General features: G+C 40.8%; 3 protein-coding genes across 3 annotated transcripts; 2 read left to right on the forward strand and 1 right to left on the reverse strand.

Moving 5' to 3' along the window:
- Positions 1 to 1715: 1715 nt before the first annotated feature.
- Positions 1716 to 67449, reverse strand: mast3a (microtubule associated serine/threonine kinase 3a; the record flags this gene model as incomplete). The annotated part of the gene is made up of 28 exons (XM_080725775.1): positions 1716 to 2605; positions 4246 to 4430; positions 6021 to 6157; positions 6873 to 6995; positions 7827 to 8050; positions 10587 to 10778; positions 11395 to 11516; positions 13167 to 13351; positions 14577 to 14695; positions 15780 to 15902; positions 17567 to 17668; positions 18216 to 18381; positions 18483 to 18615; positions 20125 to 20263; positions 20634 to 20842; positions 21560 to 21636; positions 22805 to 22875; positions 25422 to 25554; positions 27107 to 27208; positions 30844 to 31053; positions 32015 to 32090; positions 38508 to 38665; positions 44892 to 44970; positions 45194 to 45214; positions 50433 to 50505; positions 56119 to 56207; positions 65197 to 65228; positions 67411 to 67449. 28 exons carry the CDS (start codon positions 67447 to 67449, stop codon positions 1716 to 1718), a joined length of 4209 nt encoding a protein of 1402 aa, XP_080581901.1.
- Positions 67450 to 87310: 19861 nt separating this feature from the next.
- Positions 87311 to 89215, forward strand: gdf15 (Growth differentiation factor-15; the record flags this gene model as incomplete). Its single annotated transcript, XM_080725776.1, has 2 exons — positions 87311 to 87623; positions 88437 to 89215. 2 exons carry the CDS (start codon positions 87311 to 87313, stop codon positions 89213 to 89215), a joined length of 1092 nt encoding a protein of 363 aa, XP_080581902.1.
- Positions 89216 to 120243: 31028 nt separating this feature from the next.
- On the forward strand, positions 120244 to 139062 carry crtc1a (CREB regulated transcription coactivator 1a). The gene is made up of 14 exons (XM_080727166.1): positions 120244 to 120370; positions 122623 to 122739; positions 123026 to 123163; positions 123778 to 123839; positions 124894 to 124988; positions 126592 to 126677; positions 126774 to 126814; positions 128086 to 128264; positions 129731 to 129855; positions 130047 to 130139; positions 130912 to 131016; positions 135425 to 135508; positions 135952 to 136120; positions 136970 to 139062. Exons 1-14 carry the CDS (start codon positions 120245 to 120247, stop codon positions 137173 to 137175), a joined length of 1626 nt encoding a protein of 541 aa, XP_080583292.1. The 5' UTR covers position 120244; the 3' UTR covers positions 137176 to 139062.
- The last annotated feature ends 3143 nt before the right edge of the window (positions 139063 to 142205 follow it).

Below are 142205 nucleotides of genomic sequence, written 5' to 3' on the forward strand. Positions count from 1 at the left end.
GTTGGGATATGCAGTGCAAGAGTTTCTTTGAGACTGAGGAAGGTCACCCCACATACTGCACTGTACTTATCACTTCATTGAGTCCATTTCTAAGCTCATCTACACAACAAGGTCACTTCTTTTTTTAACACCACCAACACACCTGTTATAAGGTCCATCATTGTGTGTACAATATACATCAACAGCATAGGTTATTTAGTACTGCAACAAGACTGCTTCCATATCAAAATATACAAAAAAAGGGATGGTTTCTTCTCATTCCTTCATCCATTCATCATCAGGGTCTGTGGTGTTATGCCATTCACAAACAATAATTTATCATCCTCAGAAACCATGACAAAAAAATTATCCACACATGAACACGTTTGTTTTAACATGTAAACATTCATTCACTACACTTTTCTTTTTATAAAAAGACGATGGAGCCAGTTTTTTTTCCTGTCGTACACTGTACAATTTTTTAAACCCAGAGAAAAATAAATGTGCTCCAAATGTATTATAATAACCCTACAATGACTTGTGCAAAACACTTACTTCAGCTAGATTAGATTTATAAGGAGAGGCCGAGAAGCTCGATTCAACAAGCAGGTAGACAATGATATGACAGAACAGGACAGGACGGAGACAACAGTGTGGTTTCCAAAGGTAGTCACAAACCCTGTATCTACACGTCTGTCAACCACTCTGTCATTTGACCATTACAGGGTTTCAATTAGTTCCAATGGCATCACTGAATCATGTGTGACAGCATGTGGCAGTATAATGCCTATGCATGCATGAAGCCTCTTTTAAATTATATACAACTACAGTACCTTTTCCAAATGGTTCCTACAGTATGGCTAAATCATGCTTTGGCGCCACAGCTAGTTTTCCAAGTATTTTAATTTTGATATTTCACTATCAAACTTTCTGCTTTACAAGTACATGTTCAGAATAACTAAGAATACAAATGATCACCACCACGGTATTTCATACATTTCTTGAGAGAGGGTGGCACAGAATAACATCTGACATTATAATACAGTACATACAAGAGGCAAAACATTGTTATTTTGCTGTTTAAAAGGCCAAATTTGAACACACAACTCAGGAGTCAGGTCATCACGATCTACAGTATATATAGAATCATGATGTCTCTTGATATTTAACTGTATCCCCTCGACTGTGCTAACAGTTAAAAAAAAGAAAACACCAGAGACATTTCTCTGTGGGTTTGCAAATTATTAATACAATGGAGCATCTGCATACGGTTTGTGCAATTCCTGAAATAAAGTAGCTGAACCATCAAGGCATTTTCAGCAACCAAAAGCTAATTTAATGAGCATTAAAAAAGTCATAAATACGTTTTTTCATAAAAAAAAGAAAAAAGAAACAGATATTTACAAAATACATCAGTTATAGGTGCCACAGTGATTTGAGAACCAAAAGAGAGGAGGCCAAAACACCAAAAAGGTAAACATAGTTTTGGCACATGTTCTGTTAACAGTGTGGTTGCAGTGATGCACGTGTTACTCAAAAAGACAACATCTAATTATTTTGTTCTTCTGTCGTCCTGCTAGTATTTGCCTGTGACAATTTGGGGCTTGGACATAGTATTCTGGACACATGCAATGCATTAAAATTAAAAGACAGTAGCAGGTCGGCGTGACCGTAGTCATTAAAAATGATTTTCTCTTTCCTGAATGAGACTGTATTTTGACGTATTAAAACAAAACCTAAGACCCCTCTTTCTCTTTTGGCTTGGATTCCTGTTGCGTTGTACCCTGTGATCCTCTAGCCACCACCTCAAGACTGGACTCGGACTCGGCTGAGTTGATCCAGGATGCCTTGAATGCCTTGGGCTGCCTCGTGGGAAGTGTGGGGCTGGGTGATGCCTCCTTCTCTTCTAGATCATCAAAACTCACCTCCTGCACAGCCTCTTGTTTCTTGAAGGAGTCCCTCCGCTCTGTCAGAGCTAGCTTCCTCATCACCACTACTTCCTTGGTGTGATGGTTGCTGCTGCGGAGTGGTGGTGTGGCCGGTGAGCGGAGGTGGTGGTCGTTGCCTCCTGCATCCCGGTGGCCCCTCTGCCCGCCGTTGCCTCCTGCGCCCGCATCCCGGTGGCCCCTCTGGCCGCCAATGTACAGCCCCTGACGGCCGTGCTCACCCACACAGACGAACCCGGCAGCTGTGTCGCTCTCTAGATCCTCCAGCCCCTCCGACTCGGACAAAGGCACCTCCATAGTGTGCCTGCGGGTGGCGTAGGCCTTCTTGTCGCCGTGGTACCCAACTGACAGCTTCTCCGCTGACTGGACCCTCTTGAGGAGAGGCGAGCGCGGTGGCTCGGCACTACGGGGGCGCACCGAGTGCCGGGCAATGGTGGGGGGCGACAGGGTCTTTCCATGGAAACCGTGCAGGGCCTTTGGGTGATTGGGGAGGGACGAGGGTGAGCACTGGGGAGACAGAGGCTGGGGAGGGGGGATGCAGGCCAGCGGGGAAGGGGGAATACTGCTGGTGGACTTGCATCGGCCAGCCTTGCTGTAGCGACCCATCACGTGGAGGGAACTGGGACGGGCTTGCGGCACTGGAGAGTTGGGGGAGCTGGAGCATGGAGAGGAGCTGGAATCTAGCAGAACGGAAATGAAACATCACAACTTTTAAGCCCTTTGCACACAGGACAGTTGCGTTTTTTTCGTTTGCTGCATGAATAAAACGCATTGGATTTGGTGTGCAATGCTGTGCGGAATCGGCGCTGCGGATCCCAAAAGGAGTCATAAAAGGAGTGATGAGTTTTTTACCGCATGCGACAAGACGCACGAATCGAACTGGGTTCGATCGAGAAAAAAACGCACGGCGGCAGCCACTCGTCGCACGGCTAATTCGGAGCCGGTGTGCATGAGGTCATAGAGAAGCATTGTTTTCTTTTCAAAAAATTATATTGTCCGTTTTATCCGTGCGGTTAAACGCGCCTGTGTGCAAAGGGCTTTAGTCTGTTTAGATTACCAAGTGAATGCCAGTTAAACTTTATAAAGTCATTAGAACATAACGGTTGTGTCTCATTTGCTTGAGGAGGAACATTCCTTATCGGGTACCTGTTTTGTCCAAAGGTTTATATGAATTGAGCCAAACAAAGAGCGGTAGCATCATGTGACTAATGTTATTTTACGCATCCTTGCCTCCGGTTTCCATCAAGCATCAAGCATCTTTAACGGAAATCACCAACTGACGATGGTTGACACGTTTATATATTTTCTTTTATTTTTTGTTGACTACAGTGCTTAGCTGAGGCTAAGGAAGTTTTGAAATAAACTAAATAAACCTTCAAGATAACTGGATGTATGGGTCGCTGGCCAAACCACACAGCCTTATGGGATATCCTACATAGGCAAGGAACCTCCTAAAACATATGATTCCAACTGTAATGAGACTGTCCCATATGCAGTATCCTTTCTAGGAAGCTTCTTATATACTTTTTTTTACCTAGTTCCAAATCTGTTATGTACACAATAAAACGACGGTTCATACCAGGACTTTCGCAAAAAAGATCTTGATCTTAAGAGACTATTCTGGCAAAATAAAGCTAAAATAAAAATAATGAATGATACCATACTAGACAAATCATTTACAAGGTAAGACATCCCTATTTAGATTGCTACTGCCTGCAGTGATATGGTACAGGTAGTGGTACTGTGTATTACAAAAAAGTGTCCCATTTCCTTCTTTATCCACAAGAGAGCAGCATGGCTGCATCTATAGAGAGCATTATGCACACAGATGCTACTTTTCTTCCACTCCATGTTAATGAATGCAGATGTTCACACGGACCATGCACGGGAGCTCCAATCGCGTGAAGGTTTATTTTACGCTCTGTCTGGAAAAAGAAGCATGTCCACACGTATTCTCATAGAAATACATTGTATATAGGGTGAGCAGACATCTTGGTTCGTACAGGTTTGGCGAGAACAGTCGCATGCAAACCTGTACCCAAGAAAAATAGGAAAGCAAGACCCACAATCTCTGGTTTACTTCCCGCATCAAATTGGGGTCTGTGTTCTAATGCATTTCAATCAGGGAATGTTGAGAATCACTGGTCTAAGGGATGTAAAAAAAGAGCGAGAGAGAGAGAGAAAAAAACAAGCCTCCCACAAAAGCATACAGTATTCTGATGTAAGATGTTGTCATACTTTTCACCCTTTTGGGATGTAAATCATAATATGGCTTTTTGTTCCCCATGGACAAAACACCTAGCAAGTCATCTCCACTCACCTCCAGAGTGATCTGGGGCAGGGGAACGGCAAGGTGTGGAAGGCCCAGGAGAGAGGCTCTGTGTCGGGGAGCCGGAGAGACTGTCACTGGAGGACTGGTGGAACCCTGAGGAGAAGCTGCGGCTGCTCTGCATGGGGGGAGGAGGCGTGTGCTTGGTCAGCTTCTTCAACATGCTTCGTCGCCTGCTGCAGAAGAACAAATGCAATTGAGCGAAACACTTTACCTGCATTTAGTCACAATGTTTGTCTTACTTCTAATAGCTACCACTGGGGGATACAGTAAAGTTGAATGAATGGGATGAATCCATGTAACCATGCAATGTCTGAAATGCGTCCAAACATTGCTAGTAGCCTTTGTGTGGGTGTACTGTATGCAGATAGATTGAGCCTGTCAGAAAGTAAATATGATTTATTTCTCATGGCGTTCTTTTGGATCATATTGTAGTGGCAGTTGGCAGCTTCCACATTGGAAGTGCTATGCTTCTCTGAACTAATGGACAGTCGCTATTAATATTTGTGAGCATGATTGTTGGGGATATTTATGTTATTTGCTGCTGGTTGACGTAACTTTATTCTCTATTGCATGCATGCTGCTTGCGCGTCTCTAATGGACAGTGCATCAAGATTCGGTTGCTTATTGTATTAATATGAGAGCATTTTTGTTGGTGGCACTTGTTATGTTCTTAACACATATGGTGCCAACGCCGAGTTTCCCGAGTTTGTGTATAGCTGTGCCAAGCCCGAGTTTCCCGAGTTGGCAGTTTTTTGCTCTCCCTACTCTCCTTACTTCCAACTTCTGGTTTCGGCATGATCGCGATCGTGAAATGCATGTTTGACTCCCAGAACATCCCATGGTAGCTCCCATGGCAGCCATGTTTGTTTACATTTGAAGAAAACACTATAGCCTACCTGTATATCTTTTGAATGCCTGAATGGATTTCCAAGCAGATTTTTTTTGTTTGAAAGCTGTGAATGGCGTACACACGTGCATTATCCGTGCATAACCCGTGCACATTAAAAGGTAAGAATCTAAAGATTCTGGCAATGGAAGACATTGAAGATTTTAATGCTTGGCAGCAAGCAGGTTAATAATATATGAGACGTCTGTGTTTGTGTGTATCACACAACGTGAGAGAGAGACTAACTTCATTTGGTGTCAAGGTACAGTAGGGCTTGGGCTATTAAATTGCAGACCCTTGTCAGGTAGGTGCAGGCTCGAACACTGTGGCCGGGCTTGGGCTGCTGTTTTGGGCCTGTGTAGGCCTCTAGTGTGCCGGTGTTGCCTACCAAAAACAGCTGAACTACAATTTCCAAATGTATGGCATTCCGACACGTTGTAAGCTTGTAGATTGGATATTTTAAAGGTGATACACCATGAAATTTAACTTTTTAAAACCTTTTTTTGGGGTCCCACTAGCACCTTCTATCCTCACAAAGTCCCATTTCTGACCATTGTGTCTTTCTCTGGTTTTGGGAAGGCAGAGGTTAAAAGCATCCCACGGGTTCTCAAAACAGGCTGTCCAGATTTGCTGCCGTCGCTGACATCAGCGACGGCCGTTTTTGAAGAAAAACTTTTCAAAAAAAATCTTTTTTCAAAAGATCTTTTTTTCCTTTAAAAAAAAAAAAAAAAAAAGAGAGAGGCTCTATTCAGGAGTGGTAATTTAGCCTCAAACCTTTTGAAAAACGTTTTTGGGACATAAACAATATGACATAATACTTTTTAAATGCATGGTGTATCACCTTTAAATGTGCATCACAATGTGCAAACAAGTATACCTCTCTGCTCCATCCTTCCTCTTGCTCTTCTTACTGCGTCGGGCCATCTTAGCCTTGTAACTGGTCTTCCTGGCAGGGCCCACCTTGATAGAGGTGTTCTCCAAAGCAGTAGTCTGCAGGGTCACCTTGCTGCCGCTCTGTTGAAAACATATTTACGTGAGATTCAGTTTCCTTCTTGTCATATGCTGTCAGGAGCAGTATATCATGAAATACTTAACCCATTTAGGCCTAGAATTATTGAATGCTTTAACCAGTGAAAAATAGCAGATATACAAGCTCACAGCGCGGCACCGAGTGCCGCGCTGCGAGCTTGTAGATCTGCTATTTTTGAAAAAGTCGTAAAAAATGTGTGCAAATCTTTGAATATATGTATTTTCAAAGCGAACGTTTGTAACTCAAATTTTGCTTCTGGGTGGTCCCTGGAACTAAATATTTTGAGATGGGGGTCCGTGGCCAAATACATATCATTTTGGGGGTCCTTCACATGAAAAGGTTTGAGAACCACTGACATAGTAGTCTCTCAAGAACAGACTAACTGAGCTCCAGTTAAGTGAAAAGGACCTTTTCTTTGACGATGGCTGGCCAGATTGCCGACATAGAAACATAGGGTTTTTCAAAAAGTCTTAGAAGGATTCAAAAGACACTGATAGAATCAGGTCAAAATTCTAATTTTCACGATTTTTCAAAAATAGCAGATCTACAAGCTTGTATATCTGCTATTTTTCAATAGTTAAAAACATAAAATAATGATACACAATACAGTGTACCCGTTCTAAATGGGTTAAAATCCATAAGAGATTTATAAATGTATTTTAGGACGAGGAGGGGATCGCTTGTTGTAGAAGTGTGTACCTTTAGAAGAAGCTCCACCACCTCTGTGTGCACCAGTCCCTGAACAGACTCTCCATTCACGTGGGTGATGAGGTCACCTGCCCTCAGGCCGGCCTCGTGAGCTGGACTGCCGTCCTCAACGCACTATAGAGAAACACACACACACGTGCACGGACACGCACAGACATTGACATTATTAGTTGAATGAACATCTAATAACAGACTATTTTTTTTTTACAAAGCCAATTGACCCATTGTCAGCCTTGTTCTGATTGGTCCCTGACTGACCACCACGCTCTGTCCTGGTTCCACCTCCTTCTGATTGTTTATGCTTAGTTTGCTCAAAATGATTCGAAAAAACACGTTAAGGTAGTCACCATACTACACCCAATATGTTCCTTTTTACAGAGGCCAAGCTTCAATACATTCAATATCAATACGAGGCTTATTAAAAACACATTTTATCAAGTGCTTAAAGCACCGCCTCTGGCGGTCAGGAGGGATGAAATAGAACACATTTTATCAATGGTAGGGGATGGAAAAAAGAGTATTTGTAAGTGTAACCAACCAAAGCAACAGCAACCAATGCGCGCGAACAGGGGCTAGATCACAGGCAGGACTTGATTATCAACCATTTTAGAGTTTATGGAAATATTATGACATTTGACATGTGAACAATATAATAAAGCCGATGACATTATCCACTACACTTCTTCTTTTCTTTTCTTGTCTTGTCGTTATTGTACATTTATCTTGTGATGTTATTGTTTTCTTATTTTATTCATAATATGTAACTTTCTTTGAATAAAATAAAAAATAATTTATAAAAAAAAAAAAGACATTATACACTACACATGCTGTTGCTGATAACATAGCAGTAAATTGTTACCCGACATTCCATTTATTAAAACCAATTGAAATAAATATTAGATTATACATATTATATTATACATATTTAAATTTCAGAACACCTACCCACACCATGTGGTGCACGGTGTACACATCACTGTCTCCCATGTAGACTCGGATGGCCCGCAGGGCAAATCCAAACCTCTTCCCAGAGCTGTGGATGACCACAGGCGGCCGGAGACAGCTGATGCTGAGGGACAGGTCCCGGCTGGGGGACGAGTCTCTGGACGAGGGGTTGGAGGACAGGGACAGCGACGACTTGGGACTCGTGGGCGGACCTGCCGAGTCGTCTGAATTGGAGGGAAGGAGAGAGATTGGGCCTCATTCACAAAATTGCGTGTAAATACTGACGTGAGAGTGTGTTCACAAAAGGGAGTGTACAGCCTTTATTTGTGTGTAGCGCAGGTGTATGGCATGATGAATCTCAGCTGTTCGTATTTGAAAAGCGTGTTTACGATTAGCTCCTTTGCATTGTTCCACACTCCATTTAACCCATTTAGGCCTAGAATTATTGAATGCTTTAACTAGTGAAAAATAGCAGATATACAAGCTCACAGCGCGGCACCGAGTGCCGCGCCGCGAGCTTGTAGATCTGCTATTTTTGGAAAAAGTCGTGAAAATGTGTGCAAATCTTTGAATATGTGTATTTTCAAAGCGAACGTTTGTAACTCAAATTTTGCTTCTGGGTGGTCCCTGGAACTAAATATTTTGAGATGGGGGTCCGTGGCCAAATAAATATCGTTTTGGGGGTCCTTCAAATGAAAAGGTTTGAGAACCACTGACATAGTAGTCTCTCAAGAACAGACTAACTGAGCTCCAGTTAAGTGAAAAGGACCTTTTCTTTGACGATGGCTGGCCAGATTGCCGATATAGTAACAGAGGTTTTTTTAAAAACCTTGGAAGGATTCAAAAGACACTTATAGAATCGGGTAAAAATTCTAATTTTCACGATTTTTCAAAAATAGCAGATCTACAAGCTCGCAGCCATGAAACGCAACCTCTTCTCTCGTCACAAAGAACAGATCTTGTTGGTGTCGCGCTGCCTTGACAGCTTGTACATCTGTTCTGTCTGGAGGCGAGTCCCTCGATTGCTCACTGGATCAGCTGAACGTTAAATAATAGGCTAATAAAACATGGAAAGGATATGGATGTGATAGAAGCCTTTTCTACTGAACACAAAGATGATGCTGGAATCCAGGGCATCCTGGAATACTGCTCTCCAATAGATTATGGACCAGAGCTTTATTGATTACTGGGGGGAAATTGGTCTTTTGGATTAATATATCACTGTCCTACGTCGGGCACGATTTCATCCATACTGTATCCTCATGAGATGGGAAAACTTATTAGGCGATTGTGTGTGGCGTTCATGTGATCAATATATTATAAAGGACATTGGACCCGCGTATGTTGCCTCCTGCAACATCAAGTCACAATAGTCTGACTATTTTCATCATTACGTAAAAACCGTGGCCAAACACACTGACAAACATGCTGATTCAACTCTAAATAAATGAAAATCGGTTTGAATTTGTATCATGTCTATAGCCTATATTATATAGCATACATCCAAGCAATCGATCATTTAAAATACATCTTGATAAAATGTCAAGATGTTATTAATTTGAGGTTTGGCACTATTGTAACCGATTTTGAATGAATAATACCATTTTAATAACATATACGCATTACACAAGCTTTGGTTTCCTATAAGCTTATTGAATGAGGCCCATTGTGTGTGTGTGTGTGTGTGTGTGTGTGTGTGTGTGTATGTTTAGTGTGTGTGTGTGTGTGTGTGTGTGTGTATGTTTATGTGTTGGGGGCAGGGTTAGATAACATGGCATTCAAGGGTATGTTCATGTGCATTCATACAAACAAGGTGCCCACAATGATATTCAGATTTGAACTAATATCATCAGCCTATGCAATGAGGAAGTGGAACCTTATTCTATTATATCTCTGCCATACTTTTGCTATAGCACTACTGTACAGTCAGTGTGCACCTTGATTGTGAATAAGGCTACATCAGGCTGCAGAGGGTGCTGTAAACACACGAATAATAGTTTATTCAAAAGGTATAACAAATACCATTCAGTTCTGATATATTAAAGGGAAGGAACTATAATGGCTTCTGATTATTTCTTACGATTTTCATTATTAGTAGTAGAGGTACTAGTAGTAACAGCAGCAGTAGTATGTTATTAGTAATGATGGTAGTAGCTGCAGTACTGCTGGTCGCGGTAGGCATAGTAATAGCAGGGTTCCCACACATTTTTACCAATTCATTTCCAAAACTTTTCCAAAACCTTTCCAGAATATTTAACCCAATTTCCAGGACTATATAACAATAATTCAGCTCAATAACAGGTCGCTTACTCCTATGCGCAATGCCCAAAGACAGGTAGTGTATGCCAGTGGTTCTCAATCTTTTCAGGCCGTGACCCCCGAAATAATCATGTTTTAACTGGGGACCCGGCACCCTTTTGTATAACACGGTTCTATTGTGAAAATAGCAGATCTAGGCGTTGTGAGCATGTAGATCGGCTATTTTCACAATTTCTGCCTCTAATATTTGAAAATTTGGCCCATGTTTAATTTGTCATTTCAGAGGTATTAACAAAATCAATAACCAAAGACAATGCATAGCTATTTCTTCCAGGACCTTCCAGGACCCTTGATAAATTCCCAAACTTTTCCAGTACTGGAAAAATATTTGTCTAATTTCAAAATATTTCCAGGAATTTCATGACCGTGGGAACCCTGATAGTAATAGAGTATTCATAACTGCAGTAGTACTACTAGAAGCAGTAACAGTATCCTCTGTACCTGGGGTGATGATGAGGGACAGGCCAGACACAGAGGCTGACTTGGGGACCTTGCAGGCAGCTGGGGGTTTGGGGTTTTCTGGCGTCTCCAGCTGGTGGGCGATGCGTCGGGACGCTCCTCTCCTGTAGGACGGCCTGGTGCCTGTGCTGTTGCTCCTCAAACGGATGCGGCGTAAGTTGGTGACCATACCATCTGGAAGGAGCAGCAACAGAGAGTGTTTCTGTGATCGACTTCTAAACAAAATAATAATAAATCCTTGCAAAGATGAAGTGCAGGGAATAAGGGTTTTCTGTTTAACCCATTTAGGCCTAGAATTATTGAATGCTTTAACCAGTGAAAAATAGCAGATATACAAGCTCACAGCGTGGCACCGAGTGCCGCACTGCGAGCTTGTAGATCTGCTATTTTTGAAAAAGTCGTGAAAATGTGTGCAAATCTTTGAATATATGTATTTTCAAAGCGAACGTTTGTAACTAGAATTTTGCTTCTGGGGGGTCCCTGGAACTAAATATTTTGAGATGGGGGTCCGTGGCCAAATAAATAGCCGTTTGGGGGTCCTTCACATGAAAATGTTTGAGAACCACTGACATAGTAGTCTCTCAAGAACAGACTAACTGAGCTCCAGTTAAGTGAAAAGGACCTTTTCTTTGACGATGGCTGGCCAGATTGCTGACATAGAAACATAGGTTTTTCAAAAAACCTAAAAAAGTATCAACTTAAATACCAACTACTGGTACTCTCTATGGCTTTGCAGCACAGCAGGATGCAGTAATTGTAGTGTGACCACATGTATGTCGGTCAGCCTTACCCTCCTCCTCTGCGGAGATGGCGAAGCGAGGCATGATGTCCAGGCTCTGAGTGCTGTTCATCACCAGAGGGCTGGCACTGCGCTCTGACTGGGAAGAGCTGGATGAGGCACGGGGTCGCAAGCTGGAAAACAGACAGAATTTAGAGCAGGGGTGGCAAACTCATTTTGGGGTGAGGGCCGCAACGGTGCAACCAGTCACAGATCAGATGGCATGCACACTCTTTCTTCCTGTTGTCTCAGTCACTGCTATAGCTAGCAGTATAGCAGTATCATTTTACAAATTGCGTTCATTATTAAGTAAAATAGCTACTTTCGTCAAGTCACCTTTCGTCCAATCTCATAACATTTTCTTTTTCTTTTTACCTCAGCCTGTGTTATTATATGAATGAAAGGTCTTAGCATGTACAGTATGTATCTTTCATTCATATAATAACACAGGCTGAGGTCAAAGAAAAGAAAAAAGAAAAATAAACACTGAATTCAAACATTTACCCAAATAATAGTTTAACTGGCACAGGCGTGTGTTTTCCCTGTGTTACCGGCTCTGCTGTGTTGTTTTCCCAACACAGCAAAACAGTCACAGAAGGCTGAGCTTGGAGCTTTGACAGTCTCTTAGAAACCAGATGATCAAACATCATAATTCTCCCCGTCTAATATTTTCCCTTGCCTTCTTGATGTTTATGTTTCACCATTCATAGGCACGACTTTGACTAAAACTCTGAACTGTAAAGACAGACCAGAGGAAGAGGGTGGAGAAAGAAGTAAAGGATGACATGCGACAGACGCCACGAGACAAAGTCATAATTGGGTATAGCCTTAATTTGGTAAAGAAACAGGACTTTCTTTTGGGGTGGGATGTTTCGGAAACCATCAGTCTCACGGGCCCTACCACATGAAGAGAGGCAGGAAACGTGGAAAAGGAGAGTCAGGGAGTGACATGCAGCAGAGGTCCGCCAGACTCAGGAACCGAACCTGGGAGTCGGCGTCAGCCATCAGAATCTGTAGTATGCGGCCTAACCAGTCAGCTATCAGCGCCCCACAAATTATTATTTCCACATTTCAATGACAATCAAGGTCCTACACTGAGGAAAGCCTTTGACGGAAAATAAATACATGACGATTTTATTTTATCCCCTGCTATAAAAGAAAAACAATGGAATAAGAACTAGAAAAGGTGCTCAAATCTCTGCCAGGAGACATGCCTTAATTATAGTGAATGCAGTGACATTTCTACCTATAGCCATGAAAGAGTCGCGTGGCATTTGATTACCAGTACAATATCCCTACGGTCTTCCTCCCTCTCTCTCTCTTGTACACATTGTCTACCACTCTCCATCTTTCTCTCAGATTCCTGAAATTAAAATGTCTCTGTAAGCTCTGTAATGTGATTGATATTATCAATTTTATATAAAACTAAAACATAACGAGGGATAAGATGTTCACAGCTATATCTAATTGCAATGATTGCAATAAATGTGGGGACCCAGATGCATTCGGGTCCCCATCCGGAATCAATGGGGGTAAATTTACTATAGGTTTTGTTGTGTATCTTTATTGCCGTAAAATAAAAACATAATTAAAATTATACAAATAATTGTATTTTTATGTGAAATTATTATTTATTTTAACCACCAGCACCTCGTTTCTAGGGGGCCACAACCAGCGAGTGAAAAAGAGCGTACCAAGTACAGGTGCAACTCAGGTCTATTAGACATTAGATTTAAGAACAGACACATCAGATCAACCTCTGACTCCTCCATCCTCTTCCTCACCTTCCTCTGGGTCCATCAGTCCTCCGCTCGCTGCTGCCCCCTGGTGGTTTGTGTCCCTCGCAGGGCGAGAGGACCCCCCTCCCCTCCCAGCGCTCCTCCTTCTCCTCACTGTGGCTGCGCTCCGATGACGACAGGCTCTGATTGGATGGCGTGGAGGTGGAAAGATGCTCTGAGCTGCTGTACACCTAGATGTGTATGGAAGTAATAAAAATACAAATAGCTCAGATTTACTTTTCTAAGTACCCAAAGTTGCTTTACATAAAGAAAAGGAAGGAACCAACTTTATTAACTCATTTAATGCCAGCCTATCACCACTAGAGGGCGCCCAGTGGCCAGAGAATAATAGAGATATGATGGTAATGCATGCCCAAGCCCTGGAGCCATGACTTGCCAGAACACTTTCCTTTGTGCATGTACAGGAAGAGGATGAAGTTAGCTTGAAGTTAGCTATTGGCTACCAAGCATTTTAGATTTAGATTTTCGTCAACTTAGCCATGATTAAACCTTGCACACCTCATGCATGGGAGAAAAAACAGAGAAAATGAGCTCTAAAGATCCTGGATTGCATTGGAGTGGATGGTAAATATCAGCAAATATCGGCAAATATCGTCCTCTGTAAACAGAGGACAAAAAAAAGAATTTTTTGAAAAAAAAAATGTTTTTTTTAATTTTTTTTTTTTTTTTTTAATTAAAAAGCCGAACTAGTTCGGGATTGGCACTCTGGGATGCGATAATAAAGCCGAACTAGTTCGGGATAGGCACTCAATGAGTTAAAAACATTAGGTGCCTATTATTTTGAAGGAATCCCAAGCCATAGAGTGCCGGGATTTCCTCCCATAGGCGTGCGCTCTTATTTTGAAAAGCCAGAATGAAAATGCACTTATTTTTGTCACTTTCTTTTCCAACTCTAACCCGTTTCAACTCTAATGTTGTTATGTAAGTCACAGTAATGGCGATTGCCAGCAGAAATCCATCATTGGAGTGCTATTTTGCCATGGAAAAAAAAATGTTGGGATCAAAATGTATTTTTTCGAGATAAAGAGGCTTCTTTGTTGCAAAATCAATGGGTTTCTATCGTCTTTGCCCAATGGTAAGTGATCCGCGAGTGCAGTGTCACACACAGACTCCCAAAACTGTAATGTATGGATTCATAATATAACATGTTATACTGTATATTCGCCGATGATATTCGGGATAAGCACTAAAAATATATAAAAATCTAGGTGTTAAATTAGAATGATAAAAGGTGAAGCATGGGGTGGGGAAGACATCTCAAGTAGACCTCAGCTTGGAAAAGCTATCCTGAAGAGGTGGGTTTTGAAAGAGGATTTGAAGGAGAGGAGGGAAGGGGCATTGTGTGTGCGTGTGTGTATGATAAAGAGAGTTGGTGGAGCTGGATGCGGGTGGTACCTTGCTGAAGCGATGGGCGACAGAGGAAAACTGCCGCAGCTCGAGGGATGACTCGTCATCATTAGTCTCATCGTCGTCGTCGTCGTCCGAGTCCAGGTGGCTGTAGCGCTCAGAGCGAGCTGCAACAACACGTGGCACACAGTCGTCATGTTAACAAAGTAATGGAAAACACTGCCACTTTATTCTCCCTATCCAGAATCATCTCCTGGTCTGGTGGGAAAGAGAAGGAAAACACAGTTCTGTCCAGAAAAGGTTATTTATGGTTTAGTAAAATTGATGTACTGTCTGGAACAGTTCCTCCAGCAAACTGGACATAATAAGAGTGAGGGGGGAAAAACACCCAGAAGGCCAGAGACTGAATAGTTAGCTATAGTAGACAGCGCTTTGCTAATAACAGAGAACAAAAATAAATGTATTTTATGTACCTGTACACAGGACCTAACAATGAAGAAACCTTGAACCTCGCTGGGTGCATTAACAATTAAAATAAATATAACACAGCTTTTTATATCAGATCAAAGGACAGATGAAAGCAGAAAGCAGTGAAAGGCTGTAGCCTTCTGAATAACAAACACTAATATAAAGCTAAGATTGTATTGCAACTTTTCAGCTAATCAAACCATCTACAGTTCAAACTGAAGGCAATTTATGGTCTGCCTCTAGAAGAAGGCTTTTTATACATTGGAACAGTGAATAATACCTATTATTATTATGCTCAAGACCATGGCGGACTGATTTACAATTCAGCACAAAGATTACAGCCAACTATGAACTTGCATGGAATACATTCCATTAATTTAAGTCATACTGTGTAACATTCATTTTAGTAGTCTTTTTGGTGACACAAAAACACGAAACACATGAAAAATATACAGTAACAGGTTTTGTAAAAAAGTACACAAAAGTTACACAATGATTTAAAAAAGGTGTATGCATGCACACACACAGATGTACATTTTGTATCCTATTGGAGCTAAGGCACATGGTCAAAGCAGATTGTGTCATCTGTTGCTTTCAGCGGGGAGCCACCTCAGAGTGAGTGAATGAGTAAGTGTGTGTGTGTGTGTGTGTGTGTGTGTGTGTGTGTGTGTGTGTGTGTGTGTGTGTGTGTGTGTGTGTGTGTGTGCGCGCGCGTGCACATGTGCGCGTGCACGGCACTGGCACAGAACCATTATTTGGTCGTGTAAGCTGTGTGCCACCTACTGTCAAAGTAACTGGTGTCATCTTCCGTCTCCAGCTGCGGTATGAACTCTGCCTTCTGCCGCAGCAGCCCGGTCCAGTCCAGACCATGGAAGAACATGTGCGTCTTCACCTCACTGATTCCCCCTGGAGGAGAAGAGAGACCAGCATGAAGGTGGTTCCCTGCCACATGCTGCATATGGTGGCTAACACCTAATCCTTTTGCCCATTTGTGGACCGTCAGTGACTCTCCAGCCCCTACCGAGGGAGGGCGAGTTCTTTTCGCGACCCTGTCCCGCCCCGCGTCCCCATGGAGGGGGGCCAAGGCCCCGCAAGGGATGCAGGTGAAATGTTAACCTGCCGACGATACGGAGCGCCGGAGGGTAGCACCTAAACCAAACCTTAACCCTAAACTCAGTAAAACTAACGCAGGTGAAAATCTAACCTGCCGCGATGCTCCGTCCCACCGCGGGTGAAAGTCTAACCCTCTGCGATGCTCCGGTACCGCTGCAGGTGAAAATCTAACCTTCTAATGTTTAATAAAGTTAATATCTCAATCATTAAAATATATTTAATAGAATAAACAAATTGTATTTTCAAAACGAATAGTGGTTTACATACCGTTTATTCGAATACCCAAATATTCGCGCACATCTCTATTAGGGATGCCAACAATCTAATGAATTTAATTGAATTCTAAGAACAAATTCCTCTCCTTTCCAATTGGCTCCCTTTGGAGACCACTGGTCTATTTATTGTATGCATCTTTAAGTATCTATCCACGATTTCATCCATTCATCCAGTAATACAACAGTCTATTAGAGCAGGGGTCTTCAACAGGGGGTCCGGGACCCCTAGGGCGTCCCCAGAGTTACTACAGGGGGTCCTCTAAATCTTTGTGTGATAGAAAGTTTTTTTTTCCTTTTTTATATTAACCACTTGAACCCTAGCATCCATATTCTGAGAACTTTAGCCAAAAATAGCAGATCTACAAGCTACAAAAGCTTGTAGATCGGCCATTTTCGGCAGAGCGCTTTGGTGTAAAAGAGCAGAGTACAAAGTACATAGTGAAAGGTAAAGTTTATAAAGTATTGACGGTTCAAGTGGTTAAATATCTGAAAACACACATTAACATGAATCCAAAATACACTGTTGACTGTGCTGTCAAACAATTAAACTATGTGGAATCTATGAAAAAGTTGTGGGGGTCCCTGCTTCATCGCTCTCTCAACTAAGGGGTCCTTGGCCTGAAAACGTTGAAGACCCCTGGACTAGAGTCAGGGTTCCCACACATTTTTACCAATTAATTTCCAAAACTTTTCCAAAACGTTTCCAGAATATTTAACCCAATTTCCAGGACTACCGGTATATAACAATAATTCAGCTCAATAACAGGTCGCTTACTCCTATGCGCAATGCCCAAAGACAGGTAGTGTATGCCAGTGGTTCTCAACCCTTTCACGCCATGACCCCCGAAATAATCATATTTTAACTGGGGACCCGGCACCCTGACCCCTCCACAACGCCTCGCAACGCGAGGCGTTGTGAGCATGTAGATCGGCTATTTTCACTATTTCTGCCTCTAATATTTGACAATTTGGCCCATGTTTAATTAGTAATTTCAGAGGTATTAGCAAAATCAATAACCAAAGAGAATGCATAGCTATTTTCTTCCAGGACCTTCCAGGACCCTTGATAAATTCCAAAACCTTTCCAGTACTGGAAAAACATTTCTCTAATTTAAAAATATTTCCAGGGATTTCATGACCGTGGGAACCCTGTAGAGTGTTAGTGAGGAGGTTGTCACCAACCTGTTCCCAGTCTGTCCAGTGGGCTCTGCCTCAGCAGTCTGGTGATCAGGTCCTGGGCGTCAGCTGGCAGCGCGTCCTCCCCCTCTGGCCAGATGATCTCATCTGCGGAAAATAAAGCGTTTGTGCCGACTTGGTCATCAATCAGGTTGTATTTATGAGCTGGAAGGTATACCGGAGGCTCCATTATGTTATGTCCTCGTGTTTTGTGGTGTTCTGTGAATTTGCGTGCATCTCGTCTGTTTTTCCACACAGTGAAACCAGAGGATGACAGCGTCTCTGTTCTAGGCCATATTGCCTGGACAATACAGAGGTTCGGAATTAAAAAGGAGCACTAAGTGATCTTCCTTGTGTGCTAAAACGTTCTTCTAAGACGTGGTCGCCCCAGTCAGCACGTGGCAGTTAACTTGGCAGCCTACACGTGAAGGCAACTGTGCAGACTAAAATAGCTCATTCTAAGCCTATGAAACTAGTTGGATATTCATCTCACGTGAGCTTACGAACACTATTTTTCCCTTTCATTTTGTATAGATAAAAAAGTTAGTGCTTAGTGCTCCTCAAACGTGTATAAAATAGAAATATCTCAAGACCAAAACATTTGAAACAACGCAGGGCAAGACATACTAATATAACAAACAAATCGATCTCTCACCATTGACCACCTGACCGAACAGTTGCTCTGGTGTGTCTCCGAAGAAAGGAACACAGCCCACCAAGAACTCATAGAGGATGATGCCCATGGCCCACCAGTCCACTGGCTTCCCATAGCCTTGTCTCAGAATGACCTCTGGGGCGATGTACTCTGGGGTTCCACACACCTACAGGGAGGACATGGAAGTCAGATGAAATGAGACTGGGACAGAAAGGTACATCGAGTAAAGACAATAATGAAAAGAAAAGGAGGAGAGGAGAGGCTAACCTGTTTGTCAATGAACTCCCTGGTGTCTTTCTCAATATGTCCTTCATACAGGTTGGTGGTCATGTTCATCAGACCAATCTTTGACAGGCCGAAGTCAGTCAACTTTATGTGCCCCAAGGAAGTGATTAACAAACTAAGAAGAAGAACAAAAAAAAAAACACAAACATTAAGAAAACAAGCAACAAACATGTTTAGAAGGCCTTAAAGCAGTCGTTCTCAACCTGTGGGTCGCAGAAATTGTGAAAATAGCCGATCTACATTTGCGTTGCGAGGCGTTGTGAGCATGTAGATCTGCTATTTTCACAATTTCACGTAGATCTGCTATTTTTCTGCTACAATAGAACCGTGTTAAACAAAATGTTATGCCTCAACTCTTAGTGCTCGTAGGGTGGGGGTCCCCAGTTAAAATATGATTATTTTGAGGGTCACTGCCTTAAAGCAGAGCCCTGCAACGGGTGGGGTACCCGTGTTTGACGGGCGGGTACGGGCGGAATATATTCAACTATAAATTTGCGGGTACGGGGACGGGCGGTGCGCGACTAAACACGGGCGGGTGACATTTTACTGTGAAAATCAGACAACTGTTTCTGCCTAAAACAACGTCACAAGAGCGCACACATGCAGTGAGCAGCAGGACGACAGAACCACGGCATGCATACGTCAAGTCACACACATGGAGCAGCGGCAGCCGGCTGCCTGGAGCGCACACACTCACAGTGAGGAGGACACCGTCACACAACTGAATAAAGTGGCCGCGAGTGATCTGCTTGCCTCGCGTGCGATGTAGTTGAAAGGTGCATGATTGTATAATATCCACGTGATTCCACGACTATTAGGAGTTCCTTTATTATCGTCACATCATGGGTCCGGTTTGGTTTAGATTACCTCGGGCTGTTTATCATGAGAGAACAAGCTCACAAAGCTGCAAGTTCCAACATGTTGTGAGCTTGTAGCTCTGATATTTTCAATGCGCGACACCGTCGGATGACAAATACAACTGCACAAAGCAGCGGAGGCAGAACGCATCAGCAGCAACAAGCTGTCGCGACAGTGTCAGATCATGATACAATTTTAAATTAGTATGATTGGTTTTAAAGGTTGTTCTACTTTATCCAAATAATAATAGACCTATTAATAATAGGCTTAATAACAGCATTTTCCGACGGCGTGCAGTAGGATTCGCTGGGGGATCAACTATGGAGTGAAAATGGAGTGCGATGCCATTGAAAGAACGCACGCACGGCTGTAGGCTATTTACTTTAATGCATGTAATCACGGGTAGCGGGGCGGGCGACGGGTCCATTTTTTGACGGGCGGGGCGGGTCTGGTTTTGATATTTTAATAATGACGGGTAACGGGCGGTCCACGGATCTGATTAATGACGGGACGGGCGGGCGCGGGTTGTCAAAATTGGACCCGTGCAGGGCTCTGCCTTAAAGTATCTGGAGGAAAAGAAAAAAAAAAAGATCTGCTCCACCAATAAATAGGAAGGCCGTGCTTTGGAGCTTAGCAGTAAGTCTCTATAGCCTCTCCCTGAGACTGGAGAGCAAAATGCCAAATATTCTGTGTGAAATGCAATAGAATGTTACCCTTTAAAGTAAACCAATCACTTGACAAATTGACAGTCCGGTCGAGGACTCACTTGTCAGGTTTGAGGTCTCTGTGTACGATGCCATAGTTGTGAAGGTACTCCAAGGCTAGGACCGTTTCTGCAAAGTACATGCGGGCCATGTCCACAGGCAGAGGTCCAATGTTCTTCAACAGGTTGGCACAATCACCACCTAGAGATGGCCAAGAGGACATAATATGTTATCTGTAGGTTTGTTGTGGTGCTGTTTCAGGTCCACTTGCTGGCCTACATCCAGCTCTTACAGGTCAAAGCAAGATTTGCTCATTATTATTTGCATTAAATTGGACAATGTGTTTAAACATGATGAACAGATAAATGCTGTGGTCAGATACAGTTTTTGTCATCCAAGGCTGCTTTCTCAAATGTAATCTTTTGATGATTTTGAGCTAGTTTATTTTCACACATTTGGACGACTATAATGCACATAATGCTGGCTTAAATCAGGCCTCCACTGCACATTACGTCTCTTAACTGGAACCCGCGCAAGCATGGCCATATCACACCGATTCTGGGTACTCTACCTTCCACATACTCCATGACCATGCAGAGATGCCTCCTGGCTTCAAAGGAGCAGAACATGGAGACCACAAAGGGGTTCTCCGCAAAGGTCAGGATGTCCCTCTCCACAAACACCTGCTGGATCTGGTTCCTCAGCATCAGGTTCTGCCGGTTGATTTTCTTCATGGCAAAGCGCTGCCGCGTGTCTTTGTGGCGAACCAGGTACACAGCTCTGGAGGGAAGGACAAGAGTCAAGAGTCAAATTAAAGGACCAGACTGGCAGTCTGGCATGTTTAGCCCAATGACCAGGACTCATGGTGTACTGAATTTTGAAGAAGCCATTGTATTGCATTCATTTCAGAAAATCAACTCGCCAATTCTTGAAACCTGCTTGAGATAGGTAATCTAACACAGCTTCATGGCACCTTTTTTTGTCAAAGTTAAGTTATTGTTTTAACACATTCAAAATTGTAGATTGATAATTTGAGACACAATTTGAATAGTAATAGAATGTAATTCTTGTTTTTATTATTATTATTTATATTAACATCTAAGCTTGGTCTATGTTTATGTAAGGCTGAAGCTGTGAACAGACAATGACGTGTAATGACACCAATATTGTACTTCGAGTCAAACTTGTCAAGTACAATTCATAGGCGTAGGGTATGTGCAACAGAGGAAAGGGAAATAGATACCAAACATACACAGTTCTAACTTAAATGAGTGAACAATGTTGAAGAGACAGCAGGTCAATGGACACAGACCAACAGATGAAAGGGAGACGAACAAAGCCGTGAAAGCACGAGAATGGATAACATGACTACGCTCAAGCATGGCAAGAAAATGTAACTAACCAATAAACGGCAAACCCTTCTTCAAGACTGTCTGTTTTTATTAAGGCTCCGTTTCCACAGAGAGACTTCAGTCAGTCAATCAAAGCCAAACTCACCCATAGGCACCGTTACTAATGAGCTTGATGGTCTCAAAGTCACTCTCCAGTGGTTTCCTGCGTGGAGGGGTCCGCCCCTGAAACACACACACACACACACACACACACACACACACACACACACACACACACACACACACACACACACACACACACACACACACACACACACACACACACACACACACACACACACACACACACACACACACACACACAAAAAGATACACACACAAAAAGATAAACAAAATAAACGTTAGTGCGATGCCTGTGAATTTCAATTCTTCACACTCCTAATGCATTATGCTTTACCTACTACAACCGTGGTGGTAACTATTTACGGGTACAGAGACAAAATTATTTGAAGTGCAGAAAAAAACTAAATAATAGCACACTTAACCCATTCTGAGCCCCAGACATTAACGGATTATAATGTCCAGAGTGCCTCCCTCAGGCCCCATTCACTCCCGTTGTCTTATTTTGAAGGCCAGAAGTCCACGGCGTAAACACTTCCGGTCTGACGTCATCGCGTCCTGCGCCGGAATCGATCATTGTTTACGTGGTGTCATGGCGGCTCGGGTCGATGCTTTTTAACATGTGCTTTATAAGCGAGCATCTGCCTCCATCTTCGCTTCTAAAGTGTAGTTTTGAGATAATGGACATTAAAGATGAGATCCCCCGTCCACCTCAATGTTATGGGATTACTATTTTGTGCCCGTGGAGCCGTGATGATGACAAATCAGCGACGGATTTCGGCTCCGGACCTCCGGCCATTGTATCCGGTAATATAACCGCCGTTACAGTAATATATTACTTTTCGTGAGATATCTCGGGAATGGCACTCCAGATACTCGAGTACATTTCGCGAGATATCTCGGGAATGGCACTAAATCGGTTAATTGAATGTTCCAAACCTGGCGTTAGAGCATTCAATTAAGGTTTAGTTTAGTTAATTTAAAACTGTCTTTGACCCATTTACCTTTATTTGATTTGAATACCGTATTATAGGAAATTCAGCATTCAGCTTCACCCAGCTCAGCTGGTTATGATGAGCACTTGGAGGGCAGTTAGGTTTAAGTTTCTTACTCAGGACCACATAGACACATAGAACCATTAGAGAAGCTCCGATTTTTGCGGCTGATAGCGATCACCGATCAACTGGAATCAGTATCTGCTGATTCCCAAGGACCCCCTCCCCTCCACAACTTTCACGGACCGCCCCTTGGGGTTCAGTGCTTTGCATACCTCTCCGTTGTCATCAGTATCCCTGCTGGACGCGCCATGGCCTGGGCTGGTCTGTTCCAAATGGACCATATCTGCCAAAGGAGAACACATACCAGGTCAGTCTACTTGGTTCCACTTCATTCAATGCATCAAGAGGTCTTCTTAAGCCTGATGTGTGGTTCTAAAGCAAAGTGTCGTGCAAGTACAATGTTTCGCACAACGATGATGTATTTTCAACTGAAATGAAAAGTGTCACATTAAGTCCAATTGTGTAATTTAACGACTTTACTTAAGTTACTTGCTCATCGTAAGACAATAAGATATACTTTAATGTCCCCCAAGGGAAATTTGTTCTGGATTCCGTCCTGCAATTCCAAAGAAGAGTCACATCAACCACAAATAGCTTGGGGCGCCTGATATCCAAGTAGTTAGGCTGCATACCACTATGATCAGCCAGTCCCTGGTTTGATTCCCGGAACGGATGGACCCCCTACTCTCTCTACTTATTTCCTGTCTCTCTCCACTGTCGCTGTCAATAAAGGCTAAAATAATTCCCCAAAATATCTAAAAAATAAAAAGATATACACAATGTAACAGTTTGCACATGTACTACACACCTTTTGACAAATAGTGACATACTGCACAACCACCATGGCCAACAATCCACCCAACGTGTTCGCATTGACAAAGTGTCATGTGTGGCTGATTTCCCCAGGCCCCGATTTTATTTCAGTCAATCATGAAATTGTGTTTGGAAAATGGTAGATTTTCTTTTTTTCTTTTCCAAGGACTTCCCCGATTCGGTTGAACAAGGCAGCAGAGTGCCAGATGTACTCTATATTTGCACAAAAGGAGTACAATATGGTGTCCTGCTGAGGGAGTCTTTAGCCCATTTAGGGCCTAGAATTATTGAATGCTTTAACCAGTGAAAAATAGCAGATATACAAGCTCACAGCGCGGCACCGAGTGCCGCGCTGCGAGCTTGTAGATCTGCTATTTTTTGAAAAAAAGTCTTGAAAATGTGTGCAAATCTTTGAATATATGTATTTTCAAAGCGAACGTTTGTAATTCAAATTTTGCTTCTGGGTGGTCCCTGGAACTAGATATTTTGAGATGGGGGTCCGTGGCCAAATACATATAATTTTGGGGGTCCTTCACATGAAAAAGTTTGAACACCACTGACATAGTAGTCTCTCAAGAACAGACTAACTGAGCTCCAGTTAAATGAAAAGGACCTTTTCTTTGACGATGGCTGGCCAGATTGCCGACCTAGAAAGATGGGTTTTTTCGAAAAACCTTAGAAGGATTCAAAAGACACTTATAGAATCGGTAATTTTCACGATTTTTCAAAAATAGCTGATCTACAAGCTCGCAGCGCGGCACTCGGTGCCGCGCTGTGAGCTTGTATATCTGCTATTTTTCAATAGTTAAAGCATAAAATATTGCGTAATAATGTGTTCAGGCCTAAATGGGTTAGTAACCTTATCAAATGGGCTGTGGCACACTTAGCAGAGGGGTGGAGCACTCCATGTATTGTTGTCAGGCAGGGCATAAAGCAGCACAGCTGGGGAAACCACAGGGGGAATTCAGATCCTGACATAATAACAGGAGTGGCTACAGGAACATGAGAATATGTTTTCTGAAGCAAGGTAGGGAACAGGCACGTGCACACATAGAGACATCAAAGGGGGCTTGAGCCCCTGCCCTTTTATCCGCCTGTAAAAAACTGCCCTCTCCAGACCATGAATGCAGTTTTTACTATGGTGAAAGAAATGCAAATGCCCTCTTTCCATGCCATACCCAAAGGCAGCATTCAAGAGAATTACCTTCACCAAACATCTCCTGAACTTGAACGCAGCATCTTATGTTGAAAGAACTGCATTCTTTGTGTAGAAATCCATGCCATTACGTCACACCTCCAGTATTGACTTGATTATGATTAGTTCATCGGAAATAGCCGACCTCCAAGCTCACAGCGCGTTGTGGGCTTGGTGGTCTGCAATTTTCGTTGTTTTCACCAAAAGTGCCCTTTTAGAAATTTCAGCCCGCCTCTCTAACATTCTCTGCACGTCCAAGGTAGAGAGATGCAATGCAGGACATGACTGTGAGAAAATGATGTGGACTGCCATTAAGCTTCTCAGAACAGACTGTCTTGGTCCTTTGCCTGAATAGATTAGTGCTTGGTGAAGCATATGCTATCGGACGGAGAGGCAAAAGTGGAGCACAGTTATTGAGAAGCACTCTGATAACAGGTGGTTTTTCATCCAGTGGGCCAGGACTTAAAAGTGGGTCATCGTGGGATATACCGAAAGGTCTGCAGACAATAAACAACTTTTGCTGCCAGGAGTTTATGACTTTGATAACTAAACGCGATCGTCCTCCAAAAACAGGTAAAAACTCTAAAATGCCTGGCACTGAACTAGAAAAAACTAAAAAACAGATCTCCCTCTAAGGCAGATAATGTAAAAGGAATATCCTGTATATGTTGGGTTGAAACTGTATGGCCATTCCAAACATTCGGGCTCAAGAGCAAAACCAGCTGACAGCCACTGTCTCTTACAAACAAATCAATAAGAGAATAAATAAGCTTAAGAAAAGAATGGATCCAAAATAAAGAATGCATCAATGCAGTGGGTACCTTCCAGGGGGTCCCTGGTGAGGCCCAGCTGGCTGATGATGTATCTGGGGATGTCCGTCTTGATTCCCTGGCACACCTTGGCCTGGCCCTCTGCAGCCTCCAGACGGTGGTAGAACTCCTCTGGGTCAAACTCCTATAGCACACAGAAGGAGCACAAGGACCCCTTAGTTGAGAGAGAGATGAAGCAGGGACCCCCACAACCTTTTCATAGATTCCATATAGTTTCATCGTTTGACAGCACGATCATCGCTGTATTTTGGATTCATGTCAATTTGTGTTTTCAGATATTTAACCACTTGAACTGTCAATACTTAATAAACTTGACCATCCACTCTGTACTTAGTCTGCTCTTTTCCCCCTCTAGACCAAAGCTCTTTGCTAAAAATAGCCGATCTACAAGCTCACAACACCTCGCGCTTGTAGATCGGCTATTTTTAGCTAAAGTTTTCAGAATATTGACACTAGGGTTCAAGTGGTTAATATAAAAAAGGAGGAAAACCCCCTGTTTCTGATTTATATCACATATAATTTGGCACGGTTGAGATTCCTTTTAGGTTATTTGCAAACGTGCTGACTGAAAAGATTATGAAGATTGCAAAGTCTTTACCCATATCCTGTGAAAACAAACAAGTTACACAAAACACCATAGCAAGAACTGAGACGTGGCAGAGGGAAATAAATTACACCTCCCTAAATTACACAATCTTAACCATCATGGTTACATAAACAACAATGAGAGAAATACTATTTTCAATGTAAAAAGGAAGCTTGTTGGTCAGTGCAATGAAAACCTTACACGAACAAAGAACATCCCATAATATTGACGACTTGAACTCTAGTATCCCTAGTCTGGGCATATGAAAATAGGAGAACTCACAAATAGACCAACATTCTGACATTACATCGACTAGTTTGATTAACTGTTGCACCCCTACACCTGGGACAGTGCAGTATATTGTCACCATGTACAGTATGAGTCACCTGGGACATGTACTGGACGACTGACAGCTAAATTGTTAAAATGACAAGTACTGTGCAGGTGCAGGGGCGTCACAAGGGGGGGAAAGTGGGACAGAGTTACTAGGGCCCAAGGGGGAGGGGTCTGGAATTATGTTATTCTTAAGGTATTGAAAAATAGCAGATATACAAGCTCACAGCGCGGCACGTAGATCTGCCATTTTTGAAAAGTCGTGAAAATGTGTGCAAATCTTTGAATATATGTATTTTTTTGGCTTCTGGTGGGTCCCTGGAACTAAATATTTTGAGATGGGGGTCCGTGGCCAAATACATATCCTTTTGGAGGTCCTTCACATGAAGAAAAAAAAGCACCACTGACATAGAAACATAGGTTTTTCAAAAAACCTTAGAAGGATTTGAAATATTCAAAGACTTTTGAATTTTCAAGATTTTTCAAAAATAGCAGATGGCACCGAGTGCCGCGCTGTGATGTATGTGCTTGTATGTCTGCTATGTTTCAATAGTTAACCCATTTAGGCCTAGAATTATTGAATGCTTTAACCAGTGAAAAATAGCAGATATACAAGCTCACAGCGCGGCACTGAGAGCCGCGCTGCGAGCTTGTAGATCTGCTATTTTTGAAAAAGTAGTGAAAATGTGGCCCAGAATTTGGTGCGACACCCCTGTGCAGGTGAATGACTTGTCATTAGCTGAGTAGCAGGTCTTACCAGACATTCCAGTAGCCTGGCAGGCCTAGAGATGATGATGAGAATATTCTTCACCAGCTTGATGATGATGGTGACCTCTTCGCTCTCGGAACGTTCATACGCCTGAGGAGTGAAGGAACAAAAAGCACATTGTCAAGTAATTAAATGACTGTAAATGAGAGGTGCTTTATGTGGCATGTGCACCAACTGGTTTATTGTTATGCATTTTCAAGTGCATTTTCAGAGCATATTTATTATAATGATGTATAATGTGTTTGGATCAATGGGACTGACTGACTGAATACTTTTTTAACACACACACACACACACACACACACACACACACACACACACACACACACACACACACACACACACACACACACACACACACACACACACACACACACACACACACACACACACACACACACACACACACACACACACACACACACACACAGTCTGCCACACGTCACACTTTTGCCCTACTCATATCTCTGCCACCGTTGCCCCTATCCATGCCAAACTTAGAACACACACACTCCTTGGCTGCCAAACCACAACTTCCACCCTCATTTCTCACATGGCCCTCTTCTAGCACCACCATGAGGCAGATTTTTTAAAAACACATTTTTGGACACTGCTCCTACAGATTTTGCACTAAAATCACGCAAAGCGGTACACAGTATCTCTAAAGTCATGTCATCAACATGGATCTGTCCCATTTCCCATATTCCCTCCTGATTGCCTACCATTGCCTTCAAAAGTTTGTGTATGCGATGATGGTCGCTTATCTCCCGATTTAGGGAGTCTTACTGGTTTAGTTATAGTCATATTCCAACCTCTTCTGCTGGGCAATTACTCATGGACACTTTGCCTGGCTGTTAACACGGTTTCCGTATCTTAAGCTAGCATTACCATGCCATTATCAAATAGCAGCCATATCAGCATGAGTTGTATACTGCTACTGAAAGATTGAGGTCACTGGGACTTCTGTGGGTGTTACTGGTTAATATTCCTAATCCAATCCGTTTCTAGAACGACATATACAGGACCAACCATAAACCAATTCTACATTTTTACAACATTGGTTGCTAAGGTTGCCGAGTCCCGAGGGTATACTGTATAGGTTATTAAAGCCGTCACACTAAGTCTGCTCAAGCCAAATAAGTCTTCCATAAACATCAACCCCCAAATGAAAATACCAATTACCGAGCAGGACAGTGAAACAAAGGAACAAAGGAGAAGAACGTTAAAAAGAAATTCAAATCATATAAGCTTTGCTCATCTTTAGGTCTTTAACTATTACTGGTTCTGATTCTGGGGCTTGGAAAAGGTCATCTTACACACCATCATGTCTGGCAAAACAAGTCTGACTTATAAAAGCAGTTTTATATAACAGTATCCACTGTTCCACCCACAAGGCCTAAGGGGGCCAGGCTGGGCTGGGCTTGTTTAGAGAACAGGACCGGGAGCATTGTTTGATTAAATGAAACTACCATCCAGCTGGAAAATCATATTTGCTGCCATCATGACTTGAACATAATGATAGTAATGTTGTCTATTTAGTATGTATTTGGGGGGCTGGACTGGGAGAAGAGACAGTAGCACATCCAGGGTCTGGAAAATTGCTACCAATGGGGTCGTTAAAAATGAACTCTGTAATCTTATTATAACTTGATTCTCAAACGTGGCCTACTTTCAGAAGACTCGTACTGTAATCCTCAAGAAAGCCATAGTACCACCAACTCAAGGGCCGTTTATAGTTACGTATGCGTGATTTTGTGTACGTTTTTGGGTGAGAGAAAAATATGTAGAACCACAGAATTTCTTGACCCGACAACCGACGTGATGTTTGGTATAAGCTGCTGTCTGTCGGCAACGTTATCGCGGTAAATGCAACTCCGCGAGGGACCGAGGTACAGATTAACCACCTGGACTGAGTAATAATAACAAAACACAGTGCACTGCACCCGTCTTGCTGATGGAGGACAGGCGGTGTGAGTGTGTGTGCACGTGCGTGTTTGTGTGTATGTTTTCTCATGCCAATAAAGCCGTTTGAGCCTGTGAGGAGTTCAGACGTCCTCTTCAGTGATTGCAAGGACGTTCCTTTTTTCCCGTTTATTGCTAATTTATATTTCTTGTTGGGACACAGTTTCAGAACCGCTGTCATAAGTAATTTTCCTCACTACTGCCACGGTTGACAAAAGTTCGCCAAGGGTAGTTCAAGTGTACGTACGTTTTTATCGGTTTTAATCCGTCGGGTTGAGTGTTGTCCGTAAGGTTACGGACAGAGACAATTACGTACAGACCTACGGAGCAACCGGATTAAATCACTCTCCCCCTCTGTTTCTTGTGTATTCCTGCGGTCCTTATGTACTACTATGCATGGTACTTCAGGGGAAGAAAAGTCCTTCAGGGACCATAAAGGCAATCCATTCATTGTCCTGTATAAAGTAGAGCAGTGGTTCTCAAAGCAGAGTCCGGTGACCCCAGGGGTCCTTGAGAGGGTTCCAGGGGGTCCCCACTCCCCAGCTAAATTGAAAATAACAATAGCTTGTACTGTAGATCTGCCATTTTCAAAACATCTTGAAGATTTGTGGAACATTTGGAATATTTTTTAAGCATTTTAACAAATTAAATCTTGTACGGCCACAGCTAAATACACGATAAATTAGAGACAGCAGTAGTTATGGAAGTTACGTAAATCGCTATGCAATCAAGTACTTGACTGGGATTGCTAATAATAGAAAATCACAACACCATTACTGGCTAATGAGCTGGATGGAGTCAAAGCACAGGGAGAAACCAATCAGTGGTCAAAATGCAACAATCAACACACGTCTTAAAGCAGTGGTTCTCAACCTTTTCAGGCCGTGACCCCAAAAATAATCATATTTTAACTGGGGACCCCCCCCCCCCCACCCTGACAAGCACTAAGAGATGAGGCGTTACATTTTGTAGAATAGAACACGGTTCTATTTTGAAAATAGCAAAATATGTAGATCATCTATTTTCACAATTTCTGCCTCTAAGTATTTGACAATTTGACAAACTTTACGTTGGTTTGTTTACTGTTGAGAGAGAAAACAATGTTGCACATTAAGTTAATCATCTGGGGACCCCCCAAAATAATTTGGGGACCCCCCTGGGGGTCCCGACCCAAAGGGCCAAACAAAACAAGCTATTGGTTTTGCAAAAGATCCAGAAGGTGGGGTGGGACAATTTACAAGAGAAAACACAGAATCACCAATGAATCAAGGTCACCTTGTTTTATAATATGCAAAACTGAAATAATTTATATTGCTTTGTAAATATTAGAGTCACATTCTTCAACTGTAAATGTAACACAGGGAAATGAACAACAATAAACACTGAACAAAGAACAGCTAAATCCAAAAAGGCTCATGATACAATTAGAAGTTTGGCCCCAACTTGGCTTTTACATTTTGATGGTACGATTACAGTACCTGTAGTCTTATATAACACTCCGGATGTATAAAGAAATACGTTTGCAATGTTATTACACTTTCTCCACCAAATTTCATTGGCATATTTTAACAGTTGCTGGCTGCTGCCTTTCAAAACCAGAGTCAGCAACACCACCTGCGACACTCGTGTGGGGTGGTTTCAAACCATGGCCTCTACGGCCAAACATGCACACATATGCATTTTTATGTACAGTATAATCAAGTTGTTTAACCAGTTGATGGTTCGTAGCTAGCCAATAGCGATAATGACAACCCAAAACCCACCTCGTGTAACAGCTTTTCCAGTTTCTCCTGCAGCTCCATGAAGTACCGCGAGGTGACCAGGCCTTTGTAGGACTTGTCCAGGCAGTCTCTGGCGAGTTCCACCAGCTGGTGCTGGATGAAGCCCAGCACACCATCGGCCAGTGGCAGGGCACTGCCTGGGGAGTAGTCTGCAATGACGTCCAGCAGACGCCCTTCCATCTGGGCTGTCGCCTGAGATATAGCAAAGATAGGAAACTTTTACCAATTAACACATAGAAATACTGTAGTGACTACTGTATGTAATAAATGATATACCTTCACTTGAGGAAAACATGAGAAAGTATACAGAATAGGGCTGTCACAATTATTACATAATCGTCTAATCGCAATTATTTGAGGTAATCGCAATTATTTTGCATAATCGTTTCCATGTTGAGAAATGTTAATATAGTTTCAAACACTTTAAAAAGGTAGTGGAGATAGCAGATCTACAAGCTCACAACACGTCGCATCGCGACGTGTTGTGAGCTTGTAGATCGGCTATTTCCACTATCAATGTTCTTATTTAAGTATAAAGTTGTCAAATATGTGAGTAATTTCTTTGTATATTTAGGTTATGTGTCATATCTGCCATGTGCAACTTCAAAGCCTAAAAGCCAAACAGAAATGTAATTGTCAACGACAAAAACACAATTAAATCGTTAATCGCAGTTATTTGAGTGACAATTAATCGTCATGTAAAATGTCATAATCGTGACAGCCCTAATACAGAATGTATGTTACCTACGACACCAGCATGTACAGTACACTTTGGAATGTTTACAGTTTTTTTCTACTTTAATAAACCTCTTTAATATAGTTGGTTGGCTACACATGGATCAATGAAAATGGATTATATGAGACAGGACGTGATGCTGCTAATATATCTAGTGAGCAGAGCAGGAGACATTTAGCCTCGTAAACCAGCCTCTGTATACTCCCTGAGGGAGTGGAGGGAAGTTGCTCAGGATAAGGAAATCTGGAGGTCTCAGTTGGAACTGTTACCCCCGCGACCCGATTCCGTATAAGCGATTGAAGATGGATGGATGGATGGATGGAACCAGGCTCCTCCTACCAGAAGGTAGGAGGAGTCTAGTTTACTAGGATAGGACATTAAAACAAAACATTAAAATGATAGGATCCCGTACTATACCTTGGGAAAGCGCTCTTTGTAAACGTGATTCATCATGACGATCTCATTGTCAAATGTCCCACAGGTCCGCCCAGGGCTATGCAGAGATAAGAGTTGCAAAATGTTAATTAGAATGCTTATAAATACATAAAACATAGGATGAAATATGGGTTATGTTCTACTATGTATATTCCCATTTAATTATTCTTCTTTACATGCATATACATCCAAAAACTAATTCATGTCAGTCAATTTCCTATCACCGTAAAATAAATTCAGAGGGCTTCATGGGAGTCAACCAATGGTTTCCTTATGTTTAGTCACTTGAGCCATCAGCGTACCATGTTTGAAGTTGATACTTTTACTATGACACTGATCAATTTCACATACCGCATTCATAGCTTTATCTACGATGGGTACCATACCAAGAGTTCCATTAGAAGGGTGAAATGTGTGCATATCCATTATAAATCAATGTAATGTCAACAGTGATATAAATAGTGATCCTGCCATGTCCACATATAATATTGCATGCTACAAATACAGCATCAACCTGTTACACACAGTCTGGTGCTATTTCAGGGCAATATCAACAGTTGCACATGCGCCCTGCTATTATTTAGTGGCAACATGAGTAGTTGCACATGAGCAATTGGAAAGTACTCAAGAACCGTTGCACACACCCGTTGCTTCTATTTCTAGGACAGCAGTAGTTCACCAAGGCAAATGTGTGCAGTTACTCAAAGCTGGCCCAGAAACCACAGTTACACAAATGTTATAATCTACGTAATTTAACAACAGGACAGAATCTCTGGGTGGTCGTATTTAGATGAAAGGCTTATTTAGACTAGGGTATGTACAGTATGTACGTACATATAGCATACATTCAGAATGCAAGTGGCATTGCTCACATATTTTTTAACCTGCTTGTTGCCAAGAATTAAAATAGTCTAATGCCCCTAAATCGTGCACGGGTCATGCACAGATGATGCACCACACGTGTGCCTGCCATTCACAGCTTTCAAACAAAAAGATCCGTTTGGAAATCCGTTCAGGCATTCAAAAGATAGAGGCTATAGTGTTTTCTTCAAATGTAAACAAACATGCATTTCACATGCCGAAACCGGAAGTAGGAAGTAGGGAGAGCAAAGAGACCAAGATAGTTAACTATTGCACTTTGTGGATACATACTCTTTATATTTACAATATGGACATCGGTATCGGCCAATATCAAAAATCGGCAGGTATGATATCAAACCGGCCGAATCGGTTATCGGCAGGTCACTGACATAAAACCGGTTTCATGCCAATTGTGTCTATGGCACTGCACAGCATGATGCTCTGGTCCTGTGACTAAAGTAAACATTAGCAAGTAGCAACCAGTCTACTTAGTGGCAGCCTACAGAATACAGATGGTGCTGATTACTGCAATGTAAGGATATATTCCATAATCCTGTGTCAATGTCGTCTCCAAAAAGAAAAGAGAAATATTAGACTGGATATTGTCTGTGTTTTTGGATATTGTACTATTGTGATTGATTTGGCATTAGTGTTCTTCTAGCTTATTGGTACTCAAATTGTACCCTTTCTACTTGGCCTGAAGAAAGGGTATTTGAGCAACCCTATTTTCTAGTTCTTAGCTAAAGAAATCGGTATCGGAAAAATCGGTTTTGGCAGGTCAGACCTTCATAAAACCGGAGGATCGGTATCGGCCAAGAATTTTGCAATCGGTCCATCTCTACAATAAACCCTATAAAAAATTACCAAAAGGCACAAGCACAAGTGCTTTTTTGCCTTTTATCAGGTGTCCAATGATGGCTCTGGTAGACAAATGCAGAACGGTCTTATCTGGTCTCTGTATGCCCCATTGCTGGCCCACAGAGGCACCAACACCCGAGTACCACAAGTCCAAAACATTAAAAAAAAGAGATCCGCTGCCCAGTTTGTTATACTTCCCGTTTAGGCCGATTCTCCATTCACTCCAAGCCATGGAAGAAACAGCCCTTTTCTCTTATTCATTTCCCTGTCACCCTATGATATTGTGCTAATTCGCTAGCTTGTAGCTCCGGCTTAGTAGGACGTATGAAGTTCCTTTTTTTCACGGCTCACGGATTACTGCTGCTTGTGCGACGGACGGACACCGTGTGAGCACATTAAAAGGGTAAGAAATTAATAAAATAGCGTGGCAGGCAACCCTGAAAGTCGATTTTTGATCATAGGAGTCAGTGAGTTAGGAACACTGACACCAGCCAATTCTTCGAGAGCGTGTCGCTGTTTCTACATGTTATCTTTTTGACAACCAAACCTAACCCAAAACCCTAACCTCCGTGGGGTGAGTTGCTAACCTGCCGACGCTCCGTTGTCCAAATGTTGCGTTGTCGAAAGAGTGAGATTTCCCCCAATTCATCAGCCTCATTAGCTGGTGAATTACAGGGACTAGTCAGATCCGGCACTTTTTCAGTACTTTTTAACACTTAACTTCTGAGGCAGCTCTTTCCTTTATAAATATAAGAGCACATGGTTTACTCATTTTCAGTTACTTTTGTGGCGTTTTACAACCATTGTTATACTGGAAGAGACCACTCCTACCTGTTTGCTTTATTCTGGCAGCAAACAAGTTAATCTAGAGCTTTTCCTAGTGGTCACAGTGTTTGCGTGCGTGCATGCACGTATGTGTTGTGCCTACACAAGCAGGAACACGTCATAGTAGACCCAACCACATCAAGTTCCACCATCCTCTGCACACAGCATGAATCTCAGTCACTTATACTAGGGTTTAATGCCGGGAACCGGGATCCCGGGACTCCCGGCCTGAGCGCACCTAATTTCCCTCCCGGTTATTGCTTCGGGAACCGCCATCCCGAAGATTGTCTTTTTCTTATATAAATTAGGCTACTAATTATTACTAGAAAGGCCTACTACAGTGCGTGGGCAATGGGCTGCTTGTCACATATCCTCGCCTCCTTTTTTTAACAGGAAAAATATATATCAGAATGAATCAGAACGTCAATATGCCTACAATAATCCAACCAAAAATTAATCTCTCTCTGATTTGCACTGCCTCTTAGATTGCGCAGCGCGCAATCTCGAGAACGAGGGGGGGGGGGGGGGGGGGGGGCTTCTTTGCTGTAACATGATGAATTGCCCCAGTTTGGGACATAATAAATATACTTGACTATAATGGACATTTAGTTTGGCTGTTGATATGATATCACGGGAGGGCGGCGGTCAGATGCAGTGGAATTCTAAAAAGCCACGTCCCATACAATAGGCCTACCGCAGGCGCCTACTAAATAAACTTAATTGATTAAATCTAACGTGGCGTGGCACCGAAATTATACTGCGTTCCACTTCCAACAGTCCCTTTACCATTACAGAGAGACCACCTGTGTATGCCTTAGCCTATTTATAACGTGATGTTTTCCAGCAGCAGAATGAGCAAAATTATGGAAAACAAGTCTGTTGTTATAATCCAACTGCTGTACTGTAAGTAATAGGTCTACATGTGTGGTCTACCTTGCTTTCCTGGGGTGAACTATGAAGAATGATCTTGCAAGCGTTATTATCCCCCCAAATATATCCGATTGTGTAAGTAATGCAATGCTTTATAATGAGCCATTGAGGAACATTGAAGCGTTGCGTTGTGAAGAGCTGTGCGCGACAGCGCGTCCAACGGCATCTCCCATTAGCTTGATTATATAGTTTGTCCTGCGAGTGTCATGCTGACAATAGCCGATCTGCAAGCTCACATAGCGTCTAATCTACGACGTGTTGTGAGCTTGCAGATCATCTATTTTCAGTGACACGTGGAAATACAGTCGATAGGCTACGCAATGTCGCCCCCTGGTTGGTTAAAGGGGTACTGTCACCTAAAGCCAAGGCCGTTCCATGGTTATTAAACATTATTAATTATTATTATTATTATTGACGGGAAATACCGGGGAGCCCGGGAGAAGCTCCGAAAAATCCCGGTTTTTAAAATGAGCTAAATTCGGGAAAATATTAAACACTAACTTATACTGTGCTGAGATGAGTGCTGCTGTGAGCGTTTTAGTGCAGTGGTTGCCCATCTTTTACAGATCAAGGCCCACTTGAAAATCTCTAAAGCGTTTGCGGCCCACCCATCTGACCCCTTTGGGCTGCATGCATTTTCAAAGCATGCCTAGTTTAATGACGAATGAATTGATTGTGTTCCAACATGGATCAGTGGAACTAAATTATTATATTATTAACTCATTGTCTGCCAAATCCGACTTTCCTCAGTTATCCGAAGTCGAATATTCGGTTATTTTAATTTTTGTATTGTTTTCTCTTTAAAAATATATATAGTTTATAAAGCTTGGCTAGATAGGAAGTCATAAGAATGAGTTGTCAATGCCCCTGGTGGATGAATTTGTTAATGCTCTATACCAGGGGTTCTCAAACCTTTTTAGGCTGTGAACCCCAAAATAAACATATTTGAACTGGGGACCCCCAACCCTGACAAGCACTTGGAATGTACCGGTAGGTATTACATTTAATGTGACTCGGTTCTGCAGATAAATATTGTGAAAATAGCAGATCTACATGCTCACAACGCCTCGCAACGCGAGGCGTTGTGAGCTATTTTGTGTGTGCTATTTTCACAATGTTCGCCTCTTGCTTACTTAATATTTGACAGTTTGGCCAGTCCTGTCGAATATTCGACTATTCGAATACTTTGAGGTCGAATAATTCGAATACTAAAAATCACTATTCGTGAATGCCCTAGTACACAACGCTTTTCTTTGCCACCAGATGGTGCTGGTTGCTGATTGGAATCACAGCGGAAGTAGAACATGTGCATGATGTCATGGAAAAAGCTTCAACGCCATCCGATTCCTGTTTATTATTAGTGTGGTTGCCCCTGCAGTTGTCGTGTCACGGCAACCACACTTGCAGTTTCCAATTGCATCTTTCTAGTTATTTTCACTGGAAGGTCCATATCTCTACTACCGTGTATCGCTAGCCTCTCGCCTCAAACAGTGGGATCCTCAATGGTGGATAACTATGGTTACGAGTGGCAAAATCGCTTGCGTTTTATTTTTTTCATAGAAGCAGAGAAAGCGCAAGCGTAAGAGTAAATGCCACAAGCGTATCCAGGGGGATTAGAAACTAAAGTTCTAGACTAGTTCTAAGCTTGCAGTGAGTGAGAATTTCAGCATGGCTTAAAACTAATTTGTTTACATTTAAATACGCACTTCCATCCATCATGACAGTTCTGTGTTTGTGCATCAACCACAGTGTGATCTTGTACAAGGCTGTAATGGTTGCTGTGGCTTCTGAACAGCGGCACTAGGGTAGGCATCAAATAGTTTTTGTACAACAAGCATACAAGAGAGTGTCTGCAATGCATCATCATTTTATCATCCAGATTTTTGGGTCAACAACATGATGTTCCCTGTTCTATTTGTCCATCTCCCTCTCTGTGCCTAATGTCCTGTGCAGTCTAAATAAAGCTGAACTACCTCAAAATACAATCTTGACCAAATGAACCCTAGCATTCCTATTCTGGGGCGAAGATTCAGCAAAAATAGCAGATTTACAGTACATTGCAATACATTGTGAGCTTGTAGATCTGCAATATTCCTGCAAAGAGATTTTGGTGTGGAAAAAGGAGGCCACCGAGTATAGAGCCCTGGGTGGGACCAACTAAGTATGTGGGGTTTAACTCTGTATCACTTTACATTTTAACCACCATAGCACGGCACCGAGTGCCGCACTATGAGGTTGTAGATCTGCTATTTTTGAAAAATCATGAAAATATGTGCAAATCTTTGAATATATATATTTTAAAGTGAACATTTTTAACTCAAATCTTTGCTTCTGAGGGGGTCCCGGGAACAACATATTTTGGGATGGGGGTCCACGGCCAAACAAATGATTCTGGGGGTCGTTGATTTTAAAAAGTTTGAGAACCACTAATACAGAATTATTATTTTTTTCAGAAAAACGTTAGGATTTAGAAGACATTTATAGAATCGGGTCTTCAGGTCTAAATGGGTTAACTGGTTACCGCCATTAAAAGAAACACAGCGTTTGAATTAAGCAATATTACACGAGAGGGTGTGCATTATCGCGGTTATTTGTCCCGACACTCTTGCTGCAGGAACGAGCCACAGGCGAGTTCCGTAGGCAGGACTGAAGGGACAAATAACCGCGATAATGCAGACCCTCGAGTGTAATATTGCGATTATACAACTGTTGCCCTTAAAAAAAAACACGTCAACTTCATTTCATTGTAATTAACATGTACGATAGGAATTTGTAATTTGTTAATGCCTCATTTAGCTACTATGTCCCTGAACATCACATGAAAACCGCTAGCCTAGCCGCCTAGCATAGTGTGGGGAGAGAGGCGCGCTTGCTCTCTTTCGTGACAAACGCAGCTGATTTCTTTATTTGATGAGACCGTGCAGTAGTGCTCATTACCTGCACGGTTGGAGAGCCTGTTTTCCATTGAGAGCGAGACTACCTGTTGTATAATCCAAAGTACCTGAGACTGCGGGAGCGGAGTCTGATGGGCGGTGGTTGGTGTGTGGCATCTTCGTCAGCCACGCTCTCTGTGCTCCGGAAGTGTTTGAAGAGGAAGTGGAGGTCATCTTGTGTGGGCTGGGACGGCAAGTGGTGCAACAACTCCTGGGAAGAGGAGGACTGGACGAGGAAGGAAGAGATGGAGAGAGAGAGTGAGTAAGTGAACAAGAGACATTAACAGATCATCCACAAGCAAGATGGTAACATTCAGGGATCGATATGCTAAAATAACTAAACATTTACATCGGGGGTCTTCAACGTTTTCAGGCCAAGGACCCCTTAGTTGAGAAGCGGGGACCCCCCACAAGCGGGGACCCCCCACAACCTTTTCATAGATTCCGTATTGTTTTATTGTTTGACAGCACGATACTCAGTGTATGTTGGATTCATGTCCATTTGTGTTTTCAGATATTTAACCACTAGATACTTAATAAAGTTGATCTTTCACTCTGTACTTAGTCTGCTCTTTTCCCCCTCTACACCAAAGCTCTTTGCCAAAAATAGCCGATCTACAAGCTCACAACGCCTTCGCGCGCTGCGAGGCGTTGTGAGCTTGTAGATCGGCTATTTTTGGCTAAAGTTCTCAGAATATGGACACTAAGGTTCAAGTGGTTAATATAAAACTTTCTATCACTCAAAGATTTGGAGGACTCCCTGTAGTAACTCTGAGGACCCCCTAGGGGGGTCCCGGACCCCCTGTTGAAGACCCATGATTTACATAGTCATCTTAATTAAAATGTAACCGAATACATACAGACAATCACACTTGCCATTTACATGTTCTGGGTAAATTATTTCTAGTCTCTTTAATCTGCTTTCCTACTGTGCTTTAGGCTGTGCTTTTGCAGCTTTGAAGAGACATGACATCCTGCATTGAAAGGCTTCCTCCGACAAGAATCACACCAGCGCACTCTCTCTAATTCATCAGCCTGCTAATACTGGGAGGCTTAAAGGCTTTCATGTTCCTCTATGGTTTGAAATTAGATGTCACAGTTAACAAGGGCATCCTCCTCTGCTCAGGCAGTCTGCAATGAAGCATCAACATCATAAATCCCTTCTTCAGTCTTAAAGAATTGATACAGTGAGCTTTCCTGCTCTACTTTGCAGAAACTGGATTTCTTTCTTTTATTGTTTGCCCTCTGCAGAATGCCCAGAGGGCAGGCAAACATGGCTGTTGTGTTGGCTATCTATCGTCACTAGCCGCAAATTGCAACACTAGATTTTATTTTAATCGGATGAATCTAGGGTTGCAATACCTCCCATAGGCAGCCAATGCATCAAAACAGTTTTTTGCTATCTGATTGTAATAAACAACTTAAAATTCACCTATATTGGGGCTCTATGGAAAGCTTGGAGTATCCTCTTTCTATCTGCAAAGAGTTGCTTTCATAAAACTCCACCATAGACATGTTATGAGCTACTTTCTGTCAAGAAATCCGAGCAGACATGGTTTATTTTCTAAGTGTTGAGCTTCGGAAGCGCTCGTCTTCTATAACGCAGCGTGTCGCTGCCTCCTGCATTATGTGACATTTAGAACCAGCCGGTACACAGGACCGCTGAGTGACTTCCCACAAGCGCTTCCAAACTCCAGCACTTAGAAAAAATAATCACCTGAACTGAATTTCTTGATAGAAAGTAACTCCTAACATGTCTACGGTGGATTTTTATGAAACAAACACTTTGCAGATAGAAAGAGGATATTCCAAGCTTTCCATAGAGCCGCAATATTGGTGAGTTTGACGCCGTTTAATACAATCAGATAGCAAAAAACTGTTTTGATACATTGGCTGCCTATGGGAGTTATTGCAACCCTAGATTCATCCGATTAAAATAAAATCTAGTGTTGCAATGTGTGGCTACTATCGTCACTGTCAGGCAGAAACCTTGTATGTCCAAAACGGTTACTTTTCAGGAAATGGATGTAGTTATTATTTAGTCAAAAGCTCTCGTTAATTGCACCTTGTTAGTTAGAGCCTCCAGGTCTGTCCGTCCGTTAGTGTGTCACGCAAGATGGTGGCGCCCGCAGGCTCAATAACAACTTCTCTCTCTTCTCCTGTAACTTTGGAACCATATGCCCACATGATCACAAAGACTGTGTTTGCGTGATCGATCGGCGGGCCAATCGTACGACACGAAAACGATTCGCGACGACTTAAAAAGGTGAGTCAAAAAAGGAAAAATAGCTGGTACTCCCAAAGACTTTAAATGTGCCGTATTTAAAAGCTCTGCTACTCGACCTTAGGGAGTGTTACTTGTAGGTTCAACATTAATAAACATTCATTTTCAACCTGGTGTCCCTGTTTTTTCATAAATAGCTAAAGTGTTATAAGCTTGCAGATCAGCTATTTTCGCTATACTCTTAACTCATACCCTGCCAAAAAATATGTTTCTATGATAAAAACGTCTTTAAAACGTCTTTTTCACTATGGATCTCCCTGCCAGACGTCTTCTGAACGTCTTTTTTTTTTAAATAATTTAAAAAAAAAATGTTTTTTTGAAAAAAACTTTTTTGGACCTCCAACAGTGTACTAGGCATGATCGCGATCGCGAAATTGCATGTTTAACCCCCATACCAACCCCATCTTTCAAACATGGCAGCCATGTTCGTTTACATTTGAAGAAAACATAAGGGCTCCTTTCTCCTGAATGCCTGAACGGATTTCCAAGCGGATTTTTTTGTTTGAAAGCTGTGAAAAGCATGCACATGCATAGTGCATGATCTGTGCACGAATGTGCCCTTTGTTGGCGAACCGGCAATATAAGAGGTCATCCCACTTTAAATATGGCACCGACTGAGTTAAGGGCTTTGCACACAGGACCGTTGCGTTTCTTTCCGTTTGCTGCATGATTAAAACGCATTGGATTTGGTGTGCAAGGCTGTGCAGAATCCACACTGCGGATCCGAAGAGGAGTCATAAAAGGAGTCAATGAGTTTTTACCGCATGCGACAAGACGCACAAATCGAACTGGGTTCGATCTGGGAAAAAACGCACAGCCGCAGCCACCTGCCGCATGGCAAATTCGGAGCCGGTGTGCATGAGGTCATAAAGAATCATTGTTTTCTTTAAAAAAAATGGAATTGTCATTTTTTTCCGTGTGAGAAAAACGCGTCTGTGTGCAAAGGGCTTTATATGACTCTAGTCTATTATGACAAAATAGGGCACATCATCATAAGATGAAATACGGATATACAAGGTTTCTGATCAACGGCGATGCTAAGCATTGGTTTTCCCTGAACCAAAATGCGTGACACAAGGCCTGGAATTCATGAGCAAGTCCCTGTCTGGCTGCTCTGGCAGGGATCTCGGGTTTCGCTCAAGGAAGGGCAAAGGGGGGCAGAACGGCTCCTCTGAGCAGAAAAGGAAAAGAGACGGAATATTAGAGAAAAAGAGATAAAGAGAGAGGAAAATTAGAGAATGAACACGAAAAGAGTATGAGAGTCAGAGGGAGAAAAGAGGTTGACAAAGAAACCAAAAAAGCTAGGACAGCAATTAAAACTGACAGAGAACATAGCGATAAGCCGGAGAAACAGAGACCTGAGGAGGAAACCCGAGAGGCGTCAGTGTCAAGGAAGCACAACATAAAGACCTCACTGACAGCAGGGCCTCAAAAAGGCCATTGTGTGCAAGGGCCTGACCTCAACGTCTCCAAGCCATGTGTTAGGCTATAGAAAATTACAGCCAGCACACAAGAGTCAAGACCCACTCATTGTTTTCATGACCGGGTGCAGTTTTCAGTAGACTTTCAAGACAAGGTTTTAAGATTATCACCACAGAACTCGTCAGCATTCAGCTAATGGGTGTTGCTGTACCTACAATGGCTAGCGAGCAAACCTAGCTGGCAGGATGCCCATCATTTGACTTCCAGAGAGGAAGGGTTGAACAAGGAAATGTGCAATGTCATCCCGTCTCTTGCCTAGCAGTGATGTCATTCAGGAAAAATGCTGCTTTTCCACAAGTCTAATGTTATTGTAACGATTAACCCAGTGATTTCTGTATTTTCCTTTGGCAAGCGAGGGCAGCAAGCATTACCGCTCAGCACGGAACACAGTCAGAATACAGAGAAGGAGCTGAGAGCAGAACAGAGTAGGCCTTGATGCAAAAATAAATGCACCTACAGCGATTAGAATGAGGTACATCCTAAACTTTTATTTATGTCACTGCAGCTTTCACAAAAACACTATCTTGACAAATCATAACTTTCTGTAATAGAAACTCTTTATGCATAAAACTTGATAAAAAAAATAGTATTTTGCATTTTTAAATCCCATTTTAGACACTGGTTACTTCAGTAAGACATTCTTTAAGATGCCCCCCTGCTCCACAAATATTTACAGCCTCCAGGTTAGAAATCTACTCTTTAATGCTGAGACACTGAATAAATCATTACAGCTTAGGGCTGGTCAATACAACTTCAAATCAATGTAGTTAATCAGGGTTCCCCAATAGGCAGCCTGTGGGCCATTTGCGGCCCACGAGGGGCTACTATCTGGCCCACACCAACCCCAGTAATAATGGTGGTATAAGAGCAGCAACAACACTAGTATATCGTCGTTGTCGGGTGGAAATCTCGTATCTCCAAATTTGTACATTCTTTCGCAAATCATACAAGGCCGTCGCACAAAAGTAGTGAAAACAGCAGATCTACAAGCACACAACGCCTCGCGTTGGCTGTTTTCACTAGTTTAACTCATTTTTTAAATGATAAATTCAAAGCGAACGGTTCGTTTTGAATTTATCAAGGTTTCCACCCCGACAACGACGAAAACTGTCGCTGGAGTAGTGAGAACGCCACCGTCGCCCCCTGCAATGTTGTGGCCCTCGGCTTGGTACCCTAGACATAATTCGGCCCTTAGTTCCCCAAACTAATTGGGGAACCATGTAGTTAATTGTAATGATTTGTTTATATACCGTATAAAAATATCAAAAACGTCCTGCTTCTTGATTATTCAATTAACCTACATGAGCAAGATTAAGTCAGATATTGGTTCAAAAGAATGGTTTCAAAATAACTTTGGTAAAAACAACAAAAAACTCTCCACTTCCACCCCGCCATGATCCCTGGGTCACGCTTCCTGGATGTCCATTTCCAATAAAATACTTTATAATATAAGTGAATGCCGCCAAAAGAGTATTCAACCCTGACCTGACCATTTGGGTGCATTTCAAACCATTATCATGTCTTCCATTGGCATCCAAAAATGTATCAATTGTGTCTATTCAGCAGAACAACAATCTGGAAAGATGTGTACATTTAGTCCATGAAGGAAACAACTCAAGTCAAGTCACCCCCCTTTGGAATTGACTGATTAAATCAACGCCAATAGATTGGTATCTTTCTGTAGTCCATCATGTGTTAGCAGACAGGATTTACAGTTCAGCAGCCACCACAAGTTTATGACACACAGAGGACCACTGAACATCTGACTGACTGACACACTGAGTAGTAGCGACACAGGGAGATAAATAGTCCCATGGCAGTGTTCTAGAGAGAAGTTGAATATTTGATGACGTGAAAGGAGAGGGAGAGCAGGGACGTGCTGGCCATTGGGAAAAGCGGGACAACTCCCGAACGTCCGGTTCATTCCTGGCCTGTCCAGGCCGGCCATTAGGAAAAAAATAAAAATAAAATGTTGGCCTTCGTTCCATTTTGGGGGCTGGGAGGCCAACAAAGTAAATCGTCACTGTCGAGCAGAAACCTCGTATCTCCTAGTTTCAAATGTATACATTTTTTCGCAAAGCAAAGCCCTGCTTCATCATACAAGGCCGTTGCACAAAAGTAGTGAAAACAGCAGATCTACAAGCACACAACGCCTCGCATCTGTGCTTGTAGATCGGCTGTTTTCAATAGTTTAAATCATTTTTAAAATGATAAATACAAAACAAACGGTTTTGGACATACAAGTTTTCCACCCAACAACGACGAAATATAAAGGTGGTTGCACACTGCTGCGTTTTTCGTTGCGAAATGCGTTTTTCAGGACAAGGAGAGAGAGGGAGATAGAGAGAGCAAGGGACGGAGTGGTGCGCGAAACGGGCGGCAGTGTGCAAACGTGACTGACATAACGTGAGGTTGATTTTTTTATTTGTGTTCTCCGAAATTCACTCCGATATTCGGCCCGAAAAACGCAGCAGTGTGCAACCAGCTTAACTCATGTACAGTAATAATTGGCCCACTGGCTTGTCACTTGTCATGATCTGAAATGGCAAATCTTTGAGTAGCAGTATAGAGAGAGATCTCTCTTACGCATTGAGGGCCTCTCCAACTCTTTTTCCCGGGCTGAATCAGGGGCCCAGCATGTCCCTGAGGGAGAGGATCAGAGAGAGAGAGAAAGAAGTGGACTCACAGATACTGAGGAGCTGGGTGGGTTGGTGCAGTATCCAGAGGAGGGAACAGAGGCCACAGACCACCTTCGCCCGTCCGCTCTGTAGAGACAATACAATAACACGTCGTGTCAGTGGATTTGTGAGGAACCTGGAAATCCGTCCCCTCTTCAACCTTCAGTGGGCGATTCGTCCTCTCGTCTGTCATTGTAACAACTGATGTTCGGAATACGGGCGGGAGGCAAATGCATAACTTTAAAAAATATGTTGGAAATTGTAGCTGGAAATTGTAAGCGGTGAACATGGGAGATCCCAATGTCTTTACCTTTCAGTACGTGCCAGGTGGCTACGCGGGTTCAAACCGAGGCAGTGGCAGGAAGGTAGAGAGAGGGAGGGAAGAGATAGAGAGAGAGAGGGAGAAAGAGAAAAAACAGTGGTTAATGACAGTGACACTTAAGTCTGGTTGTCTGCAGCAGCAGATCACAGCCAATGCTGGGCTCAGTGGCTTCAGCTGGGCTGTAGAAACACCTGCCTAGCTGCAGTTCTCATACTGTAGTACCATGTCCCAGTGTCCCACACACACTGAGATTCATTTTACATACATGTCCTGTAATCCTATATGCAACACTGACAACAATATGTGTACAAGACTGCATGTAATCCCTTATATTCACCAATATACATACTCTACACCAGGGGTCTTCAACAGGGGGTCCGGGACCCCTAGGGGGTCCTCAGAGTTACTACAGGGGGTTTTCTCCTTTTTTATATTAAGCACTTGACCCCTAGCGTCCATATTCTGAGACCTTTTGCCAAAATAGCAGATCTACAAGCTCACAACGTGAGCTTGTAGATCGGCTAGAGGGAAAAAGATCGGTGTAGAGGGAAAAAGATCGGTGTAGAGGGAAAAAGAGCAGACTAAGTACAGAGTGAAAGGTCAAGTTTATTACGTATTGACGGTTCAAGTGGTTAAATATCTGAAAACACTAATTGACATGAATCCAAAATACACTGATGATTGTGCCGTCAAACGATGACACTATATGGTATCTATGGGTTGTGGGGGTCCCTGCGTCATCTCTCAACTAAAGGGTCCTTGGCCTGAAAACATTGAAGACCCCTGCTCTACATTATAGTTTACCCCCAGCAACACTGCACATGCTCAACCACTTTCAACGTAGAGTCCCTTCTTTGGGCATGTCATTGTAGGTGACAAAGTAGCCGAAATAGCCTCATCTACAAGCTCATGGTGCGACTCTTCCAATGACGTGCATTCACGGCACATTGTGAGCTTGTAGATCGGCTATTTTCGCTATTTGTCGTACAATGACATATACAAGGCGTAAGTGGTTAATCTATACTTGTCACAGTTCACAAATTTCCTCCACCTGATTCCCCATCTTATATCGGCATGGCATCACTCTAAGGACACGCACCCCTTTTTTGTTGACAGCTCTGAGAACAGATTCAATATGTGATGACACCGATGGTCAAATGTTCAGGTTAGCGCCTGGTAAGAGCCAAGCACTCGGGACAACGCATAGCTAAATCGATGGGGACATCAAACATATTGATTTAGGAAGGGTTCTGTGTATGGATGGTGTTGGCCTTAGCACCAGGAGATTAGTCCTGTTAATAGATTAGTTTATTAAAGGTAGGTGTGTGTGTATGTGTGTGTCTGTGGTCTGATCATGTGTCTAACAGACCTATGTGGCATCCAGCATGCATTACTAAATGTAATAATGCATGACTTCAGTCATTAGGTTTAGGTATTAAGGTCCCCGCGAGCTTAACTCACTCGATGCCCACGACAAGCTAGCTCGACAACTCGCGCAGCGTCCTGAGTGCGGTCGCTGAGAATGACGAGTGTGATGTCATTTGCACTCTAAACCGCAGTGTTGGGTCTGCGGCACCCGCGCCTGATTCAAAAACTGAAATTCCCATAATGCATCAGGAAATAACGTGATCAGGAAATCCTGTTTTGCATCCAGGCCAATGTTATGAAATTCACAAAAATGGATGCATCTCATAATCCAACTCCAGATCACTTTCTTGATCAAAACAAGCCCTTCTCTGCCAACCATAACAAAAGCACGGATGGCTGCGCTTGTCATTTTGTGTGATTTATATAAGTGGTTTACGGTATAAATAGTAGTAGGAAACATGTTTGTAAAGGAAATTACTAGTTTTTAGCTTAGTCTTTCTCGTCACGTACAGACACGATACAGTAAATGGTAAATGGTGCATTTATATAGCGCTTTTATCCAAGGCGCTTTACATAGATTGTGCATTACATTCACCCATTCACACACACATTCATACACCAATGGCAGAGGAAACCATGCAAGGCACACTCCTGCTCACCGGGAGCAACTAGAGGTTCAGAGTCTTGCTCAGGGACTCTTCGACATTAACTCAGGGGGAGCCCGGATTCGAACTGGGAACCCTTCGTGCTCTAATGTCGGTTTCTCTACCCCTGAGCTATGCCACCCCCAGTACTGCAGCCACAGTGCTGTGTTGCTTTTATACCGTGTTCCGTGTATGAGGACACCCACCGGTAAACCTGCCATTTGGGTACTTGACTCGTGAATCTAGGGGGACGCATTCTAGCGTGCACGATAACGTACCGTACCTGCGAGTGAAAAATTACCGTCCTGACACCGTGGTGTCCCATGCAGTGACCAAAACACCACTAACCGTGAATCAGAGTGTTCGAAATCCTTCTCCAGTCAGAAATAGGGGTGCAATGATTAATCGATAAATCAAATTAGTTGCCAACTATTCAAAAAAATATATTTTATTCTTGGCGGTTAATGGTTAATGAAGTGGTAACGGGGTTTGTGTAAATGTCTCCACATGGCCATCCTTGGTTTGCAACATTCCTAGTTCTTTGCAGCATACATTCCTATTTCATGAGAATGTTTGTGTCAAAAAAGTAATTGCATAAACAGCAGAGGTATATAAGGCTGTGAATAACAACCAGCGCCGGTGGAGCTCTCAAAAGTGCAGGCACAGCATCTGTCCCAACACTGGCAGCTTAAAGAGCCTCAATAAATTCAGATGAGTCATGCGGCTTTGTGCCAAGCAAATGCTTTCAAAAGATGCCCCCATCTCTGAAGCCTATGGCGTAGTGCCCTGTACTGTGCTGCAATAAAACTTGTGGTACAGTATACTGTATCAGAGTAGAAATTTCAAGAATTAGTTACAAACTACATCCTGTGAAACACTAACTACAAATTCTTAAATCCTGAAGCATTTACTGTAGTTATCACGTTGATTGCCCTACACCTAAAATCCAACGCTGGATGGCGCTGTTCGCTAGCCTATGGTCACCAAATATTTTATGATTCGGCGGCACGTCGCCCGATGATGTCATGACGTAACCGGAACAGAGAATATTGAGCGATTTTTAAAGTATGTGAAAAAAAAGCTCTAAATTATAGTCAATATATCACTTATGTTATAAGTGAAATGCTCGACATGTTAGTACTGGAGTCTAAAATCTTGTTCTTATGAAATAAACTCATTGGTCGAGGAGCAACATGCATAAATCCTGCCAAGCTAGTGTAGTTATGTGGATTCCTAGCCTAAAAATCCAAATGGCTTGAAATCAATGTTTACAGCAAGTGATAAACTATTCAAGTTCTTTTCTAGTGTTCTGCTTAAACGCATTGAGTAACCACAAGAAGAAGCATGAGAGGACTATGGCATGATGCATGAATTGTTTTTCCATAATCACAACATATCCAAGTAATGAGTGTGTGAACTGACTTCCTGCCTTAATTGGCTTGACAAATGCCAAGTCCTATGTCCTGTGAGTGGCCCTGGGGCCTTGTGGCTGCTTAGGCATGCCTCATATATTCTTGTTTCCAGTATAGGGTGAAGAAAACACCAGCCACTGGCTTGCTCATTAAAAGTTCCTCCAACACCAACTATCAGGGATTATGTTTCTATATTTCTTTGCAAAATAATTATTACATTATATTGCCTGGGAAAAGCTGACTACAAACACATACAAAAATTAAAATACACAAAGACAATAAAATATACACTAATGTTTTTTTACAACATGAAAGTGCCTGAAAGGGTGTGGAAAATAGCTTGAATGCCCAGCTTTAAAAAAGAAAAAAAGTTTAATCCCTATCCAAGTGGATCATATTTGGATCTTGTAGATATCATTTGATTAATCAGTCTTATATTTCTTATAGACATAATGTTTGCTGAGATAATTCTATGATCACAGATCCCATATCAAAGTGATCCCAATGCAGTTTTTAAAATTGACCCCAAATCTAAATCTGACCCACTTTGATAGGGATTAAAAGTTACAGTATGAATTCTTGGGCCAGATGATTAGGTTTGAATGTGTGAATGCCAATATTGCATTTTGCAATTATATGACACTAAAGTATATACTTTGCCATACAATGAATAGTGAAAATAACGGATCTACAAGTTTACAATGCTGTAGATCAGCTATTTTCGCAAGTTTGAGACTTTTTAGAAATTTGGCCTACAATGACATGCCCCCAAACAAACAGGGGGAGGGCGCACACCAGTATTGGTGTTGCTGACCTTGGTAAGTAAGTATAAAGGACAAGGTAAAGAAAAAGGCTGCACACTAGTAGCCACAATGCAGTATTTATTTAAATAGAAACCATGGTCTTCTAGGCATGGTCTTCTTCAGGGAAATGTTCTTGCCAGGTCGAAACATTTATCTTTACCTTTATAATGACATGGCCAAAATCTGGATGCCAGTGTTGAAAGTGTTTAAAGGACATGTTGCTGTCCACAGAGAAGCCTTCTAACTAAACCGACATGCTGACAGTCAGATTTGCTCTTTAGACAACTAGAGAATATTATATGATGTGCACATCGAGAAAACATCAGGGAATTATAGGTTTTATTTTATTTTCCTGAAACATTCATTAGACAAAGGTCGAAATAATTCAACGCTATAGTGTTCCTTTGTATAGTGTTCTCAGTCTCACCATGATGACTTCCATTGACTTTAATAGAACTACATTCCACATCACCAACAGTTTGCCTGCCAGGCAGGGAGGTATTTAGAACGCTTCCAATGACGTATCCGACCATTCCTTCTTTACTTAGACTTGTGAAGAACAAAATCGCCATCGCATTTTGTTCTTGTCTATTTACGCACCAACGTCCGGAACTTTAATGCACATCGTATCATAGCATTGTGCTGGAAAAGGGCCAAAAATGTGCATGTCTACCCGCAGTGCCCAGCTGTCAAGTTTTACTGCTGATCGGAAATAGAACCAATAAAGGCCTGCAACTACTGCAGACTCATTTATCCCGGGAATTAATGCCTATTATAACCTTTCCCACTAAAGACAAAAGTCAGGTATTAGTGGGTGTTGTTGGGAGTTTTGTCCAGTAGGAAGGGGAGGGGAATAACTGTTATCGACAGAACAAACATATAAAGCAAACTGAGATGCTGTTGTTTTTAAATCAGGTGCAGGGAGAAAACAGCACAAAATTAGCACGGCACTGAAGTCAATTAAAGCCAAACAAGAAAAAGCTGTTGACTTGGTGCTTACCTGCGGGCAAATTGGAAGTTGGCAGAGTTGCTGGCAGAGATATTTCTGGGGCTTTCCGAGGGACTGCTGCCAGCTGGAGAAACACAATAGATAAACAGTAAGAAAAGGCTAAGATATTTCTCATTGTTTGACTGGTATGTATAAATGAGCTGCGAAATCCTGAATGTCCTTATTTTTCTTTCTACCCCCCCCATTTTAGAGGATAGTGTAGTCTACACTACACTGTAGACCAGGGGTCTTCAACAGGGGGTCCGGGACCCCTCAGAGTTACTACAGGGGGTCCTCCAAATCCTTGTGTGATTGAAACTGTTTTCTCCTTTTTTATATTAACCACTTGAACACTAGTCCATATTCTGAAAACTTTAGCCAAAAATAGCAGATCTACAAACTCTTTCTGCAAAGAGGTTTGGTGTAGAGGGGGAAAAGAGCAGACTAAGGACAGAGTGAAAGGTAAGGTTAATAAGTATTGACGGTTCAAGTGGTTAAATATAGCTATGAAAACACAAATTGACATGAATCCAAAATACACTGATGGTTGTGCTGTCAAACGATGACACTATATGGAATCTATGCTTCATCTCTCTCTAAACTAAGGGGTCCTTACTTCATCTTTATCTCAACTAAGGAGTCCTTGGCCTGAAAACATTGAAGACCCCTGGTGTAGACAACCATTGAGATGCCAGACAATTATTTTTTCCTGACAGTGAGGAGTTTCACTGGGAGGGCATAGCGTGTGGAAGAAATTAAGCAGTGGAGACGGAATCACCCTCCCCAACCGTCTTTATCAACACAACCTATTTAGTAGGGCAGGAGAGAGGGGTCTACCAGCACCCCAATGACATGTTTTCGAAACCTGTTTTTTTTGGACCGTTATGATGTCTAGTTATGATTTCTGCTTGTTGCCGTCGCCAACTAATACCCCATGGGGTTCATTTTTAACCTTTTCTCACAACTATTCCCAATCTGAACCATACAATGGTCATAACAGAAAATGCCATAACGCTTGATGTAAACAACCTACAGGGACAAATGAACACACTTTTCTATATGATTTTGACCCAGGGAATTCATAAAAGTGGTTATTTTTAGCTGGTCAGCAGGACCAGCTCTTTAAACAGATTACATTGTCCTGAGACATTCAGGGGACCTAGGGGACCTATTTGCCGATTGGCTGTCCATGTCACATGGTCACCGAGCTCATGATCCATTGGCCAGGCCCTCCAGATCTGTACTGCTGTAATGACATATTTTGTCCAGCAGGGAGCACCATTCCTTCACACTGAGGCGGTGCCTGTGGCCAGCCTGCTTGTGATAAATGAAACAGAAGAAAAGAGAGGTCTATACTTGAGTAAAAGTACAAAAGTATTGGCATCAAAGTACAAAATGTTTGTATGATTGCTTGTAGATCGGCTATCATTCTTTGATTTTCACAAGTCATTGTTGACATCATCATCCATTTAAGCTTTATAATTAGCTTCATACTAACATTAACATTATTTTTCTTCTTTCAATTCTAAACGTAGAGATTAGGTTATGAAAGGAAGGTGATTAGGTGATGAAAACTAGCAAAACTATAGCAGCCATTCACTTTAATCAACGCGATGCATCCAATGTAATTGTGATGAGGATGTCAAACAAACGTTAATCACGTCGTATTTAATTATACTTCATCTGTTACAGATGATTGTCCAAATAAACCGTACGTTATTTAAACTGTGAGCCATTTATAGACAATATGCAGTGTTGCCCTGGGCATCGTTGTAGGCTGTAGTAGGTGATGTGTCACACCATCTGCATACCATCTGCATTAACATATGAACTGAACGAGTATGCAAGTTGTCAATGATTTAACTCTATGACCATGATATGGGCTTTGGTGTGAAGTCATGAAAATATCGTACCCTACACAATTTACAAAAGCAACACAAAGTACATTCATTGATGAGCTGCTTCTTCCTGTCATCTGATCAGTGTCCACACAGTAGATTAATTCGAGTTGCATTTTAATATCAAATGAAACAGAGCAAAAACGATGTGCTGAATGAACCAATGCGAGTCTTTGAGAATTACAGTTAGTATCTTCACAAATAATGAGCACATTTCTAGAGACACGGTAACACATTCATTGTACTAAATGACAAGAAAGCATATATTTAGAACGATATGTAGCAGTGAAATACCACAAGATTTTGGAAAATGCCTACAATCAATACACTTATTTGAACACCTTGGTTACATTAAGTTCTGCATAATGCGTACTTTCTGCTTTTGGTACATTTCAATACAAATACTTTTTATACTTACTCAAGTACATTTTGAATACAAGTCTTCCACTTGTATGATACTTAAGTAAAGAATGCGAGTACTTTTCCCACTACTGCCTAATAAGCATGCTAGTTTTAGTAAAATCAGACATCACAGATAGATTTATAGAGTAATAGGCTATATGGCAACTGTAAACTTAGCAGGAGTCCTCCAGGCTATGGGGGAAAGTAGCTGTTGGAAAAAGTACTCAAATGTTTTACACTTGTTTTTTTTAAAGTATCTTAAAAGTATCAATACTGCACTGTAGATGTACTCAGTTATAAGTAAAAGTCACACACACACACACACACACACACACACACACACACACACACACACACACACACACACACACACACACACACACACACACACACACACACACACACACACACACACACACACACACACACACACACACACACACACACACGGGGGGGGGGGAGTGACAAAATTCATAGATCTAGAACACAGACTTCATAGATATAGAACACAGAATATGTACAGTACAGTACAGTGAGGTACAGTATACAGTACAGTAAAGTACAGTAAGGTAATACGCAGTTATTACTGTTGTTTGAGCACGCCCGAGTTTTTTCAAAACTTTTTTTTTCCAAAAAACATTTTTTTCCAAAACTTTTTTTTTTCCAAAAAACATTTTTTTTTTTTTTTTTTTTCAAAAAACATTTTTTTTTTCATCTGACCAGCTTATATATTGACTGTGTCAATTCTTGTTTACATTTAAGCACATCTTGACCCTATTTCAGGACAGAAACGGCGAAGAATAACCCAAAAATGTTCAAAACACGTCTATACTTCTCTTTGTACAGATGAATTAAGGTGTATTCTTTTGATACCACAGGTTTTTTAGGACCCTTATGATGTCTAGTTATGATTTCTGCTTGTTGCCGTGGTCAACTAATGTCCCATGGGGTTAATTTTTAACCTTTTCTCACATATCCCCAATTAGTGTGGGGATTTAGGGGAGCAAATGCTAAATTCGTGCAATTTTGACTTAAAGCGCGAAGTTTTGCACAGATGTAGCCCAGGGCTTGCTCTAATGATTTAGCTAGGGCGCCCGAGTCTGCGACCTTCGGGGTCTCCACAGCGGTCAAATCAAGTTGGGCTTCCATTGACTTTCTATACAGGAGGAAAATACCCAGAAAAAGATTTTTTTTCTGGGTATTTAAGGAGGATCTGAGGGGTCTAACTAGGGGTTTGTCATGATGCTGAATCCATTGCAGGCATTTGTTTTGCACAAAAAACATTCAGTGGGCTAGAAATGGCCTTAGAAAACAATACACGTATGGGTGAGTATTCATGTTAGTCGGAGGCCTTAGGGTTTTTTTTTCTCGTGCTAATCAGTCTAAAAGTTCAAGATTTTGCACAGATGTAGCTCAGGGCATGCTCTAATGATTTAACTAGGGCGCCCGAGTCTGCGACATTCGGGGTTGCCACAGCGGCCAAATCAAGTTGGGCTCCCATCGACTTTAGTGATGAAAAGTGATGAGTCATCACTTTTCAGAGTTGTGTGGGTGCTGTGGCGACCCCGAAGGTCGCAGACTCGGGCGCCCTAGCTAAATCATTAGAACATGCCCTGAGCTACATCTGTGCAAAATTTTGAACTTTTAGACTGATTAGCACAAGAAAAAAAAACCCTAAGGCCTCCGACTAACATGAATACTCACCCATACGTGTATTGTTTTCTGAGGCCATTTCTAGCCCACAGAATGTTTTTTGTGCAAAACAAATGCCTGCAATGGATTCAGCATCATGACAAACCCCTAGTTAGACCCCTCAGATCCTCCTTAAATACCCAGAAAAAAAATCTTTTTCTGGGTATTTTCCTCCTGTATAGAAAGTCAATGGAAGCCCAACTTGATTTGACCGCTGTGGCGACCCCGAAGGTCGCAGACTCGGGCGCCCTAGCTAAATCATTAGAGCAAGCCCTGGGCTACATCTGTGCAAAATTTCGTGCTTTAAGTCAAAATTGCACGAAATTAGCATTTGCTCCCCTAAATCCCCACACTAATTGGGGATATGTGAGAAAAGGTTAAAAATGAACCCCATGGGACATTAGTTGACCACGGCAACAAGCAGAAATCATAACTAGACATCATAAGGGTCCTAAAAAACCTGTGGTATCAAAAGAATACACCTTAATTCATCTGTACAAACTACAAAGAGAAGTATAGACGTGTTTTGAACATTTTTGGGTTATTCTTCGCCGTTTCTGTCCTGAAATAGGGTCAAGATGTGCTTAAATGTAAAAAATAACCACTTTAATGAATTCCCTGGGTCAAAATCATATAGAAAAGTGTGTTCATTTGTCCCTGTAGGTTGTTTACATCAAGCGTTATGGCATTTTCTGTTATGACCATTGTATGGTTCAGATTGGGAATAGTTGTGAGAAAAGGTTAAAAATGAACCCCATGGGGTATTAGTTGGCGATGGCAACAAGCAGAAATCATAACTAGACATCATAACGGTCCAAAAAAAACAGGTTTCGAAAACATGTCATTGGGGTGCTGGTAGACCCCTCTCTCCTGCCCTACTAATTGTGTTAGTTAGAAAACAAGCCAGATTCACAGTGGAGAGACATTTTACAGTGCTTTACCACAGAGTCAACTGGCTGCCCTTCATCAACTTGCTTAAATATTAAGTCTGGCATTCATTACCTTCTATTTTTAATTCTGCCAAAATAGAATGAATTGGACAGTGAATGTGTCTTTCTCTGGTAGTTGAATAATAAATAATCCTCTATTTACGACTGTATAGATCAGCGGTTCACAGTATTCCACATTAATGGACCCATGCATAGTGTATAAACGGAAACAACGGTTCCATTTGGTTCCATTTGTATATTTTCAAATAGAACCAGAGAAATAGAAAATAAAAATTAACAACATTTGATAACCACTGGTCTAGAAATTAATTCATTATCACCTAGAAATTAAACCAACACTCCAGATTTTGCCATGTATAAACAGCTTCAAAGCAAGTGTAGCATAAATACACCTATTAGAAACCATATTGGGAAATGAGTGAAATGAGAAAACAAGCAACACTCTATCTCACTGTGCACTTGTGTGTGGCAATCAAAACCACAGCAACACTACCGCAGGTGGTACTAACATGTCTTGTGACAAACCTCATTCAAACTAATACCACACCCAAGTCATATGTAGGACACTAAACAACACATCTAGTTCAGTGACATGCCAGAGAAACAATAACTTATGACTTGACATGGTTGCCTGTTCCCCATGTGTGGTTCTCAGCATGCACAAATACTAGTAATCCATAACTTTTAACGAATGAATAAGCTGTTTATCAAGCCGTGTGCAGAGCAGCAGACAATGTGTAAACAAGCCATCTTTACCTGTAGCGAGTGGGAGAGGTGACAGAGGTCTGGAGAGTGTGGGCGAAGGGGTTCCAACTGCCAGACTCCTCCTTTTATTATTACGGGCACTATGTGAGGGGGGAAAAGCAAGAGAGAGAAAGGCATTTACTTTTAACAATGTTATTAGAATACCTGACATGAACGCCCAGGGCGTAGATGGCAACAATGTTCTATTCATTAACAATTTGTTATTTTTCTAAAGATAAAGTAGCCATTCTTCACAGTAGATTTTAGCAAGTGTTGGTGTGTGGAGTTTTCTTTAAATGCCAGTTTGTCAAGGACTGTGACATGACACAAGTGTTGGCTCTATAACAAAAGATCTATAGTAGAAAGTGTAATTACATGATCATAATAAGTGGACAACTTTATTCAACCCAATAGAGTCACTGATTTATCAGTATATCACAGCAGTTAGTATGGTTAGAGTAGGGCCACTGTCCTCCCTACTAATTGACCCTATTCACACGACAGGGTGGGGTGATGAAAGAGCAAAATGGCTTCCATATGAATTCTGGTCCATAGGGATTAGAGTGTAATCTACAGAGCATTGTTTTTATGGTTTCAGGTGGCTCCTGGGAGGTGAGACACCCAGAAGGGGTGTACTGTGTATCCAGGGCTAATCTCACAAACCCACAATGGTACATTTATTTTGCAAGGACATAAACCCTAAATATTTTTCACGTTTTTTTGTGAATGGTCTGAGTCAGATCCACCATGCCCTCCATATTTGGACAAGACTGAGACATCATCAACATGACATCAGAGAAGCCACTCTGTTATTTGAGACTGTTTTGTTTCTAGGCTGGTCATAGGTCACATCCTTCTTCCTGGGTATTATACTGATGCTGCCTCTTGCTGGCAGTGGGTGACCTCAACCTACAATGATTGAGGAGCTTAGACAACAACCAGGCCTGACATTTATGTGCTGGCTCTGGGGCAGCCATACAGAGTACGCCTCCCAAATAGGGCTGTCACGATATGACATTTGTCGTGTTTTTGTCGTTGACAATTACATTTCTGTTTGGCTTATAGGCTTTGAAGTTGCACTTGGTAGATATGACACATAACCTAAATATACAAAGAAATGAAGGACATATTTGACAACTTTATACTTAAAAAATAATTGATAGTGGAAATAGCCGATCTACAAGCTCACAATGCGTTGTGAGCTTGTAGATCTGCTATTTCCACTATTTTTTACTTAAAAAAATATATGTCATTTTTTCAACATGGAAACGATTATGACGAATATGAAAAATAATCGCGATTATGTCAAATAATTACGATTAGACGATTATGTAATAATTGTGACAGCCCTACTCCCAAATCAAAGTGATGCAAACTGGCACAGACTGCATGGAAACAGAAAGACGCAGAGAGCCAAAGTGTTTGCTAAAGACTCCTAGTCTTATAAATACTATAGACACTTGAACTTTAACCATCCCATCTTATCCTTATCAGGAAATAAATAAATGGATAACTTTTTGTCTTTGGTAGATAGGAACTTTGGCAAGATGTCATCAAAACATCAACCCACCATGTGTGATTTTCCTATCAACACTGAGCAGTGATAAGGCTATTCTTGTTATGGAAGAACAACATAGGTTTGGATTGAAAGGACTTGACAGATGACTATGTACTTAGCTGTGATGCATGTGGGCCAGTGAGACATGCCTACAGTAGCCTACATCAGGGGTCTTAAACAGGGGGTCCTCAGAGTTACTACAGGGGGGCCGCCAAATCTTTGTGTGATAGGATCATGTTTTTTACATTAATCGCTTGAACCCTAGCATCCCTTTTTCGAGTGGAACATTAGCCAAAAATATCAGATCTACAAGCTTATCTGCTGCGAGGCGTTGTAAGCTTGTAGATCAGCTATATTTGGCAAAGAGGTTAGTAGAGGGAAAAGAAGAGTAGTTGACATTCAAGTGGTTAAATGTCTGAAGATACACATTACTCCAACATGATGACAGTGCTGTCAAACAAGTCTAAGCTGTCTAAGAAATCTATGAACATTTTTAATCTGCAACACAATTCTATAAAATATGTTGCGGGGGTCCCTGCTTCATCTCTCTCTCAGCTAAGGGGTCCCTGGCCTGGAAACGTTGAGGACCCCTAGCCTACATGTTGCCATGTCTGTTAGTCAAAATGTCTCTATTTATTCACTTGATTGTTCCAGTCAAAGTCATCATGTGTTGAATGACTAATAGCACCAGAGTAGAAGCATGATTCTAAAGCATAGCAATTAATTACCTCAATCCGGCTAAAAAAAAGTGGGTAATGGGTTGATCTGTCTGTCAGACCAATAGGGTCTTGTTAGTTAGTGGCCTACAGTCAGTGGTTAGGGAAATTATAATCTAGATTGCATATGCCTATAAAAGGCGCATAAATTGGAATTAACAGTTACTGGTTTTCTCAGATTTCCACACAAATGTACGCATATACGTCCAGTCCATCCGAATCGGGATCGGGACATTATGTCCCTATAAGCGACAGCTGGTAACTCTGCAAGACAATGCATAGGCAGGCTGCTCCCAGCCACAACAATACGCGCACACACACACACACACACACTCCACAATGGCCACGTTTCTATGTCGGAGACAAAAAAAACAGGGCGGATGTAATGTAACCAACACAGGCTATCATATGACCCAGACAGAGTGATAACAACAACAATTCCATAAGCACAGATTACTATTTGTTTTGCACAACGTTAGCTATTACTCGTCAACGGCATCATCATCATCATGGCCCTGGACAAAACGTTCAACAAATTGCTATTTGTTGGACAACGGGCTTTCCAAGGAGGGACAGCCCAACACTGCTCACAGCAGGGAGTCCAGAGGTGACAACTGGAGACAAAAATGCTTTCTATTCCTCCCCCCTCCCCCATCTGATTCTGAATCTTCTGAACCAAAAACGTGATAGTTACCCTTTTGTTCTTTTCATCATAGCCCCAGTCACAAAACTAGTTTTGTAGCTTGGCAAGACTGTCCAGTAGTAATTTTGGTCCGACATGATGATCGAAGAGTGGGGCGAGTAAACGATTTAATCCAGACACGTACAAAGGATCTTATACGTTTGCCAGAATGGCAAAAACAATAATTCCTTCTAGAATAACGGCAGTAGTTGGCAGGCTAAGGCTAGCCTATAGTACGCCGTGTCCCAAAGCAGAGACTCCATTCAGGGTTGGCACAAACTGGCTCCGTAGCCAGGGAAGAGCGGATAAGAAGTAACCCAGCGAGGTTGCCATCATCTCCGCTCTCTGTCTCTTCTCTTTCCCCCTACGAGGATGAACACCGTTTTCGGTACGGTCCGTCTTCCGCGGGACACGTCGCCATCATCATCATAGACGGATCTATTCGCCCGACACATAAAAACTAAAGTGATAAAAACTTTCCAGCAATAGAACGCCGCGCGATTGTGTGTCAGCAGCAGCAACGCATCGAGAGGAGGGACTAATGCAGTGCGCCGGGCCGGGGAGGGAGAGAGAGGAAGTTGTCATTATAATAGAGGGATGGATGTTGTGTCTGTCCATCTCCTCAGTCCTCAGTCCTCATGCTCACAGCCTCACACTGAACCAGTGGGTTTCGATTTCAACCCTTTTCATGTCAAGGTCAGTGGTGGAAAAAGTACTCAACTGTTTTACTCAAGTAAAAGTAAGATTGCAATGTGGGAATACTCTGAAGTGAAAGTCCAGAATGTACTTGAGTAAAAAAGTACATTGTCATCAAAAAGTAGAAAATACTAATGTCCCATTTCAAGTTTTCATTTGTAGGCCTATACTGAAAATAACAGATCTACAGATCTAAGCTCGTAGATCGGCTATTTTCAAATGGCCAAATATATAGGGCTGAAGTGGTTAAAGTATGTTTAGTAATGATGATCAACTAAAGTTTTCCTATAATTGTAGTGGAGTAAAAGTACAACATTTGCCTCTGAGATGTTGTGGAGTAGAAGTAGAAGTATTGGATACTCTGTATTTGTACAAATACCTAAAAAAGTTACTTCCCCTGTAGTTACTTTACACCACTGTCAAGGTCCATTATTTATTCTGCATTTGAGCCACAGAGTCCGGACCACCATTTGATGATATTTAGCCTCTCAGACCAAAAACATGTATTATTTTGTTATCGTTGGATAAGATTTGGTCCACAATTCCTTGCTGTATTAATGTGGTACTGGTAGGCTAGCATATGAGAGATAACAGGCAAACGTTGATCAAAATAACAATTCTTCTACTCCTCTTAAACATGCCGATGTTAAACAATAATGTAAGTCTTGAGAGGGTCTTTTGGTTTAATTTTACATTCTCAAGAGTTAAAGATCTATAAGGGTCCACTTGGTTACCAACTCTCCATCATTTAGCTTGGGACCACCTGGAACCCCCACAAGGACCACTGGTGGTCCCCGGACCACTGGTTGAGAACCACTGCACTATATGATCGACCGATCATGGGGTTTATATTGATTTCTAGGCATATGCAGTAGGTTCATGTGAGCTGCCTGCAACTGTTTCATAATATTAGTATAGTTCAGGCTTGTCAACTCTCCTGGATCTCCCAGGAGGAGTCTCCTGGATTTTGACCCCATCTCCTGGCATGCTCCTGGATTGGCGAATCTCCTGGATTTCTCCTGGATTTGGTATCAAACTCCCAAAATTCACCAGAACACAGGAAATTACATCTACTATGTTATTTTTTTTCTGGGGGAGGACCCCCACACCCCCCGCTTTAGAGGTGGGGCAATGAATGCAAGAAAGATCAGACACATATTCACTTAAGTAATGACTTAAAAAATTGAAGTCATCATTAAATCCTTTGGTTCAGTCATCAAATCTGTACACCTACATTTGGCATTTTAAGGCTGAAATTGTACCCATGCTAGTAAAGCAAGCCTGATAAACGTATAAAACATGCACAAAATTCACCAGAACACAGGAAATTACATCTACTATGTTATATTTTTTATGGGGGTGGACCCCCAGACCCCCCGCTTTAGGGTTGGGGGCAATGCATGCAAGAAAGATCATATAAATGTAATGACTTAAAGATGAGAAGTCATTATTATTCACCTACATTTGGCATTTAAGGCTGAAATTGTACCAGTGCTAGTAAAGCAAGCCTGATAAAAGTATCAAACATGCACAAAATTCAACAGAACACAGGAAAGTATATATCTGTTAAGAGGTTTTGGGGAGAGGACCCCCAGACCCCGCTAGGAGAGTTCCGCGCACCCCCCAAAAAATAAATCTCCTGGATTCTGACCGTCCAATGTTGACAACCCTGGTATAGTTACATAACTAATAACTAATCAATTAAAACAAGCAATGTAGGCTCATTTGACACAAGCCTGGTGGCATGATATATGTTATATTTTACTTGTGCAAATACAAAAGTATTGGTAAGTATAGCTTTATTGGCCTACAGTAGATAGAAGTAGGCCTACACATTTTGCAGAATTGCTGTTTACACAATCATATTATGGGATTATAGTTACTAATTAGCAATGCATCAGTGTGTTTCTAACTTTAATGTTGCAGCTGGTAAAGGTGAGTCTGGTTTTAATTAGCCTTCATATGTGCTGCAGCGTGTGCTTAAACTATAATAACAATCATTTTAAAATTAACTTATGTTTTGTATTAATAATCTAAAATTCTGTCAAATAATTGTAGTGGATTATTTAAGTTATACCATGTAACTTTTTTTATAAAACAAATCTTAAAATTGTCCTAACTGTTAAATCGCTAAAGTTTTAGAACCCCCACTCCGTTATTTTCAGCTTCTGAAGCCTTCTCTTTATATGTTTTCTATGAGCCGTGAGGGGGGTAGAATTTCACGGCAAAATGACGTCATCTGCATCATCTGTATACGTTGTCCAATCACATCGCAGATCATACACACATGATACACTACCGGCCAATAACAGACTCTTCAGGAAGTAGCCTCCCTCAGCAACCAGAGTTTACGATGGTGAAGGATTCTTAACCTCTCACTCCCCAAATCCTGCTCAGAAAATTACATTCTACCCCTCCATGGATTAGTATCGGTCGCGGTGGTTTGCGGCGCCGCTCCGGTGGTCCGCGACGACTCCGGGCGAAAAACGGACGAAAAAAGCAATACCGTGACTGACCACTAGTTTAGCAACTTACACAGTATAGCTTTAAGTGCAACATTTTATTTTCCTCTGAGATGTAGTTGAAGATAGTCTAAAGTTAAAAAGAAAAAGGAAATACTTAAAAGTAAACATACCTCAAATCTAGGCTACGTAGCCTACATGTATTTAGTTACTTTCCACCAAAAACAAAGAGGCTGTTTGTACTTCAATAACATCCAATAGTAAAATGAAGGACAGAGAGAGAGAGAGAGAGAGAGAGAGAGAGAGAGAGATATTAAGTATTTATTAGGGACCCTAATGCTTGACGCTCATGGTCCACAATTACACCACATTCACGACACGGTTAAAATTAAACACGTCCGTAATGTCTGAAACATGTTTATTGACTTGGAGAACAATTATAGCCTTGGTAGTCAGCAGTAGTAAATTCCCTCTGCCTCAGTCTACGATACTGATACCAGTAAGTCTATACCAGGATGACCTGAACTTACTGCCCCCTTTTCCTGTTGATTTCCTCTTACTCAGTCTCAGTGAAAACAACTGGTCATCATGCCACATACTCCCATGGACCAAATGTGGCTCTCTGACTCATCCAGCCAGCCTTTAATGAGCACGGACCCTTATTAAACCATATGGTCTCCTAATAAAAATGTTTAAATATAGTATACGTATACACATCCAACCAGCTACTGATAGATATAGATCAGTGGTTCTCAAACTTGGGGTCGGGACCCCAAGTGGGGTCCCCAAATTATTTTGTGTGGTCCCCAGATGATTAATGTTGTTCGGCTATTTTCACAATATTTATCTGTGGAACCGAGTCACATTAAATGTAATACGTACAATTCCAAGTGCTTGTCAGGGAGGGGGGGGGGGGGGTCCCCAGTTCAAATATGTTTATTTTGGAGCCTGGAGGTCACGGCCTAAAAAGGTTCGAAAACCCCTGATATAGACCTATAATGACAAACCCAAAGCAGGCTCATGAAAGTGTTTAAGAAAACACTGACTACTAGAAGGATCTGGATACAAGAATGACATATTTGACTTTGTCATGGAGCGACCCCTACTTATACAGGAATTCAAGAACACTCAGTACAACAATCTAGTCGGACAGGTCAAATCCGGTGACCTCGGAATGTTGGGACTACCAGGTATTTGTGGGCACCAGAACTCACTCGGCCACGTTTGACGTCTCAGGATTAACAATTCTGTCTCTATAGCGGAGTCTGCGGGACGTAACTCCAACAGCACTGAGTCGGCTGACACGGACTTCGCAACACTCGGCGCGGCGTTTAAACTGTTTTTTGCCTAACTAGTTCCTAACTTAATATAAGGGGCTGTAGTCTGTTCTTACCAAGTGAGAGAGTGTTCCTCCTCTATGGTGCCAACTGTTCTTACCAAGCGGGCTGTGTGTGCCGAGCAATCCGCAAAAAAAGGGTCCAACTAGGTTGCTGTACCAAGCTTTCCGGTTATAGTTTACTGACACTGCTGTGTCTCTCTCCCATACCACCTAAGGCTGCTTGCATTCAAATTACTTGAGGTTTTTACTACTTTTTTTATCATTAAAAAGTACATTTTAGCAAACTGCCTCAGACTGAGTAAAGTCCAAGACCTCACGGATTCCAATGGAAGAGATTCTATATTCTATATATGTGCACGTACAGATCGTCTACCATCTACAATGGAAACAAGCCTCTGAGGCTTTTTATGTTATCCTTTTTAGAACTACCTGTACTGTCAATCAATCAATTCAAAAAATCTTTTAACCACAAATTAACTACTTTCCCCCTCGCAACTCTATTTTGCAGCAGACCTACAAGCTCAGACGTTATGAGCTGGAAGATAGGCTATTTTTACTGTTTCTGAAATGGGGTTTAACCACTTCAACCCTATAAACTGTGCTTCGCTGACCCCAGGAGCCTATACTGTGGAGCTCTGCTTTTTCCCCTCTACACCAAATCTATTCGCTAAAATAAGCTGATCTAGCTCGCCTCACAATGTGACGCGTTGTGAGCTCACCAAAATGTTTTCCTATTATAACATGACCAGAATAGGGGCGCTAGGGTCCATATGGTTAAGTGGTCCTCCTGAATGCACGAGATTATGAGCTCTCTTGTCGTGGGAAGGGGGAAGCACAGGAGAAAATATAAGGCCAAAGGCACAGACTCACTCCACAAACTAAGGCCCATGTATTGTGGGGTTCTCCTGTCGTTCTTATAGCCTGTCCAAATCACTTCCTTCTTTGTCATTTCAGATATAATTATTACAACCTACCGGTATGTCACCGAAAATCTCCTGTAAAACCTGTTGGTGTGGTGAGGCTGCTTCTTTGACTTCTCAGGTATACGGCACGCAGACTCTGAAGCATGTTACGTAGCATTATATGTTTACGTCTAATGTCTAACTGACAAATTGCAAGCATAAATCTGACGAATGTCGGAATGACACCTGGAGGCTCTAGTGCAGTGGTTATCAAAGTGGGGTACGGGGGCCCCGAGGGTCTTTGAAGGGGTTCCAGGGGGTTTCCATCAAAATGAGGAATGGTTTAAAAACACTTTTAATTCTATTTTATACTTAAAACTTCTTAAAACAAGGCTCATTCATACCTCAAAGGTTGGTGAAAGGTGCATAGGAAAATATGTATATATTCAAAAAGGGACAACATTTTGAAAGTTCTTGACGGTGTGCTGGTCCTTGTCTTTGTTATCAGAGATTCCCTTTTAGAATACTTAAGCTCTTCGAAAAATCTTGAAAGATTTTGATAATTTTAGCAATACAATTCTTCTCTTATGGGGGTGCCTGGTACAACGTCTTTTCAAATGGGTTTCCATGGCCTGATACATAAAATGTGGGGGTCCTGAAAATATTGTGAACCACTGCTCTAGTGGTGCTAGTCTAGAACAACGTGCATTGAGGGAGGAAGGGGGCAATACTTACACATTTCCCCTGCGTGGAAGGCTCAGCTCTTTCTGGAAAGGAACAATGAAGATGAAAGCATGATTAAACGGAATACTAACCATACTGCTGCGAGGTAGCCACAATATTGCTTTGATATGGAGATGTCAGCCTTTGTTATTGTAGCAGCCTAATGCGTTTGCTGCAGCATGGCAAAAGGGTTAATTTCCACATCAGTGACAGGGGGAACATGCAAGGAAAAACATTTTCCCTTACAAGGGAAAGATTATGCTCTGACTGGTGCTCCTTGTTTGTGTCATAAGCTCCTCTCTCTATGAATGCCCAAGTATGGCTGGTGGTGGTCGCCTCCTCGCTGAAACAGTCAAATTTGAGGGTTCATAGTTTTTTTCAATCCTAAAGCTTAATTTAAACTCCATTGCATTTTTTTTACAACTGACAAGATCATACTATGGAATATAAATCTGGCTTTATATTCATAACATGTAAACAAATACTGTAGTAGTAGTAGCCAATGCTATACATTGGTTGAAAATATATCAAATATAAATATATGTATTTTGCAGCCGCTGTAATATCCCCATTTTCCCGCGATAACCCTTCTCTCCATCCTTGCAGCCTTCCTTCCATGCAGCATAAAGATCATTAGCTATAGCGTGGCCTAGTTTCTTAGGTGCCAAATGGGTCTTCTCCTCATCACAGTCATGAGTTGCTGAAGGCTGTGTATGTACCGGGTACTTTGCACCCTGTGCAAGCCAGAACCTCACTTGTTCTTAAAACTAGAATATTAAGGTGGGTCATTGCAGCAGAGTACAGAAATGAACCGTCCAACAGTCCTGTGTAGATATACAGTAGGTTAACATAATGCTATGTGGTATTTTACTGGGGATCATGATAGATGCAAAAATGTTTCAAACATATTCTATTAAGGTCACCCTTGATAGATGTCTGGGAGGTGAAAATGTCCATTGGGTTTTTGTTAAACGGAACAATCCACAAATGGAGTGTTGAGGGAGCATGAGAGTTGTTTAAAAAAACCTGATTGATATCACAGTCTCACAAACCATAACCTTCACATTCATCATCAACATACTGCATATTATCATGGACCTCATGTACAGAAATCATAATTGCATGTTCAGTATAGGCTGTGCAGTGTGCAGTGACCCACCACTATAATTCAACCACAATTCCTATTTTACATTTGTGTTAAAAAATGAGAAGCAAGCCTTCCTCCATTCAATCTAAGGATGGAAATGAATGATCGATAGAAAAAAAGCACTTTATCAGCATTCCGGACATTCCTCAATGATAAACAAGACAGGAAAAAATTAAAGAGACATCTCAACCACTCAGGCTTTTGATTCGTTGGGTTTAAGCTCCTATCACCAAGGCAACCAAGGATGGTCTTTACCCATGTACCTCTGAACACAGAAGGCATTCAGGGTAGCAGTAATTTACAGATAAATATTATTAATAAAATATAGCCAACTGATAACGCTTTGCTTGCTTTTAATAAAATTTACTCTAATTAAAAACAGAGACTTAATTTGACGTACTGACATAGCTATCCAAATGTATCTGATAGCTATGTCAGTATGTTATCCTATACAGCAGCATTTGTATGATGTTATCCATTGTTATTTAGCATGTTATCTAAAAATTAGGCTACCATAGAAAACATAAAGACCCATTCACAATGTGTTGTCCATTTGATTTTGATATAATGACAACTAACAGCCTATATTTTAATTTTAATCTAAATGTAAATAAGAGTGCCATTATCAAGTGTCTTGTGGTTCTGTGGTTCTAGCCAGGGGTTCTGTCGCTGCCACCGCCTACTCACATGCATTGGACACCATTCATGGTGTAAACGGATCGATAGTATTCATTACTATTTCAAAACAATGTCACGCAATCGCCGGACACCGGATCAGTGTCTCAGTGGAATAAACAAATGGACGTTATTTAGTTACAAGTGTGAATGGAAAATTTGAGGAGATCCCCCTCCTCCCACCCCTGCAGGCAAAAACCAAAAACCCAGAGAAATGTTCATATAATGGTGCCATTACCAATTGCATTGGACACTGCTATTTAATCACTGTTTGTTTATCAGCCTGTGACTGTCCACCTGCCTTGAAAAGCAGCTATCCAACAACGCGTGCGTTATCAAGGATAATCATTGGAGAGAAGAACATTTACATTCAAAAGCCTTGACACTCTTGTACAGTAATTTACCTGCAGCCCACGACGTCTCAGAATGTTCGGCTCGTCCATCGCTAAAGACGATAAAACGTTCCCCTTTCAACCAGTTTTGATTCAGCCCATTCTGGCATCACAACAACCGCTGCAAAGAGTCCTCATCGCCGCCGCGGTCTCAGTGGATTTTACGCCACACTTCCCAATGCCCATGATGATAATCTCCCCGAATCGGTGGCCAGTCTGGCCAGTTTGGCTTGACTGCCAGCCTGGTTGATGATCACCTGATCGAATGAGAATATTGGAATGAACCACAGGGAGGAGCTTATTCCCACGAATCCCACGGTTCCCACCACCACAACATCCCTTGCTGCTGCGTTCATAGGCAACCGGGCAGGGAATCAATTTGGATAGGACTTGTGGGACTCATCATCAGTAGTGGAAAAAGTACTTTACTTTAGATATTTTACTAAGTATAAATTCTGCAAATGCAATGCAGAAATAAGGCCCATTCCCTCTGGGCCAGATAACAGATAAAAAAATCTCTTTCTCCAGATATGTTTCCATTCAAAGTGGATGGTAGATACAGATACAAAAAATATTTTCCACAGATAAAAGTATCTGTGGCAAATATCTGTGGTAGATATTTTTTTATCTGTATCTACCATCCACTTTAAATGGAAAAATATCTGGAGAAAGAGATTTTTTTTTAACTGTTATCTCATCTGGCCCAGTGGGAATGGGCCTTTACAAGTATACGCCCAGAATGTCATGAAACTGTACCTCTTCCTATGCAAACTTCTAATAAAGTCTTCAATCAATCAATCAAAAAGTACAAAAGTATGGGTATAAAAATGTACTTAAAGTACCAAATGCAAAAGTACTCATTGTGCAGAATGTCCAATTTCAAGTTTTAAATGTAGACCTATACAAATCTTTTTAAAATAACAGATCTACAAGCTCACAATGCGTGGCATTCACAACACATTGTGAGCTTGTAGATCTGCTATTTTCAAATGGACGAAATGTATGAGGCTGAAGTGGTTAATATATGTTTTGTAATAATAATCTAAATCTACAAAGTAACTAGTAACTAAAGTGTTCAAATTAATGTAGTGGAGTAAAAGTAGGCCTACAATATTTTGATCCGAGATGTAGTGAAGTAGAAGTAGGCCTACAACTAAGTATTGGAAAAGAAGTAAAGTAGGCTACAAATGCCTCAAAATTGTACTAGTAAAAAAAAAGTACAGTACTTGAGTAGATGTACTTAGTTACTTTACGCCACTGCTCATCATCCCACCCTCCTGTAAAATTTGGTGAACTAGCATTTTGCTGCTGCTGTGCTTAGCAGCCTCTCATGCAGGGACGTGCTGGCCATTGGGAAAAGCGGGGCAACTCCCGAACGGCCGGTTCATTCCCGGCCAGTCCAGGCCGGCCATTAGGGAAAAAAATGTAAATAAAATGTCGGCCTTTGTTCCATTTTGGGGGCTGAGCGGCCAACAAAGTTAATCGCCACTGTCGGGCAGAAAACCTCCAAGTTTCAAATTTGTATTTTTTTTTCGCAAAGCAAAGCCCTGCTTCATCATACAAGGCCGTCGCACAAAAGTAGTGAAAACAGCAGATCTACAAGCACACAACGCCTCGCACCTTGTTGATCGGCTGTTTTCACTAGTTTAACTCATTTTTAAAATGATAAATACGAAACAAACGGTTTTGGACAAACAAGGTTTCCACCGGACAACGACGAAATATAACTGTAATAGGCCCACTGGCTTGTCACAATGAGGGCCTCTCCAACTCTTTTTCCCGGGCTGAATCAGGGGCCCAGCACGTCCCTGCTCTCATGCATGTTGTATGTAAGCCTTCTACTGTGCATCAATGCCATAACAGGTATTTCCATCAAGGAAATAGGCTACCTGTTTAACAGGTATTTCCTTAATCCCTGCCCTGGGATATACCAAGGGATTCCAAGGCTACTGATAGTGCATGGCCCCAGTGATGCCACAGGCTCGTGTTGTGTGTGTGTGTGTGTGTGTGTGTGTGTGTGTGTGTGTGTGTGTATGTGTGTGTGTGTGTGTGTGTGTGTGTGTGTGTGTGTGTGTGTGTGTGTGTGTGTGTTTGTGTGTGTGTGTGTGTGTGTGTGTGTGTGTGTGTGTGTGTGTGTGTGTGTGTGTGTGTGTGTGTGTGTGTGTGTGTGTGTGTGTGTGTGTGTGCGTGTGTGTGTTGTCATATGTGACGCATATCTTCAAGAGTAGTTGTAACTCCCTGGTCTTTGGTTAATATTGTGCTTTAGTTTCAATAAATAGACTGCATCTGTTGACAACAAGTACAAGATACAAACGTGTCCATTTATTGCACTCTGCCCTCCAGCATATGTCCTCCACTTGTCTCTCCATATGTTGTGGTCTGTTCTGTACAGTGCATTTAGCTGTTTAATGCAATACTGTTGATCTACTATTCTCCGATCATGTGAAATAATGTGGTATTTGTACTGTAGGATACACATCCAAAGAGAGGGCGAGGAAGAATAATGGAGCCTGGTCATCTACAAAGGGCAGCAGTGTGATTTATTTATGATTGTCACTCAATGGTACCATCGTGTTTTTCCATACAATGGTCGGTGTCTTGTTGGGTGGAGTCACATGTCCACTGTTGTGAGGGCTGGAGCATGAATACACACTCTTGTTCTCTGTTTTAAGCACATTTTAGGGCCTGACTGAGAAGCCTTTGGCGTGTCCACTGATTGGGCTATAAAACTGTCTGGGAACTCCAAAAAACAAAATTGCCTAAAATATGTTAAATTCAAATTGGAGCACAGAGATTTGATAGATCATTTTAGGCCTATTTCTATGCACTTGCTCCATGCTCCTTGCTGCACTTTACAATCACTGCAGTTTTTAACATTTGATTTCAGTTTGTTTTATACCATTTGCTTTATCTTATTAATGAATAACCACACTGTATTGCAATGCCTCATTAGCTTGCAGATATGCAACAACATTCACTCTTTTTTGTGTGTTTGCCTATAATGTCTTTTTTAATTTAAGTGGTTAAAAAGGATAATTGAAATTGCTCATTCAACCATATGCTGAATAGAAGACACAGTGTATTTTCATAAGGATTGAAGGTACATAGCTGTCAGTCTTAAATCGTTTGCCATCATATATTATGTAAGGCAGTTTGGCCCTGATTTTGACATGACCTTTCATGGCCTTTCTTTTGTATTTCTTTGCCATACACCTTTCTTCAATGTTGTTTCCAGGCATCATCACCAAACAAGATTAGAATCAATGACCAAAAGCATTGACAGCTTCCTTGTGGGTTTCCCAAAAAAAACATCAACCCAAGGTGACAAAGACAAACGTAGAGTGTGTTCAAGTGTTTTTTGAAAAGAGTACACAGAATAGCTTTTAATAGTTTTAAAATACACAGCAGCAATAATAATAATAATACCAAAACATTTACATATATAATTCATTATGGACATGGGAGAAATTACATTTTCAGTGGCCAAATTACGATTTTGAACATGAAACCTTTACTGATATATATTGTCATCTATATTTTACAGTATATGATTGTCATATGCATTTCTGGCCAATTCCTGTAGCCAGCCTATGTAGCCTATATAATACTGAGTGTTAATTAAACTACAAATTGATAACACTGAGGATTGTGTTGTGTTTAGAAACATATGTGAATATAATATTTAGTTGTGTGGTTGAGGGCTGTGTTTGTCCATTCCTGTTCAGGGGAGGTCAACTTCAAATAATCTGTGCTCATTAGTGGAGCCAAGCATGAAAGCCTCACCTCTTTCTCCCCCTCTTCATCTGCAATGCTTGGTCATTGAAGTATGTGAGCTTTGTATGTCCTGTATCACAAGATTCAATGTCATACAGTATGTGTAGCCTAATAAATGATAGGCAACACAATACCACAATGCCATCTAATTCATCACACTTTGAATCCTGGCTCAGATTAAAGAGTGTGTAAGTGATATTATCCCATTTAGAACGGCCCAGGTACACATTATTGTGTTTTATTATTTTATGCTTTAACTATTGAAAAATAGCAGATATACAAGCTCACAACGCGGCACCGAGTGCCACGCTGCAAGCTTGTAGATCTGCTATTTTTTGAAAAATTGTGAAAATTAGAATTTTGACCCGATTCTATAAGTGTCTTTTGAATCTATGTTTCTATGTCAGCAATCTGGCCAGCCATCGTCAAAGAAAAGGTCCTTTTCACTTAACTGTAGCTCAGTTAGTCTGTTCTTGAGAGACTACTATGTCAGTGGTGCTCAAACTTTTTCATGTGAAGGACCCCCAAAATGATATTTATTTGGCCACGGACCCCCATCTCAAAATATTTAGTTCCAGGGACCACCCAGAAGCAAAATTTGAGTTACAAACGTTCGCTTTAAAAATACATAAGATTCTGAATAATTGACTGTGTATGGATAAGTATGGATAACTGTATGAATATTGTATTGTGCTATTCGCCCGCCCGTATTTTTGTTTGTATTTTTCTTTTTGTTATTGTTTCTGTTTGTCTTTAATTTGTTTTATTGCAGTTTGTATATTATGTATATTATTACTTTTCTGTCACTCATTTTCTTGTGTAAACTCAATAAAAAATTTGATTATTAAAAAAAAAAAAATACATAAGATTTGCACACATTTTCACAACTTTTTCAAAAATAGCAGATCTACAAGCTCGCAGCGCGGCACTTGGTGCCGCGCTGTGAGCTTGTATATCTGCTATTTTTCAATTGTTAAAGCAGTCAATAATCCTAGGCCTAATTTGTTAAAAGCTTCCTAGTAACCTTTGCTATAGAATGTTTATTCAGTAACAGGGGTTTCTCTGACCCCCCAGCTCTCTAGTAAACAGAAAATATATTTTCAGGTCAGGATATCAATTTCAGACAATCAGGATAACTCCAAAATTGGATCTGCAACACTATAAATGTAAGTTGATACTGATCTTATATTTATAGTGTTTCTGATTATTTGGTTTCATCAGTTCCAATATCACTTGTTTAATATCCTGTGTCCTGTGACTTCTCCTGACTGGATGAAACTGCAGGGGTCTTCAACGTTTTCAGGCCAAGGACCCCTTAGTTGAGAGAGAGATGAAGTAGGGACCCCCACAAGCTGTTCATAGATTCCATATAGTTTCATTGTTTGACAGCACAATCATCAGTGTATTTTAGGATTCATGTTAATTTGTGTTTTCAGACATTTACTGTATTGAACCGTCAATACTTAATAAATTTGACCTTTCACTCTGTACTTAGTCTGCTCTTTTCCCCCTCTACACCAAAGCTCTTTGCCGATTTGCTATTTTTGGCTAAAGTTCTCAGAACATGGACGCTAGGGTTCAAGTGGTTAATATAAAAAAGGAGATTTTTTTTCTATCACTCAAAGATTTGGAGGTGTCACGGTCCGCTCCTAAGGGCCGTGACTTTGTCAGTATTTTTGGAAAGTATTTGCAATGCTTTGAAAGCCTCTATTGTAAAATGTGTATTTGTATGTTAGTTATCTACTGTAAGTAGCCTTGGGAGTTTAGAGGCGTTCACCTGTCACAGTCTGGTCCTTAGAACCGTGACTTTGTCTAGTCTACTGGTATTTGTACTTTAACCTGTGTATCCCTGTTCTGTATTAATCTTGTATTATGATCGTTGATGATTTCCTTGTGTACCTTTATTTTGTAGTATTGCTCTCAGTGTTTCCTGTCTGTCTAGTTTCTGTTACCTGCCTTGTCTCACCAGTGATTAGCCAATCTTTTGCACCTGTGCCTAGTTAGTCCAAGTCTATATATGTGCCCCTGTGTTTTCAGTTCCTTGTCAGTTCGTTGTCGTATTTTGATGTGGTAAGACCTGTGATCCTTAACCCTGTGTATTTCTAGTCCTTGAACATTTTGTATTTCCTGCCCTTAGTTTTCCCAGTTTAGTTTGTCCCTGTTGCTTGTATTTCCTGCGTCGTGTTAATAAATACCCCAGCATCTTCATTATTCTGCCTGAGACTGTTGTATCTGCACCTGAGTCCTACACCTCCGTTTTCCACACCTTGACAGTACGAACTGACCATTATGGACTCAGCAGAACAACAGCTCTTTAAACAAAAGGTAGAGGAGTTCGACCATTCAGTGGCATGTCTTATTGCCTCTTCCTCCTCCAGTCAGCGTGCTGAACTACAAGAGAGAGTTAACACCCAGCAGCTGTGGTTAAAGGAGAGGCCTTGGGTGAGCCACTTTGTTCCTCACCTAAATGTGGTCCAGGAGAAGTTGGAGACCTATCTTCAGTCCAGCTCCATCTCTCCTGCTCCCCAGCCTGCTACTGACCAGCCCATGCCCCAGTCAGTTAGACTTGGGTTTGTGGGCCTCCAGCCTTCATCTGCTCCTGCCTGCCCCAATCCTGCACCACGGAAAGACCAGCCTACAAGCCTGCTTGCCTACTTTTGCAGCCAGGCAAAAGTACCTGTCTACCCTGAGTCAACTCCAGTCCAAGACCCTTCTGAGGGGTTTCGCTTGGTCGCGTTCATGGGAAACCGTGGGTCCTCCAGGAGGGGGCGAGATCGCCATGGCTCCCGCCAGCGCCAGCGTCACCTGCTGCCCAGTGTCCAGGAGACTCCACGGCTGATGAGTGGTGGTAAGGCTCCACTGCAGGAGAGCGGTGAGCCTCCACTGCTGAACAGCGACGGTGAGCCTCCTCTGCTGTCCAGCACCCAGCCTGCCATGCCTGCCTTGTCAGCAATACCAGCCGACACCCTGCATGCCCTGCCTGCCTTGTCGGCCGTCTCTGCCGGCATTCCGCCCGTCTCTACGTCGCCCGTCTCTACGCCGCCTGGCTCTACACCGCCCGGCTCTACGCCGCCCGGCCCTACACTGCCCGGCTCTACGCCGCCCAGCTCTACGCCGTCCGGCTCTACACTGCCCAGCTTCAGCGAGGGTCCACTGCCCAGCGATGCAGAGTCCCCGGTATCCAGTGAGACCAAGACTCCACTACTGCCCAGTGAGACTCCATCTACAGTCCTGCCTGAGGCCGTCTCTGCCGCCGTCGCCTCCACCGACGTCTCGCCTGAAGCCACCTCTGCCTCCGCCAACGTCTTGCCTGAAGCCGCCGCCGCCTCGCCTGAGGCCGCCGCCGCCTCGCCTGAAGCCGCCGCCGCCTCGCCTGAGGCCGCCGCCGCCTTCGTCTCGCCTGAAGCCGCCGCCGTCTCACCTGAGGCCGCCGCTGCCGCCATCGTCTCGCCTGAAGCCGCCGCCGTCTTGCCTGAGGCCGCCGCTGCCACCATCGTCTTGCCTGAAGCCGCCATCGTCTTGCCTGAAGCCGCCGCCGTCTCGCCTGAGACCGCCGCTGCCGCCATCGTCTTGCCTGAAGCCGCCGCCGTCTCGCCTGAGGCCGCCGCTGCCGCCATCGTCTTGCCTGAAGCTGCCGCCGCCTTGCCTGAGGCCGCTGCCGCCCCGTCTGAACGCTCGTCTGCGGTCCCCGCCGCTGCCCCGTCAGAACCCTCGTCGGCCGTCCCCGTCGACGCCCCGTCGGAGTCCTCATCATCTGTCCCTGCCTGTGTCCCCCCTGTTTCCTTGCCGGCTGCCCCCGCCGACGCCCTGCCAGTGGTCAATACTGTTGCACGGCCAAATGTACATTCAGCTGTCTCTGCTGACAGTCTGCCGGGACCCTCGTCCGTTTCCCCTGCTGACTTTGCTGAACTTTCTGACGGCCAATGGTTGTCACTGCTGTACGAAACAGCAGGACTCCAGCCGTTGGACCCTGGGCCCATATCCAAGTCGTTGGGCCTTGGGTCTGCACTCCAGCGGTTGGATTCCAGACCGGCACCCCAAATGTTGAGTTCTGGGCTTGCGCAACAGTTGCCTGACCCTGGGCTTACACGCCAACCACCGGACCCCCAAACTGCTCTGCATCCACCTGACCCCTGCCTTTTGCCAGTGCCAGTGTCTCATTGTCCTCAGGTACCCCTGTCCCTCAGTTATAATGCCAATGTCAGCACTGTATCTAGCCCTGGTCCCAGCAGTGTTTGTAGCCCCATTCCAAACCCTCCTGTTTCACCACGAAATTCCCCATTTCGCCAGTCTGTTAAATCCACCCAGTTCCATGCTAGAACACACAGCTATTTGGCCAAGGGTGTAGTTCCTTCTATCCTCCCATTAGATGCACACTCTATTTGTTTGTCTGCCTGTCTTTCTACCTGTGTGGCTGCTAGTGTGTCTGCCAGTCTGTTTGTCCGTCTCTCTTCTCCCCTGTCCTCCTCGCTCCCTTCTGACCCATTCACTCAACTATTGTGTCAAACCTCGTGTATGTCTGCCTGCCTGCTTGTGTGTCAGTTGATCTGTCTCTCTGTTGGTTTGTGTCACCTTCTGCCTGTCTGTCTGTCCGTTTGCTGGTCTGCGTGTTTGCCCGTCTGCCTTTCTGTGTGATTCCCTCTGTTTTCTGTGGTCTTTGACTGTTTTGCTCTAGTCTGTATACCTGCATTTTCTGTTTTTCTGCCCGGTTGTCAGCTTTACAGCTAGTTGTCTGTCAGTCATCTAGTCTGTGTTCTGTATGTTGGCCTTAATTGTTTCTATCTGTGTCTGTTTGAATGTCGCCTGTGTGCTTGTTTCTGTGTACCTGATGTGTATGCTTCTTTCCCTGTCTGGTTTGTATGACTGTTTTTGTGTGTTTTCCTGCCTGACTTTCTGTGTGTTTTCCCTGTGTAGTTGTTTGTGTTTTCTCTTGCCCAGTCCCTATTAGGCCAGAATTTTGAATTACGTGCAGGTCGTTCCCGCCCTGTAATTCCAGTATAGTTCTGTGCCCTGTTCTGTGCCCTGTCCCTGCCTAGAGTTTGTTTAGGGTTTTGCCCCAGGGTTTTTTTTCCTGTTGCCCCTGGGCCCTCCTTCCAGACCCCCTCCACCCACCCTGCTAAATGTTATGGACTATGTTTTGAACTATGTTGTAACTTGTGGGATGTCTGGAAGCCATCCCTTAAGGGGGAGGCACTGTCACGGTCCGCTCCTAAGGGCCGTGACTTTGTCAGTATTTTTGGAAAGTATTTGCAATGCTTTGAAAGCCTCTATTGTAAAATGTGTATTTGTATGTTAGTTATCTACTGTAAGTAGCCTTGGGAGTTTAGAGGCGTTCACCTGTCACAGTCTGGTCCTTAGAACCGTGACTTGGTCTAGTCTACTGGTATTTGTACTTTAACCTGTGTATCCCTGTTCTGTATTAATCTTGTATTATGATCGTTGATGATTTCCTTGTGTACCTTTATTTTGTAGTATTGCTCTCAGTGTTTCCTGTCTGTCTAGTTTCTGTTACCTGCCTTGTCTCACCAGTGATTAGCCAATCTTTTGCACCTGTGCCTAGTTAGTCCAAGTCTATATATGTGCCCCTGTGTTTTCAGTTCCTTGTCAGTTCGTTGTCGTATTTTGATGTGGTAAGACCTGTGATCCTTAACCCTGTGTATTTCTAGTCCTTGAACATTTTGTATTTCCTGCCCTTAGTTTTCCCAGTTTAGTTTGTCCCTGTTGCTTGTATTTCCTGCGTCGTGTTAATAAATACCCCAGCATCTTCATTATTCTGCCTGAGACTGTTGTATCTGCACCTGAGTCCTACACCTCCGTTTTCCACACCTTGACAGGAGGTCCCCCTGTAGTAACTCTGGGGACCCTAGGGGGTCCCGGAACACCTGTTGAAGACCCCTGTACTAAAGAGTTGAAGAGACAGGGAGACCACTGTTACTAGACAAACATTATAGTAGGCTTGTAGATCTGCTATTTTTGTGATTTCCTTTTAAATGTTCTTTTATAATGACATGACATGCCTAAAACAGGCCCAATACACAGGCTGCATGACATCTTCATTATCACTAGAGGGCCTCCTGGAGCTGTGCTGACTATCTGTCTTGTGTCTTGCCAAAGTCTTGGCCAGAGTATCTCAACCAGTGGGGTCTGAAGGTGTTTCATGAGATCTTCTGACAGACCTTGTTCTGCACTCTGCAGTGAGGGGCTTCTCACCTAGCACCCCATTTATGTGTTGCCCATTTAAAGCGCTGCTTACAAATTGGATGCCAATTCTGATCTGGTTGAGGTATATAAGCACAGTTACTGGTGTGAGTGAGTGCAGAGCATCACCATACAGCACTTGCTGTCTTGCTCTCAACCTTTTTAATTCCAAGGCCCCCAGTTTGATACTGTACTTTTTATTTTGTATCTCTGGGAACACAATCTACACTGTAAAATCCTCACCTAGATTCTCACTCTCAGAGTTATAAACAGGGGATTATGAGCCCTTAATTACATTATGAGCCGTTATTAAATTATGAGTTGCTACAGGGGCTCTATTTGTATCAGTCATTGTAGCAGGGACCCCGTAAATTCCCCTCAAGGCAGTGTTAATTCTTTCAGCAAATTTTGATTTAGTCTTAATCTTTTAAATAACACACCATGAAGTCTTAGTCCTGTTTTAGTCTTCTGATATTGTTTTAGTCTAGTCTAGTTTAGTCGACTAATATCAAAATATTTTAGTCTTGTGTTGTTCAATGTTCAGGTAACTCTCAAAAGAAGTAAAACTGCTATGGCTATAGGCTACAATGCCTAGTGTGTGCCACAAGTGCCACTGTCAGGTACAAAATCTCTGCTCTGCAAATGATATAGTAACAGTATCGATCACATCTGACACTGTCTGCTACTCTCTGTGCAAAATCAACAAGATTTGAAAAGAACAGATAGTGCCATTCTCAAAATGTAAAGATAAAATATGTACTTGGCTTTAATTTCATTGCACAGTTTCATACCAGTGTTAATATTTACAGCTATTAGTCTTAGTCTTAGTTTTTTGAATAACACACCATTTAGTCTTAGTCCTGTTTTAGTCTTCTGCAATTGTTTTAGTCTAGTCTAGTCTTAATTATTAATATATATATATATACATATATATATATATATATATATATATATATATATATATATATATATATATATATTTAGATATATATATGACAAAGAGAAGGGACTCCTGCACATCCAAAAGGCCCGTATCGAAGGTGCAGTCTAATCAGCAGACATGTAAACTATAAAAGTATATGGAAGACCTTCATCAGAAGGGACTGCAACCCTGAACTGCGATGGACCACTGCTTACTGCATTATTAATTCTTTATTAGCACAACGCGTTTTGCCGCATCAGGCTTCATCAGGTGCTATACATGATGTATAGCACCTGATGCAGTCCCTTCTGATGAAGGTCTTCTATATACTTTTATTATATATATATATATATATATATATATATACATACTACAAAAATCAATAATGCTTCTGCCTTGCTGACCATCTATTTTCAACCTTCAGATGTGTCTCTATTTCTCATAATCACAAAATGTTTAATCATTTTCCATTGGCATGTAGTGCTCTTTTTAAATCTGTGAAACAGATTACATTAAACGCGTTACATTGTCCTGAGACATTCAGGCGACCTAGGTCACCTAGGTCACCTATTTGCCGATTGGCTGTCGCATGTCACATGGTAACCAAGCTAGTGTCATGATTGGGAGCGGCCAGAGCAGTATAATCAGAGAGTGGTGTCACCGCGGACACGCAACTCTCCATTCTAGGGCTCTGGGAGCGGCCTTGCGCTGTTCTTCTTCTCGAGTTTGGAAAAAAAGGATCCGATCCGTTTGTCACATTGTTATGATCGTAAAACTATCTAGTTTTAACGTTCAGAACGTTTTCTTTTTGAACAATAAAAACATTGACAGCCAGGGGGGAAAAAATCCATGAAGGACACGGAATGCAATCGTTCACTCGCCGTTGGAAAATTGACATATATTAATTAGACTATTCTGGATGTGTGGCTAACGGCTAACGCTAACGTTAGCTAGCGCTAGCTGCAGGCTAACGCTAGCTAGCGCTAGCTGCAGGCTAACGCAGACATGTTATACACAATTACTCATGGAATAAAACGGCGACCCAACTCGGAATGCAATCGTTCACTCGCCGTTGGAAAATTGACTTAGACTATTCTGGATGTGTGGCTAACGGCTAACGCTAACGTTAGCTAGCGCTAGCTGCAGGCTAACGCTAGCTAGCGCTAGCTGCAGGCTAACGCACGAGTCACGGTGTGTAATACATTCACTTCAACCTCGTGTTGAGCAGTTAAACCTATTTGCTACGTACGTCTACAAAAACGTTCATATTTCAAAGATAAAGTGCTTACTGAAGTCTCACAGATGTCACAGTATGGTACGCTCAAGCAGAATTACCTGTATCTTTCGTATTGTTTAATAAACAGCATTTTAATCCGATCAGACGTCATTTTCTGTTGTTTTTCAGCCATGCGACCCCATCGGTTGCGAGGTGTACTGCACTTAGATACATTAATACCTTTTTAAGGAAACGACGACCGATCGGATTAAAATGCTCCTCTTTAAATAATACGATCATTACGGGACATTCTGCTGGAGCGTACCCTATGGTGACATCCGTGAGCCTTCACTAAGCAATTTATCTTTGTAATCTGACCGTTTGTGTAGACGTACGTAGCAAATTTGTTAAACTGCTCACGGTTGGCGCAGCGTAGCGTCTTTACATTTAGCCCAATAATGCTAATCTACAAAGCAATAACTGATTGATTGATTGAAGAATTTATTAGAAGTTTGCAATAGAAAAAAGTACAGTTTCATGACAGTACAAATCACTGGTACAAGGTCAACTAGAGATCCTAGAAAGCCGAGGCTTATTTCCACAGGAACCACACTTTAAGTATCTCATATAACATTGAAAGACAGACGGGAATGGGCGATAGTGTGTGGGGTTGGCTAACTAGCTAGTACATGCTAACAGGTTTTTTCTTTCTTTAATTTTCCTATTTTTTCTGACGAAAATACGCAACCCTTTTTTGACTGATATTATATGATCAAACGGCGTATGTAGACATGTCCGTTCCAACGGTTAATGCGAACCACTTGTTTACTCAATTGGGTATTTTGTTTACGGCGAATTCTATTGCGCCTGTGGTATGCTAATATGCGCTGTTTCTTTCTCTCCGTACATGACGATTACGTTACGGCGGTTTAGTTAAGTGTTAGAGAGCGATCGAATGCTTTGCACTTTATGATGACATGATTGTAGTCGAGACTTCTCGACATGTTTTCGTTGTTTTTATACTTCATCTTACGATGTGGCTCTAATATGCTGATAGCCTGAGTTGTTTGTTTTTGGTCGGTGGCCGCCATTGTGTGCCTCTGACAGGATGGACCAAACTGTGAACTCTGAACTCTGAACCACGCTCGACCTATGCGCTCGACAATTAATGGTTCTACGCTGCCTCTGCCGGCTGGGAGGTGGTATCACTACTATTTTTGTTACTTTTTCTTTTTTGGTTGTAACAGCAGCCTCTCTCGACTGGCAGGCCTTACTTTATTTTACAACTGACTCATGGACATTAGTTTTTTTTTTCTTTTTTTACCTTTTAGATAAATATGTCGCCACATAGCACCTTCCCTCTGGGATTATATAACCTATTATGTTTTTGTTTTGTTTTTTTAAATTTCTGATGTCTGGGGGCTGCCTTTTGGGACCCGGTGGCAGTCCAGTATTGGGGCGTCTGGGTGGGATACCAATACTTTTGTACTTTTACTCAAGTACATTTTTAATTCTGGACTTTTACTTGTAACAGAGTGATTCTACATTGCAGAATTGATACTTTTACTTAATTATAAAAATGTAGGTACTTTTTCCACCACTGTGTAAACGTTTGTGTTCTCATGCCAATAAAGCTTCTTTGAATTGAAGATTGAATTGAAGATTGCTCCCCATGTGGCGGAGTACACAATAATGGTAAATAAAGTAGCTTACTCTAAAATAATCCATCCATCCATCAGTTCCAACTGAGATTTCTAGAGTTCCTTAATAATAATAATTAAAATAAACAATACTAATGATTATAATTGCGACCGTCAGGTCGCAGTTACTATGAAAACCTCCACCGCCTGTCTGTCCGTCAGTCTGTCTGTCACGTCACATCACACTTTTTTGCCCCTATCCATGTGAAATTTTCCACACACAATCCTTGTCTGCCAATCCACAACCTCCACCCTTCCAGGGACCCCCGCAGCTCCAGGGATCCCCGCCAAATTTTTTAAAACACATTTTTGAATACTGCTCCTACAGTTTTTGCCCTAAAATCACACAAATCGCTACACAGTATGTCTACACTTATCTCATCGACATGGATCTGTCCCATATAGCGCCACCATCAGGTCGATTTTTTAACACATTTTTGGACCTAAACTTTTTTTTTCAAACTTTTTTTTTTTTTTCAAAAAATTTTTTTTACACTAACGTCAACACACCAATCCACAGATTTTATATTGACTGTGTGTCAATTCTTGTTTAATAGATGTGGCTAGGGACATGTGGACACTTGGAGAGGTGTGCACCTGGACAACTGGGCACTAGGGAAATGTGGGCTCCTTTTCTTTTTATCTTTTTTGATAGAGATAGAGATGTGGCTAGGGACATGTGGGCACTTGGACAACTGGGCACTAAGTGTCTAAGTGAAGTGCCGCGGACCTTTGGTTTGCCCTTTGAGATGCTTTGGTGTGCCCTTTGAAATTTGACAATTAGGTCACAATTTAAGGACTTTTAAAACCTTTTTAATACCTCAAGAAAGAAAAAAGTATCAAAAGTAATCAACTGGTAAATTGTAAAATAATATAAGGAAGAGGCAAACATTTTGAAAATAGCCAGTAGCCACACACACCATATATCTAGGTGTGCCATGTATCTAGGATAATTTGGCTATGAAAAGTGTGCCTTGGCAGAAATAAAGGTTGGGAAACACTGCACTCTACTACCTACACTCATAGACTGTAGAAAAATGCCTACACTACACGCCCTTTGTCAGTGAAATACACTGACTCCAAGTTAAATTCATGTTAACTAATATGCTGATGTCTCATGTATAAGTGATCAAATACTTGCATGCAATTAAATGGGAACATTTCCTGGTGACTTCACCCAGGCAACACTCTCTCTTTTGTGGAATACACTGAATAGCCAATTAAAATGGGCACATTTCCAGATGACTTCACCCAGGCCACACTACCTTTTCTGTCACATTTCTTGACTTCTGACTGCCTCCTGTTTCCCAAACACTGGGAAGGGACCCATTTGTGTATCGTGGAACACATTTTTGTGTGTTCCTTAATTTTTTGGGTTTCCTACTTTTTGTTTTTAATTATTATTATTTCAAAAACAAAAATAATACATACAAATCCCGAAAAAGATGTATGAATTAAAACCTAAATTCAATTATTTTCTTTTTGTAATTTAATTTAGAAACAAAGAAAATTTTAAGAAATTCCATAAATTAGAAAACACATTCAAGAAGTGGTGAAAATAGACGATCTCCAAGCTCACAACGCGGTGCTGGTGTCTACTGTCTACATATTGACAAGAAAGAGACACAGGAGAAAGTCTTACTGTCAGCTGGGGCATTAAGGCCACTGTGGCCTCAGGTTATGCCATTGGTTTGAGGGGCACAAGGCCAAACTGAGGGGCAATGACAGCCATGGCCTTCATGGCCTCCATGAAATTCCTGCCATATATATATACTGGTATATATATATATATATATATATATATATATATATATATATATATATATATATATATACACGTATACGTATATATATACATATACATATACATATACGTATACATATACATATACATATACATATACATATATATATATATATATATATATATATATATATATATATATATATATATATATGTATATACGTATATACATACATATACATTAGGGGTGCAACATATCGAACCGAATATCGAAAATCGAATCGAACCGAGAAATATCGAACCGAATGACCCTGTATCGATGTATCGAACAATACAATACAATACCACTCCACATCCACATTCCCCCTGGAACCCCCTCAAGGACCCCTACGGGTCCGCAGAGCCCACTTAGAGAACCACTACCCGATAGGTTGGGTACCGTATTGTTCAAAGTTAAAACAAAATAATACATAGTTATAAAAATACATTTATAAATCAAGGACATTTCTGTTTATTTTTTGTATCGAAAAAGTATCGAACCGTGACACCAAAATATCGAACCGAACCGAAACGAGAATTTTGTGTATCGTTGCACCCCTAATATACATATATATATACGTCCAGTTGTGTCATCTCCAGATTTAGGCACTTCAGCGATGTCAGTCAGTGATGTCAGACATCTCCAAATTTGTCAGACAGACATTATTTGGGCATTGTTTCAGCCTGCGGCCCATGGTGACGACACTCCCCCCCCCCCCCCCCCTCCTCCAGATCCAAAAGAACATGTGAGAAATAGTGAAAATGGCAGATGTAGGCTTACAAGCTCACAACATTATGATTAGATTCTGTTTATAATACAATCCTAATAGATTTTTTGTAAGTTTGGGTCCCGGGGAGACCAAAAGATTGAGCTAAACATTTTAGGAAACCCGACCTGGCTTAAACTACCCGATGATGGGGCAGCATACAGGATTGTATAGCTGCATGTATTTGTGAACTCATGCAAGCAAACACATACAGTACATATGTGCACAAGCTCTGACGTCACATGATTCCACACTTGTGCACATGCATATATTTGTAATATTACTTGTGAGGACTTTTCATTAATTCCACAAACTCAAACTCCTATAACCCTATATAATCCTCAACAGTATGGCTAACTGTCAATCATTGCCTTAACTTTAAACAGCCCTAAACCATAACCCTGATAGAATAAAAAAAAAAAACAGCTAAATATCTTCACTTTCCAGTTTTTCATACCTCACCTCTTAATCTTTGTAGGAACATTTGGACACACATACTGCACTATAGGCTGCCTGTGAAGTGTGAATTGTGAACATATTCTGTTTCTTTGACATTGCCACATGCCCACATCTAACGAGGAATGCAGGTTCAATGAGGAAAGACCAACAACTCTGTCACCAGCTCATGTGATGAAACTATTGCATAATTTCTGTCACTCTAAAATAACCTATTTTTGTCTTGATGACAGAAGTCTGCATTCTTCATGTCTTTTCTTGCATTCTTCACTGTCTTTTCTGTCTTTATACTCCATAGATGCAGAGGGATTGAGAGGGATAAATAATCATCTTTATTTCTAAATAAATCTATGAAACAGGGTTACAAAGTGCAAATATCATCAAATAGCATAAATAAAAAACAAATGAAAAACATAAAATGAACTACATATAGTTATATAGTTATATAGTTATAGTTATACTTATATTGTTATACGTATAGACCTATATAAAAGTAGGATTTCAGAAATAATCTAAAAGATGACACTGACTTTGCTAGCCTTGGATCTTCAAGTAGGGCGTTCGTCCCTTGGCCCCAAAAGCCTGATCGCCCTGTGTAATGAGGTAAGTTTTAAGAACAACCAAGAGAGCCCTATCTCAGGATCTATGTGAGGCATAATACCGTACAGGATCAGCATAATTATCTCAAATGTAACTAACCCTGGCCTGGCAAGGATATGAAAGTCATCAGTAAAATCTTGGATAAACAGAAAAGACGCACACTGACAAGTGGCTGTTTCGTCATCAAACCATCGTCAGCACGCTGAGTGATTCACTTCAATAAATCTATTTTTGAACCCCTAAAGAGCCTCAAGTTTTGTCAGTGTGCCGTGCGAACCTTTTCTGTTTATTTTGGACTGTAATGCTGGCACCTGGCTCAATCTTTGGTAAGCTCTGAGTCTAGAGCACAAACCTTTGTATTTTATTATCAGTCAAATCTTAAAATGATGAGAGAGAAGCAATCTGTGAACCAACAACTAACAGGCTGAATCACACACCTGGACACCTTTCACACACTTAACCCCTCTCAAGGTATGACCGCTGCGGAGGACCATTATTTCATCACCTCGGTGATTCAGTGCTCAGAAATCCTCGCTCTGCACGCGAGAGGATCAGGGAAAAAAACTATGTTCCAACTCTTATCACCTTGTATTGCCGTTGGAGTACCTTTAAACCATAAAACACATCACTGGTTCAGAAACCTGTTCATGGCTTACCATAAGCCATGAACAACCCTCATATTTTGGAGAACATAAATAAATCAAAGCGCAAGAGAATTGTAAGCATCAGTTTAAGTGGAACTGCTTTAGAAAACACTTGCTTTGTTACTGTTAATTGAAAATGCACATTGCTCTATACCTAATTTGGGGTCCAAATTGAATGATTGTTCATACAGGGATTCAGTAGCAACGTATAGCTTTAACTGGTGCACCCCAACATGCTGCACCCATGGTCAAGGTCAAAGAAACTGAAACCTCCTAACTCCAAAATGTTAATTTTCAGGGAAATGAGCTCAAGTGGAGTAAGGGGGTTTTGACCTAAGGGCTTTTTACTACTTTTCATTGGTTCAATATTATTTTAACCAACACACAGACGTAAAGGGTGTTCAATAGCACATATTTATGAAAAGAAGAGAGGGCCAATCGGGTGGAGTTAGCTGGTTTGGTAGAAAGTGAGGAGTTAGGAGGTTTTGTCCCAAGCACTTTTTACTACTTTCCATTGGTTCAATATTATTTTAACCAACACTCAGATGTAAAGGGTGTCAAAAATCTCTTTTGGCCAGACATTGACGTATGCTGTGGGCCTTGTATGAGGCAGGGGAATACCGGTAGGTCTATATGTGAAGATAGAGGGAGACACCATTTCTTATCAGGCAACAATCGGGGAAACCATTATTATGTGAAAAGAATAAGGTCCAATGTTAGCCTGTGTGACACGTCATAGGGTGGGGACTGCGCTCCATAAACACGCACTGTACTGATCTTAACTGATAGTGAATTCACAACGACGACACGTACTGATTCTATTTTCACTTGCAGCTGTTTGGCAACCTAAATATATGAAAAAGATGGTAACAATAGCAAGTTAGCAACAAACATTACTAGAAGTGAAATAATTTGGTTCCATTGTACTATTCCAGTCAGTACAGATTTTTGACAGAAAGTACATTTCCATCCTACTGATGTAACACAGTAGAGTCCTAGTGATGGACTCTACAATGTTACATCACTTAGTTATGTGAAGATGCGGTTACATTAATAGAGGAAGTGAATTAGAAATTCTGTCACCTGACGCATCAATTACATTGAAAAGGCCTTGAGCAAGGTACTTAACCTCAACATTGTGTTTCAAGCAGTCTGCTATTAGTGCCTGAAGGATTCAGTATAATAAAAACAATTACATGATGTCCCTAAATTGATCAAATTGGTTACGTGACCAGCATACTTTAGTTACTTAATTATCCAGAAACAGGTAGGCCTACTTTATATTTCTGGCCATCATTATAACCCATAATATGGTACATTAGATTAGATTAGATTAGATTAGATTAGATTAATTGGCACTCAGGATTTTGTAGTATACCGTTTGGTCATTTGTTTGATTAAATGTTGATGTATAACAAAAGTGTACTCGTGTTATTGGTTCTTTACCCCAAGACATCAGTGAGCCTTTGTCTGTTTTTGTGTCATTGACTATAACACACATATACATATATAAAAAGGGAATCATTTATTTGTATTGTGTACATTAACTTCTCATATCAGCTGTGCAAGCTTCAATCTCATAAGCAATGTTTATCTGATGCGTATTAAGCATTACATATTGTGAACATGTAACACAGAATGTTCCTTGCATAAATTCTAATGACAAATGGCTTTTAAGCCAAAGGAGTGCTCACCTGACGAACCAGGGGTGTGGCAACACAGATGCTCTATAAATGAAAGCATGTCAAGAGTTTCATTCATATCCACCGACACGCTACTCACTTCTAGTCAAAGACCAAAGCTACCTGGCTGACTCATCATCATGCTTACTCCCTACTCTTTTCTCACATGCATGCACCTTCTTCTCGTCTTCTCCAGCTTAGGGGAGGGCCGGCCTCACATGGCTGATGGTGGTGCACCTGATGCAGGCAGGGAGCAGAGCCAGAGAGCCCTCCTCCTGGAGGCAGTGAAGACAGGGATCCTGAGCTCATTGGGCATGGACAGAGAACCCAGGCCAACTGAAAGGGCCTCTGACCAGGAACTGAAGAGGATGTTTTGGCTCTACAGAGAAAAACTGAGGGAGCTCAGTGGAAATTCAACCCACACAATGACAGGACACCAGTATTCTCCACACAGAATGTCCACTGTGCTCTACCCAGCTACAGGTGAATCAACTATTTAATGCATATTGAAAAATAGTTGCAGATTTGGTCATCATCACACAACCTTAAACATTTCTGACTTTATTACTAGAGTGGTCTGAAGTAGAAATATATTTTGGACTGGTCTGGCACTATGCAAATTTCACCCTTAATTAGTTATAACAATAGAAAAGAAAAAAACTTGCTGTGTGAGTCCTCCCATGCAGACAATAGTCACAGTACTGGTTTCTGCTAAAAAATACCATCCTGTCAGTTCCAGCACTTATACAAAAGATAGGTATCAACTGGCTGTATGGAACATAATTGTGAACAGATTAAACATTTGTGTAGTGGTTAAAATAGATTCTGTTGCCCCTAAAACAAACAAAGAAAACGCAAACAAAAGGAGCTTTTTGAGGTCATGCAGCCTTTGTAGGAGCAGTTAAACATTGTATCAAATCTTCTATGTGAGTGCAGGGCATATTATTTGAATATAAGAAAATGTTTTGTGACGTTAAAGCATAATGATGTTATTTTCGTGCTATATCACAAAATGTGTGGGGGTTCTGACTTTATTGGTAGTAGTGGCGATTATACAGGAAACAAGGTGAGAGAGTAGGGAAGTGACATGAAGCTATTGGTCTGTCCAGCCCAGGACTCAAACTGGGGACTCCTTAATCACTCACATTGGCACCCCCCAGTTTTTAATAATAAAGAATTCATGCCATGACGTTGTATCAGAAAGTGCATTTTTAAACAGAGCATAGCAAGCGAGGGCACAGAAATGACCACATCAGTGTTCACACAATGTTCACATTTGTGTTTCTCTTCCTCCAGTAGACCCTGTGAAAGTCCTTGGCAGTATGGGGGAACACACTGAATCACATCAACACATCCAATGGTACAGAGCTGTTTTCAAGAAGAACCCTAACATCCAAAGAGAACTGACACTAGTGCAGGCAGAGCTAAAGGTTTACAGGCAGATTTTGGATGAATCGGTGCCTGATCTGGCTGAAATAAGGCAAAAGATCCAAGTGAGAATCTCTGGGGCGAAGCCACTGAAAACTCCTCTTTTCCATGCAAATGTGTCAACCACCGAAGCTCTGACAGTGGACGTCAAATCCGAGGTGGACACGTGGAGACAGAGTGATGTTCAGTCGCTAGTGGTGGATGTTGGGCTGCCTTGGGATCAAAGAGACGGCTCAAAGGCAAATCCCAGGCTTGATCTGGAGCTAGATCTCACAGAACCAAGGCCAGCTGGGAGGAGGAGGCAGCCGCGTTCTAACAGAGAAGACAACTGTGATGAGCAAGGACGCTGCTGTCGAAAGACCGTCACCGTGTCGTTCAGGGACATTGGCTGGTCAGACTGGGTGGTGGCCCCGACCACCTACACCATGCATTTCTGCGATGGCTCCTGCCCCCACAACTATAAACCAGCCAGCATGCACACACAGGTGAAATCTCGGCTGCACCAGCTGACCAGTGTAGAGATCCACCAGCCCTGTTGTGTGCCTGCGGCCTACGAGCCCATGGTGCTCATGCATTATGACAGTAGGGGAAGGTTGAAGCTGACTCCCTTTAATGACTTGATTGTCAGCAAATGTCATTGTGCCTGAGCCCTGAACCACTCTGAGTGAAGAACAGGCACGAAAAAATTAACATTATAACAGTAATGTTGAACTACTTGAATACAATCATTCATTGCCTATTGACAGCTACATTCACCATTTTTTAGCTTTGTTTACATTTTCTCCTGTCATTAAAATGTTACTAAACTTACTTGAATAATCAAATCAATATTAGCTAAATATCACGGACTGATGTAAATGTTCTCAATCTTGTTTAAGAGGTCAGGAAATGAATCTTTTCTCCAGGTAATATTTTTTGCTAGACTTTTCAGATCAACCTGCACTTTAAAATGGGTTGAAGCATAACTTGTGTATCACACAGTGATATTTAATGTGTTGGATCTTATCTTAAATTTCAGTTGTTTTAAATAGATTTTCATACCATACTGAAATGAACATAACCCAATGGCTTTCTTGGAAATCAAACAAACCATGGGATGATTTGGAAAATCGTCAGCAGTAGGTACAGTATGTCACATTGTGAGTTGAGTTCATCATGTCATCATGGCCTAAACATGCCAGATAATCGTGGTCCTTTGATTAAACTGAATTGGTGTTCACTACAAAATGCATTTTAAATAGTATACACAAGAAGTTACTGTAAAATAAGCACTGCTGTATGTCTGATGCAAATGTTTTGTTAGTTGAAAGACTAGGTATACTACACATCCTTGTCTTTATAAATATATTTATTGTAAGTTATTTTTTTTAGTCATCTTATGTATTATTCCCTCCATAATGGATCTTGAAAACACTATTTTGTGAGGTACTTTAATTGTTTAGACCCTTTTTACATTTGTAATTTAGTTTACTGTCTAATACATTTCCCTAAATATGATCAGATGAATAAAATGCAATACATTATTGATGAAGAAATGTTTGCACTCGAATGTATTGGAAATATGTACATGCTGAAATAAACATATTTGGTTTGATCAAATCATACAATTCATTATTTATACTGCAACAAGTATGATTGGAAGAACATTTACAAGCACGTCAACATTGTCCTCGGTCAGAGTTTTCCAGAAACCTACAGTGTAAAAGATATGATAGCATATCCCTCCTGCCATTTACAGTACGGTATGTCTCCTAGCAGGGGCGTCACACCAAATTCTGGGCCCTGGGTACAAGGATTCACTGCGGGCCCCCCATGAATGTTAACTATTGAAAAATAGCAGATATACAAGCTCACAGCGCGGCACCGAGTGCCGCGCTGCGAGCTTGTAGATCTGCTATTTTTGAAAAATCGTGAAAATGTGTGCCAAGAAACCTATGTTTCCATTTCAGTGATGCTCAAACTTTTTCATGTGAAGGACCCCCCATCTAAAAATATTTAGTTCCAGGGACCCCCCAGAAGCAAAATTTGAGTTACAAATGTTCACTTAAAAAATACATATACTCAAAGATTTGCACACATTTTCACGACTTTTCAAAAATAGCAGATCTACAAGCTTGCAGCGCGGCACTCGGTGCCGCGCTGTGAGCTTGTATATCTGCTATTTTTCAATAGCTAAAGTTACTAGGGCCCCTCCACCTTGGGCCCTGGTAACTCAGTCCCACTTTCCTACCCCTTGTGACGCCCCTGCCTCCCGTCATTTACAGTACGGTATGTCTCCTAGCCTTGACCTCGCAGCAGTTCCCCGCACGGCCTTGATCAGAGTCATTGACCTAGGGAGCAGGCACGTGCACACATACCGGTAGACATGAAAGGGGGCTTGAGCCCCTGCCCTTTTATTCGTCTGTAAAAAGTGCCCTCTCCAGACAATGAATGCAGTTTTTACTATGGTGAAAGAAATTAAAATGCCCTCCCTTCCATGCCATACCTGAAGGCAGCGTTCAAGAGAATATTGCCTTGTCCAAACTCCTCTGAACTTGAATGCAGCATCTTATGTTGGAAGAATTGGCCTCTCTGTGTAGAAATCTGTTGCGGCACATCTCCAGTATTGACTTGATTATGCTATAGTTCAGTGTGGTATCAAGAACTGAAAATACCGACCTCCGACCTCCAAGCTCACAACGCGTTGTGAGCTTGGAGGTCTGCTATTTTCGATATATTTTCACCAAAATGCCCTTTTAGAAATTTCAGCCCCTGCCTCCCTAACATTCTCTGCACGTCCCTGCTAAGGAGCAAAGCTAACAGAATTATACACTGAAAAGTATTGGTAAAACACATCCTAGACAGATGTGTTCTGTGTAAACTCAGAACCATTCAGATTGCCTATCTGTGAAGATACTGTAAATGTATTTCCATTGCAGATTATCAAAGACTATGTCTGCGGTGATTACTTTTGAATGCCACTGAGATTAGTTATAGGTAATAGAGCAAATAATAATATGAGATATAATATGATAAGTGTAATCACCATATCTTAGTTTTATCTGGAACAAGGTAAAGAAAACAACAAATGATTAGCATCATTAAATAGAGCAATGCTATATTATATTCAGTGAGTTAGGTAACGAAGCAACCTGATGTCCACACAGTAAAATCCTCATTGTTGACTCGTAATTGTATTTTGGGGACCCAGAAAATAATGTTTGTAAAGGGTAGCAAACCATATTTATAATATTTTTCAAATAGACATGTTTAATTTTTTTGTTTTAATGTTAGACTGGCACCATGCAAACAGCACGAGTACAGTTGGTCTAAAAGAATAACCCCAAAAAGTCCCAAAAAAGTTTCCATTGAAGTCCTGTGTATTCAATTCATAGACATTAAAGACATGCAATAATATACAATTCTATATTTAGACATCATCTTCACTAGTATAACACCAGTAGCAAAATACATGTACAGTAAACAGTTGGGGGTGGGGTTCTGGTGTTAAGTTTAGACCAGTTAATCAGACCAGTTACAATTTGCAGCTCTTGGCTAAAGTATGTATAAAGGTCATGTATAAGCGTATAGTTTGTTTTTCCATTAATAAAGTACAGTAGATGAATTTAAAGGTGTGGCATTTTCAAGTGACCCTAAATGATTAAATAAAAAGGTAACTAAGTCAAAGGGTAATTAATCGCTAACTGCAGACACAAATGTTTACCATTACCTCTTCTCTGTAGGCCAGTAACTGTTCCTTCATTTGTTTTTGTCCGGTTGCTACCCCTTCATTCCATTGCACTGGGCGAAAAGAGCAAGAATCCCAAAATATCGAATTTTGATTCTTTCTGGAATACGGACATTTCCGTCACATATCCTGACTTTTTTTGATATGCACCATATCTGGTCAAATATGAACCAAATATACATCATGAAGACAATATGGTGTACTAGGATACAAGCAAATATTTTATTTTTGTCATATATATGTTCCGTAAATGACCTTAGGTCATATCTGTAAATATCTGATCACAATATTCTTTCTAGAATACTTGATGTGTCAAATATTGATTCATATATGACCTAAAGTCATATCTTTACAGTGGATTTGCTAGAGAATACTGACCATTTCTGAGGCATATTTAAGGTTTTGTTGACATCAACCATATCTTATCAAATATGGACAAAGTATACATCTCCTTGTCATATACAAAGTATGCATATACGTAATGAAGTAAAATATGAATATACTGAAAGCATATTTTGACAAGAATAATGGCAATATCTGTAGCATATATCATCAACGATTTTCATATCAAATATACTTACTACAGATTTTGCCATTTGGCATGTTTTGGGTGAGATATTTAACTGATATTGATAGGTCATGAAACAGAACATTTCTGATGCATATATGAGTTCCATAAAAATGCCATATCTGGTCAAATATGAACCAAATATATATCATGGAGACAAATGTTGTACTAAGATACAGGCGTAAGTTTAATTTTGTCAAGTATATGTCCTGTAAATTACCTCAGGTCATATCTAGAAATATCTGATCATAATATTTTTTCTAGAATACTTGATGTGTCAAATAGTGAGTTCATATATGACCTAAAGTCATATCTTTACAGTGGATCTGCTAGAGAATACTGACCATTTCTGAGGCATATTTAAGTATTTGTTGACATCAACCATATCTTATCAAATATGGATGAAGTATACATCTCCTTGCCATATACAAAGTATGAATATACGCAATGCAGTATATATGAATATACTGACAGCATATTTTGATAAGAATAATGGCAATATCTGTAGCATATATCATCAACGATTTTCATATCAAATATACTTACTACAGATTTTGCCATTTGGCATTTTTTGGGTGAGATATTTAACTGATATTGATAGGTCATGAAACAGAACATTTCTGATGCATATCCTGACTTTCATGGAAATGCTAGATCTGGTCAAATATGAACCCAATATATATCATGGAGACAAATGTTGTACTAGGATACAGCCGTAATTTTAATTTTGTCAAGTATATGTTCCATAAATTACCTCAGGTCATATCTGGAAATATCTGATCATAATATTTTTTCTAGAATACTTGATGTGTCAAATAGTGAGTTCATATATGACCTAAAGTCATATCTTTACAGTGGATCTGCTAGAGAATAATGACCATTTCTGGGGCATGTTTAAGGTTTTGTTGACATCAACCATATCTTATCAAATATGGACAAATTATACATCTCCTTGTCATTTACAAAGTATGAATATACGTAATGCAGTATATATGAATATACTGACAGCCTATTTTGTTAAGAATAATGGCAATATCTGTAGCATATATCATCAACGATTTTCATATCAAATATACTTACTACAGATTTTGCCATTTGGCATTTTTTGGGTGAGATATTTAACTGATATTGATAGGTCATGAAACAGAACATTTCTGATGCATATCCTGACTTTCATGGAAATGCCATATCTGGTCAAATATGAACCAAATATATATCATGGAGACAAATGTTGTACTAGGATACAGGCGTAATTTTAATTTTGTCAAGAATATGTTCCATAAATTACCTCAGGTCATATCTGGAAATATCTGATCATAATATTTTGTCTAAAATATTTGTTGTGTCAACTAGTGAGTTCATATATGACCTCAAGTCATATCTTTACAGTGGATCTGCTAGAGAATACTGACCATTTCTGAGGCATATTTAAGGTTTTGTTGACATCAACCATATCTTATCAAATATGGACAAAGTATACATCTCCTTGCCATATACAAAGTATGAATATACGTAATGCAGTATATATGAATATACTGACACCCTATTTTGATTAAAATAATCTGTAGCATATATCATCAACGATTTACACATCAAATATACGTACTACAGATTTTACCATTATGCCTGTTTTGGACGAGATATTTAACTGATATTGATAGGTCATGAAACAGTACATTTTTATGCATATCCTGAGTTCCATGGAAATGCTAGATCTGGTCAAATATGAACCCAATATACATCATAAAGACAATATGTTGTACTAGGATACAAGCAACATTTTATTTTTGTCATGTATATGTTCTGTAAATGGCCTTAGGTCATATCTGGAAATATCTGATCACAATATTTAGTTAGAATACTTCATATGTCAGATAGTGAGTTCATATATGACCTCAAGTCATATCTTTACAGTGGATCTGCTAGAGAATATTGACCATTTCTGAGGCATATTCAATGGGCGAAAAGATCTAGAATCCCCAAATATCTGATTTTGGATTCCCTATAGATACGGACATTTCTGATGCATATCCTGAGTTTTGTTGATATGCAACATATCTGGTCAAACATGAACCCAATATACATCATGACAACCATATATCATACTAGGATACAAGCATAATTTAAAATGTGTCATGTACGTGGTCCGTAAATTACCTTTGGGCTAAAATATCCAGAATCCCCAAATATCTGATTTTGGATTCTCTCTGGAATACGGACATTTCTGATAAATATCCTGAGTTGTGTTGATATGCACCATATATTGCCAAATGTGAACCCAATATACATCATGAATGTTCATGAATACAAGCAGCTGTTTAATTTTGTCATGTATGTGTTCCGTAAATGACCTTTGGTCATATCTGAAAATATCTGATCACATTATTTTGTCTAGAATACCTTTAAGTCTCTGGTAAATCTTGATGTATCAGACTTTGACTTCATATATCACTTAAAGTCATATATTTACAGCATAACCACTTCCAAATACAGACCATTTCTAATGCATATTTAAGGTTTTGTTGACATCAACCATATCTTATAAAATATGGATGAAGTATTCATCTCCTTGTCATTTACAACATATAAATATGACCTATTGCAGTATATAGGAATATACTGACACCTATTTTGGGTAGAATAATGGTAATATCTGTAGCATATATCATCAAATATTCTCATATAAAATATACTAACTACATATTTTGCCATTGGGCCTGTTTTGGGTGAGATTTTTAACTGATATTGATAGGTCACGAAACAGAACATTTCTGATATATATCCTACATTTCATTGATATGTCATATCTGGTCAAATATGAACCCAATATACATCATGAGGACATATTTTATAGAAGGATACAGTTACATCTTTTTTCTGTCATGTGTATGTTCCAAATATCACCTGGACATATCTGAGCTCAACAACTTTTCTAGAATACGGATCAAATCTATGGTATGTATATGAATGTGTCACAAATACAGTCTATATTACATTCATATATCACTTAAAGTCATATATTTACTCTGGATTCCGATATTCAATATTCACTTGGCCCAACCCATATCTAATCAAATATGGAATATGGAAGTATTCATTTCCTTCTCATATAAGAAGTATATGAATATGAGGTATTGCAGTGTAGGAATATATTGACACCCTATATTGAGTAGAATAATGGCAATATCTGTAGCATATATCGTCACCGTAACTTATACAATATACTTAGGCCTACTACAGATTTTGCCATTGGGCCTGTTTTGGGTGAGGCATTTAAATGATATTAATAGGTCATGGAAATTCACAGAATTGGGTGATTTATACTGGGCAAAACAGACCAGACCAGTGTCATTGGTATTTCATATTTGGTCAAATATGAACCCAATATACATCATGAGGATATTATATACGGAATCTTTGTCGTGTGTGTTCTAAATATCACTTTATATCTTATTTTTGTCATGCGTATTTCAAATATGACCGTATGTCCTATCTGGACATTCTGATGAGCACTATCCTTTTCTAGAATACAGATCAAATCTATGGCATATCTGAAGGTGTCCCATTTTCGATGGTTCGATTTTCTTGGCATAACTAATCAAATATGGATGAAGTATGAATATGGCTTAATGCATGCAGTATACTGTCTGGAATGTTGATAACCTATTTTGAGACCTAAGATGACAATAGGGCCTATACTGTATGTAGCATATGATCACCTTTTGCCATATATTGGGCCTGTTTAGGGTGAGAGTTTTGGGTGACAGTCCAAACTGATATTTCATGAAAAGTGACAGAATCTGGTCATTTTTACTGGGTGAAATCCCCAACTTTTCTATGGAATACGGACCATTTCTTATTCTTAGTTTTCTATTACCTTGGAACCTTGGAAGACAGTGACATATGTCATTTTTCACTTTATTCTGTTATCAAGGTTATGTCCCCCAGGTTATGGGATCAGCTCTGTTGTCACAGATACAGTCCCAGGCAGTGGATGGAATTATAGCTACAGGATGCAGTACACACACTCGCACCCTGTCACACAGACAAGAAACAGACAAGAAAGAAGTAGCGACAGCTACTAAAAGGTCTTATAAAGGACTTGTGGAGCTGTGTCCACACAAGACCGCATTTATGAGCATAGCTTTGGATATCATGTCCATAGAACAATGTTTATTCACAGGCGCAATGTTAAACCTTGTTATTTGCACATTGTTGTTTGCACATACCGGTATAACCTAGCAGCCCAAAACAATGTAAGTGTAGTGGGTTGACCTTTCCTGTAGGCAATCCTTAATTATGTGATACTCCCTAATCACCCCTAATCAAGACAGGTGAGACACAGATGACTGCTAGTTTAATAAAAATGAAACACACCAGGCCATCATAGTAGATGGCTGGCTTGGGTTTATCTGGTGGTATGTTAGGTCACAGGGGGAGCGTGTCGCTGTTAATACATGTCATCTTTTCGACACCCGACTCTAACCCTCACCCTAACGCTAACCTCCGTGGAGTGAGTCGCTAACCCTTCGGTCGAAATGATGGTCGTTCGAAAGAGCGTGATTTCCCCGGTCACAAGTTCATGTCCATATTGGCATTCCCAGATATGGGCTTAATATTGATCACTCAGGGATCGACCACACTGGTTATCATGAGACTGACACAATATTTATGACAACAGGGATCTTGGCAATATATGGAGATTGATATAAGGCATAACTGACACACGCACAGACGGACAGACAGACAGACATGATCTGCAGGTGTTCATGCTAAATAGATTTTAAACTTTGTCTAGTACAAGCAATTGATAAACTATTATATATTTCCCAAACTGACTTCTCTGCTCCTCTCTTTCATTCTGAACTGTGAATTTATAGAGCAAAATCATGCACTATTCATGGTTGTGGTAACGACTTACTCAACATCAGGTAAATGACTGAGTTACACACAGCCATGATCAAATGATCAGCCTCCACTCCTGAAGTTTAACTAAGCATATACTGTGCACACAGTGAGTGCATAACCCAAAGAGTGCTCATATGTATCAGTATTGTATAATACCGATTACATCTATGGCATATCTTTGTGTGTCACAATTACAGTCTATCTTGGGTTCATATTATGTAAAATATCTAACTGATGCAAGTTACAAAAGAAATGGGTCGAGCTCAAGAGCTTTAAGTGGATACAGACTGTCTCACAGGTCAAAATGGGATTGGGCCTATAGATTCCAAAGACCTTACCAGAGAAGCTAAGCATAATCAGTCTGTTTTTATACCTTTAATAAACAAATTGAGTCAGCTTGTAAATGTCCTTATTTCTGTATGCATTGCAAAGGATTATGCTTTGCTGGGGATAAAAACAGAACATCTCTGGTTAAAGACCACATAAAGTATGCAGTTGAAGGGACAGTAAGGTGTCATTACAGTTAGGGACATCTGAATGTTTATGAAATTAAATTAATTAGGATCATAGCATTCATTGGACTATCAGCGTCTCTCTTGAATGTAATGGTAGTTACAGGTAAGCATGAGCATTACGTTAATCTTGGAAGTTAACAAGACGAGTATAACTGGGGAGTTTATTGGCATTGACATAGTGAACAAGGTATCTAGCAAGAATGTCAAAGTTCCTTGATAAGCAACCCCTGAGGACACTAGCCACTTCATTGGTCCAGCGTACCATTACATTGACTCAACAAAAAACTAAAGATAGGCCGCAACAATGCCGATTATAAACGAATGTGGGTTGTCCTTAAAGTCCAAGACCATTTCAATTTCAATGTTTTGAATCCTAAATAAGAGCTAGTCTATCTAATCTGAAATGACAGGAACTTAGAGGACAAGTAGGCCTATATTTCTTCAGAGGGGGTATAACAAAATGCATTGTGGCCTGAACTCGGGCGATAAAGAGAGAGAGAAAGACAGACAGACAAACAGACAGACAGACAGACAGACAGACAGACAGACAGACAGACAGACAGACAGACAGACAGACAGACAGACAGACAGACAGACAGGCACACCATGATGCTTATCTAACAGTACACAGCAGCACTGCTTTGATAATGACCTCTGAATCTTGAACCCTAGAGTCCATGATTAAAGGCATATCATTCAGCCACAGAAGGGCTTACATAGGCTAGAAATGGCTAACTGTTAATGGAAAGGTCTTGACCTCAGCTGTCATAGGTCATTGTTGAACATCTATGGGACACCATCAAATGGGGTATACCCATTTAAAGATAAAATAAAAATAAAAAAATAAAACTCACACAAAAACAACATATCCCATCATATCTCCTGGCACAGGGATCATCAATGTCTGTACATTGACATATGTGGCGAGACTTGTCTTTGTCCATGGTAGATTTTAGATTTTGTTTTTACATAACAATGTTGAAAATTTGATCATGAGATTAAATTTCTGTCCCAGTCTCCAGGGTTTCTTCAGGATATGTATGACACTATAGTCCACTAGTACAGTGGTTCTCAATTTATTTGTATTATTATTATTGTTAAGGACCCATAACTCTGAGAGTGTTTATGGGTCCATTTGGTTCCATACACTCTCAGAGTTACATACCTGTAATGTTCGATTTGGACCACATTCAAGGAACTTTGAGGTCCCTCTCAACCCGCTTTGAGAACCACTGTGCTAGTATACATTTGAGACTGGCACTTTGTGTGCTTCTGGTAACATTATTGTTCACTCCATGGCAAAAATATCGTTCAGACAAAAATGTCCACCGCAAGCCAGCATGACGATGAACCCTGCCTGGGGTATATCCACAGTTTAATACTGCATACTATTAACTATGAGGTTTATCAATGTAAAACATTATAGATGTGACATAGAACTTGTTACAAAGTGTACAACTCAGCCCAACATACACAACCCATTATGCGCGGGAACCCCTGTTTTATCCCTCAGGTGGGGAAAACATTTTTGTGTTGTTTTTCTGAAAACTTAGGTCAGGCTTTAGAAGGTATCGACCTTAGGTCTTAATGGGTTAAAAAAAACAGTAAAGATATATGGAATGGCAACCTGATATTAACTGCATTATTTATCGAAGTGGGGTCCTTGAGGGAGTTCCAGGGAGTCCCCGGCTAAATGATAGTTAGGAATGAAATGGACCCTTATGGGTAACTCAGAGTGTACAAATGGAACCAAAATGGACCCATTAACATTGATTTTACAATAAATTGGGGTCTCAGATAGAATGCCATAAAATGGGGGTCCGTACTTAGACTAATGCATGTCAAACTGGGGTTCTTGCAATTAAAATAGTTGAGAATCACTGCTAGACTCATCAAAATCTTCTCTAATGGAAATGTTTCTTCTTTGAAATGTTTGAGATCCACTACCATACTGTATTCCTCAATGCTTCAGAAGCTTAACTATCCTGCTTGAAATGAGTACAATACAATAAAAACATCATCATACAACAGACACGACATACAAGGTTATATAAGCAAATTATCATCTGTAATTAAATCTGATTAAAACACATTTTAATGCCTATCTTTTGGGATATTATAGTTTGGAGGAAACATATGAAATATGAAGGGAGGAACAGAGAGGAACATGATATATATGTGTGTTTATGGAAAGCAGTTTGAAAATCAACTACACTGCCCACAATGCAATTGCAAATGCCTGATTGGCTGTGTGTCATGTGACTGTGACGTGGCCAGGTACCATTGGCTCTGCTGAGAGCACACTCCCACTTTGAAATCCAAACAGCCAGCAGCAGTTACATTTGTCACCAACAGCAAGCATGAGAGCTGCTTGTGTAAAAGTGATTTAGGATAAAGCTAAACTAAATAAAATCACTGTTGATTGTTGAACAGGAAGATAGGTTGCTGCCAATCTATTTGTGGGATAAAATCTTTTGGCACACAGAGAAGGAGTTTTGGAGCAGGGAGATGACACAGGTATGTAAAGCTATTTCAATTGATTGCTTTTGCTTCCAGTATTTTTTACAACTTCACTATTTAGAATTCATACTCCAGTGTTTTCAGCCCTTTTCATGTCAAGGACCCCACAATCCAAAATGTAGACTATGGCTGCAGACCCCTTTTAATATGTGACAGGAACCCTCATTCCTGTTAAAATGTTTCCATTATATAATGTTTCCAAGGTCCATTATTTATTCAGCAGTTAAATAGCGTTATTGTGACAGTAATCATTGCTATAGAGTATTTGTTTAGTAACATGTTAGGTTGAGAACCACTGCACAAGTGGTCCGTGAGGTGGTTCCAGCCTTCCAGGTGGTCCCCAGCTAAATGATGGGGAGTTGATAACCAAATGGACCCCTATAGATCTTTTAATTATTGTAAAATCAAACCAAATGGACAAGCTAAATTATTGTTACACATGATCTGTATTCCTTAAGTATTGGGTATGAGACTGAGAGGCTAAATCTCACTAAATGGTGGACTGGTGGTCCATGGCTCAAATGCATAAATAATTGATATCAAAAAGGTTGACAAACACTGATTTTTTTGCCATGGTTCTCAAAGTGGGAGTGGGAGCTGATTTACAGGAGTTCATACTGCATTGTGTGTGTGTGTGTGTGTGTGTGTGTGTGTGTGTGTGTGTGTGTGTGTGTGTGTGTGTGTGTGTGTGTGTGTGTGTGTGTGTGTGTGTGTGTGTGTCATGAAATGTGATTTTACCATAATCCCAGTAATCCTTAATAATATTCCATCATATTCAAGGGCTTTTGAGAAAGATACATTCAAATTAGACCACTGCAGAGGGCAGGTGTGTTTGTCCAGCCACCAGCTGACACTAGTTTGAATCTGCATCAAGGCAATTATGCTTCTGCCCAGTCAAAATCATTTCAACAGAAAATTTACTAGTATTAGGCTACTTAGTGAGTTCACCAACAAGTAAGACAGTAATTCTAAATTCATAACTATATATTATTTTCTCCCACATTTTTAGAGAACTATAATTGCTCAATAACGGGTTGGTGACCTGGCAGAAAACCTACATTCAAAATGGGATGCCATCATGGAGAATATTGATGGGGTGGACACAAGGACTTCCTCATCCAAAATCCCATCAGAGTTGTCTGTAAGTACTTTAACATTGTTCAGGCCAAGGACCCCTTATCTGAGAAATATCAAGCAGGAACCCCCCATTACATACAGTGTATACAATTGTGTTAAAGTTGCATAGATGTTGACTCCATATATTGGTAAACAGTGCCCTCTAGTGTTGAAACAGGTAAGTAGTCAAATCTCGTCTGCTGCATTCTGTGCAAAGTGATAACTCCCAATGATGCTGCTAGCCCTGCATCCTGCGTCCCTGACACATATGTTTAATAAAGGACACAATAAGTATCACTGCATCCCCAATACGCATTCAACTCTATCCTTTCTGCTATCAGTAATTTCACTGGACCAGCTGAGCTGCATGTGGTGGAGTCTCCACAGCTGTGTGTTCTGGCACTCTGACTTCTCCATGGCACATGATTTGACACCACTGTTTTAATGTCCCTGCAGTCCTCAGTCAAGCAAATCTACAGAGGCCTTGGAGAGGATCTTAGATGGCATTTTTACATTTTTATTATTTTTCCTTCTGAAAATGCCTTGCTTTGTGAGATGTCAATTTGTATAATGCTATGCTGAATGAGTGCTATCTTAAAAGTGTTTTTTTCCCACCATAGATTCCGTACCGCACACAATGAGTCCGTGACGCAGGCTGAGGTGCAGGCCATAAAAGACGACGACTCCCAATGGTCCACCTGCCTCATCAGAAGTAAGTATGATATTGCGTTAATTTGGGGACATATGCCCTTACATTGGTTGTAATTTTAACTATAGGCTGTCCTGGCATACATTTGATCCTAGTTTACTGAGTTACTACACTGTCTCTCTGCATTCTATGTATGTGTTAACTTTGCTCACTGTAAGTTGCTCTGAATTAAAAGCTTCAGCTAAATGCCTAAATTGTAAATATGATATTACACAGTTGAAGTTAACAGATGGCACACTGACTAATATTGAAAAATGTAATATTGGTGCAAGTGATTTGTTTGAAAAGGTTTGTTTTCTATACAAACATTAGTGATTTCTATAATGTTTGCTAAAACATAAATATGTTGAATCTAGAGCTGCTGCAACAACAACCTTTGGCAGCCCATACATCTAAACAGAAATCAGAAAACAAAAGGTGAGTTATACTGTCAGTTAGGACTGTTTGTTTGGATGTACGGGCTGTCAATGGTTAGTGGTGCAACTCTAGAATAGATTGCAGATTTGTACATTTGGTCTGCTTATTTCTTCGAGTTATCATCCTTTTGAGATGCCTTTATTTCATATTTAGAGTTCATTTAGTTGTATTTGTTGTTTAATTCACTAGAAGTTTGCAATAGAGCTATGAAAACCTAAAGGCCAGCAAGAAGATGGAGCTGGATGGGCCCATAGAGGACGTGAAGAGGAGGAAGATGATTACCAGCAAGAGAGATCGGGTGAGGTATTGCCCTGTTGTATTACGGTTGCATTTGTTTGATCATGTAACTTATCAATTACCTTATGTAAGGGATATAACAGTGAGGTGGTCATTGCTGAGAAATGGTTTCACTACTCACAAAAACAAAGGCAGGTTTATGATCTTAAGTTTATTCTACAGGTCTGGGCAATAGCATTGTTGTCCAGTCCAGATAGGTGGCACACTTGAGTGAATCAAAAATTCTGTCTGGTGGGCATATTCTATTTCCTGGCCAAAGGTGGATTTTACCCAAAAGGTGGGGTTCTGAGAGGCTTCCTACCATAAGCTTTCATGATGGTATCATGAAACTGCCTTTGAGTCAGTAAATATCAAACTGTTTACTCAAGTGTTGATGATTCCCAAATGGTGGTCCACTGATGAGTAACTAATGCAACATTGTTTTCTCATCCAACTGTAAACATGTCAACATACAGCATATTTTTTTAACTGCTTTAATTGTGAGCTTGTAGATTTTAACAATAGTTATCAGTGGAACAGTCAACTAAATGTAATAAATCAACTCCTGCAAGTCCAAGTCCTTGTCAGGGTGGGCATCCCCAGTTCAAGTATGATTGTTATTTTTTTTTTCTAGACATAATATAGCCCCCATACAGTCATTTTGGATGGAAGCTGGCAGCAAGGGCTGCTGGTAGCAGTGAGTTGGATGATGCCTGTGACAAGCTGTTGAGCTGAAGTTAATGCATCTGTAAACCAATTGAAGTAGTAACTAATAACATTACTTTTTCTTCCCATCTGTAACATGTAGAGTATTGTCATACAGTTCATATTGGATGAAAGTAATCTCTGGTTTTCCAGAGCTTTAATGCCTATTTCATTGTTACATTGTGTTGCCAAGAACAGGGTCAGATTCATTTTGTGACCTTGAATAAGTGTTTCATCTGGACCAGAATAATCCCTATTCTTTAAGATCCTAGTTGGTTTGGAGTTTGGAAAGGGTTGACATTAACTTGTTCCTGGTCCTTCTCTAGTCGCCAGCATTGATTATTGCCCTTATCTGTTTCATTCAACTTCTTCCTTAGTGGGCAGCAAGTGTAATGCAGGTAATCGCTTTATTGCCAGGTTTGACAAGAGAAACAAGGGACTAGGTATAAGTAAAACAAGCACAAAAGAACTAGGCTAAGTTTGACCACTCTAAAGTACACCGGCTATTTGAAAATGGCAGATCTATAAGGTTTGTTAACCATCTATGTGTGCAGTTAACCTGATCACGTCTCCTCCTATCCATGCTGGCCCACAGCTGTTGCTCAGAGTGTGCTCAAAATATGGTTAGCTGTTTGATATTAAGTTTATTATAACAAATGAGGATGGAAAGGCAGCATTCCCCTCTTTATCTGGCCGACATGGTGCTCAATGATGTAGACCAAGTCACATCATTAAGGTAACTTTCCACCAAACAGACTACAAGAGACTCTTTGCAGCTCCTTCAGACTGGCAGTCTGTCGCTTTAGTTGGCACAGACTAAGCACAAACTTTAGTCGTCTGAAAGAACATGTTTTTGTACTGATGTGTGTTGCCAGGTCTGCTCATTATAAGAGACTTTGGACTTGTTTTCCTGTATAGTCGCTTGTAAATATTCATAGTTGCGGGTTGCTTTAGTTTGGACTTGTTTTCGTAAGTGTGGTTGCTTATTTGGGCTTGCTTTTAAGTACATAGACCTGTTCCCCATGTTTCACTCACAGAATATATGTGGCAACACCAAACAATCAAACCCACATTTTATTATTCAAGCTTTGCTTAGGAATTGATCGATTTATGTTGAAATAGATACAGTAATATGGTATTGGTTCAAATGTGCAATGGGAAAATGTCCCTGGCTTATTTAGGCTTGTTTCTGTTGCAGACTAGAGGTCCACAGAACTAGAGTATCTACTTCCTCATTGCTGAAAGGCTCCCAAAGGCAGCTTTTTGGCGCTTTTCCACTTGTTCCAACGCTGCGTTGCAAAATCTGTTCGGTGGGAAAAGGGGCTTTAGGGATGTCCTCAGTGGTTTTGATGTTCAGAGACTACTGTAAAATATATGCACAGCCCAATATGCTGTCACGCATGAAGGGCACACGATGGCGCAAACACACACAGTATGCAAATTAAAAAAATATATATTGTTTTTGCCAAGTTAAATTATTTTCATTGTAGGTCTGTTTTGTCTTTACATGTACAACCTGCTGCACAATGTTTTTTGTAACACCAACTAACTTTAGAATGGAGCTCTGGTCTAGACAGAAATCAATGGCAAATATTTTACACAATCCAGGGCAAGGGTTTTTCCTTGGCCTCTAGGTAGTATGTTTGAACAATGTTTATTCAGTGGAGTTATAGTGAAAACGGACAACCAGTAGCAAAAACATTGTCTCCCTATGCCTTCGGCCTGGTTGAGGCAACAAGCCTAAAATTGCTTATCAGAAGCAGACAAGGCAAAACTGGGGGCCCCATATCAAAGGTTTTCCTTTTGACCAGAATGGGTGAATAGAACATGTTGAGTCTAACCTCCTCTTCCCATCTGTTACACAGCTCTTCAAGAAACAGGTCGGTGTTGGACAGAAGATACTGTCCAAAGAGGACCAGCTATACCTCAGCGGTGCAGTCGCCAATTTCGTCAGTGACAAGGACAAAACTGTTTTCAAAATCAAATCACAAAAGTGGCGCTCATCACGGCTGTCCAAAAATGGCGGACTGTCAGAAGGTCCTGGATGACAATGGGAAGAAGGTTGTGCAGCCCAGGTCCACCCATGTTCACATCTATCGTGGACAGTTCACAAGAAGAGCCCCCCCTCCTGCCGAGGGCAAGCAGATCTACCTGCAGCAGAGTGAGGAGGACACCTCTGGGACTTAGTAAGGCTTGTTATAGGCTCTGTGTACAACTGTACTCTTGGGTTTTTAGAAGGGGCATAAATGTTTCCTGTTCAGATTCCCATGGCTTTGTTTCATTGGCTCAGCAGCAGATTTGAACCAGAATAACCAGAACAAGCTATGGAAGAACGGGAACCATTCATGCCATCTTCTGGAAACATGGGATTATAGTTTGCACAGTGCCAATTAACGGTGGTGTTCTGTTCATGCTTTTGGTTCTGATATGTTTATTCTGTCCAACACTGACCTGTTTCAAATAGTGTTCTTACCTACCTGGAGTGTGTTAAGTAAGAATTGGATGTGTTCTATTTATTTTACAGTATTTACCACCTGTACCCTTTTGTTTTACACTGTCCTTAATCAGATCTGTGCCACATCCAGATTGGAATCCAATCGGTATTAACATCATGTGACCATTAAAACCAATTGGATTCCAATCTGGATGTGGCCCAGATCTGATTCATGCTGGATTTGGCTGCCAGAGTAAATGAAAAACCTGGGATTGCAGTTTTGAACACAGCCAATCAAGGGTGTTCTGGTGTTTTTTATTTTTATTATTTTATTTTTTGTTCTCCTCGTCCTTTTTCTTTTTTCCACTCTTTCAACCACCAGTGTTCAAAAGTTTTACCACATGCACCCTTGTTTTTCAGTAATTGAGAAATGTTTCTTTTAAGGAGGTTTTAGCTCATTTTACTTTTACCATTTGTACACTTGTTTTTCCATAATTTAGGTGCTCTTAGGAGGGTTTTAGCCCCTATTTTATATTTGAAGAGGACTTAATATATGGTTACAGGTCGTATCAGTACAGAATCCTGAGATAAATACACCCCGTGTTTGGACTTCATATATGGTCACAGGCCGTATCAGTACAGAATCCTGAGCTAAAATACACCCCGTGTTTGGACTTCATGTATGGTTATAGGCCGTATCAGTACAGAATCCTGAGCTAAAATACACCCCGTGTTTGGACTTCATGTATGGTTATAGGCCGTATCAGTACAGAATCCTGAGCTAAAATACACCCCGTGTTTGGACTTCATATATGGTTATAGGTCGTATCAGTACAGAATCCTGAGCTAAAATACACCCTGTGTTTGGACTTCATATATGGTTACAAGCCGTATCAATAAAGTATCCTGAGCTAAAATACACCCTGTGTTTGTACTTCATATATGGTTATAGGTCGTATCAGTACAGAATCCTGAGCTAAAATACACCCTGTGTTTGGACTTCATATATGGTTACTGGCCGTATCAATAAAGTATCCTGAGCTAAAATACACCCTGTGTTTGGACGTCATATATGGTTATAGGTTGTATCAGTACAGAATCCTGAGCTAAAATACACCCTGTGTTTGGACTTCATATATGGTTACAGGCCGTATCAATAAAGTATCCTGAGCTAAAATACACCCTGTGTTTGGACTTCATATATGGTTACAGGTTGTATCAATACAGAATCCTGAGCTAAAATACACCAAGTGTTTGGATTTGAAATATGGTCACAGGTCATATCAATACAGTATCCTGAGCTAAAATATATCTGGTGTTTGGACTTGAAATATGGTCACAGGTCGTATCAAGACAGTATCCTGAGCTAAAATACACCCAGTGTTTGGACTTGAAACATGGTTAGAGGTTGTATCAATACATTGGATATGAGTTATGACTCATCTCCAGAAATGACAACTGTCCATTTCTGATGAGATATTTTAGACACTGCCTGGAGTTATTTTCAGAATATGGCATGTGGTCGTATACAGTATCTGGGAAAAGATTAACTCCATATTCTAGCAAGAATAAAGTGGTCCCATATCGGGGGTTCGATATGCTCCGAACATGAAATGTATTTCACTTGCTGTTCGGAGAGTATCCAATCTGGATATCAGCACATATATAGTTACAGGTCATATCAATACAATATATGGATTTAAGATACTTCTGGTGTTTGGACTTGAAATATGGATAGTGGTCATATATGTACAATATCTTGACATTGGATATGAGTTAAGAATCATTTCCAGAAATGACAGCTGTCCATTTCTGATGAGATATTTTAGACAGGGATTAGAGTTATTTTCCGAATATGGCATGTGGTCGTATACAGTATCCGGGATAAAGATTAACTCCATATTCTAGCAAGAATAAAGTGGTCCCATAATGGGGGTTCGATATGCTCCGAACATGAAATGTATTTCACTTGCTGTTCGGAGAGTATCCAATCCGGATATCATCATACATGACTTGTATCTGGTAATATTCGGGCAACGATATCTAGGGATTCTTGGTCTTTTTGCCCAGTGTTGTTTCAAGGATGACATCCTCCATAATTACACAACCACGGACTGATGTAAACCTTCTCAATCTTATATTCTGAAAGGCCTTGAGTGGCAGTGCTGCCACCCAAAGTATACACGTATAAAAAAACATTGGTCATGCTCCTCCAAGTGTACTCTATGGCAGCCTGCCCTCTGCTAGGGAGACGGCTGTCTCCTGGTTTTGAGCACTGCTATTCAAATAGCCTTCCTGGAAATGTGTATTGAAGGAGCCACTAATGACAGTAAAGAAAGAAAGAAAGAAAGAAAGAAAGAAAGAAAGAAAGAAAGAAGAGGTGAGCAAGCTTTAGAAATGAAAAGTTGAAAGTAAAAAGATAAATAAATAATTTTAACATAAAAACTACTTCCTCGTTTCTTGGATTTTGTTCCTCTTGCTAGGATTTCACTGTGTTTAGCAGTTTAACTGCTACTTGGCCAGTTGGCCCTTATCTGTTCTGCTAAGGCAACAAGAGTATTATCTGAACACGGTGGCTCTAACCTTGTACCTTTCCCTTGACATCTTGGTGAACTAAAAATAAATGTCTATTTTTGTCTCTCTTAGGAATTACCATGCGTATTTAGCAGTATTAACAGCAGGTAGTAAACAATAAACCTCTACAATTTACAATTTAGGCATTTAGCAGACGCTCTTATAATCCAGAGCAATTTACAATAAGCAAGGCATCGCTACATCAACATCAATACATCAAATGCATAGAAATAGCAATCCAAGAAAAAGAACGTAGGTAAACCAAGCACCCATTCAGTAAAAAACCTTATATAAAAATAAAAACATTTTAAAAAAGCTATTTGACTTACACATGGTCATTTAGCACTTCCCTACCGCAAGTGCTATACGGTATGTGCTATGGGCTTCTATATGGGAGGAGGGGGCCAACATTGAACATGAAATCAATCATAATACAATGATTTGTGTTGATCTTGAACAGCACTTTAAACATAAATTCAATGAACATAATTTCCTATACATATACACAGTACATTTGATCAGTTTCAGTAAAGGCTTTGTGATGTACATTTGTCCCACTGGGAGGTGGGAGCACACATCAGATTCTCTAGAATCTGGTCAAACACATGACTTGACGTCATTCCACTGGTCACTGGATGACCTGCGGTCAGAACTGGTTCAAATGCATTCCTCTGCTATTCCTATTCCTGTACGAAAGCAGAAGCTTTAAAGTATAAACTCAGCAATTTCACTATGATGAACAGGCATACAAGGGATTTAAGCTAACAGAGATCAAATTGCTGCTGTATTCAACAGCAATACACATTTATATTTATATATAGGATAATTTAAACAGGGTGGGTTTCTTTCAAAAAAGAAATTTAACAAAGTATGTCAACTTTTTTTAGCCTTTCTCATCGATATGATATTCTATAGAATTCAAATAAAACATTTGTAAAGACTATCTACTGTACGTCTACAGCCAATATTGTACACTGTTTTCCGCTCAGCAGTAGTAAAAAGTGGAGTCTCCTGCCTCCACCTTTCTTTTGTTACAATAAACGACGACTCTAGCCTCTCTAGGTATGCAGTGAAGGTAATTTGGAGACTGATATATTGGTATAGACTTCCCATTGTTGTTCTCCAGCTTACACAGCATCTGGTACGATATAAAGGTCCTCGTCTTCCTCCTGGCTGACCGGCGGCAGCATGGAGAGCCTGCAGGCCAGGTCATTGCTGTATATTGCCTCATCTGGTGAATCACACTGCAGGTACAAATCCTCCTCAGGGTCACTGGGTGGCCTGTAGGTGAGAGACACGCAGGGGTCAGGGTGGTAAGTGAAGTTTAATAGGCTGCATGTCAGATAATGTGTTCCCCAGTACAGCTTTGGAACAGAAAGGTCTCTTTTACAAGACAAATAATGTCTCTCTTGTTGTCAACATTCATCTCTGGCTTGGAGAAAAGTCCAATATAGTCATTCGTTGGCAAAGTGGATTCATCTTTTCTTTTTCTTTTTTTTTTTCATGGGTCAACTTTGGAAATACCGGAGTGTGTGGTGCAAAATGGGGAAATAATTATGCACAATATTTCCTAATCTACATCCGCCGTGTTCTTTTTCTTAACAATTGCTTTGACAAGCAGACAACATTTTAGCTTTGCAATTACATAATTTTCTGTGGGAATTTTCCATTAATGTAATACTTTTGGTCTTTGATTGGAAGTTTTGTACTATAAATGTACTATAGTCATAAAACGTCATTCTATTGCAGTAAGTTATAGCATAAACCCAATTTCAAAACATTCCAATTTCTGACTTTTTGGCAAAAAATTAATGTCAGATCAATACCATAGTTTTAAAACTTCAGATTTTTTGCCAATTGTCAAATATAAATAAATACTAGTCTTAAAAAACATAATTCTGACTTATTTTTTTGCCAATTGTCAGATATACATTTTTCAGAATATGCAGGTTCAAAGTTAACTCACATGTGTATTGCCGTCCTTCCTTGGCCAGCCGTTTGAACCTTAAAGTTTTCATAGATAGGAGTCTGTCCACCGCCACTGGACTGTCCTCTGGTCATAGTGTAACGTTGGGAATTATCCTCATCATCGTCTTCTTTCTTGAGGCTTCTTGAGCTTCTGCTCCCGGACATATTCCCACATCGAGTGCGCTGTGTGTACACAACCAGGGCAGCTACGATCACAAGCAACAGAAAGAACAGGCTCAGTCCCACAGCCAGACCTGTAGAGCTGGAGGGTTCAACACACACGGCTGTACCGTTGACTAGGGGACAAGTTGTTGAGTTGAGGCTCATGATGTGTTCACTGTCAAAATAACATCACAAGACATTTTATTTTAGTTGAAACTTTGGTAGTAAATGTTGTCAGAAAGCATAAAGATCAATTCTACCCTGGCATCCAAAAATTGGAGAGGAAACGTCTAACTTTGTCTTCTGAAAATAAGAATATCTACAAGGTTCTAGATCATCTGTTTTTACATAGAATATAATAGGGCTTAAATGGTTAAGGAAGATGTTTTCACTCTTACTATACTTTAGTTCCCATTAGTAAAAGAGCACTATTAGTTCATAATTGACATCTTGCTATGAATTACAAATTATTTTATAGAGTATGGGCCCTGAACAGTCTAATAAAAAAGACACATATTTGATTTGATAATTTAAGAAAATGCTGCTCAATAATAAAACTGAACAAAAAAACACTCTTTATGCTATTGCTTGCTTTAACCACTTAAGCCCATTTTATAAATAGCAGATCTACAACCTCACAATGCATCGTGTTGCAATGTGTTGTAAGCTAGTTGATCTGCTCATTTTGAAAACAACTATTTTAGTATAATGACATACCCAAAATAGGGTTGCCAGCTATGGCTTAAGATAACAATTTAACCAAGAAGAATGTGTACATTTTAAGCATGAAGACTTACCAAACAAAGCTCTTGTGATCTGGGTGAAGCTGTGAGTCTTTGGTCTAATACAGCTGTCTCTAATAAACCACATGAAGTTCCCTTTTTTCCTGAAATAGAGGAACTTAGCTAAAAAGAAAGTCTAACTTAAGATTTCCTGTAAAAGCCTCATTGGTGGTGAAGTGATAGCCATACAGCTGTGCCGTGAGTGTTTTAGGGGTGGGACAATCAAGCAAATTATGGAATTCATTACTATAACTAGGATAGCTTTTTTTATTGATGGATTTATTTTATTTTGTTAGTTTTCTGCTATATCTACATTGTTGTACTGTGGGATGTAAGGTGCTGGTACTATAGGCAATGTATATGGGCAGGCACGTGTGTGTGTGTGTGTGTGTGTGTGTGTGTGTGTGTGTGTGTGTGTGTGTGTGCGTGCGTGCGTGCGTGCGTGCGTGCGTGCGTGCGTGTAAATTTGTATTTTGATGTCTGTAACACTTGGTTGTTGATTATCATTATTGTATGCTGTAATGTTATTTTTTTATTTTTTTTATGTGGACTGGACTGAAGATTAGCCGATGGGCTATAAGAGATCCAAATCAAAGCATGTCAAAAATAGTTAGACTTGTAAGTGGTTATCCTGTTGATGACATTAAATCTGCAAACTCAGAGAGATACAGTAGGTTACCAGATTTCAGGAGAGATGAGCTAAATTTCACAGCATGCACATTCATTTATACTTTTATACCACCATTTCCTGGGTAAATTTTGAATATGTGGCCATTTGTAATTCCTTTTAGTAATCTTCTATTACTTTTCTGTTGTCTTTTCTGTTATTTAAATACATTTTGTAATAATCTGTAATAAAAATCTAAATCAAAACATTGACTTAAAGGGTGACTCAATAAACTCCCACCCGTTGTTTTCAGAGTATCATATCAAGGTTCGAGGTTCTTTTGGTCAAGTATGAGAGTAAAACTTTGGCTTCCTTCAGATTGGAGCAGCATAATAGTAATGAAGGAAAATGGGAAATGAGGAAAAAGACAGAAGGCTAACACTAATAGAGTAAAAATACATCACAAATGTACACAGCATACATTTTTCAGCAGCTGCTAAGATAGTAAAGATACCGTATAACAGTTGGGGAGAGGAACAGTCTAGCTCTTTAAGGTGCCAAAAGGAAGTTTGTTCTCCTAGGTTGTCATGTCATATCATATCATATCATATCATATCATATCATATCATATCATATCATATCATATCATATCATATCATATCAACTTTATTTACTGAAGATTGTCAAGGATGCAACATTTCTCTTGACACTTGACAGTATCAAATCTCTTTCATAAAAGGAGGGAAGTTGAGCTAAATTAATTTGTCATTAAATGTATTTACGGTATCAGACATGATTTCTGGCAACACTTTTTGAGATACAAATTTCAGATAAGCGTCTGCTAGACATGTAAAATATGCACAGGTGAATTTATAAAGATAACGTATAATTCAATAAAGGTTTTTCTGAGGATCAAATACTGTACATATTATGTTTTATAACTATGGATGAGGACATTTTACCTTTTTGCTATATGATATTTAATCATCAGCTCATAAAATATAACCCAGAGGTACCCTAATAAATAAATAACCTTGTTGAAAGGGGAGAACCAATCTCTATCCATTTTGTGCAAAGAACACACACACACACACACACACACACACACACACACACACACACACACACACACACACACACACACACACACACACACACACACACACACACACACACACACACACACACACACACACACACACACACACACACACACACACACACACACACACACACAGGAATACAGGAATTGTGACTTTTCAGTATATGCAGGGCATACACTGCCCCCTGGTGCCAATGTCACTCCTAGGTCACAGAATCATTTTAGCCCCAGATTGATGCCTTCCTCTAATCTTTTTTCATTTTAATGATCTCTGTGCAACCAATGTACTGTGAAGCTATCTTCATAGGGTGTGTATGTGTATATATATATATATATATATATATATATATATATATATATATATATATATATATATATATATATATATATATATATTATATATATATATATATTTTTTTATATACAGAACGATTCCAGTCCTTCATCGCTGTTTTTTAGAGACCTCTTTGTTGTTACAAAGGTAGAACTAATTGATTGCGAGGACGCAGTTTACTGTCAGAACCGGCACAGCTCCTCCGTAAACGGATGGATAACGCCTGACACTGTGGTTCCCCTGACACATTGCTGTCTTGGCCATCTGGCCAGTATGGCAGGACATCAGGGATGTCGATATATGGGCATAAAAGGGACAGAGTCACAGTGATGTCACAGTGATGTGGACATCAGGGATCTCCATGGGCATAAAAGGGATTTGTTCCCCTGTCATCACAGGGATCTCCATAAATGGTCATACAGTCTACAGTCTATCTGTCTGTCTGTCTGTCTGTCTGTCTGTCTGAGTAACGCTTGTCTTTTTTGTTGATTGACTCTAATGTTCTGACATCACGCCCTGTGATGTCATGGGAACCAAATCCCTTTTATTGCCATGGAGATCCCTGTGATGCCAAATAGGGGACTCAAATCCCATTTATGCCCATATATGGAGATCCCTGTGATGCCTATTAGGTGTTTATGATCTCAGGTTAAGTCCATCATTTAGGATGTAACTGATTGATGTTATGTTATATCATTAAAGGCATGCTTCATGCAGAAACAAAAATAATACATTTTTAAATAAAAACACATTTCCGGTGAGGACATGGAGAACTTGAGGAACATTCCTGCCAGGGGATGACTATATGTCTTCCCAGAGGAATGCCTGCCTCATGCTTTTGGGATGTACTCAGCAGCGTGTTTACATAAACCAAACACTAACACGGATGGTCCAATGACAGCTGCATAGAAGAATGTACTAATCTGCAGTGTTTTTTCACCATTTTATTTAGCCCTTTTCATTCAGCCTTAACATTTACACTATAGTATATCTAAAGATACTCTCTTCCATGCCCTTCTTTTTCAAGTCTGGTGGTTACTTCACAGCCAATTTAGTCCCCAGCCCCTTCTGTGAATGGCACGCAAAACGGCAATGTTGTTTCATAGTTTAGGCCTACAATACAGTGTGTAAGAGAGAGAGAAAACCCAACCACCTTAAAAAACATTGTATATATCCCTGCTCTGCCTGCACGTAACCGTGATGCATGAAAACAGTTTTCACCTGTACATATTTTGTTCAGATTGTATTGTATTGTGTACACTTCTGCTTTGGCAATGTAAACGTATGTTTTCACATGCCAATAAAGCCCTTTGAATTGAATTGAAATGTAATTGAATTGAAAGAAAGAACAGAACAATCTGTGGCATCACTGGCATGTCATATGAAATAAAGTAAACTGACAACATGCACCAGTATCTGTTTCTCTTGAATTAGCAGGAAGTGCATGGGACCATTTGATGCTCTTATGCATCTGCATCTGTCATTGGTCTAGGCCTACTTGTGATCCCTATGGAAAGAGACATGTAATGTTATGTAACTCAAGCTAACCCACTGCCCCCTTGCCCTGGGCCTGAGCACACCTCAAGAATGACTTTTACCTTTCATTATGTTCATTCACACACACACACACACACACACACACACACACACACACACACACACACACACACACACACACACACACACACACACACACACACACACACACACACACACACACACACACACACACCACGAAACTGGTAAAAGAAGACAAAGCCATCCTATTTTAGGTAGCCTATCCTTTTAGTTGCCCTTGTAGGCCTACCAGTGAACTGTAAGTGGGTCAGTGACGTGACGCCCCAAAAAACATGTTTTTAAAAAAACTTTAAATAGCAGGCATAAAAATTATTTACTTTTGTTCTACTCACTCTCAACTTTATGGAAACACATTTTGTTTTTAGATATTTTATTGGAATCAGACTTTATTGAGCAGTTTGTTGTACTTGTGCCTAAAACCGTCATCTGGTGTGACATGACAATAATTGTTCATAAAATGAAAATGGAGTACACCTTTCTTAAGTTACTCACTTTATCAAAGTCCTTTATCATAACTAACCTGTGATCCACTATAGTTTTGTGAAAATTAATTGAATCTGTATATTTTTTTCATAATCAACACTCTGTGTGAGGCCCATGTTGTCGATCTTTCAACATATTTTAATTTTATTCTGACAAAAACTTTCTTTAAAATTACACAAATATTTGTGACTCTTCCTGATACTATTTTCTATGTAAACCATACACATTTTTTCGGTTTCATCATTAATAAAGGTATGATTTCTCACTATTTGGAATGTCACACCAGATGACTTAGTGTCACACCAGATGACCATATCTTCATGTGTCAAAGCAAACTGTGTTTTAACCTACCTATTAGTGAGTACTGAACTTTACTGATTGATTAAACAATTACCCAGGAAAAACAGCAACAGTAAAATTGCTTTAACATTAAATAACATGGCCTTAATATTTCTGAACAGGATAGTATTGTTGGGCCTTAACATAGGATAACAAAGAATTGTAGTAGTAGATGGATGATGAGGATGTGCACAGGAATGCTACGCACACCTAAGTCTTCTGCCGGCCCACGGCAGAAGGATCTTAAAGAGACAATAAGGTGCATAGCCACACTGGGAGCCAAGGCAACATTTTATTAACACCAATTATTGGAAACAACTCAGCATTCAGGTGTATTACTTTTTTCCGAAGTCTCCTGAACTTGAACACAGCATTTTGAGTTGAACACATTTATTTACGAATCATGTCGTTACACCACATCTCCACTAGCTAAAGAGTGCTGGGTTGTGCAACTCCGAAAATAGCTGATCTACAAGCTCTCGCAGCACAATGCGTTGAGAGCTTGTAGATCAGCTATTTTCGCTATGTTTGTCTCGGGTCCTACCTTACCTCATTGTCCAGTCCAGTGAGTGAAAGTACAAAAGTATTAGATTAGATTAGAATAGACATTTAGACTGCATTGTACATCAGCCAGTCACATTTGGTGAGGGTATAGACATTTAGACTGTATTGTACATCAGCCAGTCACATTTGGTGAGGGTAGCAAACCGTTTGCCCTGTTGCGGTTCTGCTATGCCACAGACAACTTCCTGCTCTTTGTAGAAAATGCAGTCTCGCCCCTTTGGCCAGACAAAACCATTTTTCATTTTTCCAAGTTGATTCATGCAGTTTATCTCTAGCCCCTCCTTATTAATGGTAACAATCTGCCCCACATATGGCTTTCCCTCATATTTGATTATGACAAACTGTCCTTGTGTGTATTCATCTGAGGAGGTGTCTGAATCCTCAGCTTGGGCCTCTCCAATAGATGCACTTGTGTCCAGCACCTGAGTAGAAGACCTTCAGGAGGAGACATTTAAATGTAATTTATTTGTCAGGTAGATTGTTTTTAGTAGTAAAATGTAATTACTAGCAAGTCCTCAAGTTTGCCAAGTATGTTATACTCACTGAGCTCCGGAAGCTGTTTTGGGCCTGCAGCTGACCTGGGAAGGGGGCAGTTCCGCAGATGGGCCACCACTTAGTTAAGGAAGAAAAGGAATGAATGGATGACATAAGTTACTTTATTGTCATTAAACAGGTACAATTACAGGTATCATAAAATTGGCAAAGAGAATGATTTAGTTATACTTACTCATCACTTGTCTTGTCACCTGGCACCTCAGCCCTGGAGACTTGGTCGAACTGTAATTTCCGTGGGTTGTGACAGGTGCAGATCTGAGGAAACTGGCAGAAACAACTCAGGTCTCTGTAAACTATCTTTCCCGGGAAGATAGAAAGAACCTGGTGCGTAGTGCTGATGCCAGTCACTGGACGCACTGATGGAGGGACCATTTCATCCATGTTGGATATCTTCTCTTCTTCGATCCACATGACAGTGACTTTTTCAGAGGACTTCTGTAAATACTCACACAGATCCCTCGGTGTTTGTAGGTCACTGCCTCCGAGGACATACATGTCTGCCTTACGCTTCAGCACCCCTCCCACACCATCAGGTGCGCCCTTTCCATGGGAACGCTCTGAAAAGTTCCAGGTGACCCTCTTGAATCCCCATGTATAAGGAATGCTGCTCATGAGGAAGCAGTTTGTGCGATTCCGGTACTGGGTTGCTGGCCCATCACTGAGGACATGCAGGGTGTCAATTGCATTGTCTTGTTTTCCTCGGAAATCATCAATAACTGGCTTGATGTGTGCCCACACAGCACGCTCATCATGGCGTAAGGACTGTGAAATGGTGGCATAGCACTGGGAGCCACTGACTGAGTAGGCAACTCCGGTATGCACTGTTGCCTGCTGCCTATTGCCACCAAAATGAAACGCCTGAATCTCTGTGTTTAGTTTACATGCATAGTTCTCAGAAAAGTCTATATGCAAGACCATTTCATTGGGTTGGATGCTCTCCTTGATGTGTCTGAACTGCTTCACCTGATGAAGCCAGTTGAGCTGATGACTTGCAATCGCACTGAGCCTCTGGTTGAACACATCAGTGAGTTCTCCATGTTTGTGTATTTTGGAAATAATAAAATCACATTTTCTGTACCACCCATTTTCTGTTGTCAAGTGTCTTATATTAACTGCTTATAACGGATAGTTATTATAAAGTGTTACCACAATATAAGGTTTAGGTTTCTGTGAAGGGGTTTCTGCTCTGTCTGATGAATTTGCTGTATCACCGAATGAAGCTAAATTAAATTATGTAAAAATGTTTAAAACATTGTTTTAAACATGTTAAAATGTTTTAAATGGACAAAAGAAACATGGGACTTGTTATTTATTGTTATGTCTGTAGGAAAATACAGTATATATCATCTGGTGTGACAATCAAGTCATCTGGCGTGACAAGCAGATATGTCACACCAGATGACGAAGTGTCACACCAGATGACGTTTTCTGCATTTAGGACTACCTTGAGGCTACCAGGTACACATTAGCATGCTAACAACATGCTAGCTATAACAAAACAACCTAGATTTACATGTAATTATGACCAAAGTTTCAAATAACTTTTGCTTTATTAATGAAAAAGGTGTCACACCAGATGACATCCAGAAGTGCCACACTTGTCAAAGTTTCAACAAGATGGCATTTCATGAAAATGTTAAAATCATAACTCACCTCAGACACCTGTCTTGCAGTTGTGCTGGGAGTGCTGAATAGCCTTACAGAAGAAGGACCTCTCTAGCCCAGTAGGTGTCCAAATTATTGCCTGTTTAATTTTTCCAAACTAGTGTCACACCAGATGATTTTGGTTTGGGGGACAAAATCTTTTTGATCAGAAATGACTGAAAACATTATGCTTGGACTTTGAAAAGATATAGGCTCACAAATAGACATTTTTTTTGCCTAAATTCATTTTTAAATGAATTTTAGCAATTCTTTTTCTTAGTTTTATTCAAGTTCCCACTTTGAGAAACAAGGTCGGGACAGTCACACCAGATGACATTTACCATGTTTGGTTGAAGATTCTGAAGAAATGAGGAATGAAATGTTTTAATCTTGAGTAAGTTCACATAAAGCTTAATGTCCTGCACAATATTCAGAAGGTTTTTGACAAATATATTTTTTATTTATACATGTTTGACACCGAGGACAGCGAAAACGCTACGTCACGTCACCCACCCAAGTAAGCAACTGTTATGAAACTGTACCTTTTCCTATGCAAATCAACAATCAATCAATCAATCACACACACACACACACACACACACACACACACACACACACACACACACACACACACACACACACACACACACACACACACAGAGAGAGAGAGAGAGAGAGAGAGAGAGAGAGAGAGAGAGAGGGGGGGGGGGGTACTCTATATTTTGAAACAATGCCAATTAATTAATCTCTAGGACATCTGACTATCAAAGTGGAACTATTCTTTCTGTGCCAAATTGAATTGTTATGCCAACAAATACAAATACGAAGATGTCGGGCATTTTAGAGAGTAGCATTTTTATACCGAGAGAAGAATGCCTAAAAAGTGGAGAATGCGTGGATCCATCATCATCCACAGTCCACACCACAGTCCAGATGTGCGGCCGGGTTCGGATCGGTGCCCGTGCGCGTTAACAACGCCCACGCACACGCAGGGACGTGAGCACGCAGCGTCTCTCTCTCTCTCTCTCTCTCTCATCGAGGGAAAGCGGAGCAGCAGAGAGAGGAGGAGGAGGAGGAGGAGGGCGAAACATGGCGACTTCGAGCAATCCGCGGAAATTCAGCGAGAAGATCGCTTTACATAACCAGAAGCAGGCGGAGGAGACGGCGGCGTTCGATGAAGTGATGAGAGACCTGAGTATTACCAGAGCGGCCAGGGTGAGAACGTGTTGTTTTCTGTCCGTTTCGGCGAGCTGTCAAAATGTGCATCTCTAGCCTGGGCAGCGCGCGGCGCGGCGCGGCGGCACGCAGCCTGCTGCTCGGTGGTAAACAATAACAAACGGGACGCTTCCCAGCTGCCAGCTACGATCTGCTTTTTCCATTGTTTCCACACAGGCGACGTATTAAAACAGCCTGGCGTGTCCGTTCTGTGGCGCACAGAGACATTATGACAAGGACTGTCGTGTGAAAAAGTTGCACTGTATATTATGTTGTCCTAGACAGACAGACTGCTGGTGGTGGTGGGAAGCAAAGGGGCGTGCATGATGCGTTGACAGCGCGCATTAAAATGCAGCATTGCTTTTCAGTACTGTCGACTCGTCCGACTCCTTTTGATCGATCGAGATTGATCGATTCCACGTTGACTTCCCCGATCGGAAGCAGCTACACAATACGAGAACGTAGCGCACGCGTATTGCGGCTTTGTGGCAATACCTGCATGGGCTGTACAGGTTGGGATCTGAAACTTGTCAGACTGGTCTCTTGGCCTCTGTGTAGTACTAGCAGCAAGCAACCACATCAAAAGATAAAGCCAGCAGATTATGATGATTGTAAACAGGCCTCCAAAATAAATACAGTGGCTCGGCTACTACAATGAATGGAGCTGAGAGTCTCTGAGACAGTCTGATATTCCGTATAGGCCTATATACCAGTAAGACTCCCTAATCGGGAGATAATCTCCACAAATATCACAACCTCCACCTCTCACAATCCCTTTTATGCCCATATATGGAGATCCCTAACATAATCCCTTTCATGCCCATATATGGAGATCCCTAACAGAATCCCTTTTATGCCCATATATGGAGATCCCTAACAGCATCCCTTTTATGCCCATATATGGAGATCACTAACAGCTAACAGAATCCCTTTTATGCCCATATATGGAGATCCCTAACAGAATCCCTTTTATGCCCATATATGGAGATCCCTAACAGAATCCCTTTTATGCCCATATATGGAGATCCCTAACAGAATCCCTTTTATGCCCATATATGGAGATCCCTAACAGAATCCCTTTTATGCCCAGTTGGTTGCTAGGGTAAAAAAACATGGTTGCTATGGTAAACAGTTGGTTGCTAGGGTAAACAGTTGGTTGCTAGGGTAAAACCATGGTTGCTAAGGTGGTTGCTAACGTACACTAACAGACCAGCAACAACAGACTGTTGCCACAGCAACGTACACAAAGGTTTGTGTACACATGTGGTGTGATGTCATACTGAAGATATATGACATCACACCGTACACAAACAAAGGTGTGACGTGTGACGGACGGACGGACGGACGGACGGACGGACGGACGGCCGGTGGAGGTTTTCATAGTAAACTGCTCCCTGACGGTCGCAATCAGCCTGCTCAGTGGCAAATATTATTATCCTTATTATACTGTAATTATGTAGGCCTTGGGAAATGTTTAATACATCCAAATATGAAATTATTAAACCAACCATCCCAAGCCCTCTTTCTTGCAAGACAGTGCTTGCTATTTGTTTTCATAGGCTGTTTATTTCAGATATAATTTTTGTCCATTGAAAATAAGCTTTCTTATTTTGCTCTTGGTAGATAGCTAAACCTGTGAGGCTGTGACCACCCCTTTATTATCTCACAATGTAAACTCTTGACTGTGGTGACTGGTGGAGACTTTTACAGTAAGCCTAGACTTTACTGTAGGCCTATATTCATTCACTAGGGCCCAGTGACTGGGTGATGCTCCTCCTGATCAAGAAACAATAAAAAATGTTGTAGCATAATCCTTTGTCAATAGAACATGTAATGAGCTCTGTATAAGCTTGTCAAATGTAGCACTGATGATGCTCTTTTGGTTATAGTTATTATTACTATGGCATCATGCCCTGCACCAATGTTGGACTTTAATTGGACCGATTATAGTCTGTCTAATGGAATTTGAGATTGTTTTGGAATAAACATGGTTACAATGCTAGATGTTCTCCCACTTGACTATCAGTATCAGCCAGGAGTAACATTCCCCTTGGATGGTTAATGAAAAACTCAGTCACTCAGAGTAGCATATAATAATAATTATTATTATTATTATAATTATAATTATGAATGAATAAAGAGTGGAACATGAAAAACATGTTATTCTGGTTGGATAACAAGTGCATTCATTTGTTTTCATGATGTTATCACAATCTTCTTTTCTTCTTTTTCTTCTTTTTCCACGCTACTAGTTACAGTTACAGAAGACTCAGTATTTGCAGTTGGGCCAGAACCGTGGCCAGTACTATGGAGGGTCTCTGCCAAATGTTAACCAGCTTGGAAGCAGCACTATTGACATGTCTTTTCAGGTATGGCTGTCAGGTTTTGTGGTCAAGTTAAGTCTTTAGAAAAAGAAATCTCCAAATCAGATATTTATGATTTGACATTTTCACGACAATTAATTACAATTCCTGCATAGAGCAATACATATAAATATGGTCCAAATGAGATGTATATAACAACATTATTGGAAAAATAAATAAAAAGCAACTTCAACCCAGTGAAGGAGAAATAAAATCCCCAAATGTATTATTAATCTATGTCAGCATCTATTAATGATTTATGTAATGCAATTAGTTAATTGTCTTTTATCAGGCTCCATTTCAGAATTCAGGGCTGGACACAAACAGAACGACGCGGCACCACGGTCTCGTAGACAGAGTCTACCGGGACCGCAATCGCATCACGTCACCCCATCACAGACCCCTGTCTGTGGACAAACACGGACGACAGATATCCTTTTAACAACATCTATTTAGTTCTCAAAATCTCAAAGTTAACTGGCTCCAGTCTGTGTGCTATTTTCTACCAGCAACTGCTAATGTTGTTCATACTAAAGGTCTTTACACACCAGGGGCAAATTTGCAAATAGCGAATTTGCAAACAATTCACTTAAAAAAAAAACGTATAAAGTCGATGGCAGCTTCCACACCGACCGCGAATTTTGAAAAAGCAAAAAAGCGGCTATTATTTATTCGCTCTTGTTTCGAATTTAGCGAACATTCACATCACTCTGCTGTGATGTGATGGAATTGTGTGAGCCAGCCCCAATTCGCACAACAGATTGGCAAATGTTATACGCATATTCGCATCACACTTTTTTGTGTATGGGAAAAGGCGTAAGGCGAATACTTCCCATAATTTCCGGTCGTTTTTTCACGACGCTTCGCTAATTCGCCGGTGTGTAAAGACCTTAAGACGCATCATTTATAAAACCACCAACAGGGTTCCATGTTGTAGCTTGCACTTTTTTTTGGTTCATGTTCATTGAATGACTTAGGCGAGTAATTCATTCATTTGTCGATCCCCGTAGTCTGCAGGTTTGTTTTCTTAACCTGAGATCTCACATTGACAGCTGTCCATATGCCGCAGTATATCTGTCACCACCACCCGATACCAGTTGGAGGAGGTGAGAATTTTTGTCAGAGTGCGGAGAAGACAACCTTTCAGCGTGCATCTATTCTTGCCCTGCCTCACTCATGCTCCCCAAAGTTGGATTTCCTATTTGCTCAGATGACAGAATAATGAACCTAATAACTTTGTTGAATGTACACTGTGCTGTACGCGATTATTCCAAACGTAGGAGACGGTGTCGCATAAATTAGAAGGCGCGGCTTGTGATTGGCTGGAGCGCTCGGCTGTTGTCACTTGGACCGCACGGGTGTGAATGTTAACCTTTATGCCTAAACCTAACCCAAACCCTAACCTCAGTAAAACGATGCCTAACCCTAACCATAACCTCAGTAAAATTATGCCTAACTCTAACCCTAACCTCAGTAAAACTATGCCTAACCTAACCCCAACCTCAGTAACCCTGATGCTGGTGAGTAGCCGACGCTGGTGAACTGAAAAGAAGCGCTCCTTCCTCCACCGTCTCCTACGTTTAGAATAATAGCGTACTGTACATTCGGTGACCAATGCATCTGTGTGCCGCACACCTTAACCCAGCGGTGTCCAAATTGCGGCCCGGAGGCCAAATGCGGCCCGAGGACACATTTTATACGGCCCGTGGCTTCATTCCTAAACTGTATTATAAACGGCCCTCCATCACCGTCAAACAAGAATATTTTCCTAAAGTGTAATTTGTCAGGATTGGTCGCTGTTATCTTATTCTGAAGGGGTCAAAAAGGGCTGTTTTGTTGTACTTTTTACCTTGCATGTCTGGTTACATATAGTAATGTGAAATAAGTTATTTGTGTTTTGTATAGAGCAGACACCAGGACAAAAGACCATTGATATTAAATATTGACGATGCTAGTCAAATAAAATAGTTTAAATGCGATGTGACTTTGTTATGGTCCGACCGAAAGTACATTATAGAGTCGGCCCTTGAGTGTTTTAATATTTTCTAATGTGGCCTCCTTTGAAAAAGGTTTGGACACCCCTGCCTTAACCCATGACACGTGTTCTTCCCTTATTTACCATTCACCACATTCAGTGATGTACAATTTGTCATGCTGCAGGACAAACTCTGACTCGGCGCTCCATCAGAGCACTCTGTCTCCTGCACAACAGGCTGCCTTTGCAGGAGGCTCACAGGAACTCCAGCCTAAACGAGGTACAGATGATCCAATTCGGTTTTATTTTTGTTATTTTATTGTTATCCACGCTATTGAGGAATATTGAAGTACAAGAATGTCACTGACTACAATGCTCCTACCAAGTGACAGGCTTCTACTGAGCTTTATTCCAATATGTATTGTATTTGTATTTATATTGTATTGTATGACTTATATGTATTACTGATGAATTGAGTACAATGGACCACAATGGAAACAAGCCCCCTGAGGCTTTCTGTGTTATGCTTTTAGCATAACCTTTGACTGTACTACCTGAACTGTCAACTACCTGTGTTAATAAGTATTCATTCAATCAATCAAACAAACAGTAAACACCTCTAATCTGCATTCAGGTAAAACCACATTTCAAGACTTAAAAATCACGTTTCCGCTCAATGCCTATAGAATAGTATGATGTTTAACCTCAGATGAGTCAGATTACAAAAACAAAACAATCTTATTATTTAGTGTGGCGTGCACTGCCATTGGGTTGATGTTTGCCTGTTTTATAAATGTGTTTTTCTGCTTTGCCTTGTCATTGTTGAGCTGAGAGCCCTCTGGTACAAGATAAAAGGGTTTAGATTCTAAAGAGCATGGATTTGAAGGCAGGGGAGAAGAAAAATGACTTGTGAGAACGCAGGGACCATCTGAGCTCTTCACAGTTCACAGATTCTTTTTTCCCCTGCTATTGCCTTTGTGAATGTGATTCTCTTTCATGAATCATATATCAGCAGTTGGTGAACAGTATAATGATACAGCAACAGTAGTAGAACTAAACCAGAAAACAAGATTAATAAAATATAAAATACTCTACAGACATACATTACACTCCTCTAGTAATTGTTTGGGTCTTGGGATGGTTTATTTAAGTACCATATGAAATAATCACATGTGCTTATTGCGACTGTCAGGTCGCAGTTACTATCAAAACCTCGACCAGCTTTCCGTCAGTCAGTCTGTCACACGTCACACTTTTGCCCTGCTCATATCTCCGCAACCGCTGCCCCGATCAATTCTTACATGACCCTCTTCTAGCGTCACCATGAGGCTGATTCTTGCAAAACATATTTTTGGACACTACACGCAAATCGGTACACACTTGCTCTACACTCATGTCTTCAACATGGATCTGTCCCATATAGCGCCACCATCAGGACGATTTTTTTTTTTCCAAACACATTTTTGGACACTTCTACAGATTTTGCCCTAAAATCACACAAATCGGTACACAGTATGTCTACACTCATCTCATCACCATGGATCTGTCCCATATAGCACCACCATCAGGCCGATTGTTTCAAACACATTTCTGGACACTGCTCCTACACATTTTGCCCTAAAATCATGCAAATCGGTACACAATATGTCTACACTCATGTCATCAACATGGATCTCTCCCATATAGCGCCACCATCAGGCCGATTTTTTCAAACACTTTTTTGGACACTGCTCCTACACATTTTGCTCTCAAATCACGCTGCGACCTGACGGTCGCTTATCTCCCGATTAGGGAGTCTTACTGGTTGCTTATCATACACTCATTTAAATGCAACATTTGACATTGTCATATTTTCAAACTATTTTGACTGCTTCTCTCTTCAGTCCTCTTGCTCACGGTACCAGGATCTGAGACCGTTAAACAAGAGGTGGATGAGGATGGACAAAAACAGAACTGGGAGTGCAAGAAGGTGGGATTTCAGCACTCACGTGAAATGTTCAGTGCAGCTCTCATTACTACCTGACCCAGTATTCTAACTGGGTTATTATGTGTCTATCTCCTTTAGAATGCCTCAAGGTCCAAGCCCTGTAAAGTGCCAGGGATCAAGTGAGTGTTCCACAGCCCACAGCCCATTTTGAAGAGAGAAAACAGCAGATCTACAACTAAGCTCACAACGTATCACAATGTGACTTGTTGTGAGCTTGTAGATTGGCTATTTCTGTGGTGTCAGGCTTTATGGAAATCCATTGATGACTAATATGTAGGGCATTCACGAATAGTGATTTTTAGTATTCGAATTATTCGACCTCAAAGTATTCGAATAGTCGAATATTCTACAGGACTGTCAAAACTGTCAAATATTAATTAACTCAGTCGGTGCCATATTTAAAGTGGGATGACCTCTTATATTGCCGGTTCACCAACAAAGGGTTAAAAAAATAGTGTGCACGCTGGTGCACACATTCGTGCACAGATCATGCACTATGCATGTGCATGCTTTTCACAGCTTTCAAACAAAAAAATCCGCTTGGAAATCCGTTCAGGCATTCAGGAGAAAGGGGCCCTTATGTTTTCTTCAAATGTAAACAAACATGGCTGCCATGTTTGAAAGATGGGGTTGGTATGGGGGTTAAACATGCAATTTCGCGATCGCGATCATGCCTAGTACACTGTTGGAGGTCCAAAAAATTTTTTTTCAAAAAAATTTTTTTCAATTTTTTTTTTTTTTTTTTTTTTATTATTTTTTTTAAAAAAGACGTTCAGAAGACGTCTGGCAGGGAGGTCCATAGTGAAAAAGACGTTTTAAAGACGTTTTTATCATAGAAACATATTTTTTGGCAGGGTATGAGTTAAGTAATAGGCGATATTGTGAAAATAGCCGATCTACATGCTCACAACGCCTCGCAGCGCTGCGAGGCGTTGTGAGCATGTAGATCTGCTATTTTCACAATATTTATCTGCGGGACCGAGTCACATTAAATGTAATACCTACAATTCCAAGTGCTTGTCAGGGTGGGGGTCCCCAGTTCAAATATGTTTATTTTGGGGGTCACGGCCTAAAAAGGTTTGAGAACCCCTGGTATAGAGCATTAACAAATTCATCCACCAAGGGCATTGACAACTCATTCTTATGACTTCCTATCTAGCCAAGCTTTATAAACTATATATTAAGAGAAAAACAATAAAAAAAATAATAATAATAATAATCGAATTCGACTTCGGTGAACATCGTCGAATAGTGACTTTGAATACTTGGTGAATGCCCTACTAATATGTAGCTCTTCATTATCTTTGTTTTTGAGATCCCAGTAAAAGGATTTAAACTGTACTGCACTCAGCCCAGCATCCTCGCCATCATGCTCCTCTGTTTCCGTCAGTATATTCCCGTCTCCGGACCAGGAGCTGATGACTTCACTGATCCCAGCACCCCACAACACTGGCGGTTCACTGCCAGACTTGACCAACATCCAGTTCCCCCCTCCTCTCCCCACGCCTCTGGATACAGACGATGCAGTAGCAACCTCTAACAGCACTGGAGACCTGAATAACACACAAGGTACCACATCTATTCACATAAAACAAAGAGCATAGTCGGCAGGGATGCTACAATCAGGGTTCCCACAGTCATGACAATCTTGGAAAAGTAATGGAATTTAAACTTAAATTTTCCAAGCCTGAATACGTTTTGGAAAATCATGAATTATCTATAACGTTTTGGAAAGGTCACAGAGATTTGAAAGAGACCCTAAATGTTCTATATGTATTATGTAATAAATAATATAATGAACTGAACCAGCTAGACAGAGGCTATGTAGCACTAAGTAATTTGTCATGTGAGTCGTGAGTTAATTCCCTTTTCATACTTTTCGATCAAACATAGCAGTCGCTTAATCAATCTCGTGGTGAACCTGTAAGGAAGGCTTTAACTACTAGCTTGGTAGTTATAGCTTGTCTTTTCAAATGAGTGTTCTCAAGGTTGATCTTGCACTACCAGATATATTTGTTCTCTATCGTGTCAAGACTCGTGTCAAGACGAAGGCTCCACCCAACATAATCCGTCCGTACGGAGACTTACCCCCATGGGGACAGATGACATGGATACTATTTAAGACACATCACCTGTGGTGGCCACTCACTGATTAGCAAAACATGGCATGATCAAGTGTGTTCTTGAATGTCAGACACAACACTCCTGTGATTGCGTCTCACAGCATTTCTAATTCTGTCATTTGTATCCCCATTTGTGGTGTGCCCTTCTGTGATTCTCTGTTTTGATCGAGTCCATTCTATGTTTTGTCTTCAGTGTGTCTTTTCTTTGGTAACCAATTGTGACGCTCTAATCTTGAAATGTGCTATATAAATAAGGCTTTAGAATGAGTCACCCTGCTTCAATTACCTCATAACCAACACCTTTGATACACAGTATAACCTTCTTTGAAATCAGACAATTTCTTTTTCTCATTAAACATTTACATACTATTTTCTGGGTGGTGCGTGGGTAAAGTTCCTGTCCACCACTGTGGAGGCTAGAATTCAATTCCTGCACCGTGCACTATGAAGGCCATTGGATGTGTTTGGGGTCTCACAGATATGCTCTGAGACCCAACATGGGCTTAATAATGATCATCAGATCAATAGATCAACATCAGGGATCTCTGTATATGGTCATAAAAAGGGTTTCTTGGGAATACCCATATATGGACTTATGGACATCTGCTGCAGCAGGCGGAGGGGATCGCGCCTGAACATGACAGTGGCAGAAATCGACGCGTCAACGAAAACCCCGCCTTGGAGTTCACCTGTGATGTCACAGTGATTTGTCACAAAGACATCAGAGCATGATGTCAGAGCAGCTAACCCATAGAAACCCATAAAAATGTGTGCACGTCTACACGGACAAGCTGTGACATTTCTCATGGTAAACTGCGACCTTCGGTCGCAATAAATCTAAACATTTGTACAGGTTCTACTCTGATAACTCAACGTATCAACTTTTTGTGTACTTGGTGAACACCTCTCAAGGTATGGTGATGCAGGCGGGGCAGGACAACATGGTTCCTCTCATCCTGAACGTGACGGGAGACTCCAACCAACACCAACCCCTCACTCTCTCCCCTACGCTCTCCCCTCCACTCACCCTCTCTCAGGTACCCACAACCTCATCAGTCAGTCAGTCAGACAGACAGACAGACAGACAGACAGACAGACAGACAGACAGACAGACAGACAGACAAACTTCAATTTACATTGAATTTACCTTGAGAATTATGAGAGGCACAGTGAAGGTGATTGAGTAACCCATTTAAAACTCGTATCTGTTTCTGTGTGTCCTACACAGGCAGCCATCAATGCCATGTCCTTGGAACAGCAGCTGTCCCAGTATGCCTTCTTCACCCAGGAGCCCTCGTCCCAGTCACACCAGAATCAGCCAGTGAGTTCCATTTATAAAATCTTTTTTATAAGTTTTAGGCCTTGGAAATAGGCTATTATAGTGCCACTATGAGGCCGATTTGAAAGATTTAAGGTGGCAGTTCTTCCTTGGCCTACTGGGAGTGTGTGAATGCAAAGTTTCATGATTTGTGGGATTTCGTTCAAAACGTTCCTCTCCCGCCAACTTGAAAGCCAATCGTTGCCAGTCGGAATGGAATCTGAAAAATCTGGCAGATATAGTACATCTTATAAAATATGAAACATACAGTACATGGCCAATAAGTTGGCCTACTGGCAGTGTGTACAGTACATTTGGCGCTGATTGGTCCAGTGGTTTTCAAGATTTACCATACTGTATATCTCTGCTGTCAGGCCGAAACCTCCTAACTCCAAAATGTTAATTTTCTGGAAAATTAGCTCAAGTGGAGTTTGACCGAAGGGCTTTTTACTACTTTTCATTGTTTCAATATTATTTTAACCAACACACAGACGTAAAGGGTGTTCAATAGCACATATTTATGAAAAAAAAGAGAGGACCAATCGAGTTGAGTTCGCTGGTTTGGCAGAAAGTGTGGAGTTAGGAGGTTTTGTCCCAAGCACTTTTTACTACTTTCCATTGGTTCAATATTATATAATATTATATTAACACTCAGATGTAAAGGGTGTTTGTTCAATAGCCCTGATTTATGCCAAAAATCAAAAACCTCAAAAATAGAGTTAAGAGGTTTTGGCCAGACAGTGACGATTATACTGTACTGTTCCCGCTGCAATAGACAGGCTTAGACCAGCTGTCCTCCATGGTCCAGAACCAAAGCTCCTCCTCCACTCCAGGCAGCCAGACCTCCCCTCAGACTAGCATGGCTATGGACATCAGCACGGTGAGTGCACAATGTGACTTTACTTCTTGTAGCATAAAGCATGATGATTTTCCTTTCAAAATGTGGCATGGCGAACTTCCTGGTCGCCATGCAGTGACTGAATCAGTTACATCAAACTAATGACGAGCCTTGTCTTCTTGCCTGAAGGAGGAGTCTGTCATGGTCATAGGCGTTTGTTTTGAATATATCTGGTCCAAAATCCAGCTCCCAACACTGATTGAGAACAATATGCCTAGACCTAATGTAGTGGTCCTCAAACAACGACAACAACATACAGTACATAATACCGGTAATGTAATAGGCCTGCAGAGGCCAAATGCATGGCCAAAATAGGGTTGCCAGGTTGAAAGGGGTTAACAGTGTTTTACTGTGCTTCACGATGATGTTATGGGAGTTAGCTGTGTTAAAGTTACAGGGATCTTTGGCAGCTTAGGGCCTGGACACAAGGATGGGAAACACTGGGAGGACGTAGAATATTGTACTGCGACTTTCAGCTGTTGAACTCTTCTCTATATCTGTATTTTGATAGCTTATCAATAGATTATGAATGTTCTAGCTTGCTTTCATATGATAACAGATTATCAGTATATTTATTTGTAGCATTTTAGATCTGGAGTTAATCGTTCGGTTATAGCTGTACTATATAATTTTATTCTCTTCTATTTCCTATTCATTTTTGTCCACAAATGTGATCACTGATGGCCAAGTTTCTTTTTTGCAAAACGCTCAGACTTTGTGTTTGGTATTGAATATATTTTTTCTGAATATCCTTTGGTAGTATAGCAAGCTAAGAAACTGAACTGAAAACTATTGTTCTATTTGAAAATAAAAATGGATTTAGGTCCTCTTCGGGAGAGGAATGAGAACCCTGTACCCCCAAGTAGCATAAAAATCAAACAATTTCACTCATGGATCATTCAATAGACTATTGTATGCACCTCAAAAAACAAACAAACTCAAGAAACAAGCAAAAAGATGATAATAAAAGGAGTTGTTTAGGGAAATTAAATCATAGAGGAATAGAGCAAAAGGGAGCCCTGTTGCTTTGTATGCTTTAACACAAGGCCACAAGCATGTGTGTGTTGTAGGACCACAATGGAGAGGAGCCCTCAGGGCTTTTTGTGTTATCCTTTTAGCATCATTGTATAATGGTACCACTGTGATATTTGCAAACTGTTAATACATTATTCAATCAATCAATTGTATTCTACCTTTGACAGGGAGTCTGTTCTGTGAAATAGGGCACCTAAGTTGTAGGAGAGTATTACTTTACTATTTCTTTTTACCCCTATGAAAATTAGGCAAAAAAAAAACTTACTGTAGATCTATACGTTTTAGTTTTTGCGTCCATCATTCGTGAAAAGATTCATTTGTGACAATAAGTCACAAATGTGTGCAAACTAAGTATAGTGGTCCAAGAATAGAGCCCTGTGGGATATCATGTTATTGTTATGCTATCTATGCCCATTGATTTGTTCCTACAATTTGTACCTGCCTGCAAGGGGAAGGTGATGAAGATAAAAAGGTCAGCCCAATCATCAAACCATCAACAGCAAGCATGCCGCTTGCTTTTGATCTATACTTGGTCTATACTCGGTCCCCTCCTTTTTTCCCTCTTTATCAAATCTCTTAGCAAAAAATAGATCTACAAGCTCACACTGCGCACGTGATACATTGTAAGCTTGTAGATCAGCTATTTTTGCTGAATGTTCACAGATTATGCCCAGAATAGGGATGCTATGGTTGTAGGCTATGTGTTGTTACCCTGTAACTGTTGCACTATTGTGCAATCAAATATTTACCAGCGTCAACACTATAATTATACTATACATCAAAATGTGTCCACAAATTATGAAAGCTAAGACTTGTTTTTGACATAACCACGATTTTCTACAAATGCTTCGACAACATTCAATGGAAAACGGTATGGAAGGTCACAACTGAAGGACCGCCTTCAGTTATCGATGAGCCAATGACCCGATCTCATGGTGACATTCTGCTTTGTTTCATCTTGGAAATTATATCCATAAATTCCACCTCAGTTAATAAAGACAATTTCATATAACCTGAGTGAGAGAGAGAATAATAATGCCAACATATCCTCCTGTATCAGGCCTCTTCGCTCCAACAGTACCGCAGTAGGATTGGATCCTCTGCCAATCAGTCTCCAACCTCTCCCGTCTCCAATCAAGGCTTCTCACCCGGAGGCTCGCCTCAAGTAAGGGTGTTGAACCAAATGAACCATTGGCTCGCTGTGTATACACGTCGTGAACGTCCCTTGCACCGTAGTTCTGTGGTCGTCACCAAGTAGCTGTCTTCTCTTAGCTGTTCTCTTGTGTTGCCAAAAGCAGATCTGGGCAAAAATTATATTTAAAAATGCATTGTTTTTTTTGGCGTGTATTTTATTAGCCTAGGCTGATCGAACACTTAACAGCATCGCAAATCAACATCAGATATCTTTTCCCCCTCTCTTGCAAATACTTGACTGGGATATTGTTCCTATTTTGCCCAGGTCTGAGCATCAATTCTCTGTAATCTCCTGCCCTTGTTGTCCTTGATGTGTTGCAATGTAACTGTGGCCCTGACCACCCTCCTCTGTTGCTGCTGCTTCTGTGGTGACTGCACTGTATCCCCACACACAATACTGTACTGTATGTCCAGTCACTTGCATTAATATCTGAATCAGTGTTTATAGATGCTTAACAGTCTTTGTGTAAGTTTGAGTGTGGATTATTGTAGGATTTAAGTACAAATGTTTACGGACGACCCTCCTTTTGAGCTTTGGTTTTATGGAGAATGTCTTTCTGTCTGTCTGTATGTATGTACAGTATATGTAAATGTGTTGTTAAATTTGAAACAACTCAACGCTTGCTAGTAGGGCGGTGCATTGTGTTAGTTAAGCTAAGCGCACCTTAGGTAAACATGGCTTATATTTGTTAATTTTTGATGGGGCTGCTATACAAGTTTGGCGATTTTGAGATATACTAGTAGGTAGCAAGTACAGCAAATGGCTTTGACTATTTTAATTGCCTAGCCTTCAAGTGTCTGACTGTCTGGCAAAAAACATTCGAAGCACAACCTTAAAATCGAATTTTCAGAATCTGAAAAAAGTCTAACAATGTAGAATTCTCATTTATTCCAGCAAACTGTATTATGCATTTAATTTAATTTACTAAAACGCCTCAAGCCTTTATTTACAGAGGGACGCAGCGTCCCCTCAGTTTCACTTCCTCTGTCTGTACATGAATCCTCTGTACGTGAGTTTGACTGTTTGACCGTGTGAAAGAGAGGAAGAGGCAGTGAGGGAGTTGGCTTGTGTGTGTGCGTGTGTGTGTGCGCGCGCGCGCCGCGCGCGTGTGTGTGTGTACACATTATATGGTTGTCCCGTTGTTTGTTTTAACCACCGAGTCTTTCCCGTTGAAGTGGCTCACTGGGAGTCCTGAGGTTACATCATATACAGGGGTTAAATCACAACTGACAGGCTATACTCTATTATCCCACTTTGCCCTGCGGGGAGACTGGCAGCATGCATAGATAATTTGGTTTCGAGCACAGCAAGGGAGGCGATATGATCCAATTACTAATATGTTATGAGTGGTAACGAGACTGCGATGAAAAGGAGATTTTTTTCCTACTGTCAGTTCTATCAAAAGATTCAAATAAGAAACCTCAAGGGAATTTACTCTGAACTAAAAGAGTCCAATACTGGTGGCATAACCCACATTCTCAATTCTTTTTACCCCCCCCCCCCCCCTCATGTGAATTTCATTTACTTTGGTATAAAATGAAAGAACGCCTCCCTCTGGCCGCACCACGTTTGATCTCCATGTTCCATGATATTCACAGTATACTTGCTACCATTACCACAACCACTAAAGGAATAGGAGGACGTCGTCCATGTGATTGATCTAATGGTCTGAAGTGATTTTCTATGAATGAATAATTGATTTTCTAATTAGCCTCAAGTTAATTCACTAAACCACTCATCCGGTAGCCATACATACACAATTTGTACTGTTTGCTCTGTATTTGGCCTTGCTTTATAGTGGCATTTTACAACATTTATGCTATGTTAATGTTTGTGTAAGTGCGGGTGGGTGCGGGGGCGGGTGCGGGTGTGCGAACGTGTAGAGCGATTTCTGTTGCCTGAAGTGTATAAACAAACATTTTATTTGAACAGAATTTACTTTTGGCTGCAGTATAACAAATGAAACACATTTGGTCTTTATGAAATGGTGCATGAATTAGCCAAAATGTACTGTGAAAAAATACCCATCGACTCCCATTCGTTTCCCTGCACCAGAACATCCATGTTGACAGCACAATTTGTAGGATTCACATTTATGGCTCTGTATCTGACATTGTGTTTTAGTTTTAACAAAGAGAGCGGGTCTGCTTCTTATTGCAGCATAGCTCCATCCTGGGCAGTGTGTTCGCAGACTTCTATGATCAGCAGCTCACATCCAGACAGACCAGTGATCTCTCACAACAGGTATGCACCAAGCATTCAAGTCAGGAACCTGTATGTGCATGTTTGAATTCACTTTGGACAGATGCACAGATCATACAGTATATAATAGGCTTTGTCTGTCCCATGTCTGTCCCGTGCATCCAGAATTGAGGATTGGTCAAGCTTCAATGACAATTTGGCCCTTCAGACAAAATCATTCATTCATTCAGAATTCATGAAAATATAGAACTAAAGCACATAGAAAGTATAGATCTAGAAGATAGAATGTATAGATCTAGAACACAGATTTCATAGCTCTAGAACACATTCACCGCTTCACTTCGAATCGAGGTTCGATTTTTAAGAACAATGATTACATTGAATCCATCAAGAATATTGAATAATATATCCTATACTTCTTGAACTAACGTATTTTCATGAATTGTATTGTTGATGATGTATTTTGATTCTGTTGTGTTTATCAGTTGGAGCAGTTCAACATGTTTGACTCCAACAGCCTGTACAACCAGGCCTCCACGCTCAACTATTCCCAGGCAGCCATGATGGGGTTGACTGGTAGCCATGGCAACCTGCAGGACTCCCAGCAGCTGGGCTACAGTAGCCATGGCAACATCCCCAACATCATTTTCACAGGTGCTGTGACTCTGTCTCAGGTGGCGCTCCCTCCAATAAAATAACTAGCTAGCTAGCTAGCAGGGCTGTCACGATATGACATTTTACATGACGATTCATTGTCACTCACATAATTGCGATTAACGATGTAATTGTGTTTTTGTCGTTGATAATTACATTTCTGTTCGGCTTTAGGCTTTGAAGTTGCACATGGTAGATATGACACATAACCTAAATAATTTACAAAGAAATTACTGACATATTTGACAACTTTCTACTTAAAAAATAACATTGATAGTGGAAATAGCCGATCTACAAGCTCATGAGCTTGTAGATCTGCTATTTCCACTATTTCTGAAAATGTTTGTAAATGTATGAACATTTTTCAACATTCACGATTATGACGATTATGACAAAATATTTGCGATTATGTCAAATATTTGCGATTATGTCAAATAATTGCGATTAGACGATTATGTAATAATTGTGACAGCTGCTCTACTAGCTAGTGAGTTCTCAATGTTCAGAAACATAGTTCATATCAAAGACACGTTTGTAGGATGTACATTTTGGCCATTGATATTAATAGAATTTGTGTCTTAGTGGAATCACTCAACAAACCTTTTTCAGGTATTGATTTTTGATGCACTAGAGCGCCGCCGATCCAACCGAGATGCCCATATTATGGAGATCTCTGTGTCTGTCAGTGTTGTCCCATGTATATCCCCCTTTTGTACCCATGTATGTAGATCGACTATTTTTGCCAAATGTTCGCCTATTTTCACGAATGCATATGACATGCCCAGAATAGGAACGCATGTGGTTATTTAAACTGCTGATGTCCTTCCCGTTTTTGCTTTCACTCTGCAGTGAGTGGAGAATCTCCACCCAGCCCGCCCAAGGAGCTGACCAGTTCCCTGTCCACTGATGTCAGCTTCGACATGGACGCCCCTTTCCCACTGGACGATCTGAAGATTGACCCGCTCACCCTCGATGGACTGCACATGCTCAATGATCCTGACATGGTCCTGACTGACCCGGCCACGGAGGATGCCTTCCGCCTTGACCGGCTCTAAACTATGCCACCCTCACACACCCTAGGTGTGTGAACCCTGCTGCACTGAGGGAGCCAGGTCCCATATCCAAGAGGAGTGTGGCAGACTCCCAGGGCGCAGGAGGGAGTCGCGGCCCAAGAGGTTGTGCAGAATATCCATCCTACACCTTTGCCACACACCCATGGCCCAACCCAATCCCACAGAGGAGCACTGGAAGAATGCTTGGTCGCTATATCTTTTCAGAAAGATGGTATTTGATTGCTGACAGGAGTTTTATTAACAGTTGACTGAAACCATGGCTATAGAGCAAACTGTACATCTCACCTGTCTACACCATAGATGATCATGATGACTCATAGGAAACGGCTCTTTGTCCCATCTCCCTCTCTGTGCCAAGCTTCTTGTTCTCATCAACACTCGCATATCGTGTATCATTCAGAGTGATAATCCTTCCCTTTCCCATGTGGTTTGTCACAGGCCTGATACGACGTTACAAATGCACCCTAAAACAATTGATCACACTCATTTTTCTACTAACAGTATTTATAGCAAGTGTCAATTTGCTGTGGCAAAATTCAGAATTCAAGTCCAAACAGCTGTTTTCAGTTATGCATGAAATCACTAAGCACTGTGATTACCTGTTTTTGCCTTAATAGATTGACATTCGGTTTTCAGAAAAGGATTTGAATGTTATTTAAACCAACAGGTCGGGACAAATCTTAAAACATTGTTACTTTTATGAATGTGGTTTGGCCTATATAATTCAAGCAGTTACTTTTATGTAGATGCATTTCCAAGATGTGCTGGTCTTCATCCATTGTCTGTCATTTTCACTATTTAAATCATACTCATAATAATGCAAGTGAATTTTGAATGGATGAAAGGAACAAATTAAGGCGTTCATTTAAAAAGAACAGAGAAACTTTTTTTCTTTTTTTGTGAAATAAGATGTTTATGGTCTTGCTTTTATATTTCAAATGTACAGTACATGATTCAATTTTGCGTAATGATATCTATGCAAAACTGAAGTAACTTATTTTGGATTATGAGGTACTGCAGACACATGTACTCTTGACGTACATAGTGGAAGCCAGTGTGTAAGCTTAACTTGTAAGTCATAAGAGAAGAAGAATGAGGGGTGCTGCAGCATCAAAGCTCTCCCCTGTGTAACTCCCATAGATGTGAGTTCAGTATTGCTAAAATAGTTTTATTTTCCAAGACAGTTGAACTGCCTCTATATTAGAACAGTGTAGATACAACCAGAATGTATTTAGGCCACACATATAGAATATATTGTCTCCATCTCTTCATCTTCTCTGTGTCCAGCTTCTAACTATTGTTTAACGTAGGACCAAATAACAACATCAACAACTCTATCCCATACTTCACTACACTTTAAAGTCAAAGGGGGTGTGCTTCTTCTACGTTAGTATGGCGTATCTGTGCGTGTGTGTGTGTGTGTCTTGGTCATGTGCTCCTACAGTACCCTCTTCAGTGTCTTTGTCAAGTTGGCCTGTTTCTCAACCTCCTGCGACTGTTATGTGCACTGGACCTGTTTCCCCCTATATTTGGTCAGACTTGCCTTCTTAAAAATATAATAATATATACAATTAATAATTATCTAAAAGAAAGCATATTTTTTGGAAGATCATATAGATAGTCTATTTAAGAAATGCGTTTTTACTTAATCAGTGATTATTTTTGTTATCTAATACTGTTACAGTTTCTCCTCAATTATGGAAAGCCAATCAAAACTTTTTATGCCTCTAGAGATCAGCAGAGACAGTGTAGTTGACAGTTTACAGTATGTCCTGTGTAGCTTTTCCTGTCTTGGGAAGCATGTTTACAAACAACGTCAACAAATTCATGCCTATCAAATGGACTGTCACAAATAAATATAGAGCCCAACCGATGTCAGATTTTTGGGTCCGATGCGATCCAGAGTTTGGAGAGTCCTAGACCACTGGTTACTGATTTTCTGATATTTTGTCCAAAACAAAGTGCAAAATCTTGAAATCAATTTGAAAATTTTTTAAGTTAATTATTTGATTATAGTTACATTATAATCAAACAAATAAATACAAATTAACAAATCATTTTGACCGATATTTTTTAATTAAGTATATTAAACCAAAATATATGAAATAGAACATTTAACTTTAATTAGCCTATACAATGAACAAGCAAACAATTAAAAATAAAATACATATTATTAACTGAACATTTTATTTAACTACTTGATCCCCAAAAAGGTGATCTACAATATCACGTGTCGTGATCCAGTAGAATCGCCATTTATACCAAAAAAAAGATAAATACATTTTTGCCTTTAATGCCATGGGCAAAATAGGGAAGCCAGGTTGAAAATGGGGACACATCGGCTGCTTAATTGCAGATGCCTCAAAAAAGTAAAATAATTGGTCAATATATCAATTGAGCACGATAAATACTCAACAGATGAAATATATAGCAGTTTGATCACCTAATGTTTTTGAGCAGTATTCATGAGCTAATGATACTAGAATACTGTATTTGAGCAGTATTCATGAATACTGCTCAAAACAATGGATCACAGTCTCACCTTAATTCTTTTTAGCAGTATATTATATCTCAGCTGTAAAGTGTAAACTTTTCTGATGCAGTACAAATCATACAATCTCAAATAAATGTTATTAATAATTAAGTCCTTTATTAAAATAAAACAAATGCCCCTAATTTAAAGGAGTATGAATAGTTTTGTGCTTTCAACACATTAAAACATCTTTAGAAAGATGATGTACACTACTGGGCTGTCTCTATAGCTGCAATGTGTTGACTACAATGCTCTGTCCAGTATATCCCATGTATCCTGTGCCAGCATATTCCTCCGTTATTCCAACCAGTATCCTTATGATTAATGTAAACAGATCACTGAGTTACTGAAGCATGCAACTCCTTTTTTCCTCTTTTATTGACCTGAAGGTTTTTACTTCACTACAGTTGATTTGGTAATGCATTTTCTTCTCATCTGTTACCTATATTTTCTTATCTGTTTCTATAGCAGCACTAAAGAGGTTTCTGTGTGTAAATCTTTAAAATTCCGTTGTGACAGCATGAAGTTCAAGGCTTATATTTCCCCGTTTTGCTTGGCTTTTTTTCCCTGTATTGTATGGTAAACACCTTTTGTTTTAAGTGACTTAATGCAAAAAAAAAAAAAAACATAATGTACTTAAGCTAAGAGTGAATGGTGAGTTATGCTAAATTGTGTCTTATGTGTTCCGTTTTTCATGTTTGATAAAGCTGTCCTCTGTCTCTTTGATTAAGCATAATATATTAATTGAACTGGCAAGTCAAACCTGGAAGCACCAGATATATGTTAATCTGCCTTTTATGCACATGTAGATGCAATCCATTGGTACTTACATTTTTCACTGTAATATAGTATGTGCTTATGTGCTGTACTACAACACCCACAGAATTTGATTATGTCATGACAATATTGTATCTAGCTGTTTATATTGCTTTTAGTAGGAACGTTTTTTGTGCTTCATGTGATCCTGATGTTTAAGTGAGAATACGCACTGAGAATTTATGTACCGCAAAATGCAATCGTGATATTGCCCCCCCTTTCCGCCATAGATTCCTGGTGATTAGAGTTATTTAATACATACGAAAGACCCCTTTTATCTGTTAACGGTGCTTCTTTGTTTAACTTTTTGTAATAGCATAAGCAACGCGGATGTGTTGTCTTGTTACTGCCACCTTTTTTTATGCACCAATGTGTCATTGGTATTACTGTATGCCAGAGTTTACAGACCGTTTACAAAGAGCAGAGCAATTTTGAATGCCCCGCTGCCATACTAAATGCTTCAGCATAGTTGAATACTGAAAACATATAAACCACTTGCAGTGTAAATTATTATTTTTGTTTTGTTTGACTATATTACAGAATGTCATTTTCTAAATGTAATTCTATATCACTTGTGTAATTTCAATCTGTCCAGAAAAGATCCTCAGTGTTAATTATAGGCGATTGCTGTTTTCCTATAGTTTTTCGATAAGAAATGTATCCATTTGACATTCAACATGCAGACTTATTGCTGGAAGCCCATGGTTTATTAGACTTGCAGGATTTCACTGTACCAAAATTAATTGTATTTGTTCATTTCCTAGTGACAGCTGATTAGTATCCAAACGTGAAAAAAAAATGTATCTATTTTGAATGAGAGAGTGGAATGAGACATACAACCTTCATTCCACATAATTTGTTTTTACAGTAAATCTGTCATGACACTACTTTTTCCTCACGTTCAGTGCGGAAGCAACAGGTGAACTAAAAGCTCAATTTGCAAGGTCCCTATGGGGCTTTCATGTTATAGCAACATCTTTTATTATTATATTTTAAATAATTTAGCTACATACCATATGAAGTTGCCAAAACATTGCTTACAATGGATTTATTTAAATTGTTACTTGCAGTTGCAGCATAACAGCAGAGATGTACTTGATATTTCCTGCCTGATGCTTGGGGTCAGTGGGGGAGGTCTTCTGCATGATACCGAATTTAAAAACTCTAGTCTCTTAAGAAACGACCTGACATATTTTTGCGTTAATCAAGTATTTAGCTCTAGGTTTCCTGTCAAAAACAATTGTCTAGAAGTGAGTATCGCTGTATGTGTCTTCTGCAACTATAATCTGCGTTAGATGAAATGGCAGATATCAAAACCCAGCTCTGTCAGCCTATAGATCCATATGTATAATCTATCTTGGTGGCACAGCAACATAAAAAGGGAAACTCAACCACAAACATGAAATGGTCTCATAGTTTATTACATGTGATCACTCAGAGTAACCGCTTAGGACAAACAACATTGGGTCCTTTGTGTGCATTATGAGGACGGGCCACACTGCTGGTTCAAGCCTCATACAATGGCAGCTAAATTGTAAAATGTGTTTCTAAGAACAGTACTTTTTCCAAATATTGCACGTGCATTTGACTGCAATGTCAGAGAATGCTACATCGCTAGTGTACTCACAGCAAAAGGAAACAATGTTCATCAAATATGCAAAAT

The sequence above is a fragment of the Nannobrachium achirus genome (assembly GCF_963921795.1).
Source record: "Nannobrachium achirus genome assembly, chromosome: 5".
Classification (NCBI taxonomy): Eukaryota; Metazoa; Chordata; class Actinopteri; order Myctophiformes; family Myctophidae; genus Nannobrachium; species Nannobrachium achirus.

Coding starts and splice junctions, on each gene's coding strand:
- crtc1a (XM_080727166.1), top strand. CDS start 120,245: ATGGCGACTTCGAGCAATCCGCGGAAATTCAGCGAGAAGATCGCTTTA. Junction 129,856..130,046: donor CTCCACTCACCCTCTCTCAG/GTACCCACAACC, acceptor TGTCCTACACAG/GCAGCCATCAATGCCATGTC. Junction 130,140..130,911: donor AGTCACACCAGAATCAGCCA/GTGAGTTCCATT, acceptor CCGCTGCAATAG/ACAGGCTTAGACCAGCTGTC.